This window comes from Cyprinodon tularosa, unplaced genomic scaffold (genome assembly GCF_016077235.1).
Source record: "Cyprinodon tularosa strain WSP-4 unplaced genomic scaffold, ASM1607723v1 ctg1141, whole genome shotgun sequence".
NCBI classification, from domain to species: Eukaryota; Metazoa; Chordata; class Actinopteri; order Cyprinodontiformes; family Cyprinodontidae; genus Cyprinodon; species Cyprinodon tularosa.
In genome coordinates, this window is record NW_024037939.1 from 30098 (window position 1) to 164604 (window position 134507).

Consider the following 134507-nt stretch of genomic DNA (forward strand, 5'->3'; position numbering starts at 1 on the left):
AATAGCTGCATAGAGCTACACACACACTCCAGATGTTCACAGAAAGCTATCATGACATAAACCGTATGTGCTCTGTCCCAGACACACAGACACATCAATCCTGCAGCTCATGAAATAATTGGTTTAAGGCCATCCATTCACCTCGTCTACCTAATTGTGTGTGCTCATATATGTAACTGCAATTATTCTTGTTTGCTGCCAGTGACGAGGTCTTTTTTGTCTTTTTACATAGACTAACACACTGCTGCTCGGCTCCTAATTAAGATGTATGAGTCAACATGCGTGCATGTAGGCGTGCGTGTACCCTGTCATCGTAGTCTGCCACACATCAGTGGTTCTGTCTGTGTTGTGGTTGGCACAGCTGAGGGGTTTTTCAACCAAGAATGTTCACTAATTTAAGATGTCACACATTCTTGGTGGCTCATGAATACTAGTCATCCACGCATTGACTCAGCGCTAGTAGCACGGCCCCGCAAAGCATAAGGCCACACACACACAGCCCTGAACTCAGGGCATGGGACATCCCTGATGGATAAGCAGCTGAGCGAGGAGGTGGTGATGAGAAACATGTTTTAGGGAACACCATCCCTACACAAGCACGCACGACAGCAGCTTTTAAGAAACAGCAATCATCATCCCGCCAGTATTCCTGCAGGGTGGTTAATACTTTTACCATCTTACAGGTCATCAGTCATCGACCCACAGACATTGATGCTGGAATAAACATTCCTCAGGTCTTACACATAACATCATAAAATCCTGGACGATTTTGAAATCCCCTCCCCGGACATTTTCTTAGGTATGAAAAGTAGGACATGTCCGGGTAAAAGAGAACGTCTGGTCACCCTAAGCTGGCTTAAATCATCAATGTTGGAGAGGATGGAGGACCATTTGATGTCAGTTGGATGCTACTTTGTTTCAGTTAAATCCTCTGAAAACCTCCAAACTATAGTTCTACCTCAGAGCCTTTCAATCTAAGGGTTACCGGTCCAAACTACTTCAAAAATCTCACTCCAAGGTTGTTTTTTCTGATAATCAGGTCTTTCCCTCTAATGGAATACAGGCCAATATTAGAGGATTTACGGTAATACTGTACTTTTAAATTGACATAGTGGAAGGTTAAAACAATACATTTAATTCAATTCTATTTAATTTATTTCTATAGCACAAATCCACTGTCATGATCTGGCCTGTTTGCTCCTCCTTAATTAGTCATTCCTTTCACCTGTCGTTTTCCCTGCCTGCCTCATTATAATTTATTCCTCTCACCTGTTTCCTCTGGTTTATATTCAGTTCAGTCTGAGCATTCAGGGCCAGATCATTGCTTGTCTGTCTGTCAGTCTGTCTGTTAGTTTTGTTCCTTGGTTCGTGTCCTGGATCCTAGCTGCCAGTGGAAAGAGGGTTTTAGTGATTGTCTCGTCTCCTGATCGTCCACTGTTCCTCCCCCGCGGAGTCCTCTGGGTTTTTGGCTCATTATGGGGGGAGGTTCAGTTTTTATCCAAGTAAGCCTGGCTCCAGGGAGGAGACCAGTTTAAAGTCCTGCATCAAGTTCCGGTTCCTACGTCCTGTCTCAGCTACCCTCTTCCACTGAGCCTGCCTGTCTGCACCTGATCCTGTCTGCTCCTGTGCGTGACCACCTGGTCATGCTTCTGGTCCCAGTCAGACTCTGAACCCTCCTGTGGATGCCTGGAAGTCTGGATACTGCCACCTGTTCTGTTCCTGCCTGATCTGGATCCCTGACCAGGATCGGCTTCCAGCATGTCCTCTGGGACTGCAGCACTTGGGGACATTCTTGGTCTGGACTGTTAGGTAAGTGACCAACCCAGATAATCTTCTATCAGTTGATCGTGGTCACTTACCTGTGTTTCCTCCCTAGAGTGTCTGAGATTGGGCGGTGCCCCGCCCCCCGCCTGCAGTGTCCGTGAGTCACAGCTCTGCTTTTGTTTTGTTTTGTTTATTAATAAACATTATGAACGTTCCTACTGACTGTCTCTCCTTGAATACTGGGTCCATCTGTCCTCGGTTCATGACATTCACATCACCTTCAAGGCACTCCATAAACTGTTATTGTTGGTCCAAAATATGTTTTGATAGTCCACAGAGTGACTAAACGTGTTTGTATTGCCTCTTTGATTTGACAGATTTTAGTGTTGTCTAGCCAGAATATTAATGAATTACTGTGCAGGGCAGTTTCTGTTTGTTTTACTGCGGTTTTACACGACTGAGGCGTGTTGACAAGCTGCTGCCAGGAGGCCAATCCTAAGCAGCCAACACATCACAGCCCAGTCGGGTGTCTATAAACAATTGTGCCCACACACAAACAAATGTACCGCTTCCCTTTTCGTTCCATCATCATTCATTTCTGTATCGGCTCGAGGTTCATCCCTGCACCCAGAAATTAGGAGGATTAAACATCACAGTAGTAATTCAGCACGAGTTAGTTAGCGTTAGTTAGTGTTAGTGTTATTTCCATTTCCCTCATCCTATTTCTATCTCCATTATTTTTAATTAGTCGTTTTCTTTTTCTAATCTATCGTCATGTCTTATCAGACTCAGCTTTGTGCCAAAATGTTCATAAAAAAGGGAATATTTTTTAGCAGAGAAACATTAAGACTTCTTAGAAGGTAGTATTTAGGTCATTATTTGTGATTCTTTACAGATTTATATACTATAATATTATCCATACAAAAAAAAATCCATTGGACTTTGTTTCCAAGTTTGAAGACGTTTCTCTTCCATCCAGGAAGCTTTTTCAATTCAAAATGTCAGAAATAGCGTTTAGTTCCAGGTTTTATCCAGCAGCCCAACAAAGCCTGGTTTTAGTTTAGAAAACATGCAAATAGAAACGGATGAACGGGTCCCCCCCTTTGGAATGGGGGTCGTTTGGCCTATGCCTCTGAAAGGGGGGTCGTTTGGGGCAATAGTTGGCCTGGCTGTCCAGGCAGCCAGGCTAGGTGTAGCATCAGTGCTAGCTCAGAGAAGCCCTCTGGGAGAAGCTGCAGCTGGCGGTAGATCAGTTTGTCGGACAAATCGAGAGCTGAAGGTTGTCTGGGCTGGAGGTAGGATGATGAAACAATCATTCAACGTCTAAAATTAAACATCTTCCTTTTTTTTATTTAAAAAAGCCAAATTCTGTGACCTCGTTCACTCAAGCAGTGATCAATAAGTGATACGCTCCCATCCCCTAATTTTTACATTTAATTGTACAATGTCAGTGTGCATGAGACAAAAATATTGAAGAATCTTTTGGATTTTATACCATTATCAATGATTGGTTCATGAAATCCTGATTGGTGAATCTACTATGTCCAGCCTCACAGTTAGAACAGGCATACACTTTACTATATATTGTCAATCTTTGTACTCAGCTCAACTCAAAACAGCAGGTTTAAAGGTTCACAGCTCATGATATATGTTCTAAAGCTCTGATGTGATCTATCTGCTCATGCTGTACGATCCAAAAACCACACGTCAGTCTCAGCACCAACAGAGGGTCGGACTCATCAAACTGGAAGCCAATGTAGACAGTATGAAACTTGCCGTATTAAAATAAAAGTATAAACAAATCTACCTTTGTGAGTAATAAGACCACTCCTTTGGATATCCATGGATATTCCATATCCAACATTCTTTTCTTGGAAGAAGAACGTATCAAACACTTTTAGGCAGAGCTGCATCGGGTCGATATTCATCATCCCAGTATCTACCCTGTCATGCATTAGATGAGGTCCCCGTTTGCTGGTCTCTTTAACGTCGCTTGAAGGTCCAGGACAGTGACTCTAGATCAGGACACTGGGGTGGCCGTTCCTTTGCATAAGAAAGAGGACCAGAGGATGTGTTCCAGCTATAGGGCAATCACATTCCTCAGCCTCCCGGTAAGGCCTACGCCAGGGTGGTTGAACCTTGGCTTCAGGAGGAGCCCTGTGGTTTTCAACATCTGAAGGGTGGCTGAGGACATTCAATGGGGTCCCTTGTGATGCGCTGTTGGCGGCATTCGGGCCTTTCGATCTCTGTACAACTTGCGCAGTAGCCCAGTCCACATTGTTGGCATCAAGATGGAAATGGTCCCTGGCATCTTGGTCTCCAACAGGACTGCCCTGCGTCACCAGTCCTGTGTCTGTCTTTGTCTTTGCAAAGTTTTTTCTGATTTGGAGGATTAAATGTGTACTCACTGTCATGTTGGGGTCTAATCTTCTATCCCACATGCAGAAACACTCCAGAGACAGGGAAAAAGGTTAAAAGGTTTATTGACAATGTTTTCAGAGAAATGTGAACTGGGTCTTGGTTTGTCAGGCTGGTCACCGGAGGGAAGCAACTAGAAGAGGACAGATTGGTTAGAGTGGATCCAGGAAACTTGCTGCTTAATGGAGGTTTGGGTTAATACCTGTTCAGGGGGTATTCTGACCGGTAGGGGGGGAACCTTGAGGGTCCAGAGGCTGATCGGCAGGCTGAGGGCAGAGGGCTGAGGGCTGAGGGCAGAGGCGGAGACAGAGGCGGAGACGGATGGCAGACAGGCAGGTTCCAGGCAATGAGGGTTTTCTCCAGGAGTTGACAGATTACCGGATATGTCAGGTTCTGAGAGGCAGAAGAACACAGAGTCAGAGAGGTTCTCAAAAAATCAGGAAAACAGATCAGAGTAGCTGGCTCAGGTTTGCTGGTAGCATTACTGGAAAAAACTCTGGCAGGGAAGTGTCAGCCTCCTCCTCCTTAAGAAAGCCTCCAGACGAGCAGATGGAAAACAGGTGTGCAGAAGTCAGCTCACGCCCTCAGGAGGAAGATCTCGGGCTCCCTCTGGTGGAGAAAGGTGACCAGCCTCCAGATCCCAACACTCACCTTGATTCTGTCAAAATGTATGGTTCTGTTTTGTTGGTAATTAAACCTTTGCCCTTAAACTTAAGCACAATAAATTTATAATTTGGAGTAAAAACTTATATTTCTGTGTTGTTGTTTTTTCATACATAATCTAGCCTTTAAGGACAATTTGGACTGATTTTAAAGCTTTGTAACAAACCTCCTTTAAGTGGGCACTCTTTATTTTAGCCTCAGTGTAAGCTATAAAAACTTCAGGAACATTTAGCTTCTTGCTAAGATCAGAAAGCTCAATAGAAACTATGCAGAAACTAAATCTGGATTTTGATGATATTGTCATGTAGACCTAACAGGCTGGGCTTGAAAATGTAATCAGATGATGATTTTCCTACAGCCCTGCTAGGCAACATTTGTTCAGAGGGCAATTTACACACAAAACGACCTATAAAATGTTATGACTGTAAAAGTGGCGCCGCTAAATGGAACAACAGCCGTTATCCTTGATGACTTCATGCCCCTTTAGCATGAAGGACCAATTTATAAAAAAATTATTTCAGGGACTGGAGGAATCCTCATTGTTATACTTTTAAGAATGAAGGATAGAAGCATTTGTTACTGTCTTTGTTGCTTTAAATATTTATTATTCCTAATTTTCTTTACTTAATATGCTTGTAAAACTGTTTTGCAAAGAGAAAATAATAATAATTGACGGGGGAATGGTGGCCTAGTGGGTTAGAGCAGAGCTCTAAGAAGGTTCCAAGTACCCGGTTTGATCCCCACAGACTGCCACTCTGGGTCCCTGAGCAAGACCCTTAACCCCACACTGCTCCCCGGGCGCCGCACAATGGCAGCCCACTGCTCCCCAAGGGGAGGGGTTAAATGGAGAGGTACATTGCTCCAATGTGAGATCAATAAAGTTCAATTATTATTTTATGACTGACTTTATTATGTAACTATTATATCACCAAACAAGTATTTTATCTTACTACATCAGATTCAAGGAAAAACCCTGAAAACGTTCTAGCCTGTCATGATTTGATCTAAAGGCTCGGACCCACATGCAGTGAAGCCAAACAGAGAGACACACAATAAAAGTTCAACGGGTTTCTCCGATCTCTGCTCTGCCGGAACTGGAAGGCGAGGGGAAGACAGACTGTTAGTTCAGGCTCAGTGGGAAATTTGATTCGTTGATCTTGAAGGAGAGGATCTGATTGAATTCAGTTTGTTCATGTTAATGATAGATCTTCAACACACTCAAAGGTTACCTGTGGAGTACCACAGGGATCAGTGCTAGGACCAATTCTCTTTACTTTATACATGCTCCCAATCGGTAGAGTTATTAGACAGCATGGGATTAATTTCCACTGTTATGCTGATGATACCCAGCTATATCTGTCTATAATCCAGATGAAGCTAACCCATTACATAGATTACAGGCATGTCTGAAGACATAAAAACCTGGATGACTCTTAACTTTCTGCTTCTGAATGCAGACAAAACAGAAGTTATAGTCTTTGGACCAGAGTCTCTGAAAAAGAAACTGATTAGCCACTTCATTTGGATGGGATTAAACTGATTTCAGATAATAAAGTAAACAATCTTGGTGTTATTTTTGATCAGGACCTGTCATTTAAATCCCATATCAAAGAGGTTTCTAGAATTTCCTTCTTTCACTGAGGAATATTGCAAAAATTAGAAATATCCTGTCCAGGGGTGATGCTGAGAAACTAGTCCATGCATTTGTTACTTCAAGGCTGGACTATTGTAATTCTTTACTATAAGGAAGTCCACAAACTGTAGTTAAAAGCCTTCAGCTGATCCAAAATGCTGCAGCCAGAGTTCTAATGAAAATGAAAAAGAGAGATCATATCTCTCCTATCCTGGCTTCTCTTCATTGGCTTCCTGTTAAATCCAGAATAGAATTTAAAATCCTCCTTCTCACATATAAAGCCTTAAATGGCCAAGCTCCATCTGATATCAGAGATCTGATTGTTCCTGATGTTCCTAACAGAGCACTTCGCTCTCAATCTGCAGGTTTACTAGTGGTTCCTAGAATTTCTAAAAGTAGAATGGGAGGCAGATCTTTTAGTTATCAGGCTCCTCTCCTGTGGAACCAACTACCAGCTTAGTCCGTGAGGCAGACACCCTGTCTACTTTTAAGGGTAGGCTTAAAACTTTCCTTTTTGATAACGCTTATAGTTAGAGTGGCTCAGGTTATCCTGAGCTACACTATATTGCCAAAAGTATTTGCTCACCCATCCAAATTATTGGAATCAGGTGTTCCAATCACTTCTATGGCCACAGGTGTATAAATTCAAGCACCTAGGCATGCAGACTGTTTTTACAAACATTTGTGAAAGAATGGGTCGCTCTCAGGAGCTCAGTGAATTCCAGCGTGGAACTGTGATAGGATGCCACCTGTGCAACAAATCCAGTCGTGAAATTTCCTCGCTCCTAAATATTCCACAGTCAACTGTCAGCTGTATTATAAGAAAATGGAAGTGTTTGGGAACGACAGCAACTCAGCCACGAAGTGGTAGGCCACGTAAACTGACGGAGCGGGGTCAGCGGATGCTGACGCGCATAGTGCGAAGAGGTCGCCAACTTTCTGCAGAGTCAATCACTACAGACCTCCAAACTTCATGTGGCCTTCAGATTAGCTCAAGAACAGTGCGCAGAGAGCTTCATGGAATGGGTTTCCATGGTCGAGCAGCTGCATCCAAGCCATACATCACCAAGTGCAATGCAAAGCGTCGGATGCGGTGGTGTAAAGCACGCCGCCACTGGACTCTAGAGCAGTGGAGACGCGTTCTCTGGAGTGACGAATCGCGCTTCTCCATCTGGCAATCTGATGGACGGGTCTGGGTTTGGCGGTTGCCAGGAGAACGGTACTTGTCTGACTGCATTGTGCCAAGTGTAAAGTTTGGTGGAGGGGGGATTATGGTGTGGGGTTGTTTTTCAGGAGCTGGGCTTGGCCCCTTAGTTCCAGTGAAAGGAACTCTGAATGCTTCAGCATACCAAGACATTTTGGACAATTCCATGCTCCCAACTTTGTGGGAACAGTTTGGAGCTGGCCCCTTCCTCTTCCAACATGACTGTGCACCAGTGCACAAAGCAAGGTCCATAAAGACATGGATGACAGAGTCTGGTGTGGATGAACTTGACTGGCCTGCACAGAGTCCTGACCTCAACCCGATAGAACACCTTTGGGATGAATTAGAGCGGAGACTGAGAGCCAGGCCTTCTCGTCCAACATCAGTGTGCGACCTCACAAATGCGCTTCTGGAAGAATGGTCAAAAATTCCCATAAACACACTCCTAAACCTTGTGGACAGCCTTCCCAGAAGAGTTGAAGCTGTTCTAGCTGCAAAGGGTGGACCGACGTCATATTGAACCCTATGGATTAGGAACGGGATGTCACTTAAGCTCATATGTGAGTCAAGGCAGGTGAGCAAATACTTTTGGCAATATAGTGTATCTCTATAGTTCTGCTGCTATAGGCTTAGACTGCTGGAGGACATAGGGACCCCTTTTTCATCATTCTGCTTCATTCTATCTCTATTCTCCCACTCTGCAGAATCTGTTAGTTCAATCTCTAACCTTCTGCTCTCTCTGCTTTTCCTCAGAGTAGCTTTGCCTCGTCTGTTCCTGTTTGGCTGTGACGTCATCCTGGAAAGAAACATCAGCTGTGCTGCTTCCATCAACACCCTTGTTTATAGATGTTGGAGATCGGCCTGTTTTCCAGTGTGGTCCTGTTTCTCTGACCGTGACTGAGTGGATGTGCTCTCTTCGTCCTCTGGCATGGGAGCTGGCTCGGAGCTCATCTGCCTGGCTGTGTGTTGAATTGAAGGAATTGAATTGAATTGATTGTTGACTCACTTTTCCAGAGAAGTGAAGTATCCTTGACTGCAATCTGTGTGTTGATTTTCCAGAGTTTGTCTGATTCGGTGGAGGGCGGAACAGGGTTTACCCAGAACTCGGACGGTGAAGATGGATGGAAACGCTGGTTGCCACTCAGATTTCCTGCGGTACTTGAACGGGTCCTGGTGAAATTGATTCCCTTGCTCAAAGGAGACTGGATCCAAACCTCCTGTTTGAATCCCTGGCTCAGTTTAGACTCAGCTTATCCCTCCTGGGAGAGAAGGTCCGAAAAGGTCCAGTTTACAGGATGACTTCCTGCCGAGAGGCAAAGACAAAAACAAAGTTAAAACTCAGGGAGACAAGAACTCAGTCTTACTCAGAGAAAACTCAGCTTGGCTCGAGTACCAAAAACTGGCAAACACTCTGGCATCGAGGTAGTGGCAACCAGCAGCTTAAGAGCGCTACGTTAATGAGGTAACCATCAGCAGGTGTGTGAGGAGGCGGACCGGAACCAGGCGCCTCCTGCTGGTGGAAGGGAGAACAACACAAAAGACAAACACGCAGCCTGGAGTCCTGACATAGCCCTTAATAAATGTATGTTAGTCTAATCCAGGGGTAACCAATTAAAAACCATCGGGGTCCCAATAAAGATAATTATCAACCAGTAAAGATCTGGAGACATTTTTAATTATATCCATGTCCATGTTATACCAAAAAATAGAACATTTTTCATTTTAAAATCTAAAGTGTTTTTTTAAGTAGAGAACAACAATCGTTCAGTTTGGTTTATAGACAATTTCCTGATTCCCATATTTTCTCAAACCCCTGAACTGATGGTTTGTTATTTTCATTCTTTTTTCTGTCTTAATGTTGGCAGTGGGCTTTAGGCTGCCCTGCAAGGCTTTAAACCTGGGTTTGAATGCGGCGCAAGTGAATTTAGACGCTGTCGTCGGACGACATGCGGTAATTTATAAATGTTTTAAATCAGGTTGGGTACGGAATAGCCAGCAGGTGGGGTCTGCTAATCCGTGACCTCTGACCTAAACTGTTAATTGTGTTTATTTCTAACTCTGAATGAACATCATTGTAAATTATACTGTAAAATATTGGATCACGTCATTAAATCCATCATTCTGGATGTTTTTATTGCTTCCATGGCTTTTGGTGATGGAAAACATAGCTGGCCTGATGTTGGAGCCTATTAAGAATTAGATTCATTTATCTTTTGCAAAATTATTAATGTTAAAGAGCTAAGGTTATGTGAATGGTAGAGTTATTGTTTATTTGTTTATGTATTTGTTTTGCTTTGACCCTCCTCCTTGTCAGTCCGCCTCCTGCTGAGATTAACAAGTAGAAGCAGCTGATGAGGTGGAGCTGATTGTTTGTTTGAAGGAGTGAGGAGTGCAACAGTTTTTTCACACACATCACTTAACTTTATATTTGAATTTTTGTAAGTCAACTCTGAGAATATTTCTGTTATTTTTTATTAGTAAAGAAAACACCCTTATTTTGAAACAAGAAAATTCTCCACGAGTGCTTTTTGTTTTGTGAGTCGAAAAACCTCCTCCTAAGACTACTCTGGCAATTTTTGATTTTTTTGGAAACTTTTTTGATGCAAGAGTAGCCGCAACAAGTGAAAAAACTTCACTGATGACTTGAAGAAGAGCCTAAAGTCGGGAGCTGCCAGCCGATCACGCTCTGATGCGCAAAGAAAGCAGCCAGCGGGCCGTGAGTACAATCAGCTGACTGAGTTTATGAATGAAGGCGCCGCTGCGCTACAAAGAATGATCGATAACTACAGAAAGCAAAGCTGTTGATTTCAAAGAAGGATGCTTATTGATGAACTTACTTGAAAGTGAAAAGATCGGTGTGGTCATTAACAATGTTGGACCCTAAATCCACGCCTGCGTCTGAGAACATGTTAAAAGAGCGCGTCCTTTCGCGCAGAGGCAGATTGGGAGCCTGCACTAGAAAGATTAATGAAATAAAGGCTTTGATGACGGATGCAGGAAATATTGATGAAGTCAATGATTTAGTACAAGCATTTAAGGAAGCCGTGGATGAGTTTAAAAATGCTCATAGGTTGGTTCAAGAGCTCTTATCAGAGGACGAAAAGGAAAATGATTATAATGACTGGTTTGAGCCTCGAATAACTAACTTAAACTATTTTTTGAAAGATGTCGAAACATGGAAAAAAGACATTGTACAATCAACAATCAAACCATCAGACAGCATATCTAATGTATCAAAGAAATCAAAGTCATCTTCTTCCACATCCAGATCTTCCTCAGTCTCTTCAGAGTTAAAAAAGGCCAAAGCAGAACAGGCTGCTGCACTGGCACGAGTTGCTGCCTTGAAAGAAAAACATGCTTTACAAATGGAGGAAGCAAAATTAAAGTTAAAGATGGAGCAAATTGAGCTAGAAGCTGATCTTGCAGCATCAAATGCTAAAATAAAGACCTTGCAAAGTGTTGAGGTGGACCAGGAACCGTCTTTAGGTGACGGCATGAATGAATATTATAGCTCTCATCAAGAACCACATTCGATAGAGGGCAATGTGGAATTTATGCATTTAGGTGCTATACCAAAGACTCCACTTCAACGGACCATTTTGGAGAGATGTAAATCGTCTCCCAGTAGATTAAGGACAGCAGAGAATAAACCCCAAAATAGGAATCCCACTGAAAGTGAAACTGAAGCTGCAATTTATGATCATAACGCATCTGAAGCTGCACAAGATTACCCAGAGGTGGCTGTTACTGCTGATAATGAAAATTTGAATGTTGTTATTCAAAGACAAAATGACATAGCAGAACTCATTGTCAGCCAGCAAAATCTGTCTTTGTTACCTCCAAGAAATATTTCTGTGTTTGATGGTAACCCATTAGAATACCAGTCTTTTATTCATGCATTTGAACAATTAATCGAAGACAAGACTAAAAATAATAAAGACAGACTGTATTATCTAGAACAATTTACATCTGGTTTGCCAAGAGATTTAGTTCGCAGTTGCTTACATATGGAAGGAAGTAAAGGCTACAGGGAAGCTAAACAACTATTAAAGGAACATTTTGGAAATGAGATTAAAGTTTCTGGAGCTTATTTGGATAAAGCCTTGAACTGGCCAGCAATTAAAGCTGAGGATGGAAAGATGCTGTATGCATATGCAATGTATTTGAGAGGATGTTGTAATGCAATGCAAGATTTACAGTACTTAGAGGAACTTGAAATCCCATCAAACTTAAGGCTGTTAGCATCCAAACTACCTTACAAACTGCGAGAAAGATGGCGAACCACAGCTTATGAAATACAACAGAAAACTGGCAGGAGAGTCAGATTTAAAGATCTTGTCAAGTTTGTGGAAAACCATGCTAACATGCTTTTGGATCCTTTGTTTGGAGACCTTCAAGACCAAACAACAACCAAAAAAACATTCCCAAGAGGCAAAGGTGAACTAAAATCAATTAGAGGTAAGAACAGTAGCTTTGCAACATCAATAGTTACAGAGAAAACAGGATGTGCTATAAAGCAATCCGTTTTGTCTCCACCACCTCCAGAATCCCCACCCATTGCCAATATCTCTCACTGTGGATTCTGCCAGGGAAAACACAACTTAGCTGACTGTCTGCGTTTTAAAGCAGAGTCGCATGATTGTAAAGTTGAATTTTTGAGAAGTCACGGATATTGCTTTGGTTGCCTACTTAAAGGTCATTTAAGCAAAAATTGTAAGAGGAGACTAACATGCCAAGTTTGTCGAATGAAACATCCAACAGTACTCCATATTAAAAGTGTAAACGTTTCAAAGCAGGACAGTCAAACGGAGATTGAAGAAACTCCCATAAGTAGTGCTCTTGTTTCAGCAGGTGATGTAAACGGGGCCGGGAAAGATTGTGCACTAGCCATTGTGCCTGTCCGTGTTAAGGTGGCAAAAGGGGACAAATATATTCAAACCTATGCTTTCCTTGACCCAGGCAGCACGGCAACGTTTTGTACTGAAAGATTGATGAACCGGCTAAATTTGAAAGGACGCAAAACAGAGATACTTCTGCGAACAATGGGACAGGAAAAGCCTGCAGGAATCTACGAGGTTAGAGGACTAGAGGTGGGAGATATTGATGGCTGCACATACTTGGACCTGCCGAAAGTTTACACACAGGATAAAATACCTGTCTCAACAGAAAACATCATCACACAAGCTGACCTGGAGATGTGGCCTCATCTCAGGAGTGTCCCTTTAAAGAAAATCGAGGCAGACATTGAACTCCTCATTGGAACTGATGTTCCTCGAGCATTAGAGCCATGGAAAATAATAAACAGTCATGATAATGGACCGTATGCAGTGGAAACGGTACTTGGATGGGTGGTAACTGGACCACTTGGTGTTGATAGTACCACAGAATATGATGGGCCTATTGCAGTGTCCAGTAACAGAATTTCTGTTACTGAATTGAAGGATATGCTCATCAGACAATATAACCAGGATTTCTCTGAGAACCTGTATGAAGAGAAAAATGAGATGTCTGTTGAGGATAAGCGTTTTATGGAGATTGCTTCTGGCTCATTGTATATGAAAGATGGACACTACCACCTACCACTTCCTTTTAGAAACAAAGATAAAGTTATGCCTGATAACTATAAAATGGTTAAGGAACGCACACTGCACCTTATGAAAAAATTTAAGAAGGATAAGTTGTACACAGAAGAATACACATCCTTCATGGAGGACATTTTGAAAAAGGGCTATGCAGAAAAGGTTCCATTTGAGCAACTTTGCAGGAAGGATGGACATGTCTGGTACATTCCACATCATGGTGTTTACCATAAGCGAAAGCACAAACTGAGGGTGGTGTTTGACTGTACATCCTCATTTCAAGGAACCTCTCTGAACAAGGAGCTCCTCCAAGGCCCTGATTTAACAAACACCCTTATTGGGGTATTGTTAAGGTTTCGCCAAGAACCCATTGCAGTAATGGCAGACATTGAAGCAATGTTTTATCAAGTCTTTGTTGATGAAAATGACAGAGATTTGCTGAGGTTTCTGTGGTGGCCAGAAGGTAACATTAACAAACCTCTTGAGGTTTACAGGATGAAAGTTCACCTCTTTGGCTCTGTATCATCCCCAAGCATTGCTAATTTTGCTCTGCATCAAACTGCTGCTGACAACCAGAAACATTATTCTGATGAAATTATCAAAACCATTAAAAGTAACTTTTATGTAGATGATTGCCTCCGATCAGTGGCAACAGTGAACCAGGCAATGAAGCTTGTCACAGATCTCACCAAAATTTGCAGTGAGGGAGGTTTTACATTAACAAAATGGGTCAGCAACAGCAATGAAGTGCTGGCAAGCATCCCTGAACATCACAGAGCTGGAGCATTCAAGGAACTAGATCTGGATAAAGAAAAGCTGAAAGAACAAATAACAGTTGAGTCTGCACTTGGACTCCACTGGGATACTCTCAGTGATACCTTCAGCTTTAAAGTCACCATCAGGAGTCGACCTGCTACCAGAAGAGGTATACTTCTCACCACAGTGAGTTCAGTATACGACCCATTAGGATTCCTTTCTCCTTTCATCTTGAAAGCCAAACAGTTACTTCAGGAACTCTGCAAATCCAAGTATGGATGGGATAATGTCATTCCCCAGGAATTTGCAAAGCCTTGGCAAAGATGGCTCAAGGAGTTAAATCTGCTACATGACTTTCAAGTTGCAAGATGCATGAAGCCTGAAAACTTTGATCCCGTGGAAACTGCTGAACTGCATCACTTTTGTGATGCAAGTGAGTCAGGCTATGGTACAGTAAGCTACCTCAGATTAACAAATCACCAAGGTCAAATCCATATCTGCTTTATATTTGGAAAAGCTAGAGTGGCACCTCTAAAGCAGATGACCATACCCAGACTGGAACTAACAGCAGCAACATTGGCTGTTAAGGTGGATCGAATGCTAAAGAAGGAGCTGCATTTACCACTTTCTGATTCAACTTTCTGGACAGATAGTACCTCTGTCTTGAAATATATTCACAATCAAACTAAAAGATTTCACACTTTTGTATCCAACAGGATTGCTGTAATCCATGACCTCTCCCACACCAGCCAGTGGAGATACATAAGTTCAAAAGTCAACCCAGCCGACGACGCATCAAGAGGGCTATATGTAGAATCTTTCTTAAGATCAAAATGGCTGACTGGTCCTGAATATCTCAGCAGAGAAAAAGGAACATGGCCGAAACACACAGAAGGTCTGAAAGAAATACCAGCGAACGATCCAGAAGTGAGAAAGGAGATCACAGTTAACAGTGTGATAATGGAGGATCAACATCCAATATGCAAGATGATAAAGTATCATTCATCATGGAACCGACTTCAGAAGTCTGTAGCCTGGGTATTAAAGGTTAAAAGACATCTTCTACTGCTAAGCCAGCAAAGAAAAAGTCAAACTCACCTGTCTTCAGAAGTGATGAAAAAGTTGGAAAATCAACACGAGACGCAATACTTATCAGTGGAGGACATGCAGAATGCAGAGAAAGCAATCATTTGTTTTGAACAAAAACGCCACTTTCACTGTGAATTTACTTGCTTGGAACAAGGCAAACCTCTCAGTTCAAGAAGTACCATCCTCAAACTGGATCCGATGCTCGATGGTGGCATCTTGAGAGTTGGTGGTAGGATAAACAAAAGCGCAATGCCATTCCACCAGAAAAACCCGATCATTCTACCTAAAGGTTCACATTTATCTAACCTCATCCTACAGAAAATTCATCACCAAGTTGGACATTCAGGAAGGAGCCACATGCTCTCCAAGCTAAGGCAGAAATTCTGGCTCCCTCATGCAAACTCCTTAGCCAGAAAAATCATCAAGAGCTGTGTATTCTGTAGACGCATGCAGGCAAAACCTGGTGAACAGAAGATGTCAGACCTTCCTGAGGACCGTTTATTTCCAGACCTACCTCCTTTCAGTCATGTTGGCATTGACTACTTTGGTCCTATTGAAGTAAAAAGGGGACGAGCTCAGGTGAAACGATGGGGCGTCATATTCACCTGTCTGGTGAGTCGAGCTGTCCACCTAGAGATGGCAAACTTCTTAACAACAGATTCATGCATAAATGCTATACGCAGATTCATCTGCAGAAGAGGATCAGTGATGAGCATCAGAACAGACTGTGGGACAAACTTTGTGGGAGCACAAAAGGAATTACAAGAAGCATTAAAAGAGCTAAATCATCAGAAAATCCAAAAGACCCTTTTAGTAGAGGGAATAAAATGGATTTTTAACCCACCTTTTGGGGCTCACCATGGTGGAGTCTGGGAAAGACTAATACGTCTAATCAAGAAGACCCTCACATCTGTCCTTAAGGAACAAACACTGGATGATGAAACCCTGTCAACAGCACTATGTGAAGTGGAAGCCATCCTAAATGACAGGCCAATAACTTCAGTGTCGAATGACCCTAATGATTTAGAACCACTAACACCAAACCATTTACTCCAGCTGAAAGGAAAAGCAACCTTACCACCAGGAGTCTTTGAGAAAACAGATCAATATTCAAGAAGAAGATGGAGACAATCACAGTATCTTGCAGATCTTTTCTGGAGACGTTGGACAAGGGAGTATCTTCCACTTATGCAAGAACGAAGCAAGTGGAACAGCAAAAGGAGGAACTTCAGCCCTGGAGATCTGGTTGTTATTGTGGATAACTCAGCACCAAGGAGCGCATGGACAATGGGTCGTGTGATAAGGATTTTTCCAGATGCCAAAGGTTTTGTTAGAAGCGTTTTGGTTAAAACCAAAGCCAAAGTCATCCAGCGACCAATAGATAAGCTCTGTCTTTTAATGGAGGCAGCTGGATGAAATAAGACTTTCTATGGACTGCTTTAAGCATTAGAAATGTTGAGAAGCTCTAGGTAACATTTATGGACAAAAGAATGAAGTTTATGTAATGTTTTTGCTAGATGTTAGGCTCCTGTGAATATTATTTTTGTAATTGTTATTTTGCTAAGGCTAACAATTAGGGGCCGGGATGTTGGAGCCTATTAAGAATTAGATTCATTTATCTTTTGCAAAATTATTAATGTTAAAGAGCTAAGGTTATGTGAATGGTAGAGTTATTGTTTATTTGTTTATGTATTTGTTTTGCTTTGACCCTCCTCCTTGTCAGTCCGCCTCCTGCTGAGATTAACAAGTAGAAGCAGCTGATGAGGTGGAGCTGATTGTTTGTTTGAAGGAGTGAGGAGTGCAACAGGTTTTTCACACACATCACTTAACTTTATATTTGAATTTTTGTAAGTCAACTCTGAGAATATTTCTGTTATTTTTTATTAGTAAAGAAAACACCCTTATTTTGAAACAAGAAAATTCTCCACGAGTGCTTTTTGTTTTGTGAGTCGAAAAACCTCCTCCTAAGACTACTCTGGCAATTTTTGATTTTTTTGGAAACTTTTTTGATGCAAGAGTAGCCGCAACACCTGACCTCAGCCTTTTAGAACACCTTTGAGATAAATCATAAATCATCTATCTATGGTCCCACCACTGTACAATGTGGAAGATGTCTAAAGATTATCTAAAGTTGCTATGTTTCTGGTAAAATTGATGATCACAGAATGCTGTCAAAGTTATGTATACCTGAGATTTAAATACCTTTCTAACAGAATGTATGAGTAGTAATGTTGCCGTACTTGATGATGAATGTTAACCAGGTCTAATGTCTTTAACAGCCTTTCACATTTTTTCAGGATTGTCTCCAGTTTTCAGTTTCATCCATGTTTCTATCAGCAGCTTCATTTTCTGTTTAAACCATTTCCTCCAATGATGAATGATTTCAGTCTCACCTGCTGCTTCTCTGAGCAGTTCTCTCCCTGCCCAACCTACCAGATCTGCAATGTTCTAGTTGTGAATGAAGGACTGAAAAGTCCCTTATAAGGCGTTAAAGGCTCAGCCAATGTTTCACACTGCTTTATAAATGGCAATAATATGAACAGCAGGTTCATGGAAAAGCAAATGACTTAGGAACTATAGAATAATGTGTGATACATTATTTGAAAGCTAACACCTTGTAGTTTTTGAATATATACATGAAAGTTGGCTGAGTAAAACACAGCCCAAGCTGCATCTGTTCAAGACTCAGAGTTGTTGTTTTTTTATTCTCGAAAAATAACTGGTCTTTTTTTCACAGCAGCAATAAAGTCTTGCTTGCGTGTTGTGTCTGCTTTGTCATGTTTACATTTGGACATGCTGCTATATGTCATGTTGGGGTCTAATCTTCTAACCCACATGCAGAAACACTCAAGAGACAGGAAAAATAGTTAAAAGGTTTATTGACAATGTTTTCTGAGAAATGTGAACTGGGTCTTCGTTCGTCGGGCTGGTCACTGGAGGGAAGCAACTAGAGGAGGACAGATCGGTTAGAGTGGATCCCGGAAACTTGCTGTTTAACGGCGGTTTGGGTTAATACCTGCTCAGGGGGTATTCTGACCGGTAGGGGGGGAACCTTGAGGGTCCAGAGGCTGATCGGCAGGCTGAGGGCAGAGGCGGAGACGGAGGCTGAGGCGGAGGGCAGACAGGCAGGCTCCAGGCAGCGAGAGTTTTCTCCAGGAGTTGACTGATCACCAGATATGTCAGGATCTGAGAGGCAGAAGAACACAGAGTCAGAGAGGTTCTCAAAAAATCAGGAAAACAGATCAGAGTAGCTGGCTCAGGTTTGCTGGTACCATTACTGGCAAACACTCTGGCAGAGAAGTGTCAGCCTCCTCCTCCTCCTTAAGAAAGCCTCCAGATGAGCAGATGGGAAACAGGTGTGCAGAAGTCAGCTCACGCCCTCAGGAGGAAGATCTCAGGCTCCCTCTGGTGAAGAAAGGTTGACAAGCCTCTGGATCCCAACACTATATCTGTGTTAATCTAAGCTTTCCAACAATGTCTAACATGTCTATAGTGGGAAACATTGTACTGGTGTAATTTTCATGCATTCTGAGTTATTAGTTGTAAACGCTTTAAAACGGATCGCCAGCGATCAGGCGGGTTTGTTTATTGTTTTCTGGATAGCTTAGAATCTGCAGCACGTTGAATAAAAACAGGATTTATATTGATAATCAATTCTAAAATTCTGAAAAAGGTTCGGCTTCAACACGGCTGCCGTCAGATAACGAGCATTTCAATTTTCAATCAATTAGAAATGAGTCAGTTAGAACAGATCAGAAGGAAACTTTGGCTCTTTCACCAAAACAAAGTCAATATGTAGTTAAAAGTGTGTGACATCTTTTAGAGCTTAGCTGTGTTTATTATTCCCCATATCAGTTTAAATAGTGCCAACATGCAACCAGGGATGATAAGGTCCTACACGTAGCTGCACCATCTGTCCGTCTCTATCGCTCTCAGGAACATTTCTTTCTCCTCAGCGAGGTGCTGCTGTCTGTAGCTCTCATCACTATCTGACTGTATTTCTTCACTTCATATCAGCCCAAAGATGGTGAATAAAATACTGGCGTCCGTCTGAGCGGCCGATTCACCTTTTCTATCAGCAGCAACTCTGATAAGCTAGGAGAAGAATGAAAGTTCACATTATAATAATGAAGCCTTATCTAGAAAATACACCACATATAATCTATTCTGGTAGATGTTGCATTCTCTGTTGACCACAATATTTAACGAAGAAATATAAATTCATATATTGTCCCAAACCTCTCCTTTTGGGAAGAGAAATCTTCCATTTTAGGATATTATCTTTATCTTTAGTTTGCTTGTAACAGTAAAAGCAGTTAAAAATAACGTTCATTATAATATTCCAGAAAAAGTAATAAAAAAAAAAAAAACAATCCTCTGGACATTTTCTATCTAAGGAAAACCAGCTGATTGCATCGACTCGTTGACTCTTCAGCAATCCCTCACACTAAGCATGCTTGTAGCGACAGTGGAGAGGAAAAACTCCCTTTGAACAGGAAGAAACCTCCAGCAGAACCAGGCTCAGTGTGAGCGGCCATCTGCTGAGGCCCACTGGGGTTCAAGGAGACAGAAGCAGACATAGAAAAAGAAGCATAGATACAAAAGGCAACTGTCAACCAGCTCCACAGGCGGCCCCGTCCAGGAAACACACAGCCAGGCAGACGAGCTCCGAGCCAGCTCCCATGTCAGAGGATGAAGAGAGCACATCCAGTTAGTCACAGTCAGAGAAACAGGACTACACTGGAAAACAGGCCAAGCTCCAACATCTAGAAACAAAGGTGTTGATGGCAGCAGCACAGCTGATATTTCTCTCCAGGATGGAGTCACAGCCAAACAGGAACAGACCAGATGAAGCTACTATGAGAAAAAGCAGAGAGAGCAGAACGTTAGAGATTGAACTAACAGATTCTGCAGAGTGGGAGAATAGAGATAGAATGAAGCAGAATGATGAAATGGGGGTCCCTATGTCCTCCAGCAGTCTAAGCCTATAGCAGCAGAACTATAGAGATAGAATGAAGCAGAATGATGAAATGGGGGTCCCTATGTCCTCCAGCAGTCTAAGCCTATAGCAGCAGAACTATAGAGATAGAATGAAGCAGAATGATGAAAAAGGGGTCCTCCCCTTTGGAATGGGTCGTTTTAGTTATCATCCCAAACTCCACCCCCATAGAGAGGACCAAAACACCAGGCCAACAGTTCCCTCTAATGACCCCCTTTCAGAGACATAGACCAGTACTGGGTATTACAGGCTAACAAAGAACCCAAACAACCTCTGTTCATTAGGGGCGGACCCGCTCCTCTGGTCTATTTGCATGTTTTCTAAGCTTTTGGTTCACTCTATAAAACCTGGAACTCAGCAGTATTTCTGACATTTTGAATTGAAAATCTTCCTGGATAGAAGAGAAACGTCTTCAGACTTGGAAACAAAGTCCAGTGGCATGAAGGGGAGGACGGCTGTTATTAGGAGATCCATCTGACCAGTGGAAGATAGATTAATCTAACACGGAACGGCCTTGATGAACTCAAGCTGTTTTTTCCTCCAAATGTTCAAATTTGAGAAAGTTCTTGATGCGGGGGGTGGGTTGGTTCCCCTGGGTGGGGGGTCTGTGTTGGGATTTTTGTCAGGTATAAATGTTTGTTCTGAGGTTTCAACAGTCAGAGCTCTATCTCTCCGTCTGACGACGTTAAATACATTTAAACCTTTTTTCTTGCAAGAAATGCCTCAGCTTCCTACCTACAAACAGTTTATAGAGCTGTAACACCTAGACCTCATTAATTACAATGCTGTTCTAAAACATCACGTAATGTAGCATTAAATCCAGTGAGAAAGAACGGCTCACTGGGAAAGGTTGTTGACCTGTAATCAAATGTTTTGGGTTTGATTACAATGTCCTGCACTGAAGCTGATGTGCCCAAGATCAGCCTCAAGCCTGGATGTGGTTTTTAGTCTACAGTTTCTTTGTATTTATCTCCATCCATCATTGCCTTGCACAGATAAGCTTCTCTTAAAGAACCAAATTCCCATAGGACCATGCAGCCTTCGCTGTGTTTGTTTGAGGAAAACATTTTGATGGTGTTGAACTATGCTCTCTACCGAAAGCTGTGAAAACTGCTGACAGATTGTCTCTCTGGAGAAACGTTCTTACCTGAACTCTGGACCTCTGCAGCATCAGCCGTTGCTCTGGGATTCGCCGTTAAACCTCTCCATGGCCGATCTGTCAGTTTACGTGACCCAGACTCTTTCGGTTGCTGGACTGAACAGTCCTTTGTGAGATGCTGATGTTTTATAACGAATCCGCTTCTCCAGTCTTTTTTCTGACCAACGTGTGTCGTTTTTTTAAATAAGCATATTTATACTCTTCAGTTAGTCTTTCAATAACATCTTAGTCAAATAAAATCTTAGTTTGTAAAATGAAAAAATGTAAAAAAAAAAATAAAAGAAGTGTGTATATCTTTGCAATGTTTTTCATGTGCTGCCATTTGAGTTGATGAAGGAGACCTGATCCTCAGGAACCAGTTCTACGGAGCTGTTTCCCCTGAAATATTCATTTACTCACCGGCCACTTTATTAGGTACCCCATGCTAGTAACGGGTTGGACCCCCTTTTGCCTTCAGAACTGCCTCAATTCTTGGTGGCATAGATTCAACAAGGTGCTGGAAGCATTCCTCAGGGAGTTTGGTCCATATTGACATGATGGCATCACACAGTTGCCGCAGATTTGTCGGCTGCACATCCATGATGCGAATCTCCCGTTCCACCACATCCCAAAGATGCTCTATTGGATTGAGATCTGGTGACTGTGGAGGCCATTTGAGTACAGTGAACTCATTGTCATGTTCAAGAAACCAGTCTGAGATGATTCCAGCTTTATGACATGGCGCATTATCCTGCTGAAAGTAGCCATCAGAAGTTGGGTACATTGTGGTCATAAAGGGATGGACATGGTAAGCAACAATACTCAGGTAGGCTGTGGCGTTGCAACGATGCTCAATTGGTACCAAGGGGCCCAAAGAGTGCCAAGAAAATATTCCCCACACCATGACACCACCACCACCAGCCTGAACCGTTGATACAAGGCAGGATGGATCCATGCTTTCATGTTGTAGACGCCAAATTCTGACCCTACCATCCGAATGTCGCAGCAGAAATCCAGACTCATCAGACCAGGCAACGTTTTTCCAATCTTCTATTGTCCAATTTCCATGAGCTTGTGCAAATTGTAGCCTCAGTTTCCTGTTCTTAGCTGAAAGGAGTGGCACCCGGTGTGGTCTTCTGCTGCTGTAGCCCATCTGCCTCAAAGTTCCACGTACTGTGCGTTCAGAGATGCTCTTCTGCCCACCTTGGTTGTAACGGGTGGTTATTTGAGTCACTGTTGCCCTTCTATCAGCTCCAACCAGTCTGGCCATTCTCCTCTGACCTCTGGCATCAACGAGGCATTTCCGCCCACAGAACTGCCGCTCACTGGATGTTTTTTCTTTTTCGGACCATTCTCTGTAAACCCTAGAGATGGTTGTGCGTGAAAATCCCAGTAGATCAGCAGTTTCTGAAATACTCAGACCAGCCCTTCTGGCACCAACAATCATGCCACGTTCAAAGTCACTCAAATCACCTTTCTTCCCCATACTGATGCTCGCTTTGAACTGCAGGAGATTGTCTTGACCATGTCTACATGCCTAAATGCACTGAGTTGCCGCCATGTGATTGGCTGCTTAGAAATTAAGTGTTAACGAGCAGTTGGACAGGTGTACCTAATAAAGTGGCCGGTGAGTGTAGTCATCATGTGTTGGCAAACACAAACAGCTGACGCGGTGTTTGCTCTGAGATATTAGCCTGGAAAGAGCGCCGCTCCTTCACCTCACAGGAGGGAAAAATCCAATTGAAGGATTTGAAGAAAATCCCACCGGACAAACTGCGTCTGCTTCGTTTGCAAAGGCAGAGTGTTCCTACAACATGTGTAGTTTGGTCTTTATGTGTTTAGAAACTCTAAATAAATGCTAAAACAACTATCTGCTTTATTTCTCTGAGAGAACCAGCTGTTAAAGAGCTTCTCAAATGGCTCCTTTAGTCTATAGATTGAAGTTGGTAAGAGTTGAAAATGAACGGAGGCATGTTGGTTTTTTACTTTCAATTACAAATCTTCTTCACATAATTGCAAAGGTAAGTCAGAATTTCTGTTAGTAATTTTAAGTATGTTTGTGTTCTTTGGCGGCTGGGTGGACGCTCTGACGTTATTTAGATTTTGATATTTAAACATCAATATGCTTGGTGTTCGGCTTGTGTTTAGTCTGTGTTAGAATGACTTTTATGTGCTTGTAGCAGAGTTTCTCCTGTTTAATTTGATGTATGGTATGGCTACATTGGTACATAATTAGTGCAGCATTGTGCATCTTTTGCTGCAGTGAGTCTTGGAGTTCAAGAGGTTAAACGACCAATCACATTCACTTTATTCACTCGTGTAAAGTCGTGCACGACTCAGAAGAATTCAGAAATGCAACGATTGGAACAGCCGCTTCCCTACGACTTTAAAATAAGAAGGTTGGGATATTTATACGCAACATAAGTCCGTCAGTGTCACCAAAATGGATTGTAGAATTTTCCCAAAGCAGTCCACGGAAAAAAAAAACAAAAAACACTGTTTTTTTTTTTTGTAAACATTAAAAGTCTTTTTTGAACCCGTTATTTAGCAACCAAATGATGCAAAAATCGAATTACTGCTTTGGATATTCATGACCAACCTTGTTTTGTATTTTTTTATAATGTTTTTAGATGTTTTTAACTAACAGAAAAATAACACAACACTGAGGTTTAAAGAATCTTTACTGTAAAAACACAATTATGAACCTAAGACCTCCCAGGAGGAGATTTTACCGTCTAGAATGTGGATTCATCGATCTGTTCTAAATTTGACAAATAAATGATATAAAGCTCTACATTTGTCCTCCAGTGAGATGATAATACTGTCGGCTGTTACCTCTCTGTGAACCGGCCTCAGGCTCCAATCAAAGCTCTGCTTCCTGCTTTTGTGCGTTTCTATTGGAGAAAATGGCTTCTTTTTTCACCGCATCTCAATAGTCGACCCATTAATGTTAATATTCCAGGTTTTCATAAAAAAAAAATCATTTCAAAACTTGAACATCTTTAAACACACCATAAAATTGAATTAAACATAAGCAGAACTCATTGATTGAAAAATACTTTTTTAAAGATGAAATGTACCAAAACTATAGTTTTTCCTGCTGAAAAACTTTTTTATTTATTTAATCTACTTGATTTTAATCATTCAATTGTTTAATTCTTCCTTCAATCATTTAAAGTTTTTTTAAATGGCCAAAAAAATTTCACAAAAACATTTTCTTTTCTCACCTTTTTTGGGTTTTTTTTTCCCAAAAATTGAACAAAGTTTTTTTATCTAAAAGGAAAAACCAGTTGATTTGGATTATATTAAAAATTTAAAATACAAAAAACCCCACAATAAGCTCTTTACAAACCGGTGGGGGAAAAACTCCCTTTTAACAGGAACAACCATTTTTGCAGAACCCCCTCGTGTGACGGGCCAAAATTTTCCAGGCGACTGGTTCAAAGAAGACAAACCAGATTTAAAAAACAGCTTAAAAGGCCCCTAAAACAAAAGAAAGGGAAACTCCCAAGGAGCTCCAGGGAGAGGAGAAGAAAGCACAAAACCTTTAGTAAATAAGAAATAAAACTGGAAACTAAACGGGCCGATCTTCCCTATTCTATATAACAAGGGTTGTTTGGAGGTGTGAGTTTTTTCCAGGATAAACGTCACCAAGCCAAAACAAACTTTGAGGAACCTTGGGAAAAGAGGAGACCGAATTATTTTACTTTTCAGTCTGCGTGGAACAGGGAAAATAACCAATAAATTTGGGGGGCCTAGCCCCAGAAATTTTTGCCTTTTCTTCCCGTAGATTTATTTTTGAGTAGCTCAGTAATGGAAACCCCTCCCCAATTAAAATAGCTTTTCAAAAATGAAAAAGTTTTCCTTTCCTTAAAAAGATGGGAAAGGGGTTTCCCTTAACGGCTTTTAAAAATTGTAAATTGGTTTCCAGGAGAACTGTTGGGATAACTTAAAAAGACCTCCCATCCCATTTTACTTTAAAATTCTAGGGACCATAGGAAACCTCCAAAATTTTTAGACAAGTCCTTTTTTAGGAACAAGAAAATAGATTCTGATATAAGATGGGCTTGCCTTTTAGGCTTTTTGTGGAAAGGAGGTTTTTTCTTTCTTTTAACGAACCAATGGGAGCCGGTAACGGGTTTTTGAATCTTTATCTTTTTAAATTTCAGTTAATTTTCTTTTTGGGGGCCGCTTTTGGACGCGAAGGTTTAAATAAATATTGGGTTTAAAATTCCAAAAAAAAAAAGAATTAAAAAGCAAGCCTTGAGGGAAAAAGCAGGAAAGTTTTTTAGGGGTTAATGTAAAAACGATAAATTTTTTTAATTTTTCTTTTTCAGATGAAAAGGAATTAAAAAAAACCTTTTTTGAATGGGGAAAACCAAATAAAGTTCCTGGGGTTTAAAAAAACAACAAATTTTTTATTTTTATTTTTAAATCAAAAGTTTAATATTTTTCCCAAATGAAGTGAGGCTAATTCAAATTTCTTTTCAGAACTTGGGCCAAAGAAAATTAAACTTCTGTTTTGTTATTAAAAAGAAATGTTAAGTTTTACCAAGTTTAAAAAGCTACAAGACAAGCCTGTAATTTTATTTAATGTTAGTTCATTTTTTAGCAGATATACTGTAATCACTAAAATTATTATCCCTTTTGTATTTTTTCATTCCAAGGAACAAAAGTAAAAAAATAAAGAGAATTGGTTTTTCCTTAGCACTTAAACCCTTGGTACTTATTTGGTAAAAACCTGTGAGCGGGTTTAAAGAAACCCTTTTCAAAATGGAAAAAGTCCTAATTCCACATTCATCAGAGCCAGTTATGCTTTAAATATTGATAAACAGCATCTAGAGCATGTAGTGCTTATAAGATTTGTATTAATGTAGCAAGAAATGCTGCTGTTCTCTTTAAACAAAATGAGCCCTGAAGCTCACATTAAGCATAAAAAAGAGCATGCATATTTTTGCAAAGGACCAATGAAACTGAAGAATAGTGTCCCTACCAAAGTTTAACTCAAACCTACGCCCTTGGTTCAACCAGATCATCAACTTGTTACTTGTCACTTCAACAGTGAAGTTTGGAGGTGGGCGCATCATGGCGGGGGGCTGTTTATCAGCAGATGGTTCTGGCAAACATCAAATCATTGAAGGAAGTCAACATGTGCAGACATTCTAAGATAAAGATCTGCGTTGGTGGACATTTCAGCAAGACAATGAGCCCAAACACACTGAAACCAAGGAAACTCTCCACTGAAAGAAATAAAGCTGCTAGAATGGCCCAGCCAATCAGCTGACTGGAATCTAATAGAAAATCTATGGAAAGAACTAAAGATCAGAGTTCATAGAAGAGGAACAGAAAACCTTCAAGGCTTGAAGTTTATGTGGAAGAATGGGCCAAAATTCCACCTGATCAATGCATGCGATTCATTTCTGCATACAGGAGGCATCTGGAAGCTCTCATTGCCATAAAAGTATTTTCTACAAAGTTTTAAATACGTTTTAGTGACTGTGTACAATACTTTCTAACTGTGCCATTTTACTTTATTACTCATAACTTCAATTCTATTCAGTTTATTTCTATAGCTCCAATTCACATCATGTCATCTCAGGTCACTTTCCAGTTCACCAGATCATCCAGTCAGATTGATTCAAAGTTTTCTATCTAAGGAAAACCAGCTGATTGCATCGACTCATTGACTCTTCAGCAATCCCTCACACTACGCATGCTTGTAGCGACAGTGGAGAGGAAAAACTCCCTTTTCTTCTTGACACTCTCTGTATGTGTGTATTGTTACCAACATCTGGTGAAAGTCTCAATAGCTCCTCGTGTTCAATACTTATTTTCCCTCTGTAGCACTTTTTCAGGTCAGGAGATTTGACCAAAGCGCTTTAGACTACATTCAGTCATTCACTCACACACTGATGGTGATGAGCTACATTATAGCCACAGCTGCCCTGGGGGTTAACTGACAGAAGCCAGGCTGCCGTACGCTGGCGCCACCATCTGACCACCATCAGTAGAACATGAGGGTGATGTGTCTTGCTAAGGGTCATCACTGAGCAAAAGTATGTTGTTTTTTTCCTAAAAAGCTTGAAAAACATTGTTCTTTCAGTGTTAAAGCTATTCCATAACCAGAAAAGTAGAACAGAAGAAGAACAAGAAGAAGATTATTTATTGTCTTGTACATAATACAATCAAATTTCATTTGCCGGCATCTCTTTACCTGGAAATAAATCCGCTCTTCTGCTAATGCTGGCATTCCCCTTTGGCTTCAATATAATTATATCCTTTTCTTCCGGCACAAGCAGCATTAAAGTGATTCGATCTGACTCTGCTTCCCTATAACCAAGAGCTTCCTGAGAATGCAAGGTGCAAAACTGCCTCGGGGGCTAAACAAAGAAATGCAATCCATGAATTTGAAAGTGAGGAATGGACTCATGAGCTGAAAGCGTTCTGTAGGAAGCCCAAATACTTAACGATGCATCTGGGAATTTCAAGTTATACTCCAGAACCACAGTTAAAACGCCTTATGAATTCCTATGATCCCCACAGTACATCAGTGGTAGAAAAAGTACTCAGTACAAATAAACACACATACAAATGCTCTAGTAAAAGTAAAAGTATGACACTGACATTTGTACTTAAGTAAAAGAAGCAAATTACTTGCCTTTAAAAATACTTCAAGTATTAAAGTACTTTCTGAATGAAGTGCAATTATGTTTCACAAGAAGTATTAAGTGTATATACTATATGTATATTTACTGTAATACATCAATAATTTTTATTTTTTTTTAATCATTTATTTATTTTTTTTAATATTTTTTTATTATATATATATATATATATATATATATATATATATATATATTTATTTTATTTTATTTATTTTTTATGTTTTTTTTTATTTTTTATTTTTTTATTTTTTTTTATTTTATTTTTTTAATTAATTAATGAATTTTATTTTATTTTGTTTTTGTATTTAAATTTTTTTTATTTTATTTTAACAGTGTCCTGTCTGGCAATGTGGCAATAAGAATAATTGTCTTGATGCCACAAACAGCCCAACAGATTTTACTTTCACATGTGGAGCAGTACGGCAATTGCCATATTGCTCCACTTGTTTCATGCATATAAATTGCTTTATTATAATTATGCAGGGAGTTTTACAGTTTATATGGACACTGCAATGTAAGTAGAGCAGAAAAACATATAAAAAAAATAATAATACATCAATAATGTATTATGTAACTCTGATTTTATCTCCAGTTTAACCTTGAACTCCATGGTTTAACAATGCTGTAAAGACAGCTCTGTAATTCAGGGTTGTCAGACTTTTAAATGAACTAATCTATAAAAGTCTTTCTTTGCTAAGAATATCTGAACATGATCAACATGATTATTTTTAGCCAGATAAACGTACGTCTGCTTAGTCTGACTTTATCTGCTGTGAATAGTGATCAAAGAAGCTGAGCAGGGATATTTTCTAGCCTCACATCATCAATTATCGGTGCTAATTGGCAAAAAATGGGAGTTGAATAAATTACTATGATGTGTGGATTAAATGCATATTCCGGATTATATACGATATTTATGTCTTGTTTTTTAATCCAGAGTAGTAAATCTCAAAGCTTTGCACACGTTTGATTTGTTTGCAGTAATGGAAACTAAAATAGTTCCTCTCTCCATGAGTTCAGGCGGTTGTTGCTGAAGGCAGCTGCACAACGCCCCCTGCTGAACATATCATGATGCTTCTCCAGCAACACAGGGAAAAATGCTAGATTTATAGTGTCTTTTTTTCAAAACTGTTGCTTAATATATCAACGTCTCTTAGGCTGTGTTCACACTGCAGGCCTTGATGCTCAATTCCGTTTTTTGTGCGAAATCCGAATTTTTTGCGTTGCCGTTCATATTTCCAAATATACGCGACTTGAATGTGATCTCCTGTGCGCAGTAGAGAACGCGATGATGTCACAGGCCAGAATATCCGGAAGTAAACATGGATGGTAGCGCCGGCGCGAATCTAGCGATCTTTTCCAACCGAAAAATCTAGGGATGCACGATATTGGGATTTTGGCCGATATCCGATATGCCGATATTTTAAAACTCATGTAGCCGATAACCGATATCGATACCGATGTTAAAGCTGGACAAAAATAAGTAGTCATTGAAAATAGCAGTTTTGTTATCCATTTCTGACACTTTGAAAAATAATAAACTCAAATATATTTTCATATGCTGATATCAAATAGATTTTTAAAAACGCGGTATCGATCTGTTTTACTTTCAAAAGCTGGTGAAATTTCATCGTTCTGTTACAAACTCTCGTGATATTTTGCAAATTCTTGGGAGATTTTGTTAGTAAAATAGATCGATACCGCGTCAATATATCAACATATAAAAATATGGCAACATTTGGTGAATTTTCGGGGGATTTCGTAGCATAACGATGACATATAGCAATATTTCATTAGTAAAAGAGATTGATATGGTGTTTTTAAATGGCAATATATCAGCATATGAAGATATTGGGATATTTTAATGGATCAATATTTTTTCCCTCGTCTTTAGAAGTTTTTAAGTCTGTAAAAAAGAAGTTTTTGAGGAAGAAGAAGAAGTAGTATTTTTTATATTTTTTTAGACTTTAGAAACTCAGAAGCTTATCAAATATCGGGTTAAATATCGGTGGGGGGGCCGATGTCTGATATTCAGTTTTAAAGGAATAGTACACCCAAAACATGATTAGCCTTCATTTTCTACTCCCCCCCATGCTGAACAACACTCTGGAGTACTTTTTTGATATCTCAAATGCATCTGGAGATCTGGGAGGCTTCTTGCTGTCTGCTGACATTCAAATAATGGAGGTCTATGGCGCCCGAGGCAGAAAGGTCCATAAAAGTCCACAAAAAACGTGTCAATATTCCTCCATACTGCTCGTCCAATGTATTCCAAGTGTCCTGAGTGGGTAGCGTCCAGAATTTACTCGAAACGAAGTCATTTAGAATGTTTTTAGAGCATAAACAGTAGTGTATAGGATTTCCTGAAAGCGCGCACATGCGCGTTCACGAGTCTACGGAAGCCGGCAGACCAAACCAGATGAAAGTGCGAATTCAGCATCTGCTCTGCCGATAATGCAAGCGTAGAAGAAGAAATGTGCTGTTTACCTGTGCAAAGAAAGAAACAACGAAAGAAAAATGTCTGAGGACTTCAGTGTTGAGGAAGAGCATGAGTTCTTTGCCGAGCTGAATGCGCACTTTCATCTGGTTTGGTCTGCCGGCTTCCGTAGCGTCGGGATCGCGCAGGTGCGCGCTTTCAGGAAATCCTATAAACTACTGTTTATGCTCTAAAAACATTCTAAATGACTTCGTTTAGAGTAAATTCTGGACGCTACCCACTCAGGACACTTGGAATACATTGGACGAGCAGTATGGAGGAATATTGACACGTTTTTTGTGGACTTTTATGGACCTTTCTGTCTCGGTCACCATAGACCTCCATTATTTGAATGTCAGCAGACAGCAAGAAGCCTCCCAGATCTCCAGATGCATTTGAGATATCAAAAAAGTACTCCAGAGTGTTGTTCAGCATGGGGGTGAGTAGAAAATGAAGGCTAATCATCTTTTGGGTGTACTATTCCTTTAAGGCTGATACCGATAGGGGGCCGATTATATCGTGCATCCCTATTAGAACGGGATTTAGCAGGAAGTCTCCTCTCTCATCTTCCCCCTCAGGGCCCCTGATCTCCTAGAATCCTAGATCCGCCCCTGACGGCATGTTTTACTGAACAGCAGCTCAAGGCTGGTTTCCATTCATAGTCCCAGAGGACAGTGGCAGCAGGTAGAAGGAGAAACATCCTGAAAATGTAACAGGAAATACAGAGCAAAGATGAAACATACATGTAACAAGGACAGAAGACACAAAAATCCTAAAAATAATAGACGGTTCCTTCTGAAACTGTCTACTGTCACCCATTATTCAGCAGCTGCTAACCGCACAGCATCTGGTAAACTTTAAAAAGCTCAACGTGAAGGAACATCAAAGCAATGTTTCCGTTGAAGGGTAATGATCCCAGAAGCGACAGCAGTCTATGACAGACTGGCTAAAAGACGACCGTTCAGCAACGGTCCAGTCAAAGTCCTGATCTTAGTGTCCAATCATTTCAAGCTACATTACCAAGATTTTCTGCAATAATGATGGAAGACATTAAATTATTTCTGTTAAATATGCTTCAAAACGCTAAGAAACGATGGGTGAACGCAGCGGCGTAGGAAGCGGGGGGGGCGGGGGGGACATGTCCCCCCCAATATAAAAGCCAGGTGGATATGTCCCCCCCAATATAAAAGCCAGGTGGATATGTCCCCCCCAAAAATTGTACCGCAAAATATTAGATTTTGACAATTTTTTAACTATCGTGCTTTTATTTTGAAGGCGCAACATAGCGTTACGTCACTGTACTCCCCCTCCCCTCTGTGAACTGTTGAGTGTTTGAGCACTCAGAGGGAAACAGCGATACAGAAAGTCAGAAACTTGTGAATGAGGTAAAATGGTCTGTCGGGAATGCTGCTATGAATATTGCTTATTTATAACGTCTTGTTGTCAGTTCACTTTCATATATAGAAACTGAATCTTTTTGGTTTAGGCATCTTAGTCTTGTAGGAAGAGGATTAGGGCCACTGAAAAAAGTTAACTGATTTTTAAATGTTTTTTTAGTTTAACATGGGGGGGGGGAGTCAGAATTCTGACTTTTCTCAGAATTCTGACTTTTTTCTTCTGACTTTTTTCTCAGATTTCTGACTTTAATCTGAGAATTCTGACTTTTTTCTCAGAAATCTGACAGATCATTAATATTTCTAATCAATTTACAGTTTTTTTTTTTTGGTGGGGGGGGGGGGGGGTACTATACAGATATATAAAAACAAGAAGGTCTAACTAAAAAATAACCAGAATATATGTTTAGAGTAAAGATTGACTACTTGTGTTTACACAAGCACACAATTTCAAATCTGCTGAGCTTGCTGTGCAAGAAAATGTAAAATATACGTATAAAGAAATATAACAGGAAGTACTGCTAAAACATAAACTAAATGTTAAATAATGTAGATATTGGTTTAAAAAATTCTTCAGATTTGGAAATTTGGAAGGAATACATAATTTTGAAATTAATCCACAAATCTGGTAAAAATAAATAAAAAATAAAAGTTGCACTTTTTTACTTGAGGAATTTGTTGAATAACTTCATAATATGAGTTTAACTAGTTGGAGGTAATGCTACACTTCTCTGCTTCCTGTCCTGCTCATAAAAGGTAAACATTATAAACCCATTATTAATTTTCTACACTATTTGGAAAACACAACACAAATGTAATATAACAAAAGTATGTTTAACAACCAACATGTTAGCATCCAGCCATAGCCATGTCTATTTTAGAGACTAGCTCTCTTGTTTTAATGACCTTCTGCTCCTCCATTAATGAGGGGACCCCTCGGGCACGTAAAAAGTTGCCTAATTCTGTCATTTTCCACCAATGTGTCACTGGCTCTCTCAAACAACTCACTTCTTTGTCAGTGAAGCTGAGTGCTCCACATCTCTGCCTTCATGGTGCCCATCTACATTAAGATCCAAAATTCTGAGAAAAAAAGTCAGAATTCTGAGATTAAAGTCAGAATTCTGAGAAAAAAAAGTCTTAATTCTGAAAATAAAAGTCAGAATTCTGACTTTTTTCCCGTATTAAACTGAAATAAAATGTAAAAATCACTTAACTTTTTTTTTTTCCAGTGGCCCTAATCCTCTTCCGTAGTCTGGGTCTGATCACTCATCCGATATTTAACTGTTAACTTTCTCTAGACGTTTGCTACGCTAGCCAAAATGTTTTTTTTATATATTTTTTTTATATCTCATTTCAGTACATTGCCACCACCAACTAAAAGGCTGAAACAGCAGTAGGACTTACTCAGATTTTTTTAAAAGAGAAACGTCAGTGTGAGTAACAGTCACCTAACACAACTTGTGTTGAAATTAGCCCGGTCTGGGCGTGCGTTTTACGAGGATTTTTTATTTTTTGCATGGTTTTGATTCGCCGAAATGGACAGATGTTATACCTGCCGCGCTCCTGATCGTTAGTTAAAACCACAGGGAGAATTAATTTTAATTCTTAGCAGCGGCGGCCGCATTGGTCGTGCAGCGGACTGCTGCACAACCACTAATTAACCAACTAATTAACTTCTGCATCTTTATTTCCTCAAATAAACTGCTGGCTCCTCTTTTTACACTATAAACAGATTAACACAACATTGACAACTCTGTAGTTTTCTCTGTTCTGTACTGCAAATTGGAATTAAAGGCGCCATTTTTACCAAAGGTCTGGACAGACTGGCCACCTGTCTAGGGTGGACCCCGCACCAGCACCTCCCGACCCCACTAAGGAACAGGGTGTACAGAAAATGGAAGGATGGATGGATTTCTACCAAAGATTTAGAATGCGTTTTTGAACCAGATGCTTCAAAGCGCCCTGTCCATAATTCTTCAACACACTGTCAGCTCCCTCTGTCAGTCAACCTATATAAATTCATTTTTGACCATTATTGCAAGTTTGACAAAATAAAACATATCAAACTTTGCACTTGTGTGGCCTACTGAATTGTTTTGATTTTCTAGTGCGTATGCGGACACTAAATATGCCAAGGGCTGAAGCCCTTGAAAGACATCTCCCTTTGCTTAATAAAAGACTCCAGTCATTTTGTTAGGTGATATGCTCACATCTTATGAACAAATGCATTATATTAATTTTAAATGCATTATTTTTGCAAACACATTTATAAAGGAATAAAGTAAAAGATTAAATAGCCTTTTTTTTAAGTAGCGTACTTAAGATATGTTTCTGTTGAATATTTACGAATCTCAGATTTCCGACATGTGTCCCCCCCAATTGTAAACATATTCCTACGCCCTTGGGTGAACGGCATATTAGTCAACATGGAATCTGTTTGCCTTGGATTATAGAGATTTTAATCATTTTAGAGTCTCGTTTATTTTGTTATTTGCTCCAAAACCTTTATTTTGTTTTTGGTTACTGTGGCTGAAAACAGGAAGATTGCTGCAGGTTTAAACATCATATTTCTGTTTCAGATCATCTTTCCTCAAACCTGCAGGAATAGTGATGTTAGAATCAGTTAGGCTTCACTTTCAGACACATGCATCATGGCTGCCATCTGGTGGAATAACGGCAGCATTACAGTTATAATCTAAAGCTTTCAAACATGGAGGATGGTTTAAAACATTAAACTAAACAGAACAAGATCAATAGAAAATAACATAAGTTAAAAAAAATACATCTGATTCAGTGTAATCATTTTAAAGAAAATGTATCGTTTATAATTGTGAATATTGCTAATTATGGAAGAGGATTAGTGCCACTGAAAAAAAAAGTTTACTGATTTTTACATTTTTTTTTTCAGTTTAGTATGAGAAAAAAGTCAGAATTCTGACTTTAATCTCAGAATTCTGACTTTAATCTCAGGATTCTGACTGAATTCTGAAAATAAAAAGTCAGAACTCTGAGAAAAAAGTCAGAATTCTCAGAAAAAAGTCAGAATTCTGACTAAACTGAAAAAAAAAAATTAAAAATCAGTAAACTTTTTTTTTTCAGTGGCCCTAATCCTATTCCGTACGCTCAGGTTTTGATCATTACATTGTTTATTCTCTCCAAAATAGCAACTAGATTGGTTGTTTTCCAACCAATCTATTCTTAGAATCTATCCAACTGACAGCAGCTCTCCTCCAATCTCCCACATCTTGACTGAATCCTGAGGCCGTTTAAATTCCTGTCAAAATTCTCACGCTTCCTGAAGCGGTCACCTGGCATCACGGTAGCCTCCGACGTCATCAATTTTAGCCCCTCCTCTAAATGAATCCCGCCTCGTGGAAACGCCCCCTCTGTTACTCGACACGGGCCTCGAACCCTCGGCTCACCTCCGAACATCACTAATTACTCATCTTGTGATGTAAACTGCTCTGTTCTTTGGTCTGTTGCTGTTTGATCACTTATGTTACATTAGAGATTGAACTAACAGATTCTGCAGAGGGGAAGAATAGAGATAGAATGAAGCAGGATGATGAAAAAGGGGTCCCTATGTCCTCCAGCAGTCTAAGCCTATAGCAGCAGAACTATAGAGATAGCTCAGGAATAAATTCTACTCTGGATTTAACAGGAAGCCAGTGAAGAGAAGCCAGGATAGGAGAGATATGATCTCTCTTTTTCATCTTCATCAGAACTCTGGCTGCAGCATTTTGGATCAGCTGAAGGCTTTTAACCCATTTAGGCCGGGAAAGCATTACCGCATTTCTACCATTCAAGCCGGGGGCGCTGTTGCGTAATTCTACCATTGACGCCGGGAGAGCATATAAGTCAAGCAAGAAGAAAGAAGTTTTTTTCAAGCAAACATGGAGGAGTTTGACAGAGAAGAGTTGTCGGAAGGCAGTGATTTTAAGGAGTGTGTCGGCTTTGATGACGGTATAGATGAAAATGATGACTTTGAACGCGCTGAACCAATCGAACTACCACCGCAATGCACGGAGTGTTTTAAACCGCACACCTGGAGTGAAAGTTGATTTGCCTGCAGACGCCACACCGCTGCAGGCATTTGAGCATATTTTTAATGAAGAACTTTGGATGCATCTTGTTATCGAGACGAATAGGTACAGTGACCAAACAAACCAAACTCCAACAAGAGCAAAGATGGCAAAGTGGTCACCCGTGACTGTGACGGAGATGAAGACATTTATTGGGCTGTGTATGGGCATGGGACTTCTTCCCGTAAAAATTCAAAAAATATCCACTGGACTTGGTTTTCAAGATTTGAAGACGTTTCGCCACCTCTCCAGGAAGCTTTCTCAATTCAAATGTCTGGATCTGCAGTGAGTTTGACAAACCCTTAAACAGAGGCTAGTGCATCCGAAAGATAAAACCCCCAGACCAAATATGAGCGGAGTGGTATATGCTGTTCAGTGCAGTGAGGAATGCTCTGATCTTTATATTGGAGAAACCAAACAACCTCTCCACAGACGCATGGCCCAACACAGAAGAGCGGCCGCCTCTGGACAAGACTCCGCAGTACACCTACACCTTGTGGACAAAGGACATTCTTTTGAGGACCAGAATGTCCATATTCTGGATAAAGAAAATAGGTGGTTTGAGAGGGGCGTGAAGGAAGCCATCTATGTTAAGAGAGAAAAACCAACTTTAAACAGAGGTGGTGGATTCCAGCTTCCAAAAACATACAATTCAATCATAGACATGATCCCTTCCAGATATCACCAAACCCCCCACCCCATCACAGAGGAACGAGGGACCTACCCGCTCCACCCGGTGAACAATACCTCCTTAACGACCGACCCTTAACAATCATAGACAGGTTTCAGGTATTACAGGAGACAATCCCCCCCTTAATGACAATCCCCCCTTTAACGACCGACCCCTAGAATCATAGACAGGTTCAGGTATTACAGGCTAACGATGGAACTAACGACTCATTCATCGGTTTCTATTGCATGTTTCCAAGCGATACAAGGCGTTGTCTATATAAGACTCAAACTCACTGCAGATCCAGACATTTGAATTGAGAAAGCTTCCTGGAGAGGTGGAGAAACGTCTTCAAATCTTGAAAACCAAGTCCAGTGGATATTTTTTGAATTTTTACGGAATGACTATGACCTGGATGACTGAGAACCTTCATCAACATGGGACTTCTTGTGTTGCCAGAGATTATTGGCGACAGAGTAAACCTCTCTTCAGGACGCAGTTCCCCCAAAATATGTCCCGGGACAGATTTGTGGCCATTTGGAGGTAAGTTGTATGCAATTTATAACACAGACATATGCATTATTATGCATAATAATACTGTTAATAAGTAATCATCAGATAGTTATTTATGTAATGTTTGTTCTTTATTTTAAAAACGTTTTATATTGCACATTCTCAATGAAGACATGATCACATATGGAAAAAATAAAAGGTTGAATTTTTTTTTTTTTTTTTTTTTGATTACTGTTTTTCACTTTTTTTTTTTAAGAATTTCAAAGATAAAATATATTTTGAGTTCTATCTGCTACAGAAGCTGAGATATCAATAATTTACTAGGCGTTGACACAGTTGCTGAATTTACAGAAAAACTTCAGGTTTTAGGGGTATTTTTTAAAATCGGCCATAGGTTTTTAAGGTGTTTTTTCCAGGGGTTTTAGGCCTAAATGGGTTAACTACAGTTTGTGGACTTCCTGATAGTAAAGAATTACAATAGTCCAGCCTTGAAGTAACAAATGCATGGACTAGTTTCTCAGCATCACCCCTGGACAGGAGATTTCTAATTTTTGCAATATTCCTCAGATGAAAGAAGGAAATTCTAGAAAATCTAGAATTTCTCTTGAATTCTAGAAATTCTAGATTTAAGCAAATCAAATTTGCTTAAAAGGAATAAAGAAAACAAACAAAATGACTCCATATCAGGCCTCTGAAAAAATCTGCTTTGGAACTTCTGTGAGTAGAAATACAGTAAATATATTATTAATGAAAAAGGTAGAAAATGTTTAATTGAAAAGGATTTATTTATTTTTATCAGAACTAGAAGTGTTGTCATTTAATTTCCCTTAAATAACATTTTAGTTCACAGCAATCTGCTCCTAAAAGGCCAAAGCCCCAAAGCAACCCACCGTTTGTTAAGAGAAGCTTTTTCATTCCGTGAATCGTGTTAATTAGCGTATGCTAAGCTCATCAATGTCAAATTTTCCTGATGAGAAGGAGCCCTGGAGAAATCATGAAAGCAGCCAGCACATATTCGTTCCTAGCCTCCTGTGAGAAGCTGCTGCTGCTTATTAACTTAGTGTAGCAGAGCTGAACTTAGCTGAACCTTTGCCCACAAACTGAAGATGTGAAATTTAAAGAAAGCTCCTCTGATTTCAAGTAGCCAAACTCTAACTATATACACTGCTAAAAAAATAAATAAGGGGAACACAGAAACAACACAATATAACATCAATAAAATCGTGCTGCTGTGAAATCAAACTGTCCACTTAGGATGCTGTTGTTTAAATGAAATAGAAAAGAGGTTAAAATTATTGATAATTAACATGACACAGTGAATAAAGGAGTAGTTCTGCATGTTGGGACCACAGAACACCTCTTAGTACCTGTTCCTTCTGGCTCTGCCACTTTGAGCATTGGTGGTGATTTCACACTCGTAGTAGCAGGAGAGTCCGGATGTTAGATCAAGGAAATATCGCTCCACAGCCCTATGGGAGTCCTACCTAGCCTGGAAAAATAGTTTACTGCTGTATAAGAGGACCCTTTGTAAAGCAAGAGCAGCATACTTCTCATTAATAGAGGAGAATAAGAATAATCCTAGATTTCTTTTTAATCCAGTTGCCAAACTCACCCAGAGCCATAGCTCTGTTGAACCGTCCATTCAACCTGCTCTTAGCAGCAATGATTTTATGGGATTCTTTATAAATAAGATTGATCTTATTAAAAATGAGATCATAAGCACTCCTCTATCCGTGATTGGTTTGTCTCTGGAGGGGGGGGCAGCATCTGAGGTAGTCATGGAATCTGAACCGGGTTTAGACTGCTTTGATCCAGTTGAACTTTCTGAATTAGCAAAATTATTGTCTTCATCTAAGCCTTCATCTTGGATGTTAGATCCAGTTCCAACCAGGTTATTTAAGGAGGTATTCCCTTTGATCTCCTCCTCCATTTTAGATGTGATTAATCTATCTCTGTTACAGGGATATGTACCTAAAGCTTTTAAGGTTGCTGGAATTAAACCTCTGCTTAAAGGTACACTATGCAACCGGTGTTGATTTTCCAGCGAGGCGCCCCCCAGAGGGCGAAAGTAAAAGTGCACTGTCGTAAATATGCTCAGCTGTTCTCCTGGTTTCTCCGTCAAGCCAGGCGCGGTTGTTTTGAGCTTAGCAGCGAATGACTAACGCTGCGTTCACACTGGACTCAGCTGGCGCGACAGAAGCAGCGAGTTTACATGCAAAGTCAATGGTTGACGCGCGTCAAGGCGCAGCAAAAGGTCCCGCGGCTCGTTTTGAGCACCAGGCGCAGCACGTCTGAGCAGCTGAAGCAGCGCGTCGGGTGCGCAGGGAGAGAGACACAGCGCTGATGATCACTCCTCCTAAACAGTTTATTGACGCCTAAATTAACTTAAAATGCAGAAATCTGCCGGCAGAATATGCAGTTTGGATTATTTAGATGAAAAACACCTACCAGCTGCCGCGGTGAACCGCTGCTGATGAAGGGATCCATACTGTCGGCGCATCCCTGGTATGTGGGGGTCTGAGCGGCTCCGACAGAAAAAATATTGAAGGCAGGATAATAATCTGAATGAACAGACTGCACTGATTACGTTTTCAGGTGTATTTTCTCACTTAAACACATATTAAAACTACTTTATTCCCACTGATCACAGCAAATATAGCTGCAAGGCAGAGAAAGGATAGTGAAGCTCCACCCAACGCGCCTCAGACACACTTTTGCACCGCGCAGCCAGAGCAGCAAAGCTGCTTCAGCCGCGCGTCAGAACTAAACTGGTACAAGCAGCAAAAAGGAATCAGCAGACGCGATTTTGCTGCTTTTGCTGCGTGAACGTAGCATAACTGCACAAAGATTGCCACTGTGCTAGCAACGAGAATGCTTTTAACTGGGAGCGTGTAGCAGTTCTCGCCGTAAAGCAAGACTGACTCTCACGAGACTTCTGAGCCTGTGGGTGCGGGTCGGTGCTCCTGCAGTTGCAAGTGCAGTATTTCCCCCACAGACCACCAGGGCGGCCGAGAATACCTTTGTTCAACCTGAAATGACTCATTTAATCATCCATAACGTTATGGAACACATTAATTAACTGAAAAATGTTGCATAGTGTGCCTTTAAGAAACCGTCTCTTGACCCAGATGACTTGGTCAATTATAGACCTATATCCAATCTTCCTTTCTGATCTAAAATTCTTGAGAAAGTAGTTGCCAAACAAGTGTGCGATCACTTCCACCATGATGAACTTTTTGAAGAGTTTCAGTCTGGCTTTAGAGCTCATCATAGCACTGAAACAGCTCTGGTGAAAGTCACTAATGATATTCTCATGGCCTCAGATAATGGACTTGTATCTGTGCTCGTCCTGTTGGATCTTAGTGCTGCATTTGATACAGTTGACCATAATATTCTTTTAGAAAGACTTGAATATTTTAAAGGAACAGCACTAGACTGGTTTAAATCTGATCTATCTGATCGAATTCAGTTTGTTCATGTTAATGATAAGAAATAAACTGAACTGAATTGGATTGGATTTGGTCCGCACAACAAGCACCTACCCAAGTAGACACCACTGCCCCCCTTCTTGTAAACGATTCTTTTTGTTGAGGAAAACATTTTTGGTGATATATAGTGATGTTTTTGTCGCCCGGTAAAATATCGATCTTTCAGTTCGGATTATCGATTTACAAAACACAAACAATTTTTATCTAAAACAATTAAGAAAGATGGGCTACCTGTGACTGCCACGCTGGTAGGTGGCGCTGTGGAGCCGTTTTGATGCATCTCTTTAGTTGAGGCAGTCATAGTAGAGGATGTGGACTGAATCAAACCTCAAACAACATAGATACCAATTTAACAAAGTGATTAATCTTCTGATCAACATATACAGCCGAGGTTTTTTTTTATCTATATTCAATAACAAATCAAGGGATTCTAAAAATCAATGGTGGCTCAGAAGTTAAAGAGTAGGGCATCTGCATCCTAAGGATAAATTCTATAAACCTTCTGTAGAATATAAAAATGCTCTTCCTCTCTAGCGTTTAGTAAAGCTTTCTGATCAGTTTGATTCTTCTGTTTCATCTTGATTCCAAAAATAATCTTGTTTTCTCACATATTTTCTTTTTTTTGTGTATGTTGTGAAATTCTGCAGCAGAAAGTCACCCATGGTAACGTGTTTTTAGTGTTAGTGTAAACTCACTAGTACTTAAATGTACACTAACAAATAAATACACTGGATGGTATATTTGAGTTCAAAGGTTAATCTATGTTGTACTGAAGGTTGCTTGTGTCTGATGTTGCAGAGATAATTGGGAGACCTTCTTATTAGTTTCTGACAGTGTAAGAAGAACACTTCTAAAAACAACTCAGCTTGGTTTTAACTCTTAATTAGAGAGGCTGTTCTGATGGAAACATCCTTTGTTTCCTTGACTCGCCTTCCTCTCTTCCATATCTCTAGTTGTTTGATGCAGCTGGACCCATCAGTTAAAATTTCAATTCAGTTTATTTATAACACATGTCATCTCAAGGCACTTTACAGTTCAACCAGATCATACAGTCAAATGATTCAAAGTTTTCTATCTAAGGAAAACCAGCTGATTGCATCGACTCATTGACTCTTCAGCAATCCCTCACACTAAGCATGCTTGTAGCGACAGTGGAGAGGAAAAACTCCCTTTGAACAGGAAGAAACCTCCAGCAGAACCAGGCTCAGTGTGAGCGGCCATCTGCTGAGGCCCACTGGGGTTCAAGGAGACAGAAGCAGAGACACAAAAGCAGCTGTAAAAGGCGGCCCCGTCCAGGAAACACACAGCCAGGCAGATGAACTCCGAGCCAGCTCCCATGTCAGAGGATGAAGAGAGCACAACCACTCAGTCACAAATGAATCCCAGTTCTCAGTTAGAGGTCATTTTTGAATTTGGAAGCCACGTTCAAGAATTGATTAAACAGCAATAAAGCTGAGTGGGTTTAGGTGACGAAGAGAAGCTCCCACTGGATTCTACCAACTGTCTAGAAATTGGTTTTATAGATCCATCCGTCTGACTGCAGTCCACTATTTACTGTAAGACATACAATAATTGACAAAGTAGGTGCTTTGGAAAAATAATAACTCATTCTTTGTTTAACTTTACTAGCTCTAGCATAAACAGCAGTGATGCTAACCACACAGTTAACAGTCAGAAACTCCATGTCTGGAGAGCAGAAGCTGGAGACCGATCTAGCATTTTGATGATGTAAACACAGAGCCCGCCCCCTTTTGCATTGTAAAGTGACCTGAGATGACATGATGTGAATTGGAGCTATAGAAATAAACTGAATAGAATTTTGCATTTTTGTATCTATTTCTATTCCCCATTCCTGCAGTATTTCTTAGTCCCGCCCCTAAATGTACACTGAAAAAAAGAATGCAACCATTTTTGGCATTTACTTAAAGATATATTTAGTTACTTTAACACAATTTTTCATGTTAGCAGGCTAGGACATAAAACAATTGTGTTAAAGTAACTAAATGTGATTAAGTAAAAACGGTTGCATTCTTTTTTTCAGTGTATGGTCTTTTTCAGTCCCTCCCTGGTTCTGGAATGGATGCTGACTCTCTGAATGAGACCAGGTTTTCCCCAAAATATATTACTATAATAATATTTTTATTGTAGCCCAACATATTTTCAGGACACCACCTAGACAACCAGCGGTTGAATGACGACATTAATCTATGGTTTTAGTTCGCTCTCTGTGTCATGGTTTTATCTAAAGCTCTGACCGACATGCAGAAGACCAAACAGAGACACCGGGGAAAAGTTTAACAGGTTTTATTGAGAGTAGGTTGAGAGGAGTCCAGTGCTGCACTGAACAGTCAAACCGGGACTGAAAAATTCAGGCTCAGTGGGAAATTTGTGTCTTCGATTTGAAGAAGGGAATTAAGGCAACAGGACTCAGGCGTCTCTTGTGTCATGTTGGGATTTAGATGTCTAACCCACATGCAGAAACACTCAGAGGCAGGGAAAAAGTTCAAAGGTTTATTGACAAAATGTTTATAAAAATGTGAACTGGAACTTGGGTGGTCAGACTGGTCACAGCAGGATCACCACTGAGGAGGACAGAGAGGTTAGAGGAGTTCCAGGTAAACTGCAGTTTACAGATGTAGGGGGAAATACCTGCTCCGAGGTGGAACTGATCAGCAGGGGGGGGGGGGGGGGGGGTCCAGAGGCTAGTCGGCAAGCAGAGACTGAACTGAGCGCAGGCAGGCGGAGGACTGGGAGCTAGGAAGAGGCTAACTGAGTGCAGGCAGGCAGATTCCAGACTGAGATATTCTCCAGGATTTCAGGTTGATCTGACAGGACTGGATCTGTGAGGCAGATAGAAACAGGGTCAGGCAGATTCACAAAAATCAGGTAAAACAGATCTGAGAGGCTGGCTCAGGTTTTGCTAACCATTACTGGCAAACACTCTGGCAGGGAAGTGTCAGCCTCCTCCTCCTTAAATAGGGCTTCCTGATGAGCAGATGGAAGACAGGTGTTGCAGTCAACTCAAGCCCTCAAGAGATCGTGTGCGCCCTCTGGTGGAGGAGGTGGACAAAGTCTTCAGATCCCAACATCTTGTTGAATCCAGTCAGTGTGGGTTGTTCCAGTGAATGACTTGCTCGTTGGAGGGCGGACAGGGTTTACCCAGGTTGCGGTTTTTCCTTGAGGAACGGAAGAGCTGACTGCCACTTAGTTTCCTGCGGTACTTGAACGGTTTCTTGTGGGGATGAATCCCCTGCTCAGAGAGACGCCCAAACGATCCTTGGGGAAAAGTAGATACAAATCACTACCTTGAATCCTCAGCTCAGTTTGGTGCTCAGAGAATCCTTCCAGGGGGGAGAAGGTCCAAAACATCCAGTTTGCAGGATGACTTCCTGCCGAGAGGCAAAGACAAAAACAGCCAGGTTAAAACTCAGCTAGACCAAAACTCAGCTTGGCTAGATTCCCTAAAACAGATCAGACAGGAACAGCTCTAAGATCTGGGAGTCCATAGCCCCATCAGGGGTTCTGATCCGAACAGGAACAGATTCAGGATTCCAGGAATCCACAGAGCGTGAAGGCGGGTTCAGAGCTCCATGAGTTCAGCAGCGAGCTCAGACAGACATGCTCAGATGGTGACAGGGAGGCCCAGTGGTTGAGGGACACGGACAAGACATGGTACCAGGAGAACTGCTGAACTTTAAACTCTACTCCACCTCATACTGGAAAAACGATCTAGAAATAAGTAAAAAAATTCTCAAATTATGTGTATTTACCCTTTTTTTGAGTAGGTAAATGAGATGATTTGCCAATTGAATGAGTATTTTTACTCTGAAAATAAGATATTTAGATAAAATGCACTTGAAATAAGACATTGGAATTGCTTTTTCTTATTTTAAGTGTAAATTGTTGTGTACCATTGGCAAAATGTCTCTTTTACCTTCTCAATTCAAGAACAAATGCACTTATTTTAAGAAAAAATGACTCATCTAGGTTTTGATTTTTTCCAGTGCAGAGCCGACGTTTACTGGACTAAAACTGACCCAACCCCCCCCCCCCCCGCCCTCGCTCCACCCCCCACGCACGCTGAGCCAAAACCCTGAGGGCTCCCCAGAGAAGAACTGGGACACGAACAGGAGACAGGAGAAAAAAAACCTCAATCCACTGGCCTCCAGAAGTCAGATATGAACCAGAAACCATGAAAGGCTAACACAGATACTAACAAATAACTAAGAATAATGATCTTGCCCCGATAGCTGGGTGGAACTGTATATAAAGCAGAGGGAGCAGGTGAATAAGATGAATGATAATTAGAGAACGGGAAGGGAACAGCAGGTGAATGAAGTGAGTGATGGGCTAATGGGGCTGTGATCACGACAAGCTCGTTAACATTCTATAGGCAACGCTGTAAATATTACTGGTAACTTTACAGTCTATAGACTGTTACTATATTATTAGTGAGGCTGCACCAATGACTCCATCATCTCCCTCTCCTCCTTCTCTTTGACATGATTTTAAAGGCACACTATGCAACATTTTTCAGTTAATTAATGTGTTCCATAACGTTTTGGATGATTAAATGAGTCATTTCAGGTTGAACAAAGGTTTTCTCGGCCGCCCTGGTGGTCTGTGGGGGAAATACCGCAATGTCGGTCTTGCTTTACGGTGAGAACTGCTACACGCCCCCAGTTAAAAGCATGCTTGTTGCTAGCACAGTGGCGATCTTTGTGCAGTTATCATGGCGGAACCAGCGTGAAAACAGCGAAAGCCCATGTCGGAGCAGGCAAGAAAGAGGAAAAGGGCTCCGGACAGAGAGAGGAGTCGTACACGGGTGAACATCGGGCAAGCTTTTTCCGAATGGCGAGAGCTAAAATAAAAAGAAGGCTGCAAGGCTGACGCGGACCTCGCGTTTCTGCTGATGCGATTGTAAGTAACATTGGAATGGTTTCTCTCTCTCTGTGTGCATGTTCATACTTTCACTGTGTTAGTCATTCGTTGCGTTCGCCTGTCCGCTAAGCTCAAAACAACCGCGCCTGGCTTGACGGAGACACCAGGAGAACAGCTGTGCATATTTACGACAGTGCACTTTTACTTTCGCCCTCTGGGGGGAGCCTCGCTGGAAAATCAACACCGGTTGCATAGTGTACCTTTAAGTGTCTGTTCACTCCTCTGGTGTCATTTCTCAGTTCTGTGAAAGTTTTCCCACCATATCTTAATCTTTACTTGCGATTCTTAACCGTAACCGTTCTCATTCATTAGGACAATCTGAATAAATACCCTAAAAGGCCTGTAAATCATTAATAGAGATCAATTAATACCAAAAAACTAATTAAAGCTCATGCTCTCACCAACACAAACAACTAAACCCACATATAAGCTCATAAATCAGCAATTATGATTATTTGAAAAAGTGATGCTGCTTTAATTAAAAGCCTGACTATAAGAATCATCTGTCTCCCCCTCAGACACACACACATGCTTTCATAGATGTCGCTAATGCATGTGACAGTCCTGTCAACACCAGAGGCTGGTGAGGGAGGCGGGGACTGGCAAAATGCTCATTGCTGATTGGTCCTCACCATACCAACAGGGGAGGGCCGGAGTGAGAGACAGGAGAGGAGGAGCTATATAAAGCTCTCCCTGGGAGCAGTTTCTGCTCTGCTGAGCTCTGATTCTGCTGCTTTATTTAGTCTTTCATGTTATCTGGCCGGCGAGCCGACACTCTGAGAGGAGGACCGAGGGAGGGGGGGACAGGGTGAGCTGTCAGACTGTTTGTGCATCTTGTTGCTTCCACCTCTCCCCCACCTCTACCTGCCCAGCTTTCTGTCCATCACTCCTTCCCAGCGTCTGCATCTCGTGGATCTATCTCTGCTGTGGGTGAAGCTCGGAAGGAAAGGGGGGAACCTGAGCGGAGAGGCGGCTCGCCTCCTCTGCAGCCCGGGGACTCATCCCTGCATCCAGTCGGCCGTAGGTGACCTCTGCTCTCCTGTAAGTAATCAGCTGGGTTCTGCTCAGATCCTGCATATCACAGCTAAAGCGATGATATTCAGAGGTTTAATCCTGTTATATAGTGTTTAAATGCTGTTTTTTCAGCATGGTCTCTCATATATAGTAATAATAAGGTCACAGCCATTACATAATATACAATGAGTTCAACAGGTGCTGACAGGATGATACATGAGGCTTTAGAAACAGCTTCCAGTCGTCTGCTGCTGCTTTTTATTGAAGGACAAGTCAGATATCCTTCCTTATTTTTCCCTTAAAGCCAGCATGTCATGGACCTGACATGGAGCCTGACAGGTAAACCAGGAGCTTCCTCTGATTCACAGAAGTCCATTTGGAGCCGCTGCATACATAGCACTGTTTACCCATGGGGGCCTGTGGGTGTAATTGGCTATCTAACTTGTGTGCGTCTGTGTGCACAAACCCTGCTTCCCTTTTCCACCTCACTGTCATGCACCGTTGAATCATGCAGTTTAGTCTGCTGCCTTGCTGAAGTGCCATCACAAACTGTCTCAGAGAGAGATGGAGGGAAATTACAGCTCTGCTCACGACGCTGCCATGTACACTGGAAAAAATCTACATCTAGATAAGTCATTTTTTCTTAAAATAAGTGCATTTGTTCTTGGATTGAAGAGGTAAAAGTGCAATTTAGCCAATGGAGCAAGAAGAGTTACACTAAAAATAAGAAAACACAATTGCATTGTTTTATTTGAGAGTAAACATGCTCATTCCATTGGCAAACTATCTAATTTACCTGCGCTAATTAAGGATAAATACATTTAACTTCAGAAATTTTTACTTATTTCTAGATTCTTTTTCCAGTGTAACAAGAAAGTTTGGGTTATTTTTGTAGATGAATCATTTAAACTGCTTTCAAATATCATTGTGTGGAAAACGGAGCAAGATGTTCACTAGTTTTGTACAAAATAACACATCTACTATGAAATCTACAGATTACTGTAGGAATAAAACTGGATATTGTTACACTGCAAAAAATCGAAATCTAAATAAGTCGTTTTTTACTTAAAATAAGTGCTTTTTTTTAAGTGAGACACTTTGCCAATAGAACAAGAACATTTACTTTTAAAATAAGAAAAAAAATTAAATTGTCTTTTTTCAAGTGAATATTATCTAATATCTTATTTTAAGATCAAAACTACTCATTCTATTGGCAAATCATTTTATTTACACTGGAAAAACGATCTAGACATGAATAAAAATTTCTTAAATTAAGTGTATTTACCCTTAATTTAAGTAGGTAAAGGAGATAGTTTGCCAATGGAATTAGTATTTTTAGTCTTAAAATAAGATAACTAGATAATATGCAGGTGTGTTTTCTTATTTTAAGTGTAAATTGTCTTTTTCTATTGGCAAAATATTTCTTTTACCTCCTCAATCCAAGAACAAATGCACTTATTTTAAGAAAAAATGACTTATTTAGATTTCGATTTTTTCCAGTGTACCTGCTGTTAGATTCCAAATATTGTGAGTTCATATTTCATTTCGGACAAAAATGAATCTGAAGCACAAAAGGTTTTTCAAACATAGCTTTTCCTGCAGGAATGAGAAAGGCTGCTTAGATCCCAGCACCCGCCTGTTTGAATCACAGGGCAGAATGTAGCATCTTATTTCTTCAATGTTTCATAAGCACAAACATTAACTTTGTAATCATCATTTGGTTAAACCTAACACCTGCTCAAATTGAGGGGAAATTCACTTAATTTAGGAAATCTTTACTTTTTCTAGATTGTATTGCCGTGTAGTACTTTGATTCTATTGCACTGCAAAAGTAAAATTAAAATCTGAATAAGTCCTTTTTTCTTAGAATAGGTGAATTTTGTCTTGAATGGAGTAGGTAAATGAGATACTTTACCGATGGAACAAGACAATTTACATTTAAGATAAGAAAAAGCAACTGCATTGTCCGATTACACACACATCTTATCTAATTATCTTATTTTAAGACTAAAAATACTCATTCTATTGGCAAATCCTCTTATTAACCTACTAAATTTAAGGGATAAATGCACTTGATTTAAGAAATGTTTTACTTATTTCTAGATGTTTACCACCTAGAACCGCAGTGGGTTAAGATGAGTGGCACTGTCTGTTATTTACTCGTTAGCTTACAGCGTGATTAGCGAAGCAAACAGCGAATCAGGACTAAATGTAATATTGGCTTGTTGCAGGTTTCAGCTGTAACTTCATCCACCTGCTGACAGACGGTTGTTGACTGTAAACGAGCCGATGAACAGTTTTAAAAGGAAAGTTCGGGGAGAACTTTTCCTCAATGTTATGACATCATATCATAAATGAGACCGAAACAAAGAAGATTGTTAAATACAATGAAAGCCTGACAAAGTGTTTAGATATGATTTCATTATTTGGTTTGTAAATCCTCTAACGCAGCATAAGTGACAGCGCTGGATGGAAGAAAAGTGATTATAATCCATCCTTGTTCTGTGTAGAATAGACATCAACCTTATTTTTATGGACGCATACTGCAAATAACAACAGAGCTGAAAAATTTTAACATTTTCACACAAAAAAATGTTTAATTTACGGCTTAAACGTAGTGGAATCGAACAATGAATGAGCATCGCTTACAGAAATGTTGAGATAATTTCTAAAACAGCTGTTTTTGGTCATGAAAACTTATTATTCTGTCATTAAAAATAAAAAACAATAGCAATGAGGCCCTCAGAGCCTGATTTTGCTATTTAAGCAGTAAAATTCCTCTCATTCAGCCGTCTTATTTCATTAAAACACCTCAAACCTATTCGTTTTAGGTATAAATAATGTTCCGTTGGTTATTCCTGGCTTATCGGACTTCGCCTTTAAAAAAAAAAAATTATACACAATTTTTTATTCCATTGTAAATGCGGACAAATCTCACTCTAATCATCTCAACACAGAGCATTTCTTCTGAATAGAGAGTAAATCACATCACTGAGGGAAGAGAAACAGGCTTTAGGAAAACTATAGCTGTTACTAAATGTTTATAAAATAGGAGCTTTAATCAAATTTTCATTATAGGGTAATTAGTTACATCGAATTGATTATTTTGAGCAATTCATGAGCTGCCATCAAATATTGAGAGAGATTGTGTGTGTGTGTGTGTGTGTGGGGGGGGGGTTAATTGATGCATAACTCTAGATCACATGACACAGATGTGCACTGCTCTATATAATTAAGCAAGAGGCTGTTGATTTAACTCTAAAGCAGAACGGAATATTGTAATGACTGTTTGAATGTAATAGAAATGTACGGAAGAGGATTAGGGCCACTGAAAAAAAAAAAGTTAACTGATTTTTTAATTTTATTTCAGTTTAACATGGGAAAAAAGTCAGAATTCTGACTTTTTTTTATTGTCAGAATTCTGAGAAAAAAGTCTGAATTCTGAGATTAAAGTCAGAATTCCGAGAAAAAAATTTAAAATTCCGAGAAAAAAAGTCAGAATTCCGAGATTAAAGTCAGAATTCCAAGAGAAAAATTCAGAATTCTGACTTTAATCTCAGAATTCAGACTTTTTTCTCAGAATTCTGACTTTTTTCCCATGTTAAACTGAAATAAAATTTAAAAATCAGTTAACTTTTTTTTTTTTCAGTGGCCCTAATCGTCTTCCGTAGAAATGGACTTTAAAAGCCATTTGGAGGAAAATTCTGTAAAAACTCATAAATGATCAAAGTAATCCCTTTAACAGAAGAACGTCAGTGCTCAGTATATTTAATTTAAATGTTTATTGGTTAAATAGAGATTAATTAAAATATAAGACGCCTTTTTCCATATGTATTTATTTATAATTGGAGTTTATAGACGGTTTTAGGATTAGGAAATCAAGCTCTTTCAACCTGGAGAGACCAACATGGAGAAAAATCAGCAGTTAGAAGAATTTTATTGACATTTAATGATTGATGCTCCGCCCCCTGGCAGAAGAAGTGGATGCTGAACGCTGTGGATCTGTGTAAAGCAGGTGGAAACAGGTTCTCTGACACTGGTGCTGAAATGGAGGCTGCAGAATGAGGGGAGCCAGCGGAAGGCTGGTGGATGTGATGAATGGGTGGAGGACGGTTGGTGTTCAGCTAAAAGCAAAGATGTCCTGCTCTGTGATTGGCTGATATGAAGGCATGGAGCAAAGCTGCATGATGAGGTATAGCCTTTCAGCTTCAATTTGCCATTTAGCTTTATTATAGGCCGTACTAGTGTTTTGACTCTCTGCCACTAGTGTTTATGTCCCACATTCTGAATAACCAACAAATATGAATTTACAACAGAAAAGAGTTTTTTAAACCTTTTAAATTGTGGTCCTCCTCTCCGTTTAAAGCTGCCTTTGTGCAACTCTGCACTGAGATGTTAGACAGCGTAAGAGAATGAAAGAATGAGGCAGGAAGCGTCCATCTTCACTCTCAGAGATTCAGTAATAGATTTAATTACAGACTCAAAGTACAAATTACATAAAAAATAAAACAAAAACAACAAAAGAATAAAAGTACAATAAAAAGCGACTCAAAAGACAACCATACTATTTTCCCAGCATATTTCTCCATTTAACTTTCCTTTTTTAAACATAAGGTGCTCCAGCATCATATACTGTGAATAAATCCTCACCATAATGTCTCGTCCTTCACACTTCTCTTTTGACATTATAAATAAAAGGAAGTGAAACGGTAGTTTTGTCGTTCCAGATTCATTGGTCTGGTTTCGCTGGGATCTGTATCCTGAACGTTTCTCATCCCAGTGAGATTCCCGACACTCGGCTGTTCTGTTTCTAAAATGGACAGAAGCTTAGCAATAACAACTTTGGAACCAATGAACAGCTTAAAGGAGGGTGTGAAACTGAAGGGGGGGGCACATGCTGGGTTGCAACTATTTTTCGACGTAGAATTAATTCATACGACCAAAAAGCAATAATTCACTATTTCAGATAGAAAGAACAAAGAAACGTGACATGAAGAAGTAGACCGTCTACACCGTCTATCTTTGTTCTTCCACAGTCCAATGTGAATAGCATCCTTTCACGACTTAGACACCCCCCCCCCCATGCCCAAAGCGAGCAGGGCGGTTTAAAGACAAAATGGCAGAGAGAATGTCTAGCAGATCAAAACATTCATCTAAAGATGATCATTTGCCAAAAAGATCAGCATTGAAGTCTATAGGAAACCCACTCAGAGAGACTAAGATCTTCTTTCTGACTCAGGGTTAGGGTTAGATTTTAGGGTTAGGACTCAGATTTCAGCTTAAAAAACCTTCAATGCAGCGATAAAGTCCATTCCTTCCCGCCATCATCTCAGCTCCAACGCCTTTCCAGGAGAACAGAAGACCTCTCCTATTCATCCAGGCCAACTATTCCCTCTAACGACCCCCCCTTTCAGAGACATAGACAGGTATGGGGCATTGCAGGCTAACAAAGAAGCTTAACGACCCCCATTCCAAAGGGGGGGACCCGTTCATCCGTTTCTATTTGCATGTTTTCTAAACTAAAACCAGGCTTTGTTGGGCTGCTGGATAAAACCTGGAACTAAACGCTATTTCTGACATTTGGAATAAAAAAGCTTCCTGGATGGAAGAGAAACGTCTTCAAACTCCAGTGGATTTTTATGTATTTTATTTATTTTTTTGTTTTACTTTTTTGGAATTATAATCATCAGCTTTTATTTTACTATTGGCAGAAAGTGTCTCTTAGATGCAGTGGTGTTTCTGGCAGCCATCTTGGATTTAGTCTTAGTCTTCGGGATGAAAACTATTATTAGTTTTAATCTAATTTTTCTCATTATGATTTGTGATAGTTTTACTCTGTTTTAGCCGACTAAAACTTTAAAAACACTTCCTGATCTGCTATGAATTCTGCATTAAACAAAAAGCAAAGAACAAAAACAAAAACTTTATTTCTGAGGATTTCCCCCTGGGTTCCTGCTCCTCAAAGTAGATTTAAATTCACAGGGTTTGATAGAAAACAAAAACAGAGAGAACCTCCATAAATGCCTTGTAACGCCATGGCAACCCAGACCTAAAGTTAATGAATATGCTAAATATGTTGAAACATTTAAAAGAAAAAGAGAAAATGTTTTATTGACAAAACAAGGAAACATGTACATCATATTTAAACAGAAACGAGAACAATGAGAGAGAAATATTCAAATATCTATGAACCTTTTCATCTGGATCTATATCCAAAAATAAACAGAATGCAATGAAATATTTGCTTTGGATATAATTTAGGGATTCATTTTGGTAGAAATTAAAGAATTTTTAGCATAATTTCCTGTGAGCTGGAAGGAATAAAATCTTTATTTTATGCTCTCAGAGGAGGATCAGCCACTTATAGTTTATTAAGTAGCGAGAGCAGGAAGAGCCGTACTGCTGAGAGCAAACTGACTCTGAGCTAAGCAGCGCAAAGATTCAATTCAATTCAGTTTATTTATATAGCGCCAAATTCACAACACATGTCATCTCAAGGCACTTAACAGTTCAACCAGATCATACAGTCAAATTGATACAAAGTTTTCTATCTAAGGAAAACCAGTTGATTGCATCGACTCATTGACTCAAATACAATCCCCCACACTAAGCATGCTTGTAGCGACAGTGGAGAGGAAAAACTCCCTTTTAACAGGAAGAAACCTCCAGCAGAACCAGGCTCAGTGTGAGCGGCCATCTGCTGAGGCCGACTGGGGTTCAAGGAGACAGAAGCAGAGATACAAAAAGCAGCTGTAAAAGGCGGCCCCGTCCAGGAAACACACAGCCAGGCAGACGAGCTCCAAGGCAGCTCCCATGCCAGAGGACGAAGAGAGCACATCCACTCAGTCACGGTCAGAGAAACAGGACCACACTGGAAAACAGGCCGATCTCCAACATCTATTAACAAGGGTGTTGATAGAAGCAGCACAGCTGATGTTTTTTTCCAGGATGACGTCACAGCCAAACAGGAACAGACGAGGCAAAGCTACTCTGAGGAAAAGCAGAGAGAGCAGAAGGTTAGAGATTGAACTAACAGATTCTGCAGAATAGGAGAACAGAGAGAGAATGAAGCAGAATGATGAAATGGGGGTCCCTATGTCCTCCAAAAGTCTAAGCCTATAGCAGCATAACTATAGAGATAGCTCAGGATAACCTGAGCCACTCTAACTAGAAGCTTTATCAAAAAGGAAAGTTTTAAGCCTAGCCTTAAAAGTAGACAGGGTGTCTGCCTCACGGACTAAAACTGGTAGTTGGTTCCACAGGAGAGGAGCCTGATAACTAAAAGATCTGCCTCCCATTCTACTTTTAGAAATTCTAGGAACCACTAGTAAACCTGCAGATTGAGAGCGAAGTGCTCTGTTAGGAACATAAGGAACAATCAGATCTCTGATATCAGATGGAGCTTGGCCATTTAAGGCTTTATATGTGAGAAGGAGGATTTTAAATTCTATTCTGGATTTAACAGGAAGCCAATGAAGAGAAGCCAGGATAGGCGAGATATGATCTCTCTTTTTAATTTTCATTAGAACTCTGGCTGCAGCATTTTGGATCAGCTGAAGGCTTTTAACTACAGTTTGTGGACTTCCTGATAGTAAAGAATTACAATAGTCCAGCCTTGAAGTAACAAATGCATGGACTAGTTTCTCAGCATCACCCCTGGACAGGAGATTGCTCATTTTTGCAATGTTCCTCAGATGAAAGAAGGAAATTCTAGAAACCTCTTTGATATGGGATTTAAATGACAGGTCCTGATCAAAAATAACACCAAGATTTTTTACTTTATTATCTGAAATCAGTTTAATCCCATCCAAATGAAGTGACTGACTAATCAGCTTCTTTTTCAGAGACTCTGGTCCAAAGACTATAACTTCTGTTTTGTCTGCATTCAGAAGCAGAAAGTTAAGAGTCATCCAGGTTTTTATGTCTTCAGACATGCCTGTAATCTATGTAATGGGTTAGCTTCATCTGGATTATAGACAGATATAGCTGGGTATCATCAGCATAACAGTGGAAATTAATCCCATGCTGTCTAATAATTCTACCAATTGGGAGCATGTATAAAGTAAAGAGAATTGGTCCTAGCACTGATCCCTGTGGTACTCCACAGGTAACCTTTGAGCGTGTTGAAGATCTGTCATTAACGTGAACAAACTGAATTCGATCAGATAGATAAGATTTAAACCAGTCTAGTGCTGTTCCTTTAATTCCAACAAAATATTCAAGTCTTTCTAAAAGAATATTATGATCAACTGTATCAAATGCAGCACTGAGATCCAACAGGACGAGCACAGATACAAGTCCATTATCTGAGGCCATGAGAATATCATTAGTGACTTTCACCAGAGCTGTTTCAGTGCTATGATGAGCTCTAAAGCCAGACTGAAACTCTTCAAAAAGTTCATTATGGTGGAAGTGATCGCAAACTTGTTTGGCAACTACTTTCTCAAGAATTTTGGATAAGAAAGGAAGATTGGATATAGGTCTATAATTGACCAAGTCATCTGGGTCAAGAGACGGTTTCTTAAGCAGAGGTTTAATTACAGCAATCTTAAAAGCTTTAGGTACATATCCCTGTAACAGAGATAGATTAATCACATCTAAAATGGAGGAGGAGATCAAAGGGAATACCTCCTTAAATAACCTGGTTGGAACTGGATCTAACATACAAGTTGAAGGCTTAGATGAAGACAATAATTTTGCTAATTCAGAGAGTTCAACTGGATCAAAGCAGTCTAAACCCGGTTCAGATTCCATGACTACCTCAGGTACAATCGCGGATAGAGGAGTGCTTATGATATTTATAAAGAATCCCATAAAATCATTGCTGCTAAGAGCAGGTGGAATGGACGGTTCAACAGAGCTATGGCTCTGGGTGAGTTTGGCAACTGTATTAAAAAGAAATCTAGGATTATTCTTATTCTCCTCTATTAATGAGGAGAAGTATGCTGCTCTTGCTTTACAAAGGGTCCTCTTATACAGCAGTAAACCATTTTTCCAGACTAGGAAGGACTCTCGCAGGCCTGTGGAGCGATATTTTCTCTCCAGTTTCCTAGCATTTTGCTTCAAAGTACGCAGCTCTGCATTAAACCAAGGAGCAAGCTTTCTATTTTTAACTGTTTTCATTTTCAAAGGAGCGTTGTCTAAGGCAATACGCAGAGAACTAGCAACCCCCTCAACAAAATCATCAACCTGTGAAGGGGAATAAGCTAAGCTTTTGCACTCTGCAGCACTGCTCAGCGACACAGAGGAGAGAGAAAGTGAAGCAGATTCTTTAAAATTTATAACTGCACTATCTGATAAAGATCTACTAAAATTGAACCTTCTTTTGGGGGAGGAGAACTCTGTTAAAGTAATCCTGAAGGTTATTAGAAAGTGGTCAGAGAGGACAGGGTTGTGAGGAAATACTGTTATTTCTTCACATTCTATGCCGTATGTCAGCACAAGATCCAAAGTATGAAGATGAGAATGTGTGGGACTATTCACATTTTGAACAAAGCCAATAGTGTCTAAGATAGCATTAAAGGCTGCTCTTAAGCTATCGCCTTCAATGTCAGCATGGATGTTAAAATCTCCCACTATGATGACCCTGTCAGTATTTAATACCAAATCAGAAAGGAACTCTGAAAACTCATCTAAAAATTCAGAGTAAGGACCTGGTGGACGATACAAAGTTACAAAAAGAAGAGGTTTTCTTGCCTTGAAATTTGGATCAGGGAAATTAAGGGTTAAATGTTCAAAAGAGTTGTAGGTATTAACTGTTTTGGGAGTAATCAGTAAGTCAGACTGGAAGATTGTTGCTACTCCTCCTCGCCCAGAACTTCTGGGGATGTGAAAATTTAAATAGCTTGAAGGAGTTGCCTCATTTATGCTCACATAATCCTCTTGCTGCAGCCAGGTTTCTGTAAGGCAAAACAAGTCAATGTGATTATCACAGATCAAGTCATTAACTAGTAGACTTTTAGAGGAAAGCGATCTTATGTTAAACAGACCGCATTTAATTGTTTTAACTTTTTCCCCAATTGGAGTTATTTTGATTTTAATTAGATTATCATGATTTACTCCTTTGGGAATCTTTGCTAATTTATTAGATTTTGGTCGTGGGCAAGACACTGTCTGGATGGAGTAAAGAGTGGGTAACAGTAGAGAAGCTGCAGAGATGTGTGTTAAACTACAACTCTGCTTCCTGGTCTGCACCCTGGGTGGTCAGGGTTTTGGAGGACTAATAAATGTGGCCAGATTCCTAGAAAGAAGAGCTGCACCATCCAAAGTGGGATGGATGCCGTCTCTCCGAATCAGACCAGGCTTTCCCCAAAAGGATTGCCAATTATTTATGTAGCCCACATTGTTTTCAGGACACCACCTAGACAACCAGCGGTTGAATGACGACATGCGGATAAACATGTCATCACTGGTCAGATCAGGGATCTGACCAGTGATGACCAGTGACATTTAAATGCAAAGATGCATTTAAATGTCTGACCGACGACCCGCTAATTTTTATTTAGTCTCATTTCCTAGACTAAAACTCTATGGCTGGTCATGTTTTCATCATCAAAGATCCAGTTTTTGTTATCGTCATGAAAAAAAGGAGCGTCAACGTTGAGGAAAACAACACTGCTCGGACTTGGGCTGCAACTAACGATTATTTTAAAAATCGATTATTTTTTCGATTAATCGATGAATCGGACAAAAAATATTTTTTATATTAACCTCTATTCCAAAATAAACATTTTAGACAGAACAAACAAGCACACAAGTACAGGTTGCTCATTAACTGTACTGGTGCTATATGAAAAATAAATGTTTGTGTTAAAACTACGCAAACTTACATGAGAAATGTAGCTGTACATCCACAAAATATAGGCTACTTTGTTTCATAAAGCGCAAAAAAGACATTTTTGTTTTTAAAGCCCCTAAGGGGTTCAAACAATAGGCCCCCCCATTTCAACAACTGAGTTTTTTTAGACTAGAAGAGTTCTGCCTTTTAAGACAGGAAAGTATAGCAGTTAAAGTTGCTGCTTGAGAAAATACTGAACCATAGAGATAAAAATAGCCTGTGATTCAAATTATAAATTGTATTTGGAATAAAAATGAGAGAACTAGGGGTGCTAAAAAACACATCCTCCAAAGACAGATATTTACATGGAAATGTGGCAGATAATTAATTGACATATTACTGATCTTGCTGGATTTTATTCTGCTTTACTTCCATCAATTGCAGGATCTTCTTTACTTTATCTTTGCCAGAAGATTTAAACTTTAAAAGCCTTGCCCTCATAATTTGCAAGTTAATTTATTTATAAAGTAAATATAAACGCTGCTTAAGCTAATTCAAATGAAATTAAAAGTAAAATAAGTAGCCAACCTTATCACTGTCTGTAACCTACTAACACGGTAAGGAAAGCATCAGATGAGCTACCTGAGAAACTAACGTAACGTTTCCCCACTTTAAAACCAAACAAACATGGCCGCTCACCCTGCTGATCAGCTCTCTTAACTGCCATCGAAGGCTCCAACGTGTTTCCTTTTCAGGTGCTGCATCATAACAGTGGTGCTTCCGTGCCATGTTCATTTGTTTTTACTAAAGTTGTGTGTTACGACTTTTTTTGCCTTACAAAGCTCAGGCCTTCTGCAAATTGAGACGTAGCTTGCGTTAGAACAGTTGACGTTACTGCCTTCTGAAAACAGCGTTTGCGCACCTGCGGCGCTGGCTCGCTGCCGTTTCAATCAAGTGGATGTGATGACGGCGGCAGATGACGCGTTAATCCCGCGACACAGCTAATCGATGATGAAATTCGTTGCCAACGCTTTTAAAAATCGATTTTTATCGATTCGTTGTTGCAGCCCTAGCTCTGACGTTTTTAAATGATCTAAAACTTGAGTCTCCCATAGAAACCCAGTAACCGTTACCACAGGAAGCGGTTGGTGACCGTAGACTTTACTGTCATTTAGATCTGCTTTCATTGAAACGCTGGAGCTGAGGCTCAACAATAGTGTTTATATAAGCAGCCTATGAATCATCCTGCGACCCTTAAAAACTCTGTTATGGTAATGTTCTGCAATGGCCCTCGCTCTGTCCCTGAACGCAACTCAGAGGTAAACAAACCCAAAAAAAAACATTTGATTCACAAGCTGCTGTAAAGAAAGATGCTAGGAAACAAAATCTGTTTTTTTTTTTTTTTTTTTTTTTTATTATTATTATTATTATTTTTAATAAAAAAAAAAAGGAAAACTAAATCTGCAGTGAAAAGGAGCTTATTTTAAAACACACTCATTCCTGCTTCACATTAGCATCTATCTGTGATAGATCTACACAGGGTTGAACTGGAATGACAGCAGGAGGCTGATTTTTAATAAGTTGTAGAAATAGTTATTGGAAAATTGTGATTCACATTATTATTATTCTATTTATTTTTTTGCTGATTCTCCTTCGCAAAAAAATTTGAAATACACTGCAAGAACGATCTAGAAATAACTAAAAATGTCCTTAATTTAGTGTATTTACCCTTAATTGTCTTAATTGTAACTTGTCTTTTTCCATTTGGCAGAATGTCTCTTTTACCTCCTCAATTCAAGAACAAATGCACTTATTTTAAGGAAAAATGACTTATCTAGATTTAGATTTTTTGCAGTGTAGTCACATTTTGATTGTGGTGCGTTTCTTTGAATGTAAATTGTAAAATCATGCCTTAGATTCCCAGTTAGATTTAGTTTTAGACTCTGAGTCAGCCAATCTAATAAACGTTGTTCTAGATCAGAGGTCTGGATCCCCCAGGAGCTCCAGACTTTCCAAAGCGTCTTAATAACTGGATAAAATCCAATAAAGGATAAACTAAAAAAAATAAAATGCAACTTTAGGATCTAAAAAGCAATTTTTTAAATTTTCACATAATGATTTTTAAAGAAGCGCTTGTAGATATTTTTAAGATCTATTTTTTTAAGTTGTAAACCGGATGCTTGTTTTGCCAAAATTACTGTTATTCCATGTTTGTTGAAATAAAAACAAACACAAGGATCACAGAAATGATTCTAATCTGACAAAACTATTAAAAAATTAAAAGTCTATACGAATTTTATACTAAATAAATATTAAAATGTCTTATAATTACCTTGATAAAGAAAGAAATCCTTGGTGATTAAATACGAGCACTCTCTGAGCGGCCAATAAAACATCTACCGGTTCTTTGTGGTTTAAAGAGAAGATTATGAATTTAATGGATTCTGTTTTATTGTCATAATCCCAACATTAAGATTAATAAATAAAAAAATCACCAATCTAGTATTATTTTCTCTTGTATTTTGAGTTCATGCTTCAAAGGATGCCTGCAGGTGGGTAGCAAGTGCATTCACAGCTGACCTTATTAACCCTACCTCAGGCAGGCACTAGTTTCAGAAGGAAAAAGTTTATTTTTGATCAAACAGACAGAAAAATAACAGCCAGTTCTGACACTAAAAGCTGTTTGCTAAGTGACTGGGCCCCCCGAGTCCACAGCCACAGACGGAAAGTTTGGCCGTTGTTAAGCTCTGCAGTGATTTTAGGAGCATTTCCAAAGTGTTTCTCTCAGCTGCTGCTTTCCAAGCTCTCCAGCTGTTACTGCTGCTATTGCTTTGGCTCTCTCATCAACAAGCCTTTTATTATGTAATGATGCGCCGTAGTTGGGCTAGCTTGCTATTCACAGAGCTTATTCTGGTGAAAACTTGACCTGAGATGTTTAAAAGGAACTGAGAAGAAACCTGTAAAATCCTTCACATAACATGACTAAACTACCGTTCTGTAACCTGAAGTCCTTAATCTCCACCTTGGAATAATAAACTTGGATCCAGCAATGAGGCACAACCGGTTAGCATGAAAATGACCTTTTATGATGGAGCGTTTTTTTGGACGCTTACTTCAATCCAAAATGGCCGACTTCCTGTGGGGTTTAGACCATGGCTACAGGAGGCTTTTTTGTAGGTCCTGGTATGTTTAACATGTGTGCCAAATTTCATAATCCTATGTAATTGCATGGCTTGGGGCTGGTCGTTTTAGTTTTTCTAGGGGGCGCTGTAGAGAAAGTAAGCCACGCCCACCGATTATTGGCCTAGATTCTTGTGTGGGCTTGAACCAAGTTCCATCATAGTGATTTTGGTGCAGATTGAAGGATCTGTGAGGAGATGAGAGCCAAAAGTATGGTCACGGCGAAACGCCTGACTTTGCCAGGTCACCATGGCAACGCCATTTAACTCAAAATCTTTGTGCTTTAAACGAAGTTAGACCAACATGTTTTCTATCATCTGACAAAGTTTCAAGGTGCTGGTGTTTAAAATGACTGAAAGGGACCCTCACAAGTGGAAAAAAGGGACTTTCTTCCCTTAGGGGGCGGGGCTTAGATTATGTCATCATTTGACCAGCCAGTATGGTCAAACACCCAAAGGTGCTCCTTACCGCCAAACTTGGTTCGATTTGAATTTTTTTTTGTAAAAGTTATTCCATTTTGAAATTCTTGAAACGTATCCTTAAAGTTCGACATGAGCGAAAATGAAAAATGGCCAAAAATCGCACTTTGACCCAAAATGGCCGACTTCCTGTGGGTTTTAGGGCATACCTCCAAGAGACTTATTTTCATGATTTGAGGAGATCTACCTGTGTGCCAAATTTCAAATCTCTGTGACTGACAGTTTCCCCCACCTCACGTTAGGGGGCGCTGTGGCGTAATTTTGGGGCGGCCATTTTGGATTCCATTATAGACCGGCTATTTCACGCGGGGGACAATTTACTGCCACGTTTTTGTGAGTTTTTGAATATGCGAAGTCCCCGTAAAATGCGTTCAAAGTGCCAAAAGAACCGCAGCGCTTTGCTGCGAAGGCCTAATTAAGAATAGAATAAACTCATAAAATAATAATGAGAAAGTCCAGGCCTATGTTGGCTTTGGATCCCACTGTCATGCAGATCAGTGGGTGAACAGACTTCACCCGCTGATTAGTTTAAAAACAAAACAGACAAAAATATAAATGTCTTTCTTTAACAGGTGAAACGTCCGTAGCTCTGATTTTCTATATCTATTCTCTAGATCATTCAGAGAAAGAGAAACGATCAGTTATAAGAAACAAGAGGGAAAATGCAGATAGCCTCGTCCATCGGAGGAACATAGATCTGTTGTTTATAGACGTTTAGCGGATAACACAGAGCTGCATTTGTTGTCTGCTGAAGCATGGATGTAAAAGCAGGCGAACAAAAGGTCATCTTTATTAGCACTCATTACAACAGCCTGAGGACACAAAGCAGGCCTGCATGTGACATCACACTTGCAGCTACACGCATTGGGTAACATGCTACAGAAATGTCAAGTAAGAGATGTAGATCCGCTTGCATCCTAACCAGTTAGGAGTCCAGCTCTAACCCACATCTGGTTGCTGTCTTTCACGGTGAGTTCTCTGACACATTCGATTACAGCAAGGAGGAAAATCCTCGAGTCTTTCTATAACAGCAAATGACTCTAGTCAGTAATAATCTGTTAACTAGGACAGAAGCTCCTCACAGCAGCAAGTTGATTTACTTTAACTGACATTGTCACTAATAGAGAACCGTCTTTGGTCAGAATGTTTCTCCATCCAGATCGTCCAAACGGTGGAACACAGAGACTGAGGAAATAAGAGAGAAACATTCACAGTTTTCAGCAGTTTAACGATGGTTGTTTGTTTCTCCTGTATATTTATTGTATGTTTAGATCGTTATGGGTCCCTGAGAAAGACCCTTAACCTCACCCTGCTAGTGGAATGAGAATAAAGTGGAATTATTTTCTATTCTTCAATAAAGTTCCTCTGGGGAGAGAAATGATGCTGTTTTCTGCCTCAAACAGCCTGTTTCTGTTATTAGATCTGGACGATAGATTTAAAGGAAACACTGTAATGTTTCCCACTTTGGTGCAGAGACTAAATGCAAAAATTCAGCTTGATGTTACAGTTTGATGTTAACTTGATGTTATAGTTTTGTTACAGCAGGAATGTGTTTGAAACCAGGCGGCGTGTTAAGTTTGCATGTTGCTTTTCCCCGTTATCCCAGGTTCTTCATGCATAACGTCTAAATCCGCGTCTCAAAATGATCCTAGGAGTGTGTGGATGTTTTTTTTTCATTCTGACCATCTCCTCGTTAACTATTGACCCATAGTATTACTACTATGGTGGCCCAGAGGTGCAAACTGCAACTACAAAATCTAAAAGCACAACTACATTAAGGAAAACACAATTACATGAACCTACCGGAGTTGCGCTTTGCTTTATGTAGTTTTGTTTTTCTTAATGTAGTTGCAGTTTGCAGTTCAGGGCCACCGTATACTACTGATAACATCAATATGATGAATATAAATCAAGGATTAATATGTTGTTTACATGGATATTTATGACAGAAATCTTTCTGGATGTTGTGATTAAACTTTAAATGTTGAAGGGTGAATAAAACTGACTGCATGGGTGAAGCTGTGAGGAGGAGAGCTTCCATACCCGTGAACTAGGCTGTCAGTGACGCAAGATCAGCTCTTATCAGCATCTCTCCTAGATTTGATTAAGTCTTTTATAAACAATGTGGCTGTTGTGAGGTGAAACTGAAAGAATTTATTTTCCATCATGGGATTTTTATATCCTTATTACAGGATGATCGAGTCTGTGTATCGCCTATACTTTATCAAATATTGTTACATCACAGCCATAAACCTAAATGCACTTTAGATTTAGGTTCTGTAATACGAAGAGATACAAAAATGTGAAGTTAAAGGGAAATATGTGCGCTGTTGTTTTACTGGCTAATGTCTAATTTAACATATTGTTGTTTTATTTGCCTTTTTAAACAGTATTGGAAATTAAACCTACAACTATAACTGTAAATACTAACATGTGATGTGAATTAGTTTCAGGGTCTATTTTACTCTGAACTTACGGTCGCCATGGAGAAAAAACACCCAACATATTTGTAAATGCAAAGCAAAAAAGGAAAGAAAAGATAACAGAAAGTTTGCAAATACAAATTTGAGGAAAGCAAACTCTAAAATAAGAGACAAAAGACAAAAAAGCAGCAACTGAGAAATGCTCCAGTGCAGCAAGGTGCAAAAGTCCTACAAACACAAAACTTGCCGCACATACATGAATGATGATAGCGCCAGTATTAATTTCATCACAATGACAAAAATAAACTTTAGTCTTAGTCATATTTAGTCATTGCCTTCCTGATTTAGTTTTAGTCTTAGTCTAAATGATGAAAATAAATTTTAGTCTTGGTCAAATTTTAGTCAAAACTGTAAATAATAGAACCTCTCCGCTCACTGATTCTCTTTTTAACATATATCCCTCTGCACACATTGAACCTTTTATCTGCTTGTTTCATCATTTCCACAAAGTGTCGTGAAACGCGGACAGAGGGACCCAGTATTCAAGGAGAGACAGTCAGTAGGAAAGTGTCATGATGGGTTTCAGAAAAGCCCAGTATGCAGAACACCACAGAAACAGATGAAAAGTTTAACAAGTTTTATTGAGCACAAGCACATGGAATAAACACAGGAACTGGTTCAGGCCTGGGCGCGGGTTCACTGGAGTCTTTGAGGATGACAGTTCAGTTAGCTTGGACGCAGATGGATTTGGATTTGAGAGTTTCAGGTTTATACCTTGAGGAGTCCGGGTTTAGCTTTGAGAGAGGAACTGTTGGGTCCAGAGACTGTTTAGTTCAGCAGAGTCCAATAACCGCTTCAGCATCTTACTTCTAGCGTGAGGGCAGACCTTGGCTTTGGGTTTCCAGCTCTTAGTCCAGAGCAGCATGGGAATCCAGAGAAGAGTCTTCAGGCTTGGCTCAGAGGGCAGGCTCGGCAGGTTAAGCTCATCCAGAGCTTACAAGGGAAACTGGATTCCTGAAAGCAGAGACAAAGAAGGATTAGAATCCAATCAGGAATCAGGAGCAACAAAGGTTCTCAGTAGAAGCTAGGCTTAGGTGCTAACCAAACTGGATAAACACTGCGGCGTTGAGGCAAGGTCTGAAGGCAGGTTATATACTGGAGGATCCTCTGATGATGAGATGCGCCACAGGTGTGTCGAAGGCTCAACTCAGGAGGATCCACGGCGGACTCTGCTGGAGAAAGGTGGAACTTCTCCAGATCCCAACAGAAAGTTCAAAAGGTTTATTAAATGAAAAAACAAAACTAAAAGGGAAGCTGCTAGGATCTATTGCACGCGGCAACTGCAGGCAGTTACCTGGTTTAACAGTCCAGACCAAAAATGTCCCCAGTGCTGCAGTCCCAGAGGTTATGCTGGAAGCCGATCCTGGTGAGGGATCCAGAACAGACAGGAACAGGATCCAGATCAGGCAGGAACAGAAACAGGGGGCAGGATCCAGACTTCCAGGCATCCACAGCCTCCCAGGAGGGTTCAGAGTCTGACTGGGACCAGAAGCATGACCAGGTGGTCACGGACAGGAGCAGACAGGATCAGGTGCAGACAGGATCAGGTGCAGACAGGCAGGCTCAGTGGAAGAGGGTAGCCGAGACAGGACGTAGGAACCGGAACTTGATGCAGGACTTTAAACTGGTCTCCTCCCTGGAGCCAGGCTTACTGGATAAAAACTGAACCTACCCCCCATAATGAGCCAAAAACCCAGAGGACTCCGCGGGGGAGGAACAGTGGATGATCAGGAGACGAGACAAACTAAAACCCTCTTTCCACTGGCAGCTAGGATCCAGGACATGAACCATGAACTAAAACTGAACAGAAAGACTGACAGAAAGACAGGCAATGATCTGGCCCAGGGAGGGAAAACGGCAGGTGAATGGAATGACTAATTAAGGGAGAGCAAACAGACCAGATCATGACACAAAGTCTTCATCCTCAATGGTCCTTGCAGGCAGGCCAGAACGCCCAATCCACTTTGCCATTGAGTTCTCCAGAGCTTTCTGCTCTTTGGCGTCAGATTTGTACGGTGGGGGGACTCCCTACATCTCTGCAACAGACTTCCCTTCCTCCCCCAACCTCTGATCTGGCTGTGGTTTCAGTGCTTCTGGTTGATGAAATTAACACTGGATAGCTCACAAAATACATTAAAGGTAAAATTCTAGAAACAATATTTTCACAAGTTTGGAATAAGATGCAAAACCGGACATTTTGTTTATAATCAACAATTTTTTTGAAGGTGTAAAATATGCTGTGGAACAAATAGTAAGGTTAGCACAGTCACACCTCATTCAAATTTCATCTCATGGACTTAATGATTTATGCTACGTTCACACCAGAAGCGCTTTGGGCAGCAAAGAGGCTTCTGCTGCTTCATTTCTGAAGCTTTAAACATTAAGGTCAGACGTCCAGTAAAGTGAGTCCAGAAGCTTCTGCTGCTCCTGTGTTCGATGCCAGAGAGCAGCTTTGCTATATTAGCTGTGATCAGCGGGTAGAAAGTAGTTAGAATCTATGTTGAAGTGAGAAAGTCCTCCTGAAAACATGGTCTGTGCAGTCAGTTCATCCAGATTACCATCCTGCCTTCAAAGATTATTTCTCTGTGGGAGCCGCTCAGACCCCCACATACCGGCGCTGCGCTGTCACTGGGAATCCCCAGCAGCAGCTGCCTCAGGCCCGCTCGCCTCTCCAGGGTTTTCCCCTCCTGTTGGTGGCGGCTGGAAGTAGATGTTAGCGTTTTTCAGGTCTGTGCTACAAACTGCAGGCAGCAGGATAATAAAAGCCAACATATTCTGCCGGCAGGTTTCTACATTTGAAGTTAATTTAGGCGTTAATAAACTGTTTCAGAGGAGTGATCATAGCGCTCTGCATCAGCAGTGCTGCGTCTGACTCCCTGCCAGCTCCCAGATCAGCTTCTCTCATTGGTTGATGTCCAGCAGCTAAAGTTACATGTTTCCAACTCCAGCAGCTGCTGCTTGTAAAGCGCCTCAGAAGCTCAGATGCTCTACAATAGAGACACCCTGCAGGATCCTTGACTTTGCATGTAAAGCTGCTGCTTCGATCTCTTGCAGTGGGAACATAGCATTCTAACTAAATGAAACAGATTTAAAGACATTCTATTCAGTTTATTTCTATAGCTCCAATTCACATCATGTCATCTCAGGTCACTTTATAGATCCAGATCAACCAGATCATCCAGTCAGATTGATTCAAAGTTTTCTATCTAAGGAAAACCAGCTGATTGCATCGACTCATTGACTCTTCAGCAATCCCTCACACTAAGCATGCTTGTAGCGACAGTGGAGAGGAAAAACTCCCTTTGAACAGGAAGAAACCTCCAGCAGAACCAGGCTCAGTGTGAGCGGCCATCTGCTGAGGCCCACTGGGGTTCAAGGAGACAGAAGCAGACATAGAAAAAGAAGCATAGATACAAAAGGCAACTGTCAACCAGCTCCACAGGCGGCCCCGTCCAGGAAACACACAGCCAGGCAGACGAGCTCCGAGCCAGCTCCCATGTCAGAGGATGAAGAGAGCACATCCAGTTAGTCACAGTCAGAGAAACAGGACTACACTGGAAAACAGGCCAAGCTCCAACATCTAGAAACAAAGGTGTTGATGGCAGCAGCACAGCTGATATTTCTCTCCAGGATGGAGTCACAGCCAAACAGGAACAGACCAGATGAAGCTACTATGAGAAAAAGCAGAGAGAGCAGAACGTTAGAGATTGAACTAACAGATTCTGCAGAGTGGGAGAATAGAGATAGAATGAAGCAGGATGATGAAAAAGGGGTCCCTATGTCCTCCAGCAGTCTAAGCCTATAGCAGCAGAACTATAGAGATAGATCAGGATTCAGCAGGGAAAGTAATACAATAATAATAATCCGACCCCCAAACCCCCGTCTCTTCTTCCACCAAGGAAGGCTTCCCAACTGGATTAGGAAATCCTTAAATGACTCCGTCCACTTTCAATGTCAGCGACTCTCCTCTCCTGGCAAAGCAGTGTTTCCCCCTCCAGAGGCGCCCAGTGGTTTGCCAGAATCGCTTTGAGGCCAACCGATGACCAATTCTCCATGGCCTCTCCAACCTTCTCCCAGGCCCAAGCTTTTGTCCCAGGCAATGCAGGTTTGGCTCCATGATAGCTGCTCACTGCCTCAGGAGTCCTACAAACCAACCAGACTCGACAGGACTCCTTCAGCTTTAATATAAAGACATAATAAAAGTGGCTTAATGGACCATCATTAAAGCCACTTAATGAACAAGCCATCAGTCCATAGATTTGGCAATCATCTATATAGCTGTGGAAGAAGCCATTTGTTATAAAAATATACCCTAGACAAAGAAAAGAGCAAAGTTCCTAAGATAGAGCTCTGGGGAACACCACATGATAGTGTAGCAGAAGGAACCTGTTCTCTACTGTCATCACGAGCTCATTCATTCCTGCAAAGTGAATGACTTAATGCAATCAGCCGGGTTTCCTTGGATAAAACTGTATTTTTTTTATTCTAAACTGAATAAAGCAATTTGAATCGTCTCTATAAACTGTCCTGAGATGAAATGTGTTGTGAATTTGAGCCATATAAATAAACTGAATAAATTAAATTGAATATATTTACCATCACTGTCAGGATTTGGTGTTGGTTTGAGGACCCAAATGCAGAGGCAAGTAGGCAGAGGTGAATTAGTTCGGTTTAATGAGGTTCACAGGAACTGAGGCAGGAATCAAAAATCCAACAAAATAACAAACGAACCAGAACCAAGGAGACATCAGGGGAAAACCAAACTCTAGGAGCCAGGGAGAGACGAGGTAAGCAGACAGACGTTAGACGAGGATCCAGCAAACAGGAACTGAAGAGGGAGGGCTTTTAAAGGGGACAGAGACAAAGAGAGGGCTAACGAGGGGATTGGAAACAGGTGAGGGCAGAGCAGAAAACAGAGCAAGGGAAAGAGGACACAAGGGGGCAGCAGAGGACAATAAATGGAAAACCAAGACTGTGACAATCACAAACTTTTATTTTTAGATAAGATATGATGCACCTTATTATTCCCGACACTGAAATTATTGTGCAGCTGCAACCTATTATACTGAAATACAATAAAAAAATATCTATATAAAATCTTAACACCAATAAAAGATGTATTTAGGTGCTTTGTGTAAATGAAGTAGTTATAATTAGCAATGTTTAGAGAGTTATTGTTGTTATTTATGGATTAAAAGAGAACATTATGTGTTGATCTGAAAACACGTATAATTACTCATTTGATATCATGGATTACACTTTGAGGCACACCTCTTTTATTTTGAAAAGCTGTTATTTATACAAACTGACCATGTTCATATGCTACAAATCTAGAAATGAGATGCTCCTTTTTTTTTACTCATGTTTTCTTTCCTGTCCACTGAATGAGACAAATAACGTGAAGAGATGTGGCCAAAGTAATGTGCTGCGTTTGTTTAATATATGCAAATAATACATGATATGATCTGAGTGCATTGCTCTCTAAGGTGGACATGAGAACAAGTTGGTACCCTGAAAATAAAAAGGATAAATCAGTAACTGGAGGAAACACAGCAGCTCTGGATCTAATCAATTGTTAATTAACATGTGATTAAAATGAAAATCTAAAATGAAAATCATTTATTCAAAATATGCATCAACAAAAAACTATTAAGATGAAAATGTTGCCTGACCAATTCTTAACCCAGTGTTAGGGTTAGCTGCTTTTTATAATGCATGTGGAACAGCCCTCTATTAGAGGTATTTAGGGGAATTATTTCCATTCAGAATTTATGCTAACCCTAACCCTAACCCATTTCTTTGTACTCTGTTTATCGTCATAAGTGCTTAATTTTAATAATATAGCAATCCTTTTGAGGAAAGCCTAGATTGATTCATCCATCCCACTTTGGATGGGGCAGCTCTTCTTTCCCGGAATCTGGCCTCATTTATTAGTCCTCCAAAACCCTGACCACCCAGGGTGCAGACCAGGAAGCAGAGTTGTAGTTTAACACACATCTCTGCAGCTTCTCTACTGTTACCCACTCTTTACTCCATCCAGAGAGTGTCTTGCCCACGACCAAAATCTAATAAATTAGCAAAGATTCCCAAAGGAATAAATCATGATAATCATAAAAATTTAAATAACTCCAATTGGGAAAAAAGTTAAAACGATTAAATATGTTGCCTTACAGAAACCTGGCTGCAGCAAGAGGATTATGTGAGCATAAATGAGGCAACTCCTTCAAGCTATTTAAATTTTCACATCCCCAGAAGTTCTGGGCGAGGAGGAGGAGTAGCAACAATCTTCCAGTCTGACTTACTGATTACTCCCAAAACAGTTAATACCTACAACTCTTTTGAATATTTAACCCTTAATTTCCCTGATCCAAATTTCAAGGCAAGAAAACCTCTTCTTTTTGTAACTTTGTATCGTCCACCAGGTCCTTACTCTGAATTTTTAGATGAGTTTTCAGAGTTCCTTTCTGATTTGGTATTAAATACTGACAGGGTCATCATAGTGGGAGATTTTAACATCCATGCTGACATTGAAGGCGATAGCTTAAGAGCAGCCTTTAATGCTATCTTAGACACTATTGGCTTTGTTCAAAATGTGAATAGTCCCACACATTCTCATCTTCATACTTTGGATCTTGTGCTGACATACGGCATAGAATGTGAAGAAATAACAGTATTTCCTCACAACCCTGTCCTCTCTGACCACTTTCTAATAACCTTCAGGATTATTAGATAATGCAGTTATAAATTTTAAATAACCTGTTTCGCTTTCTCTCTCCTCGTTGTTGCTGAGCAGCGCTGCAGAGGGCAAACATTAAGCTTTTTCCCCTTCACAGCTTGATGATTTTGTTGATGGGGTTGCTAGTTCTCTGTGTACTGCCATAGACAATGCAGCCCTATGGGAGTCCTACCTAGTCTGGAAAAATGGTTTACTGCTGTATAAGAGGACCCTTTGTAAAGCGAGAGCAGCATACTTCTCCTCATTAATAGAGGAGAATAAGAATAATCCTAGATTTCTTTTTAATACAGTTGCCAAACTCACCCAGAGCCATAGCTCTGTTGAACCGTCCATTCCACCTGCTCTTAACAGCAATGATTTTATGGGATTCTTTATAAATAAGATTGATCTTATTAAAAATAAGATCATTAGCACTCCTCTATCCGCGATTGTACCTGAGGTAGTCATGGAATCTGAACCGGGTTTAGACTGCTTTGATCCAGTTGAACTCTCTGAATTAGCAAAACTATTGTCTTCATCTAAGCCTTCAACTTGTATGTTAGATCCAGTTCCAACCAGGTTATTGAAGGAGGTATTCCCTTTGATCTCCTCCTCCATTTTAGATGTGATTAATCTATCTCTGTTACAGGGATATGTACCTAAAGCTTTTAAGATTGCTGTAATTAAACCTCTGCTTAAGAAACCGTCTCTTGACCCAGATGACTTGGTCAATTATAGACCTATATCCAATCTTCCTTTCTGATCTAAAATTCTTGAGAAAGTAGTTGCCAAACAAGTTTGCGATCACTTCCACCATAATGAACTTTTTGAAGAGTTTCAGTCTGGCTTTAGAGCTCATCATAGCACTGAAACAGCTCTGGTGAAAGTCACTAATGATATTCTCATGGCCTCAGATAATGGACTTGTATCTGTGCTCGTCCTGTTGGATCTTAGTGCTGCATTTGATACAGTTGACCATAATATTCTTTTAGAAAGACTTGAATATTTTGTTGGAATTAAAGGAAAAGCACTAGACTGGTTTAAATCTTATCTATCTGATCGAATTCAGTTTGTTCATGTTAATGATAGATCTTCAACACGCTCAAAGGTTACCTGTGGAGTACCACAGGGATCAGTGCTAGGACCAATTCTCTTTACTTTATATATGCTCCCAATTGGTAGAGTTATTAGACAGCATGGGATTAATTTCCACTGTTATGCTGATGATACCCAGCTATATCTGTCTATAATCCAGATGAAGCTAACCCATTACATAGATTACAGGCATGTCTGAAGACAGAAAAACCTGGATGACTCTTAACTTTCTGCTTCTGAATGCAGACAAAACAGAAGTTATAGTCTTTGGACCAGAGTCTCTGAAAAAGAAACTGATTAGTCAGTCACTTCATTTGGATGGGATTAAACTGATTTCAGATAATAAAGTAAAAAATCTTGGTGTTGTTTTTGATCAGGACCTGTCATTTAAATCCCAGATCAAAGAGGTTTCTATAATTTCCTTCTTTCATCTGAGGAATATTGCAAAAATGAGCAATCTCCTGTCCAGGGGTGATGCTGAGAAACTAGTCCATGCATTTGTTACTTCAAGGCTGTAAAGTAAAAACAGAAATAATTTGTGAGGGGATAAACATTTTTTCACAGCACTATACACAACCCCTCTAGTTTGTTTACATGCTTTTGTCTGACTTCAGCTCATTCAGAGAGTCACAGCTGTATGCATATTTCTGGCCTGGTCTGCTATATTATTTACTGACTGTGCCCACTGGCCTGTATAAAACCATCTGATCAAGGCAGACATCTTTTCCATCAGCTGGCCTCATTCTAAATGAGTGCACACAAGAGTTGTCTTGGGGTTTAAACCAGACGAACACAATTAAAGTTGGTAGCATATGGCCTCATGGATGAGAAACATAGAAGCTTTGTCTCCCTTAAGGCACCTTGATAGTGGATTTCAGGTCCGACTGATTAATATGTATGTGTGTACTGTGTATTTAATTTGTGAGCACTATGAACACCAAGTCAAATTCCTTGTAAATAGAAACCTACTTATATATTTTTAGCATTCTTAGCACTGCGCCTTCTGCATAGCGCAAGACTTCAAAGCACTTTACACTACATTCATTCACCCATTCACTTGCACACTGATGGTGGCAAGCTACATTGTAGCCACAGCTGCCCTGGGGCTCACTGACAGAAGCGGTGCTGCCGTACACTGGCGCCACCGGGCCCTCTGACCACCATCAGTAGACAATGCAGGTGAAGTGTTTTGCCCAAGGACACAAGGACAATGAAAGTCAGAGCCGACGCTTGAACCGTCAATCCTTCGATTTCAGGGCAAACTCCTACATCCGACGCCACTGTTACCTTGTCACCAACCTGTAAAAACATTTCCCTTCACAGTAATACCACTCTCCCCATCTGGGTACCAATCATGTCATTAAATTATCCTAAAGCAGCTGCAGCAACGCTTTTAGACTCTTTTCTATGAAGACTGGACAAATTCACAGACTTTTCTCTACTGCAGATTTGTGACTAAGACCTTAGCTAAAATAAGAACGGCTTCAGTCGGTGAGCAGATAAGGAGCTAAAAGAGCCTCCTGAACTTAAATTTAAGCAGAAACTAATGCGCTCTGCCCACCATCACACCGTGGATCTGAGCGATGTTTACTGGGCAGGCACAGCGCGGTCAGGGAAGGCGCTTCCTTAAGGATGTGGGTAATTTTTCTTTTGTACAACGATCATGGCCACTCAGTGGTCTCTCAGAATAGGGAGAGGCAGAATTCACCAGGATCACTAAAACATGCACGGATAAAGCAAAATACCACTTTGTGCATGAATGGTTAAAGGCTCACAAAAATATATCACCTTTAATAAAGGCTATTTGTGCAATGGGCAAGAATTACAGATTTGAGGGGTTGAAACTAGGAAATTCATTTCAATTCACAACCAGAATGCAGATTTTGAATGTTCAGCAGTGCTTGTAAACTCATGACTAATTCTCGGTTGTTGAAAATGAAATCACTTTTTTTTTTTTTTTTTTTTATTTATTTTATTTTATTTTATTTATTATATATATATATATATATATATATTTTTTTATATATTTTTTTATGTTTCTTTATTTTTTTAAAGGGAAAAAAAAGAATGAAATCATTTTTTTATATATATATATTTTTTTTTTTATTTGATGTTATTTATTTTTATTTTATTTATTTTTTTATTTTTTTATATATATATATATTTTTTTTTTATATTTTTTTTTGTTTTTGTTTTTTTAAAGGGAAAAAAAGAATGAAATCAATTTTTTATATATATATTTTTTTTTTTTTATTTGATGTTATTTATTTTTTTATATTTGTATATATTTTTTTATGTTTCTTTGTTTTTTTAAAGGGAAAAAAAAAGAATGAAATCATTTTTTTATATATATATATATTTTTTTTTTTATTATTATTATTTTTATTTTTTTTTTTTATTCTATTTTTTTTAAGGGAAAAAAAACGAAAGAAAATGAAACCACGTGTTCCCTCTGGGCCACCGTCATTAGCTCAGGGTAATCGTTAGCCCACAGCCCGCCAAATGCTGAAAGGACAATATTATCGCCATTACTGTTAATATATAGCAGACATTTACGCATTCAGTGTAAAATGTCACAGGGGATGGTATGGGGGGGGGCATTTAAGAAGGGGGATGGCACCCCCGTCACCCCCCCCTCAACTCCAGTATTGGATATTGTGTCATGATGGGTATAAGAGCTAGCCCAAGATGCAGAACACACATGGAGACACTGGGTAAATAGTCCAAAAGAGTTTATTGTGGCACAAACATGAGTCATGGAAAGGGAACAGTTCAGGCAGGGGGCTGGTTCACTGGGGTCTGTGCAGGGAAAGGGGAGATGGATGGTAGCTGAGTCCAAGTGAGGCTAAGCATCAAGCTAGGCTTAGCCTGGCAGTCCTGAGTTTGAGCTTCCAGCTCACTGCTGGGAACTACAGGGGAAAATCCACATGGGAACCTCCAGGGAAACTCCTCAGAGAAGTCGTCAGGTTTCTACCACGTAGGAATCTTCGGGTTAGCTCACCAGGGCAGATTAGCAGGTTAGGCTTTCCAAGAGCTTCAGGCTTGAGACTGGTTTGCTGTGGTGCAGCTCCTCCAGAGCTGCAGACCAGAGACTGGGTTCCAGTGAGGGTGCTCCTCCTGAGCTTCACAAGGAGACAGGAGGTTAAGCTCGTCCAGAGCTTCAGGAGACAGGATTCCTGTGAGGCACAGATAAGGAGAGATTAGAATCTGATCTCAACCTAGGAACAACCAAGACTCAGTCTATAGCAGAAGGTTCAGGAAGCTAACCAACTAAGATCAACACTGCGGCGTGGAATCAAGGTCTGAAGGCAGCTTAAATACTGTGGTCCTCCTGATGAGTAGATCAGCCACAGGTGTGTGGGAGGCTCAGCTCAGGAGGACCCACGGCGCACTCTGCTGGAGGCAGAGGGTAATCTCCAGAACCTAAGAAAAGACAAGGAGCAGAAGAGGATCCTCGGCGCCCTCTGGTGGGCAAGCCTGAGGATCCCAACACATTGGCCTTAAGAAAACTATTATTTGACCTTTGGAACGGAATCCATATCCAAATGCAATGAAGGAGGTCGAGGGGGTTTCTTGCTGATTAATGATGAGGTTGGCGGCAACAGAAGCCGAAGTCCAGAACTAACGAACCAGAGAACACAGGAACCAGAGCAGAGGGTAAACGGAAACACCTCAGGAGCCAATTAAGACAATCTAGCCAAGAATAATTGCTGAGCAGGAGGATAAATGCCAAACAGAACAAGAAGTTAGTGACGTGAAATATAAGAATGTTATTCATTCCTGAGCTAAAGCTCTGCTTCCCAGTAAAACAGGATCTGACTAAAATCAGGTTAACGGGTTTGGATGGAGGGAAAAGATTCCTGTACACATAGCGATCAATACTGCCTGCTGGACTCTGAAGTCTGTGAATTTCACCATTTCTACAAACTGCGGTTCATTCGGTCCACTTGGCAGACATCCAGGTGAAGCTCAGAGTTTGCTCTGAGAGGGTACGAAGAGGAAAGATAAAACTCCCAGAAGTGGACGGTGTTAAATAAACAGACAGTAGTTTCCTTTTTTATCAATAAGTTTACAAGATTTTCTCTCAGCCCCATCAGGCTTGCATCATTCTGCTAATCAAAAGAAGAATAACAGCGGATTAAAAAAACCCAAACTAACTGCATTAGTACAGATTAAATGAGCTTTGGTCAGCTGTCACAATATAAAGGTAAAAAGACTGTCTCCATGTGTTTCTCCCTTAAGAAAATTAAGGGAGAAACACATGGAGACAGTCTTTTTTAATCCCTTAAGAAAAACAATGATCTCAAAAAAATTATTAGTCAACATGAAATAAAGCCGGCTGGTGAATTTAAGTATCTGGGTGTAGTTTTAGATTAAAAATTTAAATTTGATGCCCATATTAAGAAAATGACAAAAACTATAAAGACAAATATAAACTGTTTTCGAATGATTCGACCATATGTATCAAATCAAGCTGCACAAGTATATTTGCATGCAATGATTTTATCCCATATGTCTTATTGCGCCATCGTTTAGGCCCAGGCCACAAAGTCTGTTTTAAAACCTTTACTCTCACTTCACAAGCAAGCATTAAAAATATTCGATCAACAACCGGTGAAGTGGCATCACTGCAAATTATTAAAAAATACAATATGATGACATTTGAAAATTTGATAAATTTCTCATTTTTAAAAGCTATTTTTAAATGCCTTAATGGTCTTGCCCCTGAGGTAATCTGTAAATTAGTTTTAAAGTATGCAAATGAAGGAATCAGGACAAGAGCTGGAGCTAGTGGGAACTGCAGGATTAAAAGATGTCGGACATCTATGGGTCAGTCGGCCTTCTCAGTGAAAGCATCACATCTCTGGAACTCTTTGCCTCTGGAGCTTCAGTCACAGACTGATATTCCACTTTTCTCCACAACATTGAAAAAATGGCTCAAAGACAATCAAGAGTGTGAGCACTAAACTGGCTCGTACTGTACATTTTTGTTTTAACCGCTCTTATTTTATTTATTTATTTTTTTTGTTTTTATGCATCTGTGTGTCGTTATTAACCTCCCTCCCCCTTAATACTAACACCTTTTAAAAGCCTAACCAGGGACCAAGGCTGCAAATTAGCCCATGGCTACAAGCCTTATGTACTTGGACATCGGCCACCTGTTTGGTTGCAATGTTTAATTGTACTGTCCCTGTCAAATAAACAAGTAAATTAATAAATAAAAAGGTCTTATTGATTTACTTTTATAAATTATAAAAATATTCTGAGTGGTTTTTGGTCAGATATCCTTCATGGGGGTCGATAAAAGCTGGAGGTGTTTGACGAATGATGATCAAAGTGGATCTTTAGACAAAAGGGGAGAGGGAACCTAGCAACCACAAGGATGGTTGATGAAAATCTGCATGTTTGTGTGTTGGGCGGGGGGGTGGGGGTTGCTGGTTGGTCCCCCATTAAAAGAAAGAGGGGTTTTTATTTTTATTTTTTTTATTTATTTATTTATTTATTTATTTTTTATTATTTTTTTTACATATATTTTTTTTTATCTATTTATTATTTTTTTTATTATTTTATTATTTATATATATATATATATATATATATATATATATATATATATATATTTTTTTTTTTTTTTAAGAATTAATTTTTAGAAAGTCTCCTGTCACGTCGTGTTTCTAGGGTTTGTTAGATAAAAAGTGTCACATTACATTCACAAAAAAAAGAAAAAATTCCTTCTTTAAACCGAAAACCACAGGAAATAAAACTAAACAACCTTTAAAACGATTGAAAGAATCCAGTCCTTCCTCTGTGTTGCACAGAGGCTTTTGTTGTCTGGGAGATGAATGGAGCTGCGGACCGGCGGCTCCATCGCAACTAATTCACATAAATACTGCTGAACAGAAACACAAACATTCTCACTTACAAGCCTCGCAGTCGCGTCTAATTATTGGCTATAAAACCAGAGAAACTGCAAATAAGAAAGTCAAAATATAGTTTTTTGCTCTTTATTCCTATTAACAGGAATGCCTGATCTTCTTGGTGTAATTCTCATTATTATGTAATCTATCTGTTTCTCTTATTGCACAAGACTTTTAAACATTTGGGCCAAATTCACACTGATAACTGCTGGACGCTCGAAAATATCTTTTTATTCTTAGACTATAAGGAAATAAATATGTACTCATTAAATATTGCTACAGGGAAATTAACAACATTTTATTTTCTCACATAGAAAGATGCATAATAGAAGGAACATATGTTCCTAAATTACAGCTAAAAGAAAATATGTTCAGTTTTCCACGACCCGTGCTGTTAAAAGATGATTGTGTGACATAAAACTGGTCTACTGGTAAATCTGACAGAAGGGAAAACAATGCAGTGCTAATGGCTGGAAGCATGGCACTGCTGGGATTTCACAGCACAAATAATGATTCCTCCACCCGCCATGAAAAAGGCTTTTGGTATTCTGTGAAAACCAGGAATCCTGTAAAACAAGATAAATTGGTAAAATATAAAGGAAGGATGTCACCTTTCTGCCTTTTCAAAAATCAAACATGTTAAGTTGGTGAAAAATAACCAATTTTCTCAGCTTTAAAGTCGTAGGGATAATTAGGGATCAATCATATTTAATTTCAAATCCTTCTGGCTTAAACATGTATATAAATGTTCTCTTTATTAGACCAAAATGTAAAAAAAAAAAACACAGATTTTAAGACAGAAATCCTTTTCCGTTATCTTCTGCAGGCCAGTTAGTTCATCAGCCTGAACATCTAAATTCAGCCAATCATATATCAACGGTCATCTGTGTCATTTTTTCGGTTATAGCATCTTGATTCATTTGTCGCAGCTAATATACGCAACGGTTGAAATCAGAATCTTTGCAGAGTAGAGGTGACTATTACAGGTGTATAGGTGGAGAGGGAATTTTTGGCTGTTTCTTAATTCACAAGACGGGCTAACGTTAGCCTTGCCCGCTGCAGACTGGCTAACGTTAGCCCCGGCCGCCGCAGACGGGCTAATGTTAGCCTTGCCCGCTGCAGACTGGCTAACGTTAGCCCCGGCCGCCGCAGACGGGCTAATGTTAGCCTTGGCCGCTGCAGACTGGCTAACGTTAGCCCCGGTCGCTGCAGACTGGCTAATATTAGCCCCAGCCGCTGCAGACGGGCTAATGTTAGCCTTGGCTGCTGCAGACTGGCTAACGTTAGCCCCAGCTGCTGCAGACTGGCTAATATTAGCCCCAGCCGCTGCGGTCTGGCTAATGTTAGCCTTGGCTGCTGCAGACTGGCTAATGTTAGCCTTGGCCGCTGCAGACTGGCTAACGTTGGCCCCGGCCGCTGCAGACTGGCTAACGTTAGCCCCAGCCGCTGCAGACGGACTAACGTTAGCCTTGGCCGCTGCAGACTGGCTAATGTTAGCCCCGGCCGCTGCAGACTGGCTAATGTTAGCCCCGGCCGCTGCAGACTGGCTAATGTTAGCCTTGGCTGCTGCAGACTGGCTAACCTTAGCCTCGGCCGCTGCAGACGGGCTAATGTTAGCCATGGCCGCTGCAGACTGGCTAACGTTAGCCCCGGCCGCTGCAGACGGGCTAATATTAGCCCCAGCCGCTGCAGACGGGCTAATGTTAGCCTTGGCTGCTGCAGACTGGCTAACATTAGCCCCAGCTGCTGCAGACTGGCTAATATTAGCCCCGGCCGCTGCAGACTGGCTAATGTTAGCCTTGGCTGCTGCAGACTGGCTAACGTTAGCCCCGGCCGCTCTAGACGGGCTAATATTAGCCTTGGCCGCTGCAGACTGGCTAATCTGTTAGTTCAATCTCTAACGTTCTGCTCTCTCTGCTTTTTCTCATAGTAGCTTCATCTGGTCTGTTCCTGTTTGGCTGTGACTCCATCCTGGAGAGAAATATCAGCTGTGCTGCTGCCATCAACACCTTTGTTTCTAGATGTTGGAGCTTGGCCTGTTTTCCAGTGTAGTCCTGTTTCTCTGACTGTGACTAACTGGATGTGCTCTCTTCATCCTCTGACATGGGAGCTGGCTCGGAGCTCGTCTGCCTGGCTGTGTGTTTCCTGTGGAGCTGGTTGACAGTTGCCTTTTGTATCTATGCTTCTTTTTCTATGTCTGCTCTTGTCTCCTTGAACCCCAGTGGGCCTCAGCAGATGGCCGCTCACACTGAGCATGGTTCTGCTGGAGGTTTCTTCCTGTTCAAAGGGAGTTTTTCCTCTCCACTGTCGCTACAAGCATGCTTAGTGTGAGGGATTGCTGAAGAGTCAATGAGTCGATGCAATCAGCTGGTTTTCCTTAGATAGAAAACTTTGAATCAATCTGACTGGATGATCTGGTGAACTGGAAAGTGACCTGAGATGACATGATGTGAATTGGAGCTATAGAAATAAACTGAATAGAATAGAATTAATCTTAGAAACAAAAGGCATAGATGTAGTTACTGCATCTGGAGTATTTAAGAACATATGTATGTAGTTATGTTGGTAATGTCCCTATAATATGGATCAAACATAGAGCCAACCTTAATCTAAACTCAATTCATGCTTCAGTCATTAGTCTAACTGCATGCGAAATGTCCTCACTTTGATACAAACACGGCTCTATCAGTCTAGACCGGAGTTTCCTCCCACATACACAATCCAAGGCTGGTGTGGAAATCTAGGAATGATATCAGTCAAAGGCAGACAGAGCAGAGAAAGTGAGGAGGATGAAAGGAAGTAGTAAAAAACAGGAAACTAGTGAGGCTGGAGGGGACTGGAAAGCAAACTGCAGGAGAGGAGATATTGATTTATAGTTTTCCTGCTGCTTTCTGCCTCATTAGCCGATGAAAAACACACAGCAGTGTTTGATGCAGCAGCTCAGATAGATCCATCCCAGGAGGAAGGCGAGCTTTCAGCCTGCCGTCTACTAATACTGACTGATTGTTTGAATAAATATTGTTCCCTGGTTTAAATGTCTGCTTTTTTCACTTTAATGAAATAAAATTGTTTTCTCTTTCAGATTCTTCTCCTCAATACCAGGAACAAGATGAAGAACTTTAAGAGACGGTTCTCGCTGTCGGTCCCACGTACTGAAACCATCGAGGAGAACGAGTTCACTGAACAAATCAACCAGCTGAACATCAGACACACCCAGGGTAAGAACTATGGTCCTGGTGGTGCTGATGGTGCTGATGGTCCTGGTGGTGCTGATGGTCCTGGTGGTGCTGATGGTCCTGGTGGTGCTGATGGTCCTGATGGTGCTGGTGGTCCTGATGGTGCTGGTGGTGCTGGTGGTGCTGGTGGTGCTGGTGGTCCTGATGGTGCTGGTGGTGCTGGTGGTGCTGGTGGTGCTGATGGTGCTGGTGGTGCTGATGGTGCTGGTGGTGCTGATGGTGCTGGTGGTCCTGATGGTGCTGGTGGTGCTGGTGGTGCTGATGGTCCTGGTGGTGCTGATGGTCCTGATGGTGCTGATGGTCCTGGTGGTGCTGATGGTCCTGATGGTGCTGATGGTCCTGATGGTGCTGATGGTCCTGGTGGTGCTGATGGTCCTGATGGTGCTGGTGGTCCTGATGGTGCTGGTGGTGCTGGTGGTGCTGGTGGTGCTGGTGGTCCTGATGGTGCTGGTGGTGCTGGTGGTGCTGGTGGTGCTGATGGTGCTGGTGGTGCTGATGGTGCTGGTGGTGCTGATGGTGCTGGTGGTCCTGATGGTGCTGGTGGTGCTGGTGGTGCTGATGGTCCTGGTGGTGCTGATGGTCCTGATGGTGCTGATGGTCCTGGTGGTGCTGATGGTCCTGATGGTGCTGATGGTCCTGATGGTGCTGGTGGTCCTGATGGTGCTGGTGGTGCTGGTGGTGCTGGTGGTGCTGGTGGTCCTGATGGTGCTGGTGGTGCTGGTGGTGCTGGTGGTGCTGATGGTGCTGGTGGTGCTGATGGTGCTGGTGGTGCTGATGGTGCTGGTGGTCCTGATGGTGCTGGTGGTGCTGGTGGTGCTGATGGTCCTGGTGGTGCTGATGGTCCTGATGGTGCTGGTGGTCCTGATGGTCCTGGTGGTGCTGATGGTCCTGGTGGTGCTGATGGTCCTGATGGTGCTGGTGGTCCTGATGGTGCTGGTGGTGCTGGTGGTGCTGGTGGTCCTGATGGTGCTGGTGGTGCTGGTGGTCCTGATGGTGCTGGTGGTCCTGATGGTCCTGGTGGTGCTGATGGTCCTGATGGTGCTGGTGGTCCTGATGGTGCTGGTGGTGCTGGTGGTGCTGGTGGTCCTGATGGTGCTGGTGGTGCTGGTGGTCCTGATGGTGCTGGTGGTCCTGATGGTCCTGGTGGTGCTGATGGTCCTGGTGGTGCTGATGGTCCTGATGGTGCTGGTGGTGCTGATGGTGCTGGTGGTGCTGGTGGTGCTGGTGGTCCTGATGGTGCTGGTGGTGCTGGTGGTGCTGGTGGTGCTGATGGTGCTGGTGGTGCTGATGGTGCTGGTGGTCCTGATGGTGCTGGTGGTGCTGATGGTGCTGGTGGTGCTGATGGTGCTGGTGGTCCTGATGGTGCTGATGGTGCTGGTGGTCCTGATGGTCCTGATGGTGCTGGTGGTCCTGGTGGTGCTGATGGTGCTGGTGGTGCTGATGGTGCTGGTGGTCCTGATGGTGCTGGTGGTGCTGGTGGTCCTGGTGGTGCTGGTGGTGCTGGTGGTGCTGCTGGTGGTGCTGGTGGTCCTGATGGTCCTGATGGTGCTGATGGTGCTGGTGGTGCTGATGGTGCTGGTGGTGCTGATGGTGCTGGTGGTGCTGGTGGTCCTGGTGGTGCTGGTGGTGCTGGTGGTCCTGATGGTGCTGGTGGTGCTGGTGGTCCTGATGGTGCTGGTGGTCCTGGTGGTGCTGATGGTGCTGGTGGTGCTGATGGTGCTGGTGGTCCTGATGGTGCTGGTGGTCCTGGTGGTGCTGGTGGTGCTGGTGGTCCTGATGGTGCTGGTGGTGCTGGTGGTGCTGATGGTGCTGGTGGTGCTGCTGGTGGTGCTGGTGGTCCTGATGGTCCTGATGGTGCTGGTGGTGCTGCTGGTGGTGCTGGTGGTCCTGATGGTCCTGATGGTGCTGATGGTCCTGGTGGTGCTGGTGGTCCTGGTGGTGCTGATGGTGCTGATGGTGCTGGTGGTGCTGGTGGTCCTGATGGTGCTGATGGTGCTGGTGGTCCTGATGGTGCTGGTGGTCCTGGTGGTCCTGGTGGTGCTGATGGTGCTGATGGTGGTGATGGTCCTGGTGGTGCTGATGGTGCTGGTGGTCCTGATGGTGCTGGTGGTGCTGGTGGTCCTGGTGGTGCTGATGGTGCTGGTAGTGCTGGTGGTGCTGGTGGTGCTGGTGGTCCTGATGGTGCTGGTGGTGCTGGTGGTGCTGGTGGTGCTGGTGGTGCTGATGGTCCTGGTGGTGCTGGTGGTGCTGGTGGTGCTGGTGGTCCTGATGGTGCTGGTGGTGCTGGTGGTGCTGATGGTCCTGATGGTGCTGGTGGTGCTGGTGGTGCTGGTGGTGCTAATGGTGCTGGTAGTGCTGGTGGTGCTGGTGGTGCTGGTGGTCCTGATGGTGGTGATGGTGCTGGTGGTGCTGGTGGTGCTGATGGTGCTGATGGTGGTGATGGTGCTGGTGGTGCTGATGGTCCTGGTGGTGCTGATGGTCCTGATGGTGCTGATGATGCTGGTGGTGCTGGTGGTGCTGATGGTCCTGATGGTGCTGATGATGCTGGTGGTGCTGGTGGTGCTGGTGGTGCTGATGGTGCTGGTGGTGCTGGTGGTGCTGATGGTGCTGGTGGTGCTGATGGTGCTGATGATGCTGGTGGTGCTGGTGGTGCTGATGGTCCTGATGGTGCTGATGATGCTGGTGGTGCTGGTGGTGCTGGTGGTGCTGGTGGTGCTGGTGGTGCTGATGGTGCTGGTGGTGCTGATGATGCTGGTGGTGCTGGTGGTGCTGGTGGTGCTGATGGTGCTGATGGTGCTGGTGGTGCTGGTGGTGCTGGTGGTGCTGGTGGTCCTGATGGTGCTGATGATGCTGGTGGTGCTGATGGTCCTGATGGTCTTGATGGTGCTGATGGTGCTGATGGTGCTGATGGTGCTGGTGGTGCTGGTGATGCTGATGGTGCTGGTGGTCCTGATGGTCCTGATGGTGCTGGTGGTGCTGGTGGTCCTGATGATGCTGGTGGTCCTGGTGGTGCTGATGGTCCTGGTGGTGCTGATGGTCCTGGTGGTGCTGATGGTGCTGGTGGTCCTGGTGGTGCTGGTGGTGCTGGTGGTGCTGGTGGTGCTGGTGGTGCTGATGGTCCTGATGGTGCTGATGGTGCTGGTGGTGCTGGTGGTGCTGATGGTCCTGATGGTGCTGATGGTGCTGGTGGTCCTGATGGTGCTGGTGGTGCTGGTGGTGCTGATGGTCCTGATGGTGCTGATGGTGCTGGTGGTCCTGATGGTGCTGGTGGTGCTGATGGTCCTGGTGGTGCTGGTGGTCCTGATGGTGCTGGTGGTGCTGGTGGTCCTGATGGTCCTGATGGTGCTGATGGTGCTGATGGTCCTGATGGTGCTGATGGTGCTGGTGGTGCTGATGGTGCTGATGGTCCTGGTGGTGCTGATGGTGCTGATGGTCCTGATGGTGCTGGTGGTCCTGATGGTGCTGATGGTGCTGGTGGTCTTGATAGTGCTGATGGTCCTGATGGTGCTGGTGGTGCTGATGGTCCTGATGGTCCTGATGGTGCTGATAGTGCTGATGATGCTGATGATCCTGATGGTGCTGGTGGTCCTGATGGTGCTGATGGTGCTGGTGGTCCTGATGGTGCTGATGGTCCTGGTGGTGCTGGTGGTGCTGGTGGTCCTGATGGTCCTGATGGTCCTGGTGGTGCTGATGGTGCTGGTGGTGCTGATGGTCCTGATGATGCTGATGGTGCTGGTGGTGCTGATGGTCCTGGTGGTCCTGATGGTGTTGATGGTCCTGGTGGTCCTGATGGTCCTGATGGTCTTGATAGTGCTGATGGTCCTGATGGTCCTGATGGTGGTGATGGTCCTGGTGGTCCTGATGGTCCTGGTGGTCCTGATGGTCCTGATGATGCTGATGGTCCTGGTGGTCCTGATGGTCCTGGTGGTGCTGATGGTGCTGGTGGTCCTGATGGTGCTGGTGGTGCTGGTGTTCGGGTGGTGCTGATGGTCCTGATGGTCCTGGTGGTGCTGATGGTGCTGGTGGTCCTGGTGGTGCTGATGGTGCTGGTAGTGCTGGTGGTGCTGATGGTGCTGGTAGTGCTGGTGGTGCTGGTGGTGCTGATGGTGCTGGTAGTGCTGGTGGTGCTGGTGGTGCTGATGGTCCTGATGGTGGTGATGGTCCTGATGGTGGTGATGGTCCTGATGGTCCTGATGGTGGTGATGGTCCTGGTGGTCCTGATGGTCCTGGTGGTCCTGATGGTCCTGATGGTCCTGATGTTCCTGATGGTCCTGATGGTGGTGATGGTCCTGGTGGTCCTGATGGTCCTGGTGGTCCTGATGGTCCTGATGGTCCTGATGGTGCTGATGGTCCTGGTGGTCCTGATGGTCCTGGTGGTGCTGATGGTCCTGGTGGTGCTGATGGTCCTGATGGTCCTGATGATGCTGTGGTCCTGGTGGTCCTGATGGTCCTGGTGGTCCTGATGGTCCTGATGATGCTGAGGGTCCTGGTGGTGCTGATGGTCCTGGTGGTGCTGATGGTCCTGATGGTCCTGATGGTCCTGATGGTCCTGATGGTCCTGATGGTCCTGATGTTCCTGATGGTCCTGATGTTGCTGATGGTCCTGATGGTTCTGATGGTCCTGATGGTCCTGATGATCCTGATGTTCCTGATGTTCCTGATGGTGCTGATGGTCCTGATGGTGCTGGTGGTCCTGATGGTGCTGATGGTCCTGATGGTGCTGATGGTCCTGATGGTGCTGATGGTCCTAATGTTCCTGATGGTCCTGATGTTCCTGATGGTCCTGATGGTCCTAATGGTCCTGATGGTCCTGATGTTCCTGATGGTCCTGATGGTCCTGATGATCCTGATGTTCCTGATGGTCCTGATGGTCCTGATGGTCCTGGTGGTGCTGATGGTCCTGATGGTCCTGATGTTCCTGATGGTCCTGATGGTCCTGATGGTCCTGATGGTCCTGATGTTCCTGATGGTCCTGATGGTTCTGATGGTCCTGATGGTCCTGATGATCCTGATGGTCCTGATGGTCCTGATGGTCCTGATGGTCCTGGTGGTGCTGATGGTCCTGATGGTCCTGATGGTCCTGATGGTCCTGATGTTCCTGATGGTCCTGATGGTCCTGATGATCCTGATGTTCCTGATGGTCCTGATGGTCCTGATGGTCCTGGTGGTGCTGATGTTCCTGATGGTCCTGATGTTCCTGATGGTCCTGATGGTCCTGATGGTCCTGATGTTCATGATGGTCCTGATGGTCCTGATGATCCTGATGTTCCTGATGGTCCTGATGGTCCTGATGGTCCTGATGTTCCTGATGGTCCTGATGTTCCTGATGGTCCTGATGGTCCTGATGGTCCTGATGTTCCTGATGGTCCTGATGTTCCTGATGGTCCTGATCGTCCTGATGATCCTGATGGTGCTGGTGGTACTGATCCATCCATCCATCCATCCATCCATCCATCCATCATCCATCATCCATCCATCATCCATCCATCATCCATCCATCATCCATCCATCCATCATCCATCCATTCATCATCCATCCATCATCCATCCATCCGTCCATCCATCCATCATCCATCCATCATCCATCCATCCATCCATCATCCATCCATCCATCATCCATCCATCCATCCGTCCATCCATCCATCCATCCATCCATCCATCCATCATCCATCCATCATCCATCCATCCATCATCCATCCATCCATCCGTCCGTCCATCCATCCATCATCCATCCATCATCCATCCATCCATCCATCCATCATCCATCCATCATCCATCCATCATCCATCCATCATCCATCCATCCATCATCCATCCATTCATCATCCATCCATCATCCATCCATCCATCATCCATCCATCCATCCATCCGTCCATCATCCATCCATCCATCATCCATCCATCCATCCATCCATCCATCCATCCAATTACTGCTGCTCATATTAGCCTCATCTTTTCCTCCCTAATCAGTGATGAAAGGATCAATAGAGCAGAGCAGCTGTGAAATTCAAATGAGCATCAACAGGTTTTCATTTCATCCTTTCAGCCAGTTTGCTCTGGTAATAAATGCAGCAAATATCCAGGCTAGCTTGGAGCTTCTCTGTGAGTTTTATCAAATGTGCTGTAGGATTCATTAAGGCATTTTATAGATCTGAAAGCCTCTTTTTTCTCTTCTTCCTCACCTGTCTGCTTCTCTAATGGGTGCTAAGCTTGTGGTTCCATGTTTGCGAGCGGAGGATGAAACATAGCACAGGTTGAGCTGTAATTATTTAGGTTTTAGTGCAGTATGCATGCCTCGGTGTTGGAAAAGTAGCTTTAGTAACACCTAATAAAGTGACCTTCACTTTAACAAGGAGACCTGCTCTGTGTTAGTTATCGTCTCCATGGAAACAGGGATTGCAAATTGCACACCAAGGGGGTGACATGTCCACTATAAAGTCGTCGTTCTCATTGCTGCCACTGAAGCGGCCAGGGCTAATGTTAGTCCGTCTGCAGTGGCCAGGGTTAACGTTAGCCCGTCTGCAGCAGCCAGGGCTAACGTTAGTCCGTCTGCAGCGGCCAGGGCTAACGTTAGTCCGTCTGCAGCGGCCAGGTCTAACTTTAGTCCGTCTGCAGCGGCCAGGGCTAACGTTAGTCCGTCTGCAGCGGCCAGGTCTAACTTAAGTCCGTCTGCAGCGGCCAGGTCTAACTTTAGTCCGTCTGCAGCGGCCAGGGCTAACGTTAGTCCGTCTGCAGCGGCCAGGTCTAACTTTAGTCCGTCTGCAGCGGCCAGGTCTAACGTTAGTCCGTCTGCAGCAGCCAGGGCTAACGTTAGTCCATCTGCAGCAGCCAGGGCTAACGTTAGTCCGTCTGCAGAGGCCAGGGCTAACGTTAGTCCGTCTGCAGCGGCCAGGTCTAACTTTAGTCCGTCTGCAGCGGCCAGGTCTAACGTTAGTCCGTCTGCAGCGGCCAGGTCTAACTTAAGTCCGTCTGCAGCGGCCAGGTCTAACTTTAGTCCGTCTGCAGCGGCCAGGGCTAACGTTAGTCCGTCTGCAGCGGCCAGGTCTAACTTTAGTCCGTCTGCAGCGGCCAGGTCTAACGTTAGTCCGTCTGCAGCAGCCAGGGCTAACGTTAGTCCATCTGCAGCAGCCAGGGCTAACGTTAGTCCGTCTGCAGCAGCCAGGGCTAACGTTAGTCCGTCTGCAGCGGCCAGGTCTAACGTTAGTCCGTCTGCAGCAGCCAGGACTAACGTTAGCCTGTATGCAGCGGCCAGGGCTAACGTTAGTTCCATCCATCCATCATCCATCCATCCATCCATCCATCCATCATCCATCCATCCATCCATCATCCATCCATCCATCCATCATCCATCCATCATCCATCCATCCGTCCGTCCATCCATCCATCCATCCATCATCCATCCATCCATCCATCCATCCATCATCCATCCATCATCCATCCATCATCCATCCATCCATCCATCATCCATCCATCATCCATCCATCCATCCATCCATCATCCATCCATCCATCCATCCATCATCCATCCATCCATCCATCCATCCATCCATCATCCATCCATCCATCATCCATCCATCATCCATCCATCCATCCATCATCCATCCATCCATCATCCATCCATCCATCCATCCATCATCCATCCATCCATCCATCATCCATCCATCCATCCATCCATCCATCCATCATCCATCCATCCATCCATCATCCATCCATCCATCATCCATCCATCCATCATCCATCATCCATCCATCCATCCATCATCCATCATCCATCCATCATCCATCCATCCATCCATCCATCCATCATCCATCCATCCATCCATCCATCCATCCATCCATCATCCATCCATCCATCCATCCATCCATCATCCATCCATCCATCATCCATCCATCCATCATCCATCCATCCATCATCCATCATCCATCCATCCATCCATCATCCATCATCCATCCATCCATCATCCATCCATCCATCCATCCATCCATCCATCATCCATCCATCCATCCATCCATCCATCCATCCATCATCCATCATCCATCCATCCATCCATCATCCATCCATCCATCATCCATCCATCCATCATCCATCATCCATCCATCCATCCATCATCCATCCATCCATCCATCATCCATCCATCCATCCATCCATCCATCCATCCATCATCCATCCATCCATCCATCCATCCATCCATCATCCATCATCCATCCATCCATCCATCATCCATCATCCATCCATCCATCATCCATCCATCCATCATCCATCCATCCATCATCCATCATCCATCCATCCATCATCCATCATCCATCCATCCATCATCCATCCATCCGTCCGTCCATCCATCCATCCATCCATCATCCATCCATCCATCCATCCATCCATCATCCATCCATCATCCATCCATCATCCATCCATCCATCCATCATCCATCCATCATCCATCCATCCATCCATCATCCATCCATCCATCCATCCATCATCCATCCATCCATCCATCCATCATCCATCCATCCATCATCCATCCATCATCCATCCATCCATCCATCATCCATCCATCCATCATCCATCCATCCATCCATCCATCCATCCATCCATCCATCCATCCATCCATCCATCCATCCATCATCCATCCATCCATCCATCCATCATCCATCCATCCATCATCCATCCATCCATCATCCATCCATCCATCCATCCATCATCCATCCATCCATCATCCATCCATCCATCCATCCATCCATCCATCCATCCATCCATCCATCCATCATCCATCCATCCATCCATCCATCCATCATCCATCCATCCATCCATCCATCCATCCATCCATCCATCATCCATCCATCCATCCATCATCCATCCATCCATCCATCCATCCATCCATCCATCCATCCATCCATCCATCCATCCATCCATCCATCCATCCGTCCATCATCCATCCATCCATCATCCATCCATCATCCATCCATCATCCATCCATCCATCATCCATCCATCATCATCCATCCATCATCCATCCATCATCATCCATCCATCCATCCATCCGTCCATCATCCATCCATCCATCATCCATCCATCCATCCATCCATCCATCCATCCAATTACTGCTGCTCATATTAGCCTCATCTTTTCCTCCCTAATCAGTGATGAAAGGATCAATAGAGCAGAGCAGCTGTGAAATTCAAATGAGCATCAACAGGTTTTCATTTCATCCTTTCAGCCAGTTTGCTCTGGTAATAAATGCAGCAAACATCCAGGCTAGCTTGGAGCTTCTCTGTGAGTTTTATCAAATGTGCTGTAGGATTCATTAAGGCATTTTATAGATCTGAAAGCCTCTTTTTTCTCTTCTTCCTCACCTGTCTGCTTCTCTAATGGGTGCTAAGCTTGTGGTTCCATGTTTGCGAGCGGAGGATGAAACATAGCACAGGTTGAGCTGTAATTATTTAGGTTTTAGTGCAGTATGCATGCCTCGGTGTTGGAAAAGTAGCTTTAGTAACACCTAATAAAGTGACCTTCACTTTAACAAGGAGACCTGCTCTGTGTTAGTTATCGTCTCCATGGAAACAGGGATTGCAAATTGCACACCAAGGGGGTGACATGTCCACTATAAAGTCGTCGTTCTCATTGCTGCCACTGAAGCAGGAGGTCAAGCTGCTTTATAAATGTCTCTGTGGGAAGCATTTTAAACCCAACCAGGAATCAGACACAGATCCACATCCATGGCATCAAAGCCCTTCCTCTCCACCTCATTGCTGGGTGACCTCATAAATCTCTCATTTTTCAGCTTGTAACTGAATAAAGCATTGCTTCACTGGTCTTTACTGGAACCTTCTCTCTCACAGTGACCCAGCTGTTTTATCAACTCGTGTTTAGCGTATAAAATGGTTTGTTACAGTCTTCTTCAGAAAGCCCAATAATTGATCAGTTCTGCTTCTTTACATCAAACACAGCAGAGCATGTTGGTAAATAGTGTTACCGCTTCCTGACTGATGAATGCCCGCATTCAGCAGCAGCCACAATGTCATGCAAACGTTTGACTGGGAGTTTATGAAACTGACCAACATAGCAAGTAGCGCTTAAAGTAAGTTTTATAACTTTATTAGATAAATATCTGAAAACCCTATTGGTGTCATGGTGGGGGGGGGGAGGATTTTGAGGACCCAAATGCAAAGATCAGGAAGCAGAGAAGAGTCTTGAAGATTGCTGATACAGATACCTGGCTGTGCATTATCGGCCGATACCATCTGTTTGAAATTGATGTGTGTGTTTATATGAAGAACTGCAGACTACCTGGATGTAAAATAATCGCCATCATGGCTTCAAGCTGCTGCCTACCTTTGTGAAGCAGGAAAAAGACTAAAACAAAGTGAATCAAGATTGAACTTTTTTCTAGGAATGGGTGACAATAGTTGGATAAACTTTTGGCTCTAAAAATGGTATCGGTGCCCTATTTACGTTAGCCCTGAAGTGCAAACTGCAACTACAAATCTAAAAGCGCAACTACATTAAGAAAAACACAATCACATAAAGCGTAAATAATAACCCGACCCGTGATCATAAAGTGAACACAAAGAGCCGTTTTAGAGCTTAAACACAACATGCTTTATTTTAGCAGCTGCAGCAGAATACGGTCGTAATAACAGAGGCAGTAAAGATCGTTCACATCCAGTTTGCGCTGCGCTCACAGATTAACAGCTGTAAACTGGCAAAGTTAGAAGGATTACCTCGTTGCTTAAAAAAGTACTTTTAACTGTATATACTTGAATGAATTTATTGGGATCAGTGACGATGACGATGACTGAATTATTTCGTTGATGCTCCTTTTTTTATGACAATAAGAAAAACTGACGAGCTAAATGTGGATCTTTGATGATGAAAACATGAATAGTTATAGGTTTGTGTTTTCATCAACGAGACTAAATAAAAATTAGCAGGTTGTCAGTCAGACGTTTGAAATGCATCATTGAAATACATCAGCAGCCAGGGCTAACGTAAGCCCATCTGCCGCAGCCAGGGCTAACATTAGCCCATCTGCAGCAGACAGGGCTAACGTTAGCCAGTCTGCAGCGGCCAGGGCTATAGTTAGTCCGTCTGCAGCGGCCAGGTCTAACGTTAGTCCGTCTGCAGTGGCCCGGGTTAACGTTAGTCCGTCTGCAGCGGCCAGGTCTAACGTAAGTTCGTCTGCAGCGGCCAGGGCTAACGTTAGTCCGTCTGCAGCGGCCAGGGTTAACGTTAGTCCGTCTGCAGAAGCCAGGGCTAACGTTAGTCCGTCTGCAGCGGCCAGGGCTAACGTTAGTCCGTCTGAAGAAGCCAGGGCTAACGTTAGTCCGTCTGCAGTGGCCAGGGCTAACGTTAGTCCGTCTGCAGCGGCCGGGGTTAACGTTAGTCCGTCTGCAGAAGCCAGGGCTAACGTTAGTCCGTCTGCAGTGGCCAGGGCTAACGTTAGTCCGTCTGCAGCGGCCAGGGCTAACGTTAGTCTGTCTGCAGTGGCCAGGGCTAACGTTAGTCCGTCTGCAGGGGCATGGGCTAACGTTAGTCCGTCTGCAGTGGCCAGGGCTAACGTTAGTCCGTCTGCAGGGGCATGGGCTAACGTTAGTCTGTCTGCAGTGGCCAGGGCTAACGTTAGTCCGTCTGCAGGGGCATGGGCTAACGTTAGTCCGTCTGCAGCAGCCAGGGCTAACGTTAGTCCGTCTGCAGCGGCCAGGGCTAACGTTAGTCCGTCTGCAGCAGCCAGGGCTAACGTTAGTCCGTCTGCAGCGGCCAGGGCTAACGTTAGTCCGTCTGCAGCGGCCAGGGCTAACGTTAGTCCGTCTGCAGGGGCATGGGCTAACGTTAGTCCGTCTGCAGCAGCCAGGGCTAACGTTAGTCCGTCTGCAGCGGCCAGGGCTAACGTTAGTCCGTCTGCAGCAGCCAGGGCTAACGTTAGTCCGTCTGCAGCAGCCAGGGCTAACGTTAGTTCGTCTGCAGCGGCCAGGGCTAACGTTAGTCCGTCTGCAGCGGCCAGGGTTAACGTCAGTCCGTCTGCAGCGGCCAGGGTTAACGTTAGCCCGTCTGCAGCAGCCAGGGCTAACGTTAGTCCGTCTGCAGCGGCCAGGTCTAACGTTAGTCCATCTGCAGCGGCCAGGGCTAATGTTAGTCCGTCTGCAGTGGCCAGGGTTAACGTTAGCCCGTCTGCAGCAGCCAGGGCTAACGTTAGTCCGTCTGCAGCAGCCAGGGTTAACGTTAGTCCGTCTGCAGCGGCCAGGGCTAACGTTAGTCCGTCTGCAGCGGCCAGGTCTAACTTTAGTCCGTCTGCAGCGGCCAGGGCTAACGTTAGTCCGTCTGCAGCGGCCAGGTCTAACTTTAGTCCGTCTGCAGCGGCCAGGGCTAACGTTAGTCCGTCTGCAGCGGCCAGGTCTAACTTAAGTCCGTCTGAAGCGGCCAGGTCTAACTTTAGTCCGTCTGCAGCGGCCAGGGCTAACGTTAGTCCGTCTGCAGCGGCCAGGTCTAACTTTAGTCCGTCTGCAGCGGCCAGGTCTAACGTTAGTCCGTCTGCAGCAGCCAGGGCTAACGTTAGTCCATCTTCAGCAGCCAGGGCTAACGTTAGTCCGTCTGCAGCGGCCAGGGCTAACGTTAGTCCGTCTGCAGCGGCCAGGTCTAACTTTAGTCCGTCTGCAGCGGCCAGGGCTAACGTTAGTCCGTCTGCAGCGGCCAGGTCTAACTTAAGTCCGTCTGCAGCGGCCAGGTCTAACTTTAGTCCGTCTGCAGCGGCCAGGGCTAACGTTAGTCCGTCTGCAGCGGCCAGGTCTAACTTTAGTCCGTCTGCAGCGGCCAGGTCTAATGTTAGTCCGTCTGCAGCAGCCAGGGCTAACGTTAGTCCATCTGCAGCAGCCAGGGCTAACGTTAGTCCGTCTGCAGCGGCCAGGTCTAACTTTAGTCCGTCTGCAGCGGCCAGGTCTAACGTTAGTCCGTCTGCAGCAGCCAGGGCTAACGTTAGTCCATCTTCAGCAGCCAGGGCTAACGTTAGTCCGTCTGCAGCGGCCAGGGCTAACGTTAGTCCGTCTGCAGCGGCCAGGTCTAACTTTAGTCCGTCTGCAGCGGCCAGGGCTAACGTTAGTCCGTCTGCAGCGGCCAGGACTAACTTAAGTCCGTCTGCAGCGGCCAGGTCTAACTTTAGTCCGTCTGCAGCGGCCAGGGCTAACGTTAGTCCGTCTGCAGCGGCCAGGTCTAACTTTAGTCCGTCTGCAGCGGCCAGGTCTAATGTTAGTCCGTCTGCAGCAGCCAGGGCTAACGTTAGTCCATCTGCAGCAGCCAGGGCTAACGTTAGTCCGTCTGCAGAGGCCAGGGCTAACGTTAGTCCGTCTGCAGCGGCCAGGTCTAACTTTAGTCCGTCTGCAGCGGCCAGGTCTAACGTTAGTCCGTCTGCAGCGGCCAGGACTAACGTTAGCCTGTATGCAGCGGCCAGGGCTAACGTTAGTCCGTCTTCAGCAGCCAGGGCTAACGTTAGTCCGTCTGCAGCAGCCAGGACTAACGTTAGCCTGTATGCAGCGGCCAGGGCTAACGTTAGTCCGTCTTCAGCGGCCAGGGCTAACGTTAGTCCGTCTGCAGCGGCCAGGTCTAACTTTAGTCCGTCTGCAGCAGCCAGGTCTAACGTTAGTCCGTCTGCAGCAGCCAGGGCTAACGTTAGTCCGTCTGCAGAGGCCAGGGCTAACGTTAGTCCGTCTGCAGCGGCCAGGGTTAACGTTAGTCCGTCTGCAGCAGCCAGGGCTAACGTTAGTCCGTCTGCAGCGGCCAGGGTTAACGTTAGTCCGTCTGCAGCGGCCAGGTCTAACTTTAGTCCGTCTGCAGCAGCCAGGTCTAACTTTAGTCCGTCTGCAGCGGCCAGGTCTAACTTTAGTCTTTCTGCAGCAGCCAGGTCTAACGTTAGTCCGTCTGCAGCGGCCAGGTCTAACTTTAGTCCGTCTGCAGCGGCCAGGTCTAACGTTAGTCCGTCTGCAGCAGCCAGGGCTAACGTTAGTCCGTCTGCAGCAGCCAGGGCTAATGTTAGTCCGTCTGCAGTGGCCAGGGCTAACGTTAGTCCGTCTGCAGCTGCCAGGGTTAACGTTAGTCCGTCTGCAGCAGCCAGGGCTAACGTTAGTCCGTCTGCAAAGGCCAGGTCTAACGTTAGTCCGTCTGCAGCGGCCAGGGCTAACGTTAGTCCGTCTGCAGCGGCCAGGGCTAACGTTAGTCCGTCTTCAGCAGCCAGGGCTAACGTTAGTCCGTCTGCAGCGGCCAGGTCTAACTTTAGTCCGTCTGCAGCGGCCAGGTCTAACGTTAGTCCGTCTGCAGCAGCCAGGACTAACGTTAGCCTGTATGCAGCGGCCAGGGCTAACGTTAGTCCGTCTTCAGCAGCCAGGGCTAACGTTAGTCCGTCTGCAGCAGCCAGGGCTAATGTTAGTCCGTCTGCAGTGGCCAGGGCTAACGTTAGTCCGTCTGCAGCTGCCAGGGTTAACGTTAGTCCGTCTGCAGCAGCCAGGGCTAACGTTAGTCCGTCTGCAAAGGCCAGGTCTAACGTTAGTCCGTCTGCAGCGGCCAGGGTTAACGTTAGTCCGTCTGCAGCGGCCAGGGCTAACGTTAGTCCGTCTGCAGCGGCCAGGGTTAACGTTAGTCCGTCTGCAGCGGCCAGGTCTAACTTTAGTCCGTCTGCAGCAGCCAGGTCTAACTTTAGTCCGTCTGCAGCGGCCAGGTCTAACTTTAGTCTGTCTGCAGCGGCCAGGGCTAACGTTAGTCCGTCTGCAGCGGCCAGGTCTAACTTTAGTCCGTCTGCAGCGGCCAGGTCTAACGTTAGTCCGTCTGCAGCAGCCAGGACTAACGTTAGCCTGTATGCAGCGGCCAGGGCTAACGTTAGTCCGTCTTCAGCAGCCATGGCTAACGTTAGTCCGTCTGCAGCAGCCAGGGCTAATGTTAGTCCGTCTGCAGCGGCCAGGGCTAACGTTAGTCCGTCTGCAGCGGCCAGGGTTAACGTTAGTCCGTCTGCAGCAGCCAGGGCTAACGTTAGTCCGTCTGCAGCGACCAGGTCTAACGTTAGTCCGTCTGCAGCGGCCAGGGTTAACGTTAGTCCGTCTGCAGCGGCCAGGTCTAACGTTAGTCCGTCTGCAGCGGCCAGGGCTAACGTTAGTCCGTCTGCAGCGGCCAGGGCTAACGTTAGTCCGTCTGCAGCGGCCAGGTCTAACTTTAGTCCGTCTGCAGCAGCCAGGTCTAACTTTAGTCCGTCTGCAGCGGCCAGGTCTAACTTTAGTCTGTCTGCAGCGGCCAGGGCTAACGTTAGTCCGTCTGCAGCGGCCAGGTCTAACTTTAGTCCGTCTGCAGCGGCCAGGTCTAACGTTAGTCCGTCTGCAGCAGCCAGGACTAACGTTAGCCTGTATGCAGCGGCCAGGGCTAACGTTAGTCCGTCTTCAGCAGCCAGGGCTAACGTTAGTCCGTCTGCAGCGGCCAGGTCTAACTTTAGTCCGTCTGCAGCGGCCAGGTCTAACGTTAGTCCGTCTGCAGCAGCCAGGACTAACGTTAGCCTGTATGCAGCGGCCAGGGCTAACGTTAGTCCGTCTTCAGCAGCCAGGGCTAACGTTAGTCCGTCTGCAGCGGCCCGGTCTAACTTTAGTCCGTCTGCAGCGGCCAGGTCTAACGTTAGTCCGTCTTCAGCAGCCAGGGCTAACGTTAGTCCGTCTGCAGCGGCCAGGTCTAACTTTAGTCCGTCTGCAGTGGCCAGGGCTAACGTTAGTCCGTCTGCAGCGGCCAGGTCTAACTTTAGTCCGTCTGCAGCGGCCAGGGCTAACGTTAGTCCGTCTGCAGCGGCCAGGTCTAACTTTAGTCCGTCTGCAGTGGCCAGGACTAATGTTAGTCCGTCTGCAGCGGCCAGGGCTAATGTTAGTCCGTCTGCAGCGGCCAGGGCTAACGTTAGTCCGTCTGCAGCAGCCAGGGCTAACGTTAGTCCGTCTGCAGTGGCCAGGACTAATGTTAGTCCGTCTGCAGCGGCCAGGACTAATGTTAGTCCGTCTGCAGCGGCCAGGGCTAATGTTAGTCCGTCTGCAGCGGCCAGGGCTAATGTTAGTCCGTCTGCAGCGGCCAGGGCTAATGTTAGTCCGTCTGCAGCGGCCAGGGCTAACGTTAGTCCGTCTGCAGTGCCAGGGCTAACGTTAGCCCCTCTGCACCTCTCTAAGGGGGCCATTTGACGAAATGTTAATTTCATTTGTGTTTATCTGACTGTGCTCATTATTATTCCTCCACTGAATTAAAAAACTCATAATTTATTATTATCTAGAGCCTATTAATAACAGGAGATGAAATGCAGCTCCAGACTAGCTTTAAATGTGGTGATGTCCTCAGTACGCTTCTGTTCCAATTGATCCAGATTTATTCTGCGTGCTCCCGTTCTCCCAGAGTCCAGACTTTCCTGGGTTCTAGTCAGGAACAGACTTGGCGAGACCATATTCGCGTGGTTGTAAATTGAACTAAACCAAAACCAGACTTTGTTGGGCTATTCTATAAAACCTGGAACTAAACGCTATTTCTGACATTTTGAATTGAAAAAGCTTCCTGGATGGAAGAGAAACGACTTCAAACTTGGAAACAAAGTCCAGTGGATTGTTGTTGTTTTTTTTTTACTTTTTGAGAATTTTAACGTAGAAAGTATGCATGGATCAGAGCATCTATGCTTCTTTTTCTATGTCTGCTTCTGTCTCCTTGAACCCCAGTGGGCCTCAGCAGATGGCCGCTCACACTGAGCCTGGTTCTGCTGGAGGTTTCTTCCTGTTCAAAGGGAGTTTTTCCTCTCCACTGTCGCTACAAGCATGCTTAGTGTGAGGGATTGCTGAAGAGTCCTTTACTTCAGAATGAAACACAGTGAGATCAGACCGTTAGCATAGCTGCTGTAGGATAAATAATAATAAATAATAACCCCAGCCTATTTAGTCAGACCTTGATTAAGTCTAGATGATTTTAAAGTTGCTGAAGTAAACTCCCTTCCCCTCTATGAGACGCTCGATGGGCATCCAGTGATAACCTTTTTAATCTGAGGTTTAAAGCCTTTATTTTCAGTTCAGTTTATTTCTAAAGCTCTAATTCACATCATCTCAGGTCACTTTACAGAAACACTTCAACCAGATCGTGCAGATTGGTTCAAAGCTATCTTAATATATTCTGCACTAAAACTTTATCTCCTTTTAATGAGTTAGATTGAAGACTCATTAAATGTTTCTGACATTCTTCCCCATTAAAACAATAAAATCATCTTTTTATTTCGATACTTTAGACTTTATCTGCCTGAACCGCAGCGTCTTTTGATAACTCGCTGTTTGATTGAGAGATACTGTAGAGGATTAACAGGAGCAAACCTGCATTTTTTTATTCATATTAAAAAATTTTTTTTTTTAAAACGCCCTGTTTGCATCACAAACGATATTAAAGGTTGTTGAATGCGATCAAAGTCCAGATCCAGGTCAACGAGGTTTTGATCTAATTAACATGTCCTGCATAATTACATGCTTCTTCACCACATTACTGCCAGGATCAATCTGCAGCATCTGAGGGAGGGTTTAATGATTCACATGGACCAGAGGAGGAAACCTGCAGTTCAAGCTCTGCAATAAAACATCTGTGCAGAGAAAAAAAGAGATGAAACAACAGCTGCTTTGGTGTAATGAGTGCAGAGGAAGCCATTGCTTCACCTTCAGCTCAGGATCTCCACAGTGTAACAGTCAGATGCTGCTTCCTTTGTTTATCTTCCAGGCCTGACTCCAGACAGACTCGGTCCTCCGTCCCACGATGCCAGCCCAGTGAGCCCTGAAGCTAAAACACCAGGAGCTCACTCTCCATCCCACCTCCACTACCACAGCCAGGCTCAGCACAGACGCTTTTCCATGGAAGTAAGAATCCGGCAAAACTCCGAGATGCTTCATTCATCCTGACCTGGAATTAAACCAGCGGAACAAACTGCAGCTGCAAGCTGGGAAATAGATAGAATTCTGGAAAAAAAATAAATAAATCAATAATTTCAACTAAATATTACGGAAGAGGATTAGAGCCACTGAAAAAAAAATTATTTTTTTTTTATTTCAGTATAGTATGGGAAAAAAGTCAGAATTCTGAGTTTAAAGTCAGAATTCTGACTTTAATCTCAGAATTCCAAGATTAAAGTCAGAATTCTGAGTTTTTTCCCAGGTTAAACTGAAATAAAATGTAAAAATCAGTTAACTTTTTTTTTTTCAGTGGCCCTAATCCTCTTCCGTAAAATATGAATCTAGAAAATTGAATCAATTTGTTTGGTCAAAGATCATTAACCCTTTATAGGGCGCCCAGTGAAATACTTTGGAAATTAACATTTCAAGCCAATAGTGTTTCTGGAATCCAAAACAAGACCTTATTACCTTTGGAACATATAAAAAAAATATGGATATTTTGATGGTAAAGATGGACGTCAATGTAAGAAGAAAAGGCAAGTTGCTCGAATATATTAAGAAAAATAACAAAAATGCTTCTAGAAGAAATTCATGAAAAGAAACTAATTTTTTTGGTCCAATATAACCGGAGAGGCATCAATGCTGGCGCGTACATTTTTTAGTTATATAATTAACTAGGCTTATTATCTTTTTAACTTAACTTTTTACCTTTTCTTTTTCTTCTCGATTTGTTAATTTTTTACAGCAGGTAATATATCATTGAAGGGCTCCTCTAATTAGTCACATGCCAAAATTAGATGTCCATTCATGTAGCAGGATCTTTGCTGAATGGCTGAATATAGATCTTGTTTTTCTAGACCTCACTGAGGGATGGGATGGGGGGTTCAAATGTAAGGGGTATGTAAGGGATCAGATATGTTACCATACGTATCTGATCCAGTAACAAATATGGCTTAGATTGTTTCCGGGCTCCATTCTTTTGGGCAAATTTCAGGCTATAAACTCAACTTCTCCAAAAGTGAATGCTTTCCAGTAAATACGACAGCCATGGCAATCCCAGACCAATCTTTACCATTTAAGATGTCAAAAAATGGTTTTAACTCTTCCTAGGCATCAGCTAATCTGCAGCACAGAGACTATATGGGATATTTATGCTGGAGTTGAAAGATGTAATGAGGTTAGAATTAAAGGTCTGACACTAACTGAAGTTCTGCAGCTATTGTTTCACTCTAGTTTTAGGGCAAATAGAACAAAATGTCGTTCAGGGTCTCGTCCATCATTTGAAATCTTTCTTTTGCGCTGAATGCTGAAAGTGTCAATTAAACAGAAGCACCTGGGAAGTGCATGGGTGGTGATTTATTAATAGAAAATAGAGTAGAAAATCTCTTTATTGTCCCTCAATGGGGGAATTCTGGTGTTAACAGCAGCAAAAAGATTGTAGAAAAAATGGTCACACAAACGTGGACCTTAGAAAAATGTCTCAGAATAACATCATAGTGAAGAGTTAAAAGATAAACAATAAAATCCTGTAAAGTACTAAGTAATATAAAACTGGAGGATTAGGGCCACTGAAAAAAAAAGTAAACTGATTTTTAAGTTTTATTTCAGTTTAACATGGGAAAAAAGTCAGAATTCTGACTTTTTTCCCATGTTAAAACTGAAATAAAACTTAAAAATCAGTTTACTTTTTTTTCAGTGGCCCTAATCCTCTTCCGTACCTTTGTGTTTAAAACACTATTTCAAATAAATAATCCTCTTATTACTCCAGTATTTAGCAAACCAAGTTTTTTCTCATCCTACCTGACAATAAAAAACAAAGAACAGTTTTTAATCTGATTTAATCTCAGCCAGAATAAAGTCAAAGTATTTATGCAATAAGGTAATTTGTTGGACTACAAATGTATGACCTGAGTATAAATAGAAGTCTGTAAAGTTTTATGAAGGTCAGGAAAAGTCTTAAAGCAGTTCTAAAGTAGAAAGAGGTTAAATCTAAACTTTTAATTTGTAATTTAATTGATATTATGTGATTAAGAAATAAATTTTATCCACATCCTTTATTGATACAGTTCAGGAGAAACTAGATTGTCAATATCTGGTTCCAGGTTTTAATCCCTGAGAATCAGGAACTTTGTTGACCAAAGTAAGGAAATTACAACATTTTATTTTATATAAATAAATCATTCCAGATTATCTGTAGAGCTAGACTGCTTTAATTTTCAATTTTTTAGTTTCACTGTCTCCTCCCATCAGTGCCAATGTTGATTTGATCCATAATTAGCAACATATTACGGTGAAAAACATCAGAAAATGATCTCTTTATTTGTTGCGTCTTTCAGGATGTGAGCAAACAGATGGCTCTGCCCATGGACATCCGTCTACCTGCAGAATTTCTCCAGAAACTGCAACTGGAAAGTGAAAATTCTCCACTCTGCAAACCTCTGAGCCGCATGTCCCGACGGGCTTCCCTGGTAAGTAACCACTGGTTTATCTCTACTGGGGGTTTATCTTTACAGGTTGGTTTATCTCTACTGGGGGGTTATCTCTACTGGGGGGTTTATCTCTACTGGGGGGTTATCTCTACAGGGGGGGTTATCTCTACTGGGGGGTTTATCTCTACAGGTTGGTTTATCTCTACAGGGGGGTTATCTCTACTGGGGGTTTATCTCTGCAGGGGGGTTTATCTCTACAGGTTGGTTTATCTCTACTGGGGGGTTATCTCTACTGGGGGTTTATCTTTACAGGTTGGTTTATCTCTACTGGGGGGTTATCTCTACAGGTTGGTTTATCTCTACTGGGGGGTTTATCTCTACAGGGGGGTTATCTCTACAGGGGGGTTTATCTCTACAGGTTGGTTTATCTCTACTGGGGGGTTATCTCTACTGGGGGGTTTATCTCTACAGGGGGGTTTATCTCTACTGGGGGGTTATCTCTACAGGGGGGTTTATCTCTACAGGTTGGTTTATCTCTACTGGGGGGTTTATCTCTACTGGGGGGTTATCTCTACTGAGGGGTTTATCTCTACAGGTTGGTTTATCTCTACTGGGGGTTATCTCTACAGGTTGGTTTATCTCTACAGGGGGGTTTATCTCTGCAGGGGGGGTTTATCTCTACAGGTTGGTTTATCTCTACTGGGGGGTTATCTCTACTGGGGGGTTTATCTCTACAGGGGGGTTTATCTCTACTGGGGGGTTATCTCTACTGGGGGGTTATCTCTACTGGGGGGTTTATCTCTACAGGGGGGTTTATCTCTACTGGGGGGTTATCTCTACTGGGGGGTTATCTCTACTGGGGGGTTTATCTCTACAGGGGGGTTTATCTCTACTGGGGGGTTATCTCTACTGGGGGTTTATCTCTGCAGGGGGGTTTATCTCTACAGGTTGGTTTATCTCTACTGGGGGGTTATCTCTACTGGGGGGTTTATCTCTACAGGTTGGTTTATCTCTACTGGGGGGTTTATCTCTGCAGGGGGGTTTATCTCTACAGGTTGGTTTATCTCTACTGGGGGGTTTATCTCTACAGGGGGGTTTATCTCTACAGGTTGGTTTATCTCTACTGGGGGGTTATCTCTACTGGGGGGTTTATCTCTACAGAGGGGTTTATCTCTACAGGGGGGTTATCTCTACTGGGGGTTTATCTCTACAGGTTGGTTTATCTCTACTGGGGGTTTATCTCTACAGGTTGGTTTATCTCTACTGGGGGGTTTATCTCTACAGGGGGGTTTATCTCTACAGGTTGGTTTATCTCTACTGGGGGGCTATCTCTACTGGGGGGTTTATCTCTACAGGGGGGTTTATCTCTGCAGGGGGGGTTATCTCTACTAGGGGGTTTATCTCTACAGGGGGGTTTATCTCTACAGGGGGGTTTATCTCTGCAGGGGGGTTTATCTCTACTGGGTGGTCTATCTCTACAGGGGGGTTTATCTCTACAGGTTGGTTTATCTCTACTGGGGGGTTATCTCTACTGGGGGGTTTATCTCTACAGGGGGGTTTATCTCTGCAGGGTGGTTTATATCTACAGGGGGGTTTATCTCTACTGGGTGGTCTATCTCTACAGGGGGGTTTATCTCTACAGGTTGGTTTATCTCTAAAGTGGGGTTTATTTGAACAGGGGGGTTTATATCTACAGGGGGGTTTATCTCTGCAGGGTGGTTTATCTCTACAGGGGGGTTTATATCTACAGGGGGGTTTATCTCTGCAGGGTGGTTTATCTCTACAGGGGGGTTTATTTGAACAGGGGGGTTTATCTCTACAGGATGGTAACAGTCAGTAACCTTTTCTAAACCATTTATTTACAGATTAAAGTTGAATCTCATCAGAAAGCATCGATGGAATAAACAGTCTTCTTTTTTCTTTCTTTAGTCTGATATAGGATTTGGGAAACTGGAAACGTATGTGAAGCTTGGAAAACTAGGTGAGGTACGTGACTGTTGGTTAATCTCTAAAGCTCTTCTCCATCTAATGCAACATTTCATGTAAATATTTTATATAAAAATGAGTCCATGATAAATAATAATAGACAGTATTTATGTCCATTATGATGTTTATCCTGCATTATTTAACCATATAACCTATTCAATTTAAGGAAATAAAAACTAATGTCGTTAACTGCTGTTAAACCCATAGAAACAGGAAGTCTATATCAGTCTGTGACTCAGATGAATCATCATGACTGTTTGTTAAACTCCATGAGGAGTTCAGCTCATATGCAGCAGCTCTGAAGGTCAGGAAGTCCCAAAGCTAAAGGAACCATAGATAGGAAGCATCCTTCCTCCAGCACTATTCGGACAACACTTAGCATGATGACTGCTGACACGCTTTGGCTCAGTTATCCTGGTTCTGAAATAAACCAAAACCAAACCACAATGTTCATTTCCTTAAACTTTAATTCATCTGATTCTCTACAACTGAAGTCCAATTTAATCTGAAGTAGAACCGATGGAACTTCATCAATAAACGGTTCTGGAAAGTATTACTTTAAAGCTGTGCTCACTTATCAAACAAAGTCATTGCATCCTATTTTTGTATTTTTTTCCATCTTCTTACAATTTGTTTTGTTTGTTTTATTAACAAAAATAAAAAGTCTTAACATAACTTTTGATGGTCTGATATTTTTTAAAATCATAAGAACGTTTTATACCTACTGTAAAATAAAAACAATACAGATACATGCAGAATAGAATCCAAATATTTGAAATGAATGAAAAGCTCCTGACTCATAAATCCTTCATCAGACTGATTAGAGCAAAGTCACATCAAAGCAACACTTTCCTCATTAGAAAATAACTTTTTGCTTATTTACTAAAGTCACCTTCTGGCTTTAACTGACTTTTAGGTTTATCTCAGTGTGTCTGGAAATGTGGCAATAAAAATAATTGAGCCCAACAGATTTTTCTTTCACCAGTGGAGCAGTACGGCTATCGCTATTGTGATTCTGAGAAAAAGTCAGAATTCTGACTTTTTTCTCTGAATTAGGACTTTAATCTCAGAATTAGGACTTTAATCTCAGAATTCTGACTTTTTTCTCTGAATTCTCAGAAAAAAGTCATAATTCTGAGAAAAAAGTCAGAATTCTGAGATTAAAATCAGAATTCTGACTTTTTTCCCATACTATACTGAAATAAAATTTAAAAAATCAGTTAACTTTTTTTTTTAGTGGCCCTAATCCTCTTCCGTAGATTCTTGTAAGGAATTAGTTTTGATGTTGTTTTTTTGACTCTGCTGTTTGTAGATTTTAACCTGATTCTGTCAGTCAGCATTAATTACACACGTTAAACTTTATTACTGAGCCGTAAATGATGATGAAAGGAAACAGACAGGGAGAGTAAACAGGTTCACATCCAATAAGGCTCCATGTTTAGGACGGAAACATGACATTAAAGTTTCATTTCTTACTGCTGGGTAGAAATTTAAAACCTCCATAGAAAATCCTCCCTCTATGCTTCAGCTCCTTGGTGGGTAAATTAAACATTAGCCCCAATGGGGATGGTTGCTATGGCTAATGCTAGCATCTCCAGCTTCTTGATATTCGTTTACTTTCCTAAATGTCTTCCAGACGATGCTGAGCTAAAATGCATTCAGACCACATTAAATGCAAAGACAAAAAAACATTAAAACAAACTGGGAACTTGTTCATAAAGCAGCTAATTTCTCTTAAATTCCCCAACTTTGTGCTTCTAGGGAACGTATGCTACAGTTTTTAAAGGAAGAAGCAAGCTAACGGAGAACCTGGTGGCCCTGAAGGAGATTCGTCTTGAGCATGAGGAGGGGGCGCCCTGCACCGCCATCAGAGAAGGTACCGGAAGCTTCGCTCATGCTGGACGCTAATAAAGCCCCGTCAGACCAATCGCAGCGTTTTTCATTGACTCATTGACTCTTCAGCAATCCCTCACACTAAGCATGCTTGTAGCGACAGTGGAGAGGAAAAACTCCCTTTGAACAGGAAGAAACCTCCAGCAGAACCAGGCTCAGTGTGAGCGGCCATCTGCTGAGGCCCACTGGGGTTCAAGGAGACAGAAGCAGACATAGAAAAAGAAGCATAGATACAAAAGGCAACTGTCAACCAGCTCCACAGGCGGCCCCGTCCAGGAAACACACAGCCAGGCAGACGAGCTCCGAGCCAGCTCCCATGTCAGAGGATGAAGAGAGCACATCCAGTTAGTCACAGTCAGAGAAACAGGACTACACTGGAAAACAGGCCAAGCTCCAACATCTAGAAACAAAGGTGTTGATGGCAGCAGCACAGCTGATATTTCTCTCCAGGATGGAGTCACAGCCAAACAGGAACAGACCAGATGAAGCTACTATGAGAAAAAGCAGAGAGAGCAGAAGGTTAGAGATTGAACTAATAGATTCTGCAGAGTGGGAGAATAGAGATAGAATGAAGCAGAATGATGAAAAAGGGGTCCCTATGTCCTCCAGCAGTCTAAGCCTATAGCAGCAGAACTATAGAGATAGATCAGGATAACCTGAGCCACTCTTACTAGAAGCTTTAATTAATTGACTTGATTTACAACAACAACAACATTTTCTGCTTTAATAGCAGTAACCATGTTTTAACCGATTATAGAGTTTGATGTTAATCTAACACCTAATTATCTTGTTTCACACTAAACAACGATCCTCCTGTTGTCACATTGCTTGAATCGAGCTCCTCATCTATGCTTCATCTCTGTAAACCAGTGTCTCTGCTGAAGAACCTCAAACACGCCAACATCGTCACGTTGCACGACATCATCCACACGGACCGCTGCCTCACGCTGGTGTTTGAGTATCTGGTAAGAACGTCGTCGTCACCGGTCGTTAAGACCAATCAGCCGAAAGGAAAAGCAGGGCATCAACGTGCTGTTCTGTTTTGCAGGACAGCGACCTTAAGCACTACTTGGACAACTGTGGAAATCTAATGAGCATGAATAACGTCAAGGTGAGAAGCGTTAACGGATTAAAGGGTGTAGAAATGCTTCAATAGATAAAGGCTTGAATCGATTTTTTGCACCTCTTAATCATGAATGAATCTATTCTTACATCAGGTCAGCTTATAAAGAAGTAAAAGATTTCATCTGACATGGTGATGAGATCTAAAACATCATCTAGTTTGAACCTTTTAGTGTCACCAATTTACCTATAAAATCGATACAACCAGAATTAAACCAAATTTAATACTTTACTTGGAATAAAAGAATGGCCAAAATGTACGTCTGTACCAGGGGCGTATTCAGAAACTGTGGGGCCCTGGGCAAAGACAGGCAGGGGGCCCTCTGAATGGAAAAGACAACACATCAAACAGCCCCATTCTCCAGATAGAGAAATGTTAATAGAATAGACATCCATTCTCTGTTCTAGGTTGTGTCCCTCTCTTCTTGTCCCTTTTCTTCTTGTTTTCCTCTCTATGTTTTGTACTCAGCTGACTTTTCATGCTGTCTCTAAAGGAATGAAAGATTTTTTCCAAGCACTAAGCTCACTTAGCTGATTGCTCCTTCCTGTGTTTCCAAAAAGGCCAAAGTAAATAACCCAGTCCTTCTTTTCACTGTAGACAAGCCATGATCTGCTTCTCTGTTCTCCATTTTTCATTTGGATGAAATAATAGCTGCATGAATCATGACAGCAGACAAGATAGAGGAGAGCAGGAGGCGGGGTTACCAATCTACTCGCTCTGGAGAGCAGAGTTCGCTGCTTTTAGATGTTGTCTCCAAAGTCTCCAGTAGCAGAAAAAAGTCTCTAGATTTGGCGCTAGGAGCTTTTTAGAAATCAAAGTGCTAGAGGGGTCTGAAAAGTGGCTAAATATAGCGACTAAAGCGCTAAGTTGGCAACACTGCTCTTTGCATGGTTTGTTTTCAAATGGTTTGCTGCTGTCTGATTGGACCTTTCTGAACATGTGCAGCAAATGGACTGATCCAATATGGTGGACACTGAAGGGGGGGGCAGAGACACACTTAATATTATCAGCGTTCTGATGGCATTTTAAAAACATAATTAATGTGCACAAATAAGGAATAGTTGTATGAACCATACATGGAAACAGAGTTTTATGGGGCCCCCAGGAACTTTGCCTAATGATAAATTCTGATTTGATGCTTTTAGCTTATGAAAATAGCTAATATATTAAAATTAAACTCAATAAAAATTCAATCTTTTTTCCGAAATACAGGTTCATGAATGGAAGATTTCATTTTTTTATGTACTTAAAACTTCCAGATGAGCTTCTTTGGAACAAATATTTCACCTTATTGAATTTGACTAAACACTGTTTCTTTATAATACTTAAAGTTGAAGTTCATCGTCATTTATTTATACCTAAAACTAATACATTTGTGAGGATTTAATGAATTTAATGTTAATCAGAAAAAGATAAAAATGAGCGGCCATTTTTGCCCAAATATAGTAGCCCCTCCCTCCTGCCATCTTCCAGCAGTGACGTCACGGTGCGGTAAGCCTAGCGCCATTCTCCCCGCTTTCCAAGCTAAATCAATGGGAACTACTAGACACATCTGCAATCAACAACAATTATTGAAGATTTCCAGAGGACTTCACCATTGAAATTCACCAGAGCTATAGTGAAACTGACAATGCCCACGTGCATGGCAGCTGGATGCTGGAATACATCGGGTAAAAGTGGAAAAAAAGAGTTATTCCACCTTTCTGATTCCTGATCCTCCACGGACGGGTTGGTCGTTGGATCGCCAACTTGAAGAGGGAGGATTTGCCATCGAACTTCTGGCCAGAGAAAAAACCCGTAATATGTAGCCAACATTTGGAAGAAGAATGTTTTCAAGATGACTTGGATAATAGCGCGTTGTGACAAACACCAGATACAGCACTGGGACTTGATCAACAGCCGATACCGCACCGTGACAATGTCACTAACCAGTAGGTGGCAGTAGTGTTCTTTGACAAACATGGATGCCTCCAGTAAAGCACATTCACATGAAAATGACTCTGAATTAAAAACACTGATCATTTATTGAACAGGATGGAATCATTTCAGATTTAAAGAACTTTTAGAAGTTGGATTCTGAATATGAGCGACTTTTCCTTTATTATCACAATAAATGAAGTGAACTAAGTGAAACTGCCCTGGATTTAGGCAGGATGGTAAAAATAATCTGCCCCTGAAATAATTACATTTACTGTACTATGAATGGATTCTTGTCAGGATTAGAAGTGGGTTTGAGGACCCAAATGCAGAGGCAAGTAGGCAGAGGTGAATTTAGGTGGGTTTAATGAGGTTCACAGGAACTGAGGCAGGAATCAAAAAATCCAACAAAATAACAAACGAACCAGAACCAAGGAGACATCAGGGGAAAACCAAACACTAGGAGCCAGGGAGAGACGAGGTAAGCAGACAGACGGTAGACGAGGATTCAGCAAACAGGAACTGAAGAGGGAGGGCTTTTAAAGGTGACAGAGAGAAAGAGAGGGCTAACGAGGGGATTGGAAACAGGTGAGGGCAGAACAGAAAACAGAGCAAGGGAAAGAGGACACAAGAGGGCAGCAGAGGACAACAAATGGAAAACCAAGACTGTGACAATTTTCTTTCCTATTTCAAATGCAAAAATCATTTACTTACCCTCTAACATCAGGTGCAAAAATACCTAATTTACTTAACTTTTTGGACTGTTACGTAAAAATGTTAGAAATTGTGATAATCAGTTTACAAGCTTTTGTAAACTACAAAATATAGTAGGGATGCATGATATAATCGGCCCACTATCGGTATCGGCCTTAAAACTGAACATCGGACATCGGCCACACCACCTATATTTAACCCGATATTTGATCAGCTTCTGAGTTTCTAAAGTCTAAAAAAAACTTAGTTTTTACAGACTTAAAAACTTCTAAAGACGAGGGAAAAAATATTGATCCATTAAAATATCCCAATATCTTCATATGCTGATATATTGCCATTTAAAAACACCATATCAATCTCTTTTACTAATGAAATATTGCTATATGTCATCGTTATGCTACGAAATCCCCCGAAAATTCACCAAATGTTGCCATATTTTTATATGTTGATATATTGACGCGGTATCGATCTATTTTACTAACAAAATCTCACAAGAATTTGCAAAATATCACGAGAGTTTGTAACAGAACGATGAAATTTCACCAGATTTTGAAAGTAAAATAGATCGATACCGCGTTTTTAAAAATCAATTTGATATCAGCATATGAAAATATATTTGAGTATATTATTTTTCAAAGTGTCAGAAATGGATAACAAAACTGCTATTTTCAATGACTACTTATTTTTGTCCAGCTTTAACATCGGTATCGATATCGGTTATCGGCTACATGAGTTTTAAAATATCGGCATATCGGATATCGGCCAAAATCCCAATATCGTGCATCCCTAAAATATAGACCTAAAAAGGTTTTTCTAAATAATGACTATGGAGAAATGCTTTGATGTAAGTCCAGATATACAGAAAGGCTAATCTGTGAGGATGGTTAGTAACTCTTTAAGTGATTGCTGGCATCTCCCTCCTGTAGATCTTTATGTTCCAGCTGCTGCGTGGTCTTTCCTACTGCCACAAAAGAAAAATCCTCCACAGAGACCTGAAGCCCCAGAATCTTCTCATCAACGATAAAGGCGAACTCAAACTGGCTGATTTCGGTAGGAAACAGACAGAAAAACACTAAACAAATGGTTTCTTTACTGTGAAAGAACCACCCTCCATGTTTTATCGCCACACTGAGGTTTGAGATGCTGATTAGTCTCAGCCTTTCTTCATGTTTCCTAGCAACCATACCCCTCTCTCTGTTGATCTTCTCAGTTTGGATTTAGAAGCAGGTCGATAAGCTCACCAGTGTCTTTTTATTAGCTTGAACTAAACACATGATTGATGAACTGCTGGGAAGAAAAGCAAATCGAGTTCCTGGTTGTGGTGAAGATGGAGGACCTGGACTCTAACGTCTCCATCTCCTCCCTGTTCAGGTCTGGCCAGAGCTAAATCTGTTCCCACCAAGACCTACTCCAACGAGGTGGTGACTCTGTGGTATCGACCCCCCGACGTGCTCCTGGGCTCCACCGAATACTCCACGCATATCGACATGTGGTGAGAAATAAAGCACATCCCACCCTGACCGTCTGCTATTTAAAGGCCGGGGATAGAATTACATTTATTACTGACAGATATCAGAAAATTATCCTTTTTTAAAAATACCTTTATATTTTATTGTGATGTCAATCAAAGGATATCTACGGAAGAGGATTAGGGCCACTGAAAAAAAAAAACAAAGTTAACTGATTTTTAAATTTTATTTCAGTTTAACATGGGAAAAAAGCCCAGCAGTCTGCACCTTGTCCTTCTTCCACCTCCACTCAGCCTCCTGCCACAAGTGTCGTCATTAAACCAGGGCTCAGGTTTAACTTTGGGCTGCACAGTTTCCACTGGAGCAATAGTCCCATCTGGTCTTGCAGAGAGAGAGGGTCGATCAGGTGCTGAGCTGCTCTGTGTTAGCAGAGGCAGGACAAACTCAGAGCTACATTCAACCGTCCATCAGTTAGAGAGTTTCTGCATCAAGGAGACCCCTCCTCCAAAGCACAGTCTGATGCCAATCAAAGACCCTCCATCGTTCTCCTGGGTTGCTGAAATCTTTTGTTCTGTTGTGTTTTGTTTTGGCCAATAGAGTCAGTTGTGCCTGTGTATCGTCTTTAGGATGAGTTCCAGGACAAAAGTCTGATTTCTTCTAATTTAAGCTATTCTGTGGTTGCCATGATGCCGACGACTGAGAATCTACAGGAAAAACCAAACAAACAGCGCATTTTACCGCAGTGGGAGCTTAAAGGAATAGTACACCCAAAACATGATTAGCCTTCATTTTCTACTCCCCCCCATGCTGAACAACACTCTGGAGTACTTTTTTGATATCTCAAATGCATCTGGAGATCTGGGAGGCTTCTTGCTGTCTGCTGACATTCAAATAATGGAGATCTATGGCGCCCGAGACAGAAAGGTCCATAAAAGTCCACAAAAAACGTGTCAATATTCCTCCATACTGCTCGTCCAATGATTCCAAGTGTCCTGAGTGGGTAGCGTCCAGAATTTACTCGAAACGAAGTCATTTAGAATGTTTTTAGAGCATAAACAGTAGTGTATAGGATTTCCTGAAAGCGCGTTCACGAGTCTACGGAAGCCGGCAGACCAAACCAGATGAAAGTGCGCATTCAGCGTCTGCTCTGCCGATAATGCAAGCGTAGAAGAAGAAATGTGCTGTTTACCTGTGCAAAGAAAGAAACAACGAAAGAAAAATGTCTGAGGACTTCAGTGTTGAGGAAGAGCATGAGTTCTTTGCCGAGCTGAATGCGCACTTTCATCTGGTTTGGTCTGCCGCGGTTTCCGTAGACTCGTGAACGCGCTTTTAGGAAATCCTATACACTACTGTTTATGCTCTAAAAACATTCTAAATGACTTCGTTTCGAGTAAATTCTGGATGCTACCCACTCAGGACACTTGGAATACATTGGACGAGCAGTATGGAGGAATATTGACACGTTTTTTGTGGACTTTTATGGACCTTTCTGCCTCGGGCGCCATAGACCTCCATTATTTGAATGTCAGCAGACAGCAAGAAGCCTCCCAGATCTCCAGATGCATTTGAGATATCAAAAAAGTACTCCAGAGTGTTGTTCAGCATGGGGTGAGTAGAAAATGAAGGCTAATCATGTTTTGGGTGTACTATTCCTTTAACACCAATGTGAAAAAAGAGAATGAATGTTTCATTCAAACTGTTTGTCTTTCATCAAGATGGACTGACAGATCATCAGAGCATCGCTCCAGGTGAAAGATGATCAACTAAATCTCAACTGATTCCTCGTAGTAAAACATTGATTTGAGGAATGGAGGTCTGCATGGGTCTGATGATTAGCATTCACACAGTCTTCAAACCTTCTATGAATCACTGTTATCCTTTCAAATTTCCCAGGTTTGGTTGCAGATGACTCACTGTGACAGAACAATGCATAATGCACGGGAGACCATTTTCCACCTCTATTTTTGCACATTTCTTAGCTCACATGTCCCCTCATAGCTCCACGGGCTGTCCTTTCCACATCCCCCAACACAGAACAAAAGACTGGACAGAGTCCACCCACACTTTACTTTCTCATTTTAAAATGAGAATTGCTTGTTTCACCTTTTTTCCCGCCTTGTATTTTCATTGCTTTCATCTCTTTGCCTTCTTCCTAGGGGTGTAGGTTGCATTCTGTTTGAGATGGCAACAGGTCGTCCGATGTTTCCTGGTGCCACAATAAAGGAGGAGCTACATTTGATTTTTAGAGTCATGGGTAAGATTGCTGGAAATGACAGCAGTGAAATAAATACGAGTCCTTCAACGTTACTGTTTACAGCCAAAGTATTTGCTGACGCATTGAAACGAGGTGCAGCAACCCCTTGATTGTCACCTGTGCTATAAGCTTTGAAATGACCTCCACACTTAAAATCCCAAGGTCAATCGTAACTGCTGAGGGGAGCACAGAGCTCTCCATGGTTGGTAGACAGCAGGTACTGATGACCGAACCTTTCATGGCCTTCATTTTTACTCAAGAGCAACGTAAACTTCATGGAATTGCTTTCTATGGTTGAGCTGTTGCAAACTCTTTAATTTGGTTCAATGTACGACATCTAAGTCACAACAAATACTGTCACCAGTAAACTAACAAAAAAACGACCTATTTCAGGCATAAAGACAAATCCAAGTTTACTCCAACTTGTTAAACAATGTTCCAAGTTCAGTTTTTTGGTTCCAAGCAGTGATGGGATTCTCCATCTTATCAAACCTCCAAACTCATTAACAGTGGAGAGTAACAACCCTACAGTGAAGCTGCAACAAAAACGCAGACAGACCAGGTTCAACGGAATTCAAAGCAGCTTCATTTTCTGCCCCTAAAATTATTTTTATTTTGAAAACAGTTTGCAAGAGTGAGGAAACAGGCAGCCAAACAGCAAATGATCAGTGTGGTCAAAAGAATGGAACTGATTGGAAATCAGCCTAAAAGCTTTAGCTCAATTAGGCCAATTAGCCTTCAAAAGACACACAACTGGAGAAGTAGTGGAGCCTAGGGGCAGACATGTTCACAAGTCATTTTTTGCAAGTCCAAGTCAAGTCTCAAGTCTTGAGAGCTCAAGTCCAATGGAATGATCATTATGTTGAACTGGTCAGTGAAAAATACATGCTTATACGTCACGTAGCGTTGCGTCAGTGACGTCGGTGCTACATGACTGTTTGACAGCCCCTCTGCCGTTTTTTTTTTACCTCTGATGTGTGCGGGTAAGGCGAGCGGCGATCAGTCAAGTTAGTCAAACAAAAAACACTTAAAAAATAAAATATTGTTCACAAATCGGAAATCGCGAGTCTAAGTCGAGTCTGAAGTCATTAAATATGCGACTTAAGTGAGACTCGAGTACAAGTCACAAACTGGAGTCCCCACCTCTGCCTAGGGGTCGTCACAACACTCAATAGTACGGTGTCTCCATCATTGTTAACATGCCTGTCGCCACAATGGAAAGTAGAACTTTAACGGAATAACTTGTCTTACTGTGAGACACTTTTAAATGCAATGGAACCAGAATATTTTTTCTATGTTAGGGCGGAGCTTCACTCTATGACATTTCTAATCATTGCAAACAGCTACAGCTCACATTGTAGCTCAGGATGTTTGTTCTTCCCCTGCACGACCCGACGATCTGATGCGATCTACCTGCTGCCACTGCACTTCCGGAAAGCACACCCAGCGCCGAGAGATGCAGCTGGTCAGACTCCTCAATCTGAAAGAAGAAGAAGAAGAACAACAACAACAAGAACAACAAGAACAACAACAACAACAACAACAAGAACAACAACAACAACAACAACAAGAACAACAACTCCCCTGTCATGCTCATGCTCAGTACTCAATGTTCTGGTAAATGGGCTTATAGTTCTGCTTCAACAGCAGGATTTACCCACCAACACCTCAGGAGGACCCACTGGATTTCAAACATGTTTGATTTTCTCCCGACCTTAAGATCAGGAGGTGGTCGTTAGAGGCCGATCGCCCCTCGTTAACCTCTGCACACTACAAGACGCACCATGAGGCTGAAACTCAGCCCGATTCAAAGAATACTCCGACGACTGGAGAATCGGCCCGAAAATCTCGTACAGTTTAGCCCGACTTTAATGAAAAACGCCTTTAATGGCAGCAGGAGCTCATTTAGGGGCTTTATCTTAAAAAGTAACATAGCTCAACACATAAACTTCAAACCAATAGTAAAAACACACTATTCTAAAATAAATACTGTAAAAACGTTAAACATGGTTAAACAAAAGGACTAAAAAAAGATCATAAAGTTACGGTCTGGAAGAGCTTCGCTGATGTCAAAGCTTCACACCACAGAATAAAAGCAGACAGAGTTAATAACCGAAGCCTGGCTCACTATAAACTCTCTGAAAGAGCAAAGTTTTAACCGTATCCTGAACGCAGACAGAGTTCCTGCATTTTGGACAGAAACTGGACAGAATGTATGATCCTCCGGTAAACCTGCAGCGGGAGCCTGATTTATTGGAAAGATTAGGAACAATCACTGAAATAATGCAGCTTGGCTATAAATGATTTCCTATCTGATAATTTTTCTCTTTACTTTGAAATATTTCCTACTGATCTAATCACCAAAACAGATGTTATTAGAAAGCATGATTGATATACAATTAGCGTTCCAGCAGAGAGAAATGGAAAAGCTGGAGGAAGGTGAAGAAAGAAAGGACTCCAGGTTCACTGAAACTAGATATAATTTACGACTAAAAGATGCCAGAGAATCTTTCTTCTCTGAGATTATTAACGAAGACAACAATGCTCGTACCTTATTTACCACAAATGGCCCTTTGGCAGTAATTCAAATAGATCACTTTCTCTCACTTGGTCTCCTGATTATTATTATTATTATGAATGGAATCAGATAATAAATGAGATGATGATTTCTTTGCTTTTAGGGACTCCGACAGAAGAAACTTGGCCTGGAATCAGCGGCAACGAGGAGTTCAGGTCTTACCTCTTCCCCCAGTACAGATCTCAACCTCTCATCAACCACGTGCCCCGGTGAGTTTCTATGAGCTGCTCTGTTATTCTATCATCTATTAATCTGCTAAAACATCCACAAACTCTGAATTAGTGGCTCAAATTTCCATCTATTGCTAACTAGTTAGCTGTAGCATTAAGCGCATGTTGTAACCGGCTTCGTACTCGTATTCGTCGTCTTCCGCTTCATCTGGGCAGCAGGCTCCTCCTCCCCAGACACCTCCTCCAGCTCTGCTGGGGGAAACCAGTGGGGTGGTTTCCTGGGTCTCCTCCCGGTGGAGGTGACTGAAACCGCTCCTGAGGGAGGCGTTCAGGGGACATTGGGAAAAAGATGTCTGAGTCTCCTGATCTGACTCCTCTGGATGTGGAGGAGAAGCGGCTCTCCCTGAGCTCAGCCTCACTCCACAGGAGCTTTCAGATTTCATGATCATTCATGTGATTTTGATGCAGGTAGGAACCAGAAGGATGACCATGGAAAAGCTTTATAACGTTTTTCACAATAATCTGCAAAAAGACAGACTGGTGAGTTGAGGAAAAACCAGGGATTGGAAAAATGTGGTACGTTACCATGAGACGGGCCATCAGATTCCTGAGGAGGGCTTCCCTAAAATGGTGATTGGGTTCCAACTAAACCATCAGAGCGTAATACTCCTTTAAGAAAAACAAACTCCGTTATCCAGTAATCAAATAAGCCAATCAGATGGCAGAATGAAACAGAAACGACGACAACCTGAGGCGAGGGAGAGAACGTAGACCACCCGGTTAAACGAGAGCTCCGCCTTTTTCACTGAGCTCTCTCTTCACCACGAGGTATTCTAGCACCTGACGCACCCATCTGTCACGATTTAACTATGGTGAGTTGACCCAAAAGCAGATTTAATGTAGATTTAATTATGACTTAACAGAAATCAGAGGCTGGTTATCCAAAAATCCAAAAGGAAAAACAAGTCCAAACAAACAAGAAACCAGAAGTCCAAAAATCCAAAAATCAAAAACATGAAAACAAGTCTAACGTACCAGAAACCATGGAGACATCAGGGGAATCACAAACATAACGAGGAAGGCTCAGAGAGAAGGAGTTGGAGCATGCAGATGGTGTTTGACGAGGACCCAGCAAAGGGGAACTGAAGAGAGAGGGCTTTTAAAGGAGACTGAGACAAAGAGGGGGCTAATGAGGAAACTGGGAGCAGGTGTGCACAGAGCAAAAGAGGGAAAGAGCTAGGGAAGAAGGAGAACACAAGAGGGCAGCAGAGAGCAACAAATAGAAACCTGGAAGACTATAAATAACCACAAAATGATAATCAAATAACTAGGACTATAAAACATGGAGAAAAGAAAACACTAGAAATCAAGGAGTAAAGTAAGACTGAATCTCAAACCGCCCCTACTGCTGTAGGTCTTAGCAAAACTAAATGAGCTCAGACTTCGAGAACTTTTGCACAGTACAGCTTCAGACAGTAAATGAAAATGTCCATTCCATAAAGTGCAGCAAATCAAATGTAAACAATGTGGGATAAAAAACAAGGTTCAAAAACACATTGATAAGGAACTTCTTCCTCAAAAACTTCTTTTTTACAGACTAAAAAACTTCTAAAGACGAGGGAAAAAATATTGATACATTAAAATATCCCAATAGCTTCATATGCTGATATATTGCCATTTAAAAACACCATATCAATCTCTTTTATTAATGAAATATTGCTATATGTCATCGTTATGCTACGAAATCCCCCGAAAATTCACCAAATGTTGCCATATTTTTATATGTTGATATATTGACGCGGTATCGATCTATTTTACTAACAAAATCTCACAAGAATTTGCAAAATATCACGAGAGTTTGTAACAGAACGATGAAATTTCACCAGATTTTGAAAGTAAAATAGATCGATACCGCGTTTTTAAAAATCGATTTGATATCAGCATATGAAAATATATTTGAGTTTATTATTTTTCAAAGTGTCAGAAATGGATAACAAAACTGCTATTTTTAATGACTACTTATTTTTGTCCAGCTTTAACATCGGTATCGATATCGGTTATTGGCTACATAAGTTTTAAAATATCGGCATATCGGATATCGGCCAAAATCCCAATATCGTGCATCCCTACTGTGCAGCGTTTCTGTCCAAAGCGATGCTCTGATCAACCAGCATTTCAGGCGACTGCTTGATCAGAAAGCTGATTGGATCAATCAATAAAATAAGCATCTCCCTGAAATGAGTGTCTGGAACTCGGGATGTCTGTAAATGCATCTTCTCATCATCGTCAGGAACACGATCTTCCACTTCTGCCAGGAATCCATCGGGTACCCGGACAAAAACAATCTGGACAGGAGGCTTGAAAATGTTCACAGAGTTGATTTTATTAACCTTTTTTATTTGTTTTATTTGTAACCACATTCAATTATGTTGTGGTTTAGTTGGAAGTGTGAAGATTTCTGAACTTTGAAACAGCTTTGAATTAATTCCAACGTGATTTAAAGATGAAACCGTGATTAAAAATTGATCAAAAGTTGCAACTTCAACATAAATATTAATAAATGAAAAACAGAAGCTGTAACCTGATTGGCTGAAGGAAAGGGCCAGACGACACCATCAGCTGTTGTTATAAGTTACTTTTGCAATAAATGAGGTCTATGCAATATAATAGAGTGCAGGATAGCTCTGCTGGTTACCTGATGGGGAAAAAGGGGTCCCCATGTCCTCCAGCAGTCTAAGCCTATAGCAGCAGAACTACAAAGATAGAATGAAGCAGAATGAGGAAAAAGGGGTCCCCATGTCCTCCAGCAGTCTAAGCCTATAGCAGCAGAATTATAGAGATAGAATGAAGCAGAATGATGAAAAAGGGGTCCCTATGTCCTCCAGCAGTCTAAGCCTATAGCAGCAGAACTATAGAGATAGAATGAAGCAGATGAAACAGATTTAAACATATTCTGTAGTCTGTGGTCCCTGTTAAAATGCTCTGGTAACTGAACTAGTTCTGGTCTTCGGTCTGTTCCTGTTACTCTCCCCGCGTCATAATTGCTTCCTGCTCACTTAGCTAAAGATGACAGCAAATAAAGACCGCTTGATTATTTATTTATTTGGACTGTGGGAGGAAACTTGGATACGAATCCACCCCAGAGAGCATGGAAACTGCTTTAAACCTCAGGCAGGGATTTCAACCCCAGACCTTCTGGCTTCAAAGCAACAGTCCCCCCCCCGTCCCCAAGAAAAACAATAAAAACAAACATTGAGAAGGAATGAGTTAATATTTTGGTGGGTTTAATGCTTTCCTGTGTCTCCTTTAGGTTGGACACAGAGGGAATCGATCTGCTGACAGCTTTGCTTCTGGTAGGACCTGAAGGCTGCAGGTTCAACCAAGCTTGGATGAACTGAAGCTCTATTGACTCTGTTTCTACGCCTGCTTACAGTACGACACCAGAACCAGAATCTCCTCTGAAGCCGCTCAGCACCACCCCTACTTCCAGAGTCTGGGGGAAGACATTCATCATTTGGCTGACAGTAAGATCATATCTATTAAAGTGTTTCTGTTTTTCCCAGCGACACATTTTAATCCCTGCAGGATTTTATGTTCATGCAGTTAGAAGTTTCTCTTCCTCCTTCTTCTCGTTTCCAGACGCTTCAGTGTTTTCCCTCAGAGAGGTGCAGCTCCACAAAGATCCAGGACATCGAAGTTCAGTGTTTCAGCCTCTAAGTGAGACCAAAATCATACTTGACCTTTTTTTAAAGCTACATGTCAGATAATCTGCTGGTATGGAGGGAAATTTGCTCCAATATTGTTTCAGGCTAACAGCACAAAAAAAAAAAAAAAAAAAATCTTCTAAAAGGAAATGTTTAAAAAAAAAAAAGGAATTTGGAAATGAAACTTTAAAAAACTTCTTGATCAAAAAAAAAGTTTAAAGCGTAACTTTGCAGATCTTATATTTTTCAAATTATTTATTTTGTTATTTTTTAAATATTTTTTAAACATAAATCTACGGAAGAGGATTAGGGCCACTGAAAAAAAAAAAAAATAACAGATTTTTTTATTTTATTTCAGTTTAACATGGTAAAGAAGTCAGAATTCTGACTTTTTTCCCCATGTTAAATTGAAATAAAATAAAAAAAATCTGTTAACTTTTTGTTTTTGTTTTTCAGTGGCCCTAATCCTCTTCCGTATAAATCAGATTAATTTTGACAAATTGTATTCTTTAAAGTTAATCTTCACAGACCCCGTTCTCCTCCCTTCACTGACGGCGTTTCCTCTGGATGGAAAAATAAAAATGCGTTTCTGTTTGTTTTTCTGGACTTTAGCAACAACATCTTTATTAGACGAGACATCAAACTATTTGATTTAAACTTTACGTGAAAAGTATAAAGAAAGCACGATGTGGAAATAATGCAGTATGAAAAAAAATCTGAGTAAACAGCAAAATTTCTTCAGATCTTTTTTTTTATGACCAAGTTCTTTCAGTTTTATTTCTTGGTTCTATTTTATTTGAATTTCCATCTACGGTTTTCTTTGCTTGCAAGAATAATGCAACAAAATTCTCCCCATATATCAGGTTCATAGTAACTGCAAGCTTTCATTAGACTTTTAGATGCTTTGTTCTTCTTTTTTAATGCAATTCAACAAAAACCCAATAATGAATAATCTTTGTTTGATACTAAGTTCAATTTTCATGATTTAAATTTTACAGTTAAAAAAATATAATCACCAAATGAGAAGCAAAGTGTTTATTCTTCTGCAAAATCTCAGATCCATAGCCAAGCCAGTTTGTAGAGTAATGGCTAGGTTTTAGGTTTAGGGCAAGTGTCAGGGTTAGGTTTAGGTATGGGTTCCACTAATATTAGGGTCAGTAGCCAATTGATCTGGTAAGTTGATAGTAAGGGCTAAAATTAGGTTTAGGGCAAGTGGGTTAGGGTTAGTAACTAACTAACCCTTATGGCAGGTTCGTTTTCTGTCATTAAATCCTCGCCGCTCTTCAAACAAGCAGGACGTCCCTGGATCAGAGCATCAGTTCAGTTTCAGACCAGGCGATTCATTTAGCAAAGCAAAGAACGTCTGAACTCTCAGACCCACAACATATTGAGAGAAATGACTTAACTTTGAGCAAAAGTAAAAAGCTTTTCCAGGAGTTGCTAAAGTTTCAGCATCAGTGGACCGACTCTCACTGGAAAACCTTGAAAAACTTGTTTGTTTTTGACTCTGATGTCGTCCTCTTCAGGCCGAGGAAAGAACCGACGACAGAGCATCTTCTAGACGCTGCAGAAGAAGAAGAAGAAGAGAAGCTGCCTTTCAAATCCAGAACAACCAAGAACCATCAAGCAACCAGTAAACAGATATCCCCCCCCCCCCCCTCCGTCACTCACTCCAAGGCAGCAGCTGAACCTGAAGGTTCACATTCACTCTCCTTCCAAACACAAACATTCATGTTCAACATGTTTGCACTAAATAAAAACATCATGGCGGCGGCGGCGGCCATTAGCTCAGATCAGTTTCACTCCTTTGATCCTTTAAAAGAAGGAATTCTAACAGTTTTCTCTCTCTGATCACAGACGTTAAATGACTGGTAACCATAGTTCACATCAAAGCTAAAGACAAACTAGAACAAAGCAGATTAGAAGAAGCAGTTTAAACTGTATTTTAGCATAAAGTGACGGTTTGTCTAAAAACTGAAACATACCAGAAGCTTCTCTGGCGGAGGAGAGACGTCCTGAACTGGAGTCGGTTCTGGAAGAGTTAGAGATTTAATCTTTTTGCACTTAAAACATCTCCACTCTCTCTTTTCAAGAGGAATTCCAACAATTGTTTTAATTTAGGGACCAAAACACCAATTTCATCATTTTCCTCATTTCCTCTGCTGTGCAAATGGAGGACAGATCCGTTTGCTGCACAAAGATGATTCCAAGTTTTAGGCGGTTTTGGTCACTTCTCCTCCCATTCTGCCTTCCTTTCTCCTCTGGTCTCCTCGCTTCTTCTTCCAAAGCAACTGCAGCTTGTTTGATCCATTTCAATCTAACATAGAAAAGATAACTATATATTTATATATACACACATTGTGTGCAGAATTATTAGGCAAGTTGTATTTTTGAGGATTAGTTTTATTATTATATCAACCCAAAAGACTCCTTAATATCAAAGTTTCATATTTTTGGAAGTTGATGCATTTTATTTTTAGATTTGGTCATTTTATGAGGATCTCACTTGTTTATTTTCACCAGGTAAACCAATAGAACGACTCAAAATTCAGAAATAAACATTTTCAACATTCAAAAACAAAAATAAAACCAAACCAGTGACCAATATGGCCTCCTTTCTCCACCATAGATTCTGTCAGAGTCTTGATCTGTGTGCGATCCTCATGGCGTGCAGCAGCCTCCACAGCCTCCCTGTTTTCCCTCCCTGTAGATCTCCCCTTTCATGAAGGACCACAGGTTCTCCATGGGGTTCAGATCAGGTGAACAAGGCGGCCGTGTCATTGTTTCCTCCTTTTAGCCTTTTCCTGGCCGCCACGCTGTGGTGTATTCTGATGCGTGTGACGGAGCATCGTCCTGCAGGAATATCAGGTGTTTCTGGAATGATGGCGACTTCTTCTTGTTCCGCTGTTTGAAGAAGGTGTCTTCCAGAAACTGGCAGTAGGTCTGGGAGTTGATCTGGACTCCATCATCGACCTGAAAAGGTCCCACAGGCTCATCTTTGATGATAGCAGCCCATAGCATTACCCCACCTCCACCTTGCTGGCGTCTGAGTGGATAAGGAACTCGCTGCCCTTTCCTGATCCAGCCTGGTGCCCATTCATCCATCTGGACCATCTAGACTCTCTCTCATTCCATCAGACCCAAACACCTTGGAGGAATCAGTCTGCAGAGATTTCTTGTTCCAATCTTGACGTTTTGTCTCGTGCGTCTTGTTCAAAGGTGGCCTTTTTTCAGCTTTCCTTACCTTGGCCAGGTCCCTGAGGATTGAGCACCTCGTGCTTCTTGGCGCTCCAGACATGTTGCAGCTCTGAAATATGGAACAACTGGTGGCTAATGGCCTCCTGGCAGCTTCACGCTTCATCCCTCTCAATTCATGGGGAGGTATTTAGCGTCTTTTTTCAACACGCTTCTTGCCCCCCTGTTGGCTGTTTGCTGGTGATGTTATGAGATGAGCCGAGGCTTCGAGGCGTGTGTCCAGGATTGGAGGTGGCGGTTCCCCGAAGTGCGCGTCGAGGCACTACCGTGAAACCACGTGACCGCTTCGTGACGTGGTTCAGGAAGCGCAAGAATTTTGACAGGCATCTAAACAGCCTCAGAGTTCAGTCAAGATGTGGGAGTTTGGAGGAGAGCTGCTGTCGGCTGGATAGAGTTTGGATAGATTCTAAGAATAGATTGGTTGTTTTTCCAACCAATCTATGTGCTTAAAGCTAATTTGTTTAGAATAAACAATGTAATGATCAAAATCTGAAGAAACCACCGGAAAAAGTCAGTGTTAACGCGTCAGTATTAGTTACTTCTTTCCTCCCCATTATGGTTGTCTATATAGGTGGCGTCAGTTTTAAGCAACAGGCTCTCGCTCTAGAGGTTGATGGTTCAGGACCGGTCTTTGACTTTTGAAAGTTGCAATTAAACTTTATCAATATATAGATTGGTTAAACACAACTTCAACCTGATTAAAACCAAAAAACGTGGAAAAACTATTATGGAAGCTCATTGGTAGAATTCCCTTATGACAGAAAGAAGGCCACGATTCACACCATCTATCATCCAGAGGGGGGGACATTTATTTACAAAACCAAATTCATACAGCTGTCTTAAAAACTTCAACTGTAGCTGAGTTGTTTTTAAAGAGAGAAGAAAGAAAGGCAGAAAAAAACTGAGGAAAAGAAGATAGAAACCATCAGCTTGTTTAGATTTAGCATCTTTAACTGAAGGAATCTGTCAGGTTGTAAATATGAGAGCATCTCTGACACCAAACTGGTAGCATTTACATTTGACCTCTGATCACCTTCCATTTGACCTCTGCTCACCTTCCATTTGACCTCTGCTCACCTTACATTTGACCTCTGCTCACCTTACATTTGACCTCTACTCACCTTCCATTTGACCTCTGCTCACCTTCCATTTGACCTCTACTCACCTTCCATTTGACCTCTGCTCACCTTCCATTTGACCTCTGCTCACCTTACATTTGACCTCTGCTCACCTTACATTTGACCTCTGCTCACCTTCCATTTGACCTCTGCTCACCTTCCATTTGACCTCTGCTCACCTTCCATTTGACCTCTGCTCACCTTACATTTGACCTCTGCTCACCTTCCATTTGACCTCTGCTCACCTTCCATTTGACCTCTGCTCACCTTCCATTTGACCTCTGCTCACCTTCCATTTGACCTCTGCTCACCTTCCATTTGACCTCTGCTCACCTTACATTTGACCTCTGCTCACCTTCCATTTGACCTCTGCTCACCTTCCATTTGACCTCTGCTCACCTTCCATTTGACCTCTGCTCACCTTCCATTTGACCTCTACTCACCTTCCATTTGACCTCTGCTCACCTTCCATTTGACCTCTGCTCACCTTCCATTTGACCTCTGCTCACCTTCCATTTGACCTCTGCTCACCTTCCATTTGAAGCTGCCTTAGTGAGCCGTGCATGACGTGTTGCCTTGTGACGAGTCTATAATTGATCTAGTGTTGCCGGTGTTTTGGGAAACCTTTGCTTTGTTGTCTGTAAATACGAAATCTTTAGTGTCCTATTTGCACAAACCAAAAGTGTCCTCTAAAGCTCCCTTCCTCTCTGATCATCTTTCCTCACACTGACCTAAAGTCTGAACTTCTAACTTCCTGATGCAGAGAAAAAATGCAGAGAACTTCATTTAAAAACACCTAAAGCTGCTGTTTATTGGTATTTATTAGTTAGTAGAAAAAGGAAAATCACTTTTCTGGAGGAAAAACCAGCGAATATTTAACGGCTCCTTTCTCTCTACCTCAAAATGTTAACTTTGAAACTTTTGCATTAAAGGTATAGTGGAGGATTTTGGTAAATATTTGAAAGACCCGCCCTCTCTGCTTTAAAAAAAAGTCCATGAACGACCCTGTACCCGCTTAAACGTAGCGTAGGAGAGCATGTTTCTCCTGGAGGAGGTGCAGGGAACCAATCAGAGGACGGATCATCTCACCAATATTTATAAATAAAAAGTTTCCCCTCAAATAAGACCAAAAAATCCTGACCTGCTGGTATCTGTGTGCTGCAGTGGATGTTTGGACGTGTTTTCAGCTAAATAAGGATCTGCAGCCACCGTATAACTGACTGCTAATGAAGCAAATGACTAAATAAATCAACTGATCTTCTCTGGAAAATTACAATATAAAGGTAAATAACTTTGACCAGCAGTGATGCGAAATAGATCCAGTAGAAACATCAGAGTGGGAAGACCGACCTGTGCTTTCAGTCAACGCCACGGCGTGAAAGAATCTCCCAGAAACACTCTGGTCTGGTTTCTCTCTTCTGAGGCCGTTCTTTTCTTCGTAAACGCTTTTACTCTTCCGACCTTCGGCCATTTTGACCATCTGAAAGCGTAGCTCGCCAAAGATATACGCCTGACAGGACGAGGCGAAGGACGGCCTTACGGAAACATGTCACCAGAATGATTGACAGCTAGGAGGACCACTGACTGAGACGATCCACCCGGAAATAAAACATCCTCCTCTATACCTTTAAATGTGCAAAACATGTTTATGTTAAATAAAGACAGGATTTCCTATTTTATGTGATGAAAAAACCAACTTCCTGTGGAGACATTTAGAAATAAAACTAAGAGGAAAAGAACTTTAACCTTTTAACTGGAATATGATCATTAGGCCTAACGGTGGATAGTGTTTTTATTAATGTTATTAATGGTTATTTTAAGGATTATTGGTCGTTATTAACTGACAAGGAAATGTCTTTACGATGGCCTGTTGTTCTAAAAAAGAAAATCCTTCCAGAATAAAAGCAGAACATCATCAGCATCCATCTGTCCTTAAACACAAAACTACCTTAAAAAACGATCTAAACTGAATCAATAAAAATAAAGGAGGATGTTATTAAAGGCATTTAGTTATTTAAAATATAACATTTTAAATCTTAAACTTCTACCAGCCAGAATCCAGCTTCACCTGAAACATTTTTATTTTTCCTTCTATTTTATTTTAGTCAAACTCCATCAGAGTTTAATGGTTAGAAACGCTTTAAAATATTCCAACCAAAGGGAATTTATTTTATATTTTTGTTCATGGTTTTAATAGTCATTGCTATGGAAGAGGATTAGGGCCACTGAAAAAAAAATGTTAACTGATTTTTTTTTTTTTTTTTTTTCAGTATAGTATGAGAAAAAAGTCAGAATTCTGATTTTTTCTCAGAATTCTGAGATTAAAGTCAGAATTTTTTCCCATGTTAAACTGAAATAAAATTTAAAAATCAGTTAACTTTTTTTTTTTTTGTTTTTCAGTGGCCCTAATCCTCTTCCGTACATTGCTTTAGTATTAGAGGAAGGAAAAAGTCATTTTATCATCAGAATCAGATGGAGAAAAGTCAAATATAACCATGTTTAATTATTACTAATAATTACAGTTTTTGGTCATTTATAGAGACTTTTAAACGTTTATAATATCAGCTCCTAAATGCCAGGTCTCTGGTGAAGGTCGTAGAAAACATTATTTATGGATGAGAGAAAAAAAGATTCAGCAAACTGCAGGAAATAGTTTTAATCTAACAAACAGCAGAATCTAAATCATCAGCTTTAGCAAAATTCAGATTTAAACCTGAATAACAGAAGAAGATGTCGATTAAAATTAGGAAACGCCTAATTAGCTTCTCGCATTATTTGAAATTCATCCCTTTTTTTCCAAAAATAAAAATAGATTTTAGGATTTCTTTGAACAAAACCACCAAACATGTAATTATTAAAAAAAAAACATGTAATTAAATCAATATTTTACTTTATAAACACGGAAATATTCAATAACATTTGAGAAAATTAAAGATAAAGTTTAAAAAATCATGAAAACATGAAGAAAGTAAAGTGGATTTCTAAAATAAAATAAAATATAAGCTTTTATTTCTGTAACACTGAACAGTTTCCAATCATCCTGCTAATTTTATTATCTGACAAAAAAAAAAAAAAAAAAAAACAGATGCAATTTTCAGTTGATAATTTTATACGTTAAAAGAAAGAAATCTGAATTTCAGCTGTTGGTAGCTGCCATTCATCATTTCATCTGTAAATTAAAACATTTCCAAAGACAAAAAGATCAAAGAACTCATCAGAACACCTTACTAACATAAAAAATAAAACTAAAAACACGTAGCAACAATTCCCATCATCAATGTTAACAACAGAAACATAAATTATATTAGTGATAGAATAAAAGTTATTCGGTTAATTAAGCGATGCAATCACTGTTCCTTAATGAGCCTGTAGGGGGCAGCAGACAGTCAATTAGAAGAGTTCATTTCATCAGCAGCAGAAGCAGGAATAAACCTGCAGCAGAGCTTCAATAGAAAACAGAAGAACTTTCTGTTCAACGTCCAATAAATAGTTTATAGCAGCTGAAAGTTCATCAGCGGCTTCATGCAGGAGAGAAAACAGCGACAGAGAGAAGCAGGTCCAGGTGAGGTTACCTGCTCTGCACCTGGGAAACATCTGGCTTTGGAGCTGCTTCCCATTGATCTGTGCACAGAACATCTGGAAGACCAACTCAGACCACTGGTCTCTATTTATTCCCTGGTTGCTGTTGGTAGCCGCCATATTGGTACTCCCTAGTCAGACCGGTCAGAATGTAAACAATCGTTGCGCTGCAGCATCAAACAACCATGATGCAGCATATTTCAGCTCATGACTTTTAAAAATCAAAAATACAACAAACTCTACAAAACGTTAGACCCAATGTCAGTGGCTAACTCAGTCAGTCTGAGATAGCCAGACTAATATTAGTCTGCAGACTAAACTATAGGACCCATCGGCTATAGATGGATTTATTGCTTAGTTCATCCACTGACTGGGAAATTACCAGTGGAACGTCGTCCTGCAGACAGAAAACTGCTGGTTTTAGCAGCTAGATGCTGCACAGGGAGGCATTTTACTGAGCTTCTCTGTGGGAGTGGGGAGTACCAAGATGGCGGACGTTGGCTTCACCTTTTTTTTTGGGGCAATCAAAGTGAATAAATAGAGATCAGTGACTCAGTTGAACCTGACCGTTGACCCTTTGACTGGGAACTATTCTGTCCAGGTCCCCTGTGGAGCAGACTCTGCTGGACGACTGAGACGCCAAAATGGAGTCCGGTTTGGAAAAGCTTTGCCTCCAAAGTAGCAGAAAAAATATTTGACTTACAACTTTACTAAAGAAGGTAAATAAATAAAATTAAAACCGCGAGCGGTATTGACGGCCCTCGCAGCTCGCACTGCCTGGTATGTCGCGACCGCGGGAACCAAGCGACCGCCGGCTCCACGCTCCTTCCCAGCCTATTCTCCTGCTCTTCAGCCTATGCCTGCTGCTGCTTCCCCTCATCCTCTTCATCACCCTGTGCTGCTCCTCTTCATCCTCCTCTTTCTCCGCTCGGCCTATCGCGACCGCGGGAGGTGAGCTACTGCTGCCCCCTTGCTCCTTCCCAGCCAGCGGAAAAAGCGCCACGCTTCACCTCTGGACCAGCCGGAGACAACCACAGCTTTGGTCAGGAAGGGTTAAACTAGGGATAAAAGATAATATCTGGGGATGAATCTCATCTGTCAGATATTTGCTGTAGCAATCTCAGTTGGTGGGTCAAAAGTATATATTCAAAAGATGGAGAAACAGCACTGCCAAAACCCACGGTTAGCGGTATTACACCCTACTCAAAACAAAAAAAATCATTAAAAACTCCATAGTTTGCAATAAAATCCCCAAAAAAATCACAAATGTCAAGGAACACCTCTTGCATGTCCTAGATTCTTTTTTAGATGATTTATTAAATAATTCAAAGAAAGAAAAATCTTTAAACGTGAATGCCATATACTGCTGCAGTTGAAAATTATATCCTGGCATTATCTGTCCACTTGACCAACTATTAGGCAAGAACGCAAACGTTTGAAAAATCAGAGTGACAGACTTTAAAGAAGCGCTTTGCTATTGTAACCAGCTTACAGCAGGCTTTGTAAAGAACGTATTTTGAAAGTTTTAGCTCATTTGGATAAAAGGCTAATTTTATACACTTTTTTGAAAAGAGGTCCGTGATTTCACAACAGGGTAAAATGTAATTCAAAATGGCCGACTCTACTCAAAACAAAAAAAATCATTAAAAATCCATAGTTTGCAATAAAATCCCGAAAAAAATCACACATGTCAAGGAACACATCTTGCATGTCCTAGATTTTTTTTTAGATGATTTAATAAATAATTTAAAGAAAGAAAAATCTTTAAACTTGAATGCCATATACTGCGGCAGTTGAAAACCCCATAACATGCACAAACATGCATAGATTCACGCCAGACTTGGCAGTCTTTTCTATAATCAAAGGATAAATAACTGTTCCAAATTTGACTACGATTGCTATAAAACCTTTTGAGAAACAACAATTTCCTGTTAACACAAACTTTTGAAAAATCAGAGTGACGGACTTTTAAGAAGAGCTATGCTGTGTTTACCATCAAACAAGAAGCGATTAGAGGAATATATTCCAAAAGTCCTAGCTTTTTTGAGAAAACGACTGATTTTTTAGAAATATTTTAACATAGTGATTCTATTTTCATAAGGGTACCGTTTGATTCAAAATGGCCGACTTCATGAGAGGTTTAGACGATGGCTCCAATGAAACTTTTTGTAGGTGGGGGGCTCATACAGATGTATGCCAAATGTCATTATCCTAGGAGCGAGCATGGCTAGGGGCTGAATTATTTCCTGGCATTATCTGTCCACTTGACCGACTATTAGGCGAGAACGCAAACTTTTGAAAAATCAGAGTGACGGACTTTAAAGAAGCGCTTTGCTATTGTAACCAGCTTACAGCAGGCTTTGTAAAGAACGTATTTTGAAAGTTTTAGCTCATTTGGATAAAAGGCTGATTTTATACAATTTTCTGAAAAGAGGTCAGTGCTTTCACAACAGAGTAAAATGAAATTCAAAATGGCCGACTTCCGGTGGGGTTTAGACCATGGGTCCAAGAGGCTTTTAGTTAGGGCCTGATGAGGTGCAAATGTGTTCACAGTTTCAATATTCTAGGACTAAAAACGGCTTGGGGCTGGTGGTTTGAAGTTTGTTATTTCTAGGGGGCGCTGTAGGAAAATTAAGCCCCGCCCACAAAATATTGCTCTGGATTCCTGTTTGGAGTTGGACTAGGATCATCTCTTGTGATTTTGGTGCAGATCTGATTATAAATGAGGAAATGAGAGCCAATCGAATTTTCATGGCGAAACGCCTCACTTCGCCATGGCGCCACGGCAACACCATTTGACTAAAGCTCTCTGTGCCTTAAACGAAGTTAGGACAACATGTTGTCTGTCTGCTGACACAGTTTTAGGTTGATGAGGTCAAGTAGGACAGAGAGGGACCATTCCAAGTAAAAAACGTGACTTCCGGTTCTCAGGGGGCGTGGCTTTAATTATGTAAAAGTTTTAATATACAGTTTTGTTGGGAACTCAGAGAGGATTAATACTACCAGGTTTCGTGTCATTTCAGTTTTATTTGTAAAAGTTATTGCATTTTGAAAATGTTGGCGAGTACGCCAACTTCGAGGCCTGGCCACACCCCTTTAAAATGCTGGAAAACTCAAAAAGTTTGATAAGTTTGGATCTCACATGCCTTATCTGCATACATGCCAAGTTTGAAGCCGATGGCTCACCGTCCCTATGAGGAGTTCGCGAAAGTTCGACGTCAACAAAATTGAAAAATTGCCAAAAATCGGCCTTTGACCCAAAATGGCCGACTTCCTGTAGGTTTTAGAGCATACCCACAATGTAACTTTTTTCATGATTTGGTGAGATCTATGCACCTGCCAAATCTCAAAACTCTGCGACTTATAGTTTTCCCCAACTCACGTTAGGGGGCGCTGTAGAGGTGTTTGGCCACGCCCATTTTGGATTCCATTAAAATACGTAAATTTCCGCAGGGGGACAATTTACTGCCAGGTTTTGGTGAGTTTTTGAACATGTTAAAGCTTCCAAAAAGCTGCTTTTTTTGTCAGGAGAAAAATAAGAAAAAGAATAATAAACGATACAGGAACAATAGGCCTTCGCAGCGGTGAGCTGCTCGGGCCTAATAACACGAATCAGGAAAGAGGAGGAGAAACAATAGAAGAGACCGGCTGGTAGCTTTGGTTATGCTAACGCTTATGCTAAGCTAACTATTAATATTATTTTTAAATATGTGCTTTAAGGTCTTCATGTGTTAAGTTAATAAAATAAAGCTCAAATGAAAAATAAAAAAGAGCAGTCTAAACCAAAAAGCTCCACCTTTCACAAGAAGCTCAAACAGGAAGTGATGTCATCCCACTGTTGGTTCATTAAGGGCTTTATGAAAACTTTAATAAGGCTTTTGCATGAAAGTAAAAACAAAGAAAAACATTTCCAATTGATTTTCAAGCTAAATTTTGAACTTTGACAGAATTCTTCACAAAGTGGAGGTTTTAACACCTTGATAGAATCCAAGAGTTGTGGTGAATATCTGATTTTCTACCTCTACAATGAAACAACAGAGAGAAGTGAGTGAGAGGAAAGATGGAAAAGACGAGGAGAGAGAAACCTGCAGAGGCGTCTGCAGACGGGAACCTTAACTTCCAAGCTCGTCCTCCCCTTCCTTCCATGACTAAAATCCATTATCGTGTGTTTAGTTGTCTTAAATGAATCTATTTTAAATACTTCCCTGGAGAATAGATGATATATATACTATAAAATAAAAATAACTGAAAAAAATAAATAAATAAAGAGGATGTCTACATGTTTTATATAAGATCAGTTTTAGATTTTTGTATGAGATGTGATATTTTGTGTGAATTGTTATTCTGTTCTCATGAGAAATTGAATGTACTGTGACTGCCAACAGGCCTGAAACTGATTGAATAATTAATTATTGAATAAATAAATTATTGTTATTGCAGAAACAATTCATCTGGTTCTGTTTTTCTTTTTAGTTATTTTAGGTATTTAAAAACCTAACAGGACAAGTTGGTTCAGTTGTTTGGTAAAACATGCAGTACCACCAATGACCAAAAGGTGGCAGTGTTGAGCAGCTAAATGTGAACAATTACATTTTGTTGTTTGTTTTTTGTTGTTTTTTTAGGTTTCTTTAAACTGGACCTGCATAAAAAAATATTTCAAAGTTTAAAAACAGGCCTGAGAAAAATGCAGCTAAAATATGACATCATGTTTGATATTATGACGCTTCACAAAAACATGTTTTTCTTTCATTAGAATATTTTTTTTCCATCTGATTACATATTGACAAAATTATTTTTCATTCATTTATTTTTAAATTTATTTGAAATAACAATTCATTGAATAGTGAAACAGAATTTTATATTTTTAAGTGTTTTTCATGTGTTTTTCTCAATGGCTCTAACTGAAAAAAGAAAAACTAATAATTAAATATTTGTTTTAGAATTTGAACTGGTTTGCTACGGAAGAGGATTAGGGCCACTGAAAAAAAATATGTTAACTGATTTTTTTTATTTTATTTCAGTATAGTATGGGAAAAAAGTCAGAATTCTGACTTTAATCTCAGAATTCTGACTTTTTTCTCAGAATTCTGAGATTAAAGTCAGAATTCTGACTTTAATCTCAGAATTCTGACTTTTTTCTCAGAATTCTGACTTTAATCTCAGAATTCTGACTTTTTTCTCAGAATTCTGACTTTTTTCTCAGAATTCTGACTTTAATCTCAGAATTCTGACTTTTTTCTCAGAATTCTGACTTTTTTCTCAGAATTCTGACTTTAATCTCAGAATTCTGACTTTTTTCCCATACTATACTGAAATAAAATAAAAAAAATCAGTTAACATATTTTTTTTTTCAGTGGCCCTAATCCTCTTCCGTAGTTTGCTGCCACAGACTGGTGTTACTGGTTTCAGGGCTAAAGTGAACCAAAACTGCTTTGATGTTTGTTGTTATTATCGTTAAAATACCAAAAGTTTCAGCTATTTAATCCAGATTATTTCTCAAATAAAATGTTATTAAAATTTATCTTTCACAACATAATTCAAAAGCTGCCGTTTATGTCAACATTTAGTAGAGTTACATCATTAAATAAAAATAGCCATTTAACACTAACCAACAGTTATGAAAAACAAGGATGATAAAAATAACAAGTAGATGAAGTAGAATAAACAAAAAGGGAGATTAGCAGAAACATATTAGAATTACATTTACAGGATTCATGACATCAAAACTGCCCTGAGACGGACTGGAGACCTGTCCCGGGGGACACTTTGAATAGATTTTAATCTGAATAAATCTGTAATTTAACTGAAAGGTCATTTTAGAATTTGTTTTGGTCTTTTAAGTTGCTACATGTCAGAGATTATTGTAATATTATCTCTGATTCTTTCCTGTGATTAAGATGATTCAAACAGCAGCTGTCTGAACTGTGGTCTGACCCAAGATGGCCGCCCTCTAGGCACGTCAGCCTGCGTCCAATGAGGCGTCTAGTTATCGAAAAGAGGGCTGAACTTCCTGAAAATCCGTCCAATCAGCATCCAGTGCCTCCAGACTGGAGCAGCTGCTCTGTCTAACTTTTCTACTGGAGTTTAATTTGGACGGAGGAGGGGGGAGGACAGCGGAGGGGGGAGGATAGCAGAGGGGGGAGGATAGAGGAGGGGGGAGGACAGCAGAGGGGGGAGGATAGCAGAGGGGGGAGGATAGCAGAGGGGGGAGGATAGAGGAGGGGGGAGGACAGCAGAGGGGGGAGGATAGCAGAGGGGGGAGGATAGAGGAGGGGGGAGGATAGAGGAGGGGGGAGGACAGCAGAGGGGGGAGGATAGCAGAGGGGGGAGGATAGAGGAGGGGGGAGGATAGAGGAGGGGGGAGGACAGCAGAGGGGGGAGGATAGCAGAGGGGGGAGGATAGCAGAGGGGGGAGGATAGAGGAGGGGGGAGGACAGCAGAGGGGGGAGGATAGCAGAGGGGGGAGGATAGCAGAGGGGGGAGGATAGCAGAGGGGGGAGGATAGAGGAGGGGGGAGGACAGCAGAGGGGGGAGGATAGCAGAGGGGGGAGGATAGCAGAGGGGGGAGGATAGAGGAGGGGGGAGGATAGAGGAGGGGGGAGGACAGCGGAGGGGGGAGGACAGCGGAGGGGGGAGGACAGCAGAGGGGGGAGGATAGCAGAGGGGGGAGGATAGCAGAGGGGGGAGGATAGAGGAGGGGGGAGGACAGCAGAGGGGGGAGGATAGAGGAGGGGGGAGGATAGCAGAGGGGGGAGGATAGCAGAGGGGGGAGGATAGAGGAGGGGGGAGGACAGCAGAGGGGGGAGGATAGAGGAGGGGGGAGGACAGCAGAGGGGGGAGGATAGAGGAGGGGGGAGGATAGCAGAGGGGGGAGGATAGCAGAGGGGGGAGGATAGAGGAGGGGGGAGGACAGCAGCAGCAGCAGAGTTTGATCCCGGGAGGTTTTCAGACATGAAGCTGCTGGATGAGCGGATCCGGTCGCTGCTGCGGCTCCACCTGCAGCAGACCGCCACCCTGTGCAGCGCCTTCTTCAGCTTCGGGCTGTGCGTCTCCTCGCTGGGTCCCACCATCCTGGACCTGCGCTGCCAGAGCCGCTCCTCCCTGCAGAGCATCACCTGGATCTTTGTTTCGCAGCAGTTCTTTCTGCTGGTGGGCAGCAGCGTGGGAGGATTGTTCAAGAAGACGTAAGAAAAACTTTGACTCAACATTTAAACTACAAACATTTTATCACATATTTCTGTTTATTAAAGTAATGCGATTATTTTATTACATTAGTTTATAAACTATCCACCTTATGCTTGTTTAAATCATTAAGTTATGTCCTAAATAAATAAAGTTTAAACTTTGTGATAAAAGCAGATAAACAGTTTCTCTGAGTTCATTTGACTGGCAAATATCAGCAGCGCCATGTTCAACATGCGCGGCTGAAGCTCTGTTATTATGGGATGGAAACATGATGGTTACCATGGTGATGAAGCTGTTTCAACACTTTGTGGATCCTGCAGAAAATGTTTTAAATTAAAACATCCGACATTATTTAATGCAAAATCTAAAAGGAAAAGAAGGAAATCCAACAGAATTTGACTTGAAAAACACACAGATGTTTCAGCTCTGATCAGATGTTTCAGCCCTGATCGGATGTTTCAGCCCTGATCAGATGTTTCATTCATGACCAGGTGTTTCAGCCCTGATCAGATGTTTCATTCATGACCAGGTGTTTCAGCCCTGATCGGATGTTTCAGCCCTGATCGGATGTTTCAGCCCTGATCAGATGTTTCATTCATGACCAGGTGTTTCAGCCCTGATCGGATGTTTCAGCCCTGATCGGATGTTTCAGCCCTGATCAGATGTTTCATTCATGACCAGGTGTTTCAGCCCTGATCGAATGTTTCAGCCCTGATCAGATATTTCAGCCCTGATCAGATGTTTCAGCCCTGATCAGATGTTTCATTCATGACCAGGTGTTTCAGCCCTGATCGAATGTTTCAGCCCTGATCAGATGTTTCATTCATGACCAGGTGTTTCAGCCCTGATCGAATGTTTCAGCCCG

The 134507-nt window shown here is 42.0% G+C and overlaps 2 protein-coding genes across 2 annotated transcripts; both read left to right on the top strand.

Annotated features, from left to right (window-relative positions):
• The first annotated feature begins 61872 nt into the window (after window positions 1–61872).
• Window positions 61873–120293, top strand: cdk18 (cyclin dependent kinase 18). The gene is made up of 16 exons (XM_038304370.1): window positions 61873–61891; window positions 80215–80350; window positions 98099–98235; window positions 100605–100736; window positions 102627–102683; window positions 104445–104559; window positions 105447–105541; window positions 105625–105687; window positions 109257–109380; window positions 109702–109822; window positions 111956–112053; window positions 114735–114840; window positions 118112–118154; window positions 118235–118325; window positions 118441–118518; window positions 120032–120293. The coding sequence occupies exons 2-16, from the start codon at window positions 80242–80244 to the stop codon at window positions 120064–120066; spliced, it is 1404 nt and encodes a 467-aa protein (XP_038160298.1). The 5' UTR covers window positions 61873–61891; window positions 80215–80241; the 3' UTR covers window positions 120067–120293.
• A 13064-nt stretch (window positions 120294–133357) lies between these two features.
• On the top strand, window positions 133358–133641 carry LOC119796052 (major facilitator superfamily domain-containing protein 4A-like; the record flags this gene model as incomplete). The annotated part of the gene is made up of 1 exon (XM_038304380.1): window positions 133358–133641. A coding segment is annotated over exon 1 (233 nt), but the record flags the coding sequence as incomplete, so codon positions are not given.
• Between the last annotated feature and the right edge of the window lie 866 nt (window positions 133642–134507).

Coding starts and splice junctions, on each gene's coding strand:
- cdk18 (XM_038304370.1), top strand. CDS start 80,242: ATGAAGAACTTTAAGAGACGGTTCTCGCTGTCGGTCCCACGTACTGAA. Junction 104,560..105,446: donor CTGCACCGCCATCAGAGAAG/GTACCGGAAGCT, acceptor TCTGTAAACCAG/TGTCTCTGCTGAAGAACCTC. Junction 105,542..105,624: donor CGCTGGTGTTTGAGTATCTG/GTAAGAACGTCG, acceptor TCTGTTTTGCAG/GACAGCGACCTTAAGCACTA.